Genomic DNA, 142,762 nt, shown 5'->3' with positions numbered 1-142,762 from the left:
AAATTTTAACAGTAACATGCCCCCTATTGACAGGACCGCCACTGTGTCTCTGAAAGGTTTCGACCTGCACTGGCCGATTACAAACGTTTGCAATGCTGCATTCTACCCCGGTCAGACTGTCAAACCATCAGATTGTCAGCTGTGTTTTCGGACTAACCTCAGCTACGTGTTGTGTGCAGGCTCCCTCCTCACCTGCTGGGGCTCCTCTGCTTTCACAGGTAACAGTGTGGAACTGTGGATCAATCAGCTGTTTGTAGCTATGGACGGTGCTGCCTGGACTATGGACGGCCGCGCCCCAAGTGGCGCTGCTGTATCTCTGCCTCCACATCACCCATCATGCCGGAACATGGAACCATGACAGTCCATCTTGTCTTCAACTCGCAACTCATAAAATTCAGGACATAAAGTGTGTTAGCTAGCCTAGCTAGCTCGGCTAACGTCACGACAATGACAACAACTCATCTTCGGACTCTTCACCTCCGCTCCCAGAGCAGGCTCCTCTCCTCCAGGACGTCCTGGCAGACTGTGAGTTGGATTTTCTGTGTTTGACAGAAACGTGGTAACAATATAATGACATTTCACAGGTGAATGAAGGGACTCCTCCTGGCTTTGTTTACATCTGTTTACTGATAATCCCGCGTTTCTGGCAGAGGGGGAGATCTCGCGATAATTTCTTCTTCAGTTTTTAACAGCAGCAGCTCTGGCATCCTGTGTGTTGCATTCGTTTGCATTCTGGTGTCATGCCATCTTCAGGCTCCTTTTCTCATTTTACCATCATCTTGTGGTGGAAATTTGCTATGATTAGTATTCTCCTTGTAATAAGTAACGTAGTAGTTGTAGTAAAAGTTTTACTGTAAGACCTTGTAGCAATCCTGTTAACTCCATTAGTGGAGTGAGACATTTGTGTAGGGGAGACCGGGGTTGGTTGGCTACAGGGGTTGGTTGGCACACCCCTGTTTTCTGGCCTCCTGTTGGTCACAGACTCACAAATGTGACATTAAAATGATCATCTTTTTGAGCTGCACTTATCTAGTTTGTTAAAACATCTGAAACTCACTCATTTTTTTGCTGAGGGCAAAATATCAGTTTTTTAGTAGGCTACCAAAAGCACAGATTATACGTCAGCCTGCACACGATTCACCAGCCACTGATATTGGATCCGTAATCCGTCATTCAAATGTCTGAGACACGCACACACACACAGAGCTCGGGCTCGCCCCAAACTTTGAATATCCCGCCCGCTCGATAACGACCAATCAAATTTGTTTTCCTTACTCGGGTAAACTCGTGTTGCAGCTCGTGACAACTCGGCGCGACAAACGGGACAAACGGCCATTTCTGTACACCTTTAAAGAGTTAGAAAATTGTTTTGGATAAAGATATTGGAAATGTGTTACTTCCAGTTTGTAGAGGTAGGAGTCAGCTATAATTTGATATGAAACTTGAAAGTCTTTGATGAGTGATGTTAACTGGGCAACATCATATATTCACAAAAGTGGGTTGGTTTTGGTCGGGGTTGGTTGGCACACAGCAAACCAGACCTTAACCTTTCATTTAATGCTGGTTTGAATATTCTCACATAAATGATGCCTGAGTGCTATGGCAAAGAGTGAAAAGTGTGCCAACCCACCCCGGTCTCCCCTACTAAGTCTGACTACAATAAACCTGGGGGCAGACTAGAGGAAGGACACTAGGATGGGCCACATACAACCTTGTTTACTAACTGATCTAGGTTGTTAATTCCTATTCATGGATTTCATGTGACGTCACACCGTCTCAACGGCGCCATCTTTAGGACCGTCAGATGCCAGAAGTACGCTGTCAATATGCCGTCGATTCACCATATGAGATAATAACGGAACGAGACAGAGTTGTTTTCGAGGTAAATTCATGCAAAACCGGTGCATTGTCTTCAGGGACAGTTTTTCAGCAAGCAGTACCTCGAAAACAACTCCGTCTCGTAACGTTCCGTTATTATCTCTTAGAACACGGCTCTCTTGAATACTCGATTCTGATTGGTCAATCACCAATATTCTGCGGTGTTTATTTCTCGATAGACCACCGCTGAGCGGACCGTTGCTAGGGACTCCATAGCAACGGCCGACTCTGCATGTCCAGTCACGGCCGCTGTTTTGCTGAGCCTCCTCCCGTTCGTGCATTTGAAGCCTTTGATAATCAAACAGTGGATCGATGGATTACCATACACGTTACGTGTATTTTGTGTAGTCCATCTGTCATAAACAAGAGATTATGGGGTGCGTTTGTGTCGCGGAGCTACAGAGAGGAGAGGAGCTGTGACACGGTCAGAGGTTGCAAGGATGCAAGTTTACTTTTCAGCCACGATGTGGAAATAACTTAGGAGCCTCCACTCTCCCTGTAACAGGTTACAAGTCGTTTATCTACATCACTATTAGTCCGAAGCTATTTAATGACGGTAAAAATGAAACATAAAGTAAATATCCTGCATAGTTTCTCTGTTCTGTGCTGCGCTGGTCAGAGCGGCGTCCCGAGCAACGGTCTTATTTTACATGAATAAAATCTCTTTTTATCATTATTTTGTGTTACATTATTGAATGATTTAGTTGTAGGCCGTGTTCTAAGCGGGATAATGTATAATTGGTCGGTTGTTATGGAGAAATAAACCCCTTCAGGTTGTATGAAACCCATACAACCTGTCGGGGTTTATTTCTCCATAACAACCTCCGAACTATACATTATCCCTTACATAGTGTGGTGAATGTGCAGGTCACAACTTGTCCACATTTTGGAGTTGTTGGATTGTGTATTTGATGAGTTTGATGAGGGAAACCAAGAAATCCCATTAGCCTCCGTAGCGTAGCTCTGAGCAGCTCGCGGCTCTGCTCCGCCGTTCTAAAAATAGCTTACACCGGAAAATAAGGGTAACAAACCTACTGCTATGGCAATGGGCCAATTTGCCAAAATGTTTATCCCTTTAATTTTTCCTGTTTGATGAATTTATGTTGTGTATTTCAGTATTCAGGCACATGAGTCAGTAGGAAATTGATACAGTTCATATTGAAAACCTTTAATATGTTGAACTTCAATGTAGGGCTAGGGCTGTCATTTTAATGGATGCCTGGAGGTTTGGAGCCCCAGGTCACCACCGGTCCCTACATAACTCTTTATAGGGACAGTCTGAGTTTTAGTTAATATGTTAACATGCATGCTGTTGTGTATTATTAGTTATATCCATATTTTATTGATTACTAAGAAATATAGCCTACAACAAGGTCATTAAAGATTTTATACTAAGCTGTCAAATATTAATGCAACCCTCCCTTCATGACAGTTGTAATGTTTTTTGCTGTTGTTTTGATTGCACTGCCATTTGAAAGGATGTTGTTTCTGGTGCTGTTGTATTGCACTGTACTGTCTGTCTTTTGTTACCACCACAGGGAGTCACTAAAGTCAAGGGGCTTTAAATCAAGAATAATTCCAGTGGTAGTGCTCCTTAAAGTGATTTAAACGCACATTGCTGCTCACGCACTGAGAACAACAGCTGACAGCTGAGGAGGTGGTTCCCCTGTTGCTAGGTTAAAAGCAAACAGAGGATAGAGGAAGTCAATATGATTAATCCTTTATTATGTTTCTATTGCCTACATTTATGATTCAACAGCTGCTCTCTGTTCATCATTTACAAATAAAAATGCGAGCATCAACAACCGAAACCAAATATGTAGAATCTCCAGTATGACAAAAATGTCAATACCAGACAGTAAATCTCTGAGCGTTAACAGATCAACAGTACGATCCCGACAAACCTGAATGAGCAGGGGAACAAGTTTTAAAACTGCAGAGTCCTGTAGTTGCTCACAGGTACCGTAAAGGTGGACAGATTCCCACAGCCGGACTGAACAGTTAAATAGTTTCTCACAGCCGCAGAATCATTCACTGATTCAAAGGTGCAGCTGGTGACCCAGAATGATCCGGTCTCTCCCTCCCTCTGTGTCAGCCTCGGGTCCGGTACAGACACCCTGAGGTCCAACATCCACTGTCCTTCATTACAAAGATGTGTTTCCTTCAGCGCAGATGACTTGAGCACACATGAAATATTATAAATACATAGGTTTAAACTTTTTATGTAGTTTATTGATGCCAAGTGCTGCAGTCATGAGGTATTATAATAATATTCCATAAAACTAGTGGTAATATCTTCTTTACTTTTATGGCTGTGACGGGTCGTTTAAGAATGTGTTATTTATTTATTATAGTGTAAGAGCCTAACTTGTTGTATTGTATAGCTGATGCTCTCCCTCCATGTCTTTGCTTTAAAGGGATAGTTCAACATTTTGGCAAATTGGCCCATTGCCATAATCCCTATAGTTTTAGGAGTACTTTATTTTGTTACCTTTAATTGTCGGTGCAAGCTGTTTTTAGAACAGTGGAGCGGTCTCTGCATTTGCCTCGAAAACAACTCTGTCTCGTAACGTTCTGTTATTATTTCATAGCGTGGTGAATGTGCAGGTCACAACTTGTCCACCAGAGCGTTTTGGAGTTGTTGGATTGTGTATTTGATGAGTTTGATGAGGGAAACCCGGAAATACCATATGCCTCCATAGCGTAGCTCTGAGCAGCTCGCAGCTCTGCTCTGCCATTCTAAAAATAGCTTGCACTGACAATTAAAGGTAACGAACCAACCTAAAACTATAGGGATTATGGCAATGGGCCAATTTGCCAAAATGTTGAACCCCTTGATCCCTTTAATGCTTTTTTTTGTGTTTATTTTTAAAGTATGGGGATGCTTGCCCACACTGTACAATATTTAGTTTAGTAGTATATAGTTTTCTTTCTTCTTCTTAAATAATCGATGTACATGCACGGCGGCACATATCTTTGTACTTTTGCTTGCTGTGTACTTCTCTGCAACCTTAGCAAGTGAGTTTCCCTTTAGCGACACTGACCAGTCAAGCACACTTCCCACTGACAGAAGGGCAAGATAAAATGCACTGATGATGTGATCGAGGAGTGCTGGTTTGTTTAACCATATAGTCAGAGACTGAAGTCAGCATTTTTGTACCGGTCCGTGCCCCCCCCCCCCCCCCCCCCCCCCCGAATATTTAAAAACAACAAAAACAGCTCTGAGTATGGTATGTCCACAGAATAACATTGCTAACATAGTTTCCCCCCGTCTGTCATCCAGTTGGAGGCACACAGACGGCCAAGTAGGATGAGACCAGTAATGTCAGGGGGGAAAATTCCTCCTGTGCACTCAACAGCCAGTGAACCTGTCATATCCCACCTAGGCTAGAGCAGTCTGCTTCTTGCAGAGACTTCCTGTGTCAGCCTGACCTCTGTGGTTAAGCATGCTGCTGCAACCTCCCAATGTTCCGCTCTTTACTAAACTATTTTTACTGTCAGGAATGTACATTATTGCTCAATTGTATGACCTGTTTTGGCACTGCTGTCTTCAACCATGGTGCCTGCAAATGTGTCTTAGACCTTTTTGTAAGTTAGTTTCCTTACGTAGCTCGTGCAAAATGATAAAAAAAAAAATGGAAACAGATCTTGTGCATACTTACTCTCTGTCATCCTTGAATGCTGCCTGTTGTCCATGGGGTAGTCCCTCTGACTCGGCTTTTTCCATTTCAAAACGCGTGTTTTCAGTTTCGCGGAAATGTCCGTCTGCGTATCTCTGATGAACTTGCAAAGAGAGCGTGAGCTGTATTACTGTAAGTTGTTTGACAAGATGTTGGACAAATCATTACTCTGGCTGTTAATGAATTATCTTTGGCAACCTCCTTTATTGTGGAGCTGTGCAGGGGTACTCAGGTTCAAAGCAACACAGCTGTCTCTTGAGCCATGCAGGGTCAAGTGGACTCTTTCTCATCCAACCGGTTACACATACAGGTTCATCTCAATAAATGAGAATCTGATGGAAAAGTCCGCTCATTCAATAGTTCAATTCAAATAGTGAAACTCATAGATTCATTACAGACTAAAATGTTTTATGTTTTTATTTCTTTTCATTGTAAGGGTTATGGTAATGTTGATGGCTTACATTTAATGAAAAATTCACTATCTCAAGAATTAGAATATAGTGAAAGGTTCACTATTGTAATCTAATGATGTCTCACTCTGATCAGATGATTAACTCCAAACACCATAATAATAATAATATAATATATTATATTATATACATATATATATATATATATAATGTCAATTTATGTGGTTTAGAAAAAAACAAATACAGCATGATAGTATATATATATATGTATATACTGTATATATATATATATACACAGTATATATATAATGTCACTTTATGAATAATGTTATTAATATATACATGTAGAATGTGAAATTACATATTTAGTAAATAGACTGAATATATTGATAATTAATCTAATGTAAATGTAAAAAGGACACCCACCAAACACACATAGACACACACACACACACACACACACACACACAGTGGGCCAGCCCTCACACCACCTTGCCCCACCAATCAGAAGCGCACGTTTTGACTTTTATCATGTAACGTATTAAAACAAACACTGAGTTAGACAATTGCAGGTTGTCGATAGTATCACATGTTGAAAGCAGGTAACAGAGAGTGAACACGCGGCAACATGAATGGTTTTCTGACTCTGTGATCATGTGAGATCTCTCAAATTGGTGCTTCATCTGGATAAAATGTAATCATAATGTTAGGTAACATTGGCTGCTAACTTTTTGAGAGTAAGCTAGCTAACGTTTATCTTTGGCCAGATAAATCATTTTGCATGGGACTGACAAATGACCTGTTTTGTCATAGATGCAAAGAAACATAAGCACCAGCCATGTCCTAAACAAAAAAGATAACATTAACCCGCCTTAGTAGGGAGGACCAGGGATGGTTGTAACACTTTTTTGTCTCAGCTCCTATAATTTATGGAGTGTTCATGGTAGGGCTCTCAAATTATGACACAAAATACCCTCATTGTCCACTATAAATAACAATGCCTTGAACTTTAACCTACCCCACTACCAGGGTAGGTTGTAACGCAACCTGGGGTCAATTGTAACAGTGAGATTAAAAACTAACTGAGACACACCATAAAATATCCATCTATGTACGTTTATTATGCATGTTGCAACACTAAAGCATCTTCCTATGGTTCAGTATGAACAAAAATAACTCATCACTGATGGTTAAATGAAGAACAGTGTCAGTAGTGTGGATCCTACCATTAAAAAGAACATATTGTGATAATACCAATGAAGGGTGTACATGTATGAATGGAAACCTTCAGTAGGAAGTCAGAAGCAGATCATAATCTGTGTAGAATTCCAGGAAAGATGGTTGACACTTAAAGCAGAAGTAAGCGATCCGGTCATTTTGGCTAATGCTGCGTTCCAGGCAGGCTTTTGAAACCGTAAATTACAGCTTCAAGTCACAACTTACGACTTTGTAGCGTTCCAGGCAACCCACTCGTGTTTTTCCGACCTGTTTTACCTGTGAAAGTCACTATAACGGCCACTCGTAACTTCCGATCTGTGAACTCGTACCAGATCGAACTGGTACGACTTCACAGGTCGGAAAAACACGAGTTACGGGCTGCCCTGAACGCACCATAACGTCTTGTCAGCCGATGGAGTTAGCAGTCCCCGCCCTCGTCATGGATCTATTGGTCCTCGTCCCTACGTCACCACACCACGCGCATTCCATGGCTGCACACACAGCCCTTCATGCCGTTCTCTCTCCTCATTGGATAAAACTTGTAGGATACGAGAAAAGTTTTCTCCTCGGCTCAGAGCAGAGCAGAGTGACTGACAGACCCGTGTTTCGGTCCAAACACTCTATAGTAAGTGATTGCTGTCGGAAGATATAACTATTTAAGACTTATATTAACACAAAAATATCGCTTACTTCTGCTTTAATAAAACAACAAAGATAAAAGGTGACAACCATCCCCACCCCTGTCAGCCATTGTTTGACCAGCTGTACCAGCATGGTGGTTTGAAATAAACAATGTTGAAATGACTCACATTTTACCTAGGAACCTGCTCTTTCATCTTATACAAGTTACCTATTCAAACGTCAACAGCATTTGATACTAGTCAAAAATTTAGACTTGGTCCAAAAGATTAGTTTCTGACCTAAAAAATGTTTTTTGGTTGTAAAACCTACACACTTCTTCATACAGCATGCACATGCAATGTCAGGGGTGAGTGGGTACACATGATATTGATCACATAACTGGTGTAAGGGATAATGTTACTTCCAACCCTTTGTTACAACATCCCTGGTCTCCAGGACTTCCTGGTAAACAATTTGATACCAATGTTGAACTTAACACTGTTACATGATTTAAGACCAAACTGTTCCACAAAGGGCCGTGTGGCTGCAGGTTTTTTGTTCCAACCAAGCAGCAGGACACCAGACTTGTCTCGTTTAATCAACTGACCCCAGTCTCCAGAGAGTTGGTCAAACTGTGTGCTCTTGATTTGTTGGAACGAAAACCTGCAGCCACACGGCCCTTTGTGGAATAGTTTGGACATGCCTGGTTTCACAGATGTCAGAGACAATAACATGACAGTGTGTGAGTATATTGTTTGTGCGCAGCAGAATTGAACCACTGGGTGTGAAAGCCATACAGAAATGTTCAGATACATTTTCAGATGAAACGTGCTGCCAACTCTGCTCCCTGAGTACCACAGGCACTTTTTTCCACATGGTATGGAATTGTCCCCCAGTCCTATCCTTTTGAAAAATTGTTGTAAGAAGATTGCCTGTTCTGCTGAATGTTACAATCCCTCGTTCTCCAGTTATTCTGTTGCTGAATGATTTCTCTGGTCCGAACTTACCCTTTAGACAACGCTGATGCCTTCTGCTCGGCCTCACGGCTGCAAAAAGGATTATTGCCCAGAGATGGAAGGCCCCACACACATTGTCCTATGGCCAATGGTAGTAGACTTGCATGCATGATGCACGCATGCATGATGCAAAGGAAGAAAATGTTACTCTCTGGTCCAAGTTTGCACAGGCCGTATACAAGGGAACCCATTTTCTGTAGTTTCATTTTATATAAGTGGATACAACTTTTTCTTTCTTTTTTTCTTTCTATTTATTTTATGGGGGATGACCAGTGTGTGTGCTATAATTGAAGTGTTTCTTGTGTGTTTTTTGTTGTTTTTGTTTGTTCTGCTTGTTTTTTTCTTTCTGTTTTATGCCCTCTCAGGTGTACTTTTGTTACATATATGTTTTATTTTTGTTTGTTCTTCTTGTTTTGCTAAAAAATGAAAGGGAAATTTCAATAAATAAAATTGATCACAAAAAAGTAATGTTCAGATAAAACTAAAGACAATACAAGTCAAGTCAGCTTTATTTTTAGAGCACATTTAAAAACAACAAATGTTGAGCAATTATGTGCAACTCAAGAACAACAATGACAAGAGAATATACAGTAAAAAGAGAAAAAAAGACAAAAACATTGGGTGCAATAAAATACTACTATGCCAAATCTAATTCTATAGACAAGAGATGGGTTTTTAGCTGTGTTTTGAAGATATTAATGGAGGGTGAAGAACGAACTAAATGTGGCAAATTATTCCACAGTTTTGGAACAGCAACTGAAAATTGATTTTTAACTTTGCATGTGGGATGGAAAGCAGAGATTTGTCTGAGGATCTAAGGGGACGAGAAGTGGAGTAGGGGGTGAGGAGGAGTTCAACCATACTCAGGTGCTACTAGTCCATGAAGTGCTTTAAAAACAAATACAAGTATTTTAAAATCAATCCTGTGTTTTACAGGTAGCCAGTGGAGTGAGGCCAATGCAGGGGGAATATGGTCACTTCTCCTGGTGTCAGTAATAATTCTTACAGCTGCATTCTGGACCAGCGGAAAACATGACAGGGATGCTTGACTGATTCCAGTGTGAAGAGAGTTACAATAGTCTAAACGGGAGGAAATGAATCCAGATGACAGATGAGTGGATGATGTCGCTTTAAATGATAAAAATTACCTAGGGCTGCAAATTTGTGTGCGGAGATGCTGGGTATGAGTTTTGGAATAGCAGATCTTTGGCTCCCTCTAGTGTCTACTGGCGGACAGTGTATTTGACTTGATTGTTGGGATAGCAAACTGGGATACACAGTACAGCCTATTGTTCTGCATAGTCAGAACCTGATGTAACAAAGCTTTTTCATCATTTACCTAGAAGTGCTAGTTGAAATATGTACTCTTTGTAGTGTTGTGATTAAATTGAATGTAATTCAATTATTCAATTATTTACTCCACAGTCATCTCTTCAATACGGATTTTTGCTTCTTCTTGTATTCTTTTTTTAATTAATATTATTTATTACCTATTTAATTATTTATTTATTATTGTTCCACTGCTTCCCTCCCCCCCCCCCCTTCTTTTTTTTTTTTTTTTTTTGCCATATCCACCTCAGAAGTCCAACATACATACTCATTCTTCTTCTTCTTCTTCTTCTTCTTCTTCTTCTTCTTCTTCTTCTTCTTCTTCTTCTTCTTTAGGGTCCGGGCAGCTAAGCTGCCGGGACACTATTGTATTCCTAGGAATTCTTCTTCTTCTTTAGGGTCCGGGCAGCTAAGCTGCCGGGACACTATTGTATTCCTAGGAATTCTTCTTTAGGGTCCGGGCAGCTAAGCTGCCGGGACACTATTGTATTCCTAGGAATTCTTCTTCTTCTTTAGGGTCCGGGCAGCTAAGCTGCCGGGACACTATTGTATTCCTAGGAATTCTTCTTTAGGGTCCGGGCAGCTAAGCTGCCGGGACACTATTGTATTCCTAGGAATTCTTCTTCTTCTTCTTCTTCTTCTTCTTCTTTAGGGTCCGGGCAGCTAAGCTGCCGGGACACTATTGTATTCCTAGGAATTCTTCTTCTTCTTCTTCTTTCTTCTTCTTCCAAGGAAGTCATACTTCCCATGGGTGAAAACTCACCAAACTTCACAGAAACATCCGACCCCATGCCAGATTCACTCAACTCCAAGGACATGTGCCCCCCCCTCCTAGGGGGGGCACAATAAGCGTTTAAATTTAAAAACTTTAAAAATTCCTACCAAACCAACGGTAGATGCTACAGTGTTGAAACTTCACCACAATGTAGCCTCAATACTGCTGAAACTTTTGTCCACTTAAACTTATTACAAATTATGAAGTCCATCACTCTGTTTTTTTCAATAACTGTAAAACTTTTAAAATGTATCTCCTCCCACAATTTTTGCTCAATTGACACCAAACTTGCTACAGAGCATCTCCAGACCGTCCTCCACAAAACTTGTTTCTCGGATTTTTGATTAAGCAAAAATTGAGCCTACAGTGCATGAAAACGTTTGACTGTAAACAGTACTGTAAACATATACCATCAAATTCTTGCTAAATACATTTTCAAACTTCCTGGAAAAAAAAGAGAATATTCTGGAGTCATGTTTGATGAAGTTTAGCAAATATCAGAATTTTAATTGACCCTTTGTTGGCCTTCTGATTGGTCTGCTGATCCACCAATCAGAGCGCTTCTCCCCATGTCACATGTTGCACAACATTCTAAGGTTGGACAACCCTGGAATGAAACCCTATGAAACGAGATAGGTAGACAGCAATTTTTTTGGCAAAAACTACTTAATAATTTTTCAATATGGTTAAAATGTGCCTGGGGTTCCTGCAATAGCAACTCACGATATCTGTAACGTATTCCTGGAGTCATTTTTATCCCATTCCCCAAACCTAAGACATCAATAAACATAGGCTACTTGGCCCATGTGTACTGTATAACATATTACTTTAACCTTCTGTTAGTTGAGCTTAATAATAGGGTTTGGGGGTGGTCCACTAGGGGGAGCTCTAGGCATAGGTCAGGGGTTAACTGCAAAGTTTTGTTTGTTGTTGTTGTTGTGTGCAGTCCTCATGAGAAGTGAGCCTGTTTTTCCCTGGCTGTACTGAAGTGCTATTGAAGCTCATTCATCCTCCAGTCCACTCTTTGGTCGTGTTCATAGACAGAGAAGATCTAATACCTTCAAAGTTATCTAGCAAATGTAACATTACCGCTGCTAATGTCTTTTGAACTTTGTGAAGTTTTACGAGGAAAAACGGGAGATCGGCGGAGATTAGGCGTTAGCTTGTAGCTAACGCTAGCTAGCGTCGTTAGCTACTAGCTAGTGAGTGACCAAAATAATGATTTTTCCCCATTTTTCGGAAAAGTCAGGTAATGCCCGTTCAATCGCTATTGAGCCACGTCTGTCCTCTATCATGGACACTATTTTTCTGATGCATAAGTTAATTAAAATTTTCTTTACAAGCAATTTAAATCTGCCTAATTTTCAATGGTTTCCAATGGGAGTTAACCCTTCCGTGACCATTGTTTGTCCAACCTAGCAACAGTAACCGTGGGGGGCGGGGCCTTGACAAAGGGTCAATTCAAAAACTGCATTTTTGAGAATATTTTGAATTCTGCTCTCATGGGAACAACTGCAGTCAATGTGAGTGTGGAATTTTTAAACATCATATTTTCTCTTATGAAGCAAAACACTTATCATTAAAAACAAATCACCAACATTTCCATGCTGTCAAGATGCAATTTATGTATTATCAGATTTTTGTTTAGATGACTGAATTATTGACATTTTGACCATTTCATCACAACAGCTGCCCGGGCACTGACTCACCTGAGTGGATAAATGAAACTACACAGCAGGTCTCAGTACCAGCCAATTAGCTCAGCGAGTTAGGAGCTGGTTCTTGGCGTCAGAGATTGTGAGTTCGAGACCCAGCAAGGGTGATGATGATGATGACAGATCAAAATGTCAGATGTCCTCAAGCTATTTTGCTGTCTAAATGCAATTTATGTATTAACAGATTTTTGTTTAGATAACAGAAATCTGCGTTCACAACTGCTGCCCGGACACTGACTCCCTGAGTCTATTTGAGAAGACACACACCATGTCTCACTTCCAGATAATTAGCTCACTGAGTTAAGCGCTGGTTCTTGGTGTCAGAGGTTGTGAGTTCGAGACCCAGCCAGGGTGATGATGATAATGATGACAGATCAAAATGTCAAATGTCCTCAACACAAAACACAAGACAATTGTCCTAATGGTGGCATCACAGCAAGCTTCTAAATTTAAAAATCCAAATAGCTTGGACTGGACCATGTGCGAAGGCTCCTAGCATCTTCGACTCATAGTAGATGTTTGACAAATACATATCATTATTTTATCTCAAAAACTGATTTTTCTTTTTCTGCCTACACGCCAGTGAATGGCTTACTCAATTTGTGAAGCCACTGTTGAACTGCCATTTGTCAATTAGCTCAGTGCGATAGACAACGGTCTTTGGTTCCCGAGGTTGTTGGTTCAATCCTCAACTGATGCAAATTGGACATTATAAGGACAACTGTCTTGTCTTCCTATTTTCCTGTTTGTTGCTCAGAATTGCCTAAATTTGCCCAAAAGTAGCCCGGACCCGACCCATCGCTGCGCAGCAGCTATAATTCTTTCTTTCTTTCTTTCTTCTTCCAAGGAAGTCATACTTCCCATAGGCGAAAACTCACCAAACTTTGCACAAAGGTTCAGTCCCATGCCAGATTCACTCAACTCCAAGGACATGTGCCCCCCCCTCCCAGGGGGGGCACAATAAGCGTTTAAATTTAAAAACTTTAAAAATTCCTACCAAACCAACGGTAGATGCTACAGTGTTGAAACTTCACCACAATGTCGCCTCAATACTGCTGAAACTTTTGTCAACTTAAACTTATTACAAATTATGAAGTCCATCACTCTGTTTTTTTCAATAACTGTAAAACTTTTAAAATGTATCTCCTCCCACAATTTTTGCTCAATTGTCACCAAACTTGCTACAGAGCATCTCCAGACTGTCCTCCACAAAACTTGTTTCTCGGATTTTTGATTAAGCAAAAATTGAGCCTACAGTGCATGAAAACGTTTGACTGTAAACAGTACTATAAACATATACCATCAAATTCTTGCTAAATACATTTTCAAACTTCCTGAAAAAAAATGAGAATATTCTGGAGTCATGGTTGATGAAGTTTAGCAAATATCAGAATTTTAATTCAAAAACTGAATTTTCTAGAACATTTTGAATTCTGCTCTCATGGGAACAACTGCAGTCAATGTGAGACTGGAATTTATAAACATCATATTTTCTCTTATGAAGCAAAACACGTATCATTAAAAACAAATCACCAACATTTCCATGCTGTCAAGATGCAATTTATGTATTATCAGATTTTTGTTTAGATGACTGAATTATTGACATTTTGACCATTTCATCACAACAGCTGCCCGGGCACTGGCTCACCTGAGTGGATAAATGAAGCTACACAGCAGGTCTCACCACCAACTAATTAGCTCAGTGAGTTAGGAGCTGGTTCTTGGTGTCAGAGATTGTGAGTTCGAGACCCAGCGAGGGTGATGATGATGATGATTACGGTTCAAAATGTCACATGTCCACAAGCTGTTTTGCTGTCTAGATGCAATTTATGTGTTAACTGATTTTTGTTTAATAGAATTTCTGACTTTCTTAAATCTGCCTTGACAACAGCTGCCCGGGCACTGACTCACCTGAGTGGATAAATGAAGCTACACAGCAGGTCTCACTACCAGCCAATTAGCTCAGTGAGTTAGGAGCTGGTTCTTGGTGTCAGAGGCTGTGGGTTCGAGACCCAGCAAGGGTGATGATGATGATGATGACAGATCAAAATGTCAGTTGTCCTCAACACGAAACACAAGACAGTTGTACTGATGGTGGCATCACAGCAAGCCTCTAAGTTTAAAAATCCAAATAGTTTGGACTGGACCATGTCCGAAGGCTCCTAACATCTTAGAGTCACAGTAGATGTTTAACAAATACATATCATTATTTTACCTCAAAACGGATTTTTCTTTTTACTGTGGTTTCAAATCTGCCTGCGCGACAGTGAATGGCTTACTCAATTTGTGAAGCCACTGTTAAATGCCACTTGGCAATTAGCTCAGTGTGATAAACAACGGTCTTTGGTTCTTGAGGTTGTGGGTTCAATCCTCAAATGATGCAAATTGGACATTATAAGGTCAACTGTCTTGTCTTCCTATTCTCCTGTTTGTTGCTCAGAATTGCCTAAATTTGCCCAAAAGTAGCCCGGACCCGACCCATTGCTGCGCAGCAGCTATAATCTTCTTCTTCTTCTTCCTCTTCTTCTTCTTTCTTCTTCCAAGGAAGTCATACTTCCCATGGGTGAAAACTCACCAAACTTTGCACAAAGGTTCAGTCCCATGCCAGATTCACTCAACTCCAAGGACATGTGCCCCCCCCTCCTAGGGGGGGCACAATAAGCGTTTAAATTTAAAAACTTTAAAAATTCCTACCAAACCAACGGTAGATGCTACAGTGTTGAAACTTCACCACAATGTAGCCTCCATACTGCTGAAACTTTTGTCCACTTAAACTTATTACAAATTATGAAGTCCATCACTCTGTTTTTTTCAATAACTGTAAAACTTTTAAAATGTATCTCCTCCCACAATTTTTGCTCAATTGTCACCAAACTTGCTACAGAGCATCTCCAGACCGTCCTCCACAAAACTTGTTTCTCGGATTTTTGATTAAGCAAAAATTGAGCCTACAGTGCATAAAAACGTTTGACTGTGAACAGTACTGTAAACATATACCATCAAATTCTTGCTAAATACATTTTCAAACTTCCTGAAAAAAAATGAGAATATTCTGGAGTCATGGTTGATGAAGTTTGGCAAATATCAGAATTTTAATTCAAAAACTGAATTTTTGAGAACATTTTGAATTCTGCTCTCATGGGAACAACTGCAGCCAATGTGAGTGTGGAATTTATAAACATCATATTTTCTCTTATGAAGCAAAACACGTATCATTAAAAACAAATCACCAACATTTCCATGCTGTCAAGATGCAATTTATGTATTATCAGATTTTTGTTTAGATGACTGAATTTATGACATTTTGAAAATTTCATCACAACAGCTGCCCGGGCACTGACTCACCTGAGTGGATAAATGAAGCTACACAGCAGGTCTCACTACCAGCGAATTAGCTCAGCGAGTAAGGAGCTGGTTCTTGGTGTCAGAGGTTGTGAGTTCGAGACCCAGCCAGGGTGATGATGATGATGACAGATCAAAATGTCAGTTGTCCTCAACACGAAAATACAAGACAATTGTCCTAATGGTGACATCACAGCAAGCCTCTAAGTTTAAAAATCCAAATAGCTTGGACTGGACCATGTGCGAAGGCTCCTAACATCTTAAGAGTCACAGTAGATGTTTTACAAATACATATAATTATTTTACCTCAAAAACTGATTTTTCTTTTTACTGTGGTTTCAAATCTGCCTGCGCGACAGTGAATGGTTTAGTCAATTTGTGAAGCCACTGTTGAACTGCCACTTGCCAATTAGCTCAGTGCGAGACAACGGTCTTTGGTTCTAGAGGTTGTGGGTTCAATCCTCAACTGATGCAAACTGGACATTATAAGGTCAACTGTCCTGTCTTCCTATTCTCCTGTTTGTTGCTCAGAATTGCCTAAATTTGCCCAAAAGTAGCCCGGACCCGACCCATCGCTGCGCAGCAGCTATAATCTTCTTCTTTCTTCTTCCAAGGAAGTCATACTTCCCATGGGCGAAAACTCACCAAACTTTGCACAAAGGTTCAGTCCCATGCCAGATTCACTCAACTCCAAGGACATGTGCCCCCCCCTCCTAGGGGGGGTACAATAAGCGTTTAAATTTAAAAACTTTAAAAATTCCTACCAAACCAACGGTAGATGCTACAGTGTTGAAACTTCACCACAATGTAGCCTCAATACTGCTGAAACTTTTGTCCACTTAAACTTATTACAAATTATGAAGTCCATCACTCTGTTTTTTTCAATAACTGTAAAACTTTTAAAATGTATCTCCTCCCACAATTTTTGCTCAATTGACACCAAACTTGCTACAGAGCATCTCCAGACTGTCCTCCACAAAACTTGTTTCTCAGATTTTTGATTAAGCAAAAATTGAGCCTACAGTGCATGAAAACGTTTGACTGTAAACAGTACTGTAAACATATACCATTAAATTCTTGTTAAATACATTTTCAAACTTCCTGAAAAAAAATGACAATATTCTGGAGTCATGGTTGATGAAGTTTAGCAAATATCAGAATTTTAATTCAAAAACTGAATTTTCTAGAACATTTTGAATTCTGCTCTCATGGGAACAACTGCAGTCAATGTGAGTGTGGAATTCTTAAACATCAGATTTTCTCTTATGAAGCAAAACACTTATCATTAAAAACAAATCACCAACATTTCCATGCTGTCAATATGCAATTTATATATTATCAGATTTTTGTTTAGATGACTGAATTTCTGACTTTTGACCATTTCATCACAACAGCTGCCCGGGCACTGGCTCACCTGAGTGGATAAATGAAGCTACACAGCAGGTCTCACTACCAGCCAATTAGCTCAGCGAGTTAGGAGCTGGTTCTTGGTGTCAGAGGTTGTGAGTTCGAGACCCAGCAAGGGTGATGATGATGATGATGACAGATCAATATGTCAGATGTCCTCAACATGAAATACAAGACAATTGTCCTAATTGTCGCGTCACAGAAAGCCTCTAAGTTTAAAAATCCAAATAGCTTGGACTGGACCATGTGCGAAGGCTCTTAACATCTTAGAGTCACAGTAGATGTTTGACAAATACATATCATTATTTTACCTCAAAAACTGATTTTTCTTTTTACTGTGGTTTCAAATCTGCCTACACGACAGTGAATGGCTTACTCAATTTGTGAAGCCACTGTTGTATGCCACTTGTCAATTAGCTCAGTGCGATAGACAACAGTCTTTGGTTCCCGAGGTTGTGGGTTCAATCCTCAACTGATGCAAATTGGACATTATAAGGTCAACTGTCCTGTCTTCCTATTCTCCTGTTTGTTGCTCAGAATTACCTAAATTTGCCCAAAAGTAGCCCGGACCCGACCCATCGCTGCGCAGCAGCTATAATTAGGGTCCGGGCAGCTAAGCTGCCGGGACACTATTGTATTCCTAGGAATTCTTCTTCTTCTTCCAAGGAAGTCATACTTCCCATGGGCGAAAACTCACCAAACTTTGCACAAAGGTTCAGTCCCATGCCAGATTCACTCAACTCCAAGGACATGTGCCCCCCCCTCCTAGGGGGGGCACAATAAGTGTTTAAATTTAAAAACTTTAAAAATTCCTACCATACCAACGGTAGATGCTACAGTGTTGAAACTTCACCACAATGTAGCCTCAATACTGCTGAAACTTTTGTCCACTTAAACTTATTACAAATTATGAAGTCCATCACTCTGTTTTTTTCAATAACTGTAAAACTTTTAAAATGCATCTCCTCCCACAATTTTTGCTCAATTGACACCAAACTTGCTACAGAGCATCTCCAGACCGTCCTCCACAAAACTTGTTTCTCGGATTTTTGATTAAGCAAAAATTGAGCCTACAGTGCATGAAAACGTTTGACTGTAAACAGTACTGTAAACATATACCATCAAATTCTTGATAAATACATTTTCAATCTTCCTGAAAAAAAATGACAATATTCTGGAGTCATGGTTGATGAAGTTTAGCAAATATCAGAATTTTATCTCAAAAACTGAATTTTTGAGAACATTTTGAATTCTGCTCTCATGGGAACAACTGCAGTCAATGTGAGTGTGGAATTTATAAACATCATATTTTCTCTTATGAAGCAAAACACTTATCATTAAAAACAAATCACCAACATTTCCATGCTGTCAAGATGCAATTTATGTATTATCAGATTTTTGTTTAGATGACTAAATTTCTGAAATTTTGACCATTTTATCACAACAGCTGCCCGGGCACTGGCTCACCTGAGTGGATAAATGAAGCTACACAGCAGGTCTCACTACCAGCTAATTAGCTCAGTGAGTTAAGAGCTGGTTCTTGGTGTCAGAGATTGTGAGTTGGAGACCCAGCAAGGGTGATGATGATGATGACAGATCAAAATGTCAGTTGTCCTCAAGCAAGCCTCTAAGTTTAAAATCCAAATAGCTTGGACTGGACCATGTGCGAAGGCTCCTAACATCTTAAGAGTCACAGTAGATGTTTTAGATAATATAATTATTTACCTCAAAACTGACTTTTCTTTAATCTGTGGTTTCAATCTGCCTGCGCGACAGTGAATGGTTTAGTCAATTTGTGAAGCACACTGTTGAACTGCCACTTGCCAATTAGCTCAGTGCGAGACAACGGTCTTTGGTGTCAGAGGTTGTGAGTTCGAGACCCAGCCAGGGTGATGATGATGATGATGACATATCAAAATGTCAGTTGTGCTCAGCATGAAACACAAGACAATTGTCCTAATGGTGGCATCACAGCAAGCCTCTAAATTTGCCCAAAAGTAGCTTGGACCCGACCATCGCTGCGCAGTACAGCTATAATTAGGGTCCGGGCAGCTAAGCTGCCGGGACACTATTGTATTCCTAGGAATTCTTCTTCTTCTTCTTTCTTTCTTCTTCTTCCAAGGAAGTCATACTTCCCATGGGCGAAAACTCACCAAACTTTGCACAGAAGGTTCCGACCCATGCCAGATTCACTCAACTCCAAGGACATGTGCCCCCCCCCCCTCCTAGGGGGGGCACAATAAGCGTTTAAATTTAAAAACTTTAAAAATTCCTACCATACCAACGGTAGATGCTACAGTGTTGAAACTTCACCACAATGTAGCCTCAATACTGCTGAAACTTTTGTCCACTTAAACTTATTACAAATTATGAAGTCCATCACTCTGTTTTTTTCAATAACTGTAAAACTTTTAAAATGTATCTCCTCCCACAATTTTTGCTCAATTGACACCAAACTTGCTACAGAGCATCTCCAGACCGTCCTCCACAAAACTTGTTTCTCTGATTTTTGATTAAGCAAAAATTGAGCCTACAGTGCATGAAAACGTTTGACTGTAAACAGTACTGTAAACATATACCATCAAATTCTTGATAAATACATTTTCAAACTTCCTGAAAAAAAATGACAATATTCTGGAGTCATGGTTGATGAAGTTTAGCAAATATCAGAATTTTAATTCAAAAACTGAATTTTTGAGAACATTTTGAATTCTGCTCTCATGGGAACAACTGCAGTCAATGTGAGTGTGGAATTTATAAACATCATATTTTCTCTTATGAAGCAAAACACTTATCATTAAAAACAAATCACCAACATTTCCATGCTGTCAAGATGCAATTTATGTATTATCAGATTTTTGTTTAGATAACCGAATTTCTGAAATTTTGACCATTTCATCACAACAGCTGCCCGGGAACTGGCTCACCTGAGTGGATAAATGAAGCTACACAGCAGGTCTCACTACCAGCTAATTAGCTCAGTGAGTTAAGAGCTGGTTCTTGGTGTCAGAGATTGTGAGTTCGAGACCCAGTGAGGGTGATGATGATGATGATGATGATGACAGATCAAAATGTCACATGTCCTCAAGCTTTTTTGCTGTCTAAATGCAATTTATGTATTAACAGATTTTTGTTTAGATAACAGAAATCTGCGTTCACAACAGCTGCCCAGACACTGACTCCCTGAGTCTATAATGAAGCTACACACCATGTCTCAACTACAAGCCAATTAGCTCAGCGAGTTAGAGCTGGTTCTTGGTGTCAGAGGTTGTGAGTTCGAGGCCCAGCCAGCGTGATGATGATGATGATAGATCAAAATGTCAAATGTCCTCAACACGAAACACAATACAATTGTCCTAATGGTGGCATCACAGCAAGCTTCTAAATTTAAAAATCCAAATAGCTTGGACTGGACCATCTGCGAAGGCTCCTAACATCTTAGACTCATAGTAGATGTTTGACAAATACATATCATTACCTCAAAAACTGATTTTTCTTTTTCTGCCTACACGACAGTGAATGGCTTACTCAATTTGTGAAGCCACTGTTGATCTGCCACTTGTCAATTAGCTCAGTGCGATAGACAACGGTCTTTGGTTCCCGAGGTTGTGGGTTCAATCCTCAACTGATGCAAATTGGACATTATAAGGACAACTGTCTTGTCTTCCTATTCTCCTGTTTGTTGCTCAGAATTGCCTAAATTTGCCCAAAAGTAGCCCGGACCCGACCCATCGCTGCGCAGCAGCTATAATCTTCTTCTTTCTTCTTCCAAGGAAGTCATACTTCCCATGGGCGAAAACTCACCAAACTTTGCACAAAGGTTCAGTCCCATGCCAGATTCACTCAACTCCAAGGACATGTGCCCCCCCCTCCTAGGGGGGGTACAATAAGCGTTTAAATTTAAAAACTTTAAAAATTCCTACCAAACCAACGGTAGATGCTACAGTGTTGAAACTTCACCACAATGTAGCCTCAATACTGCTGAAACTTTTGTCCACTTAAACTTATTACAAATTATGAAGTCCATCACTCTGTTTTTTTCAATAACTGTAAAACTTTTAAAATGTATCTCCTCCCACAATTTTTGCTCAATTGACACCAAACTTGCTACAGAGCATCTCCAGACTGTCCTCCACAAAACTTGTTTCTCAGATTTTTGATTAAGCAAAAATTGAGCCTACAGTGCATGAAAACGTTTGACTGTAAACAGTACTGTAAACATATACCATTAAATTCTTGTTAAATACATTTTCAAACTTCCTGAAAAAAAATGACAATATTCTGGAGTCATGGTTGATGAAGTTTAGCAAATATCAGAATTTTAATTCAAAAACTGAATTTTCTAGAACATTTTGAATTCTGCTCTCATGGGAACAACTGCAGTCAATGTGAGTGTGGAATTCTTAAACATCAGATTTTCTCTTATGAAGCAAAACACTTATCATTAAAAACAAATCACCAACATTTCCATGCTGTCAATATGCAATTTATATATTATCAGATTTTTGTTTAGATGACTGAATTTCTGACTTTTGACCATTTCATCACAACAGCTGCCCGGGCACTGGCTCACCTGAGTGGATAAATGAAGCTACACAGCAGGTCTCACTACCAGCCAATTAGCTCAGCGAGTTAGGAGCTGATTCTTGGTGTCAGAGGTTGTGTGTTCGAGACCCAGCAAGGGTGATGATAATGATGACAGATCAAAATGTCACATGTCCTCAAGCTGTTTTGCTGTCTAGATGCAATTTATGTATTAACAGATTTTTTTTAGATAACAGAATTTCTGACTTTTTGACCATTTTTGAAATCTGCATTCACAACAGCTGCCCGGGCACTGACTCACCTGAGTGGATAAATGAAGCTACACAGCAGGTCTCACTACCATCTAATTAGCTCAGCGAGTTAGGAGCTGGTTCTTGGTGTCAGAGGTTGTGAGTTCGAGACCCAGCAAGGGTGATGATGATGATGATGACAGATCAATATGTCAGATGTCCTCAACATGAAATACAAGACAATTGTCCTAATTGTCGCGTCACAGAAAGCCTCTAAGTTTAAAAATCCAAATAGCTTGGACTGGACCATGTGCAAAAGCTCCTAACATCTTAGACTCATAGTAGATGTTTGACAAATACATATCATTATTTTACCTCAAAAACTGATTTTTCTTTTTACTGTGGTTTCAAATCTGCCTACACGACAGTGAATGGCTTACTCAATTTGTGAAGCCACTGTTGTATGCCACTTGTCAATTAGCTCAGTGCGATAGACAACAGTCTTTGGTTCCCGAGGTTGTGGGTTCAATCCTCAACTGATGCAAATTGGACATTATAAGGTCAACTGTCCTGTCTTCCTATTCTCCTGTTTGTTGCTCAGAATTACCTAAATTTGCCCAAAAGTAGCCCGGACCCGACCCATCGCTGCGCAGCAGCTATAATTAGGGTCCGGGCAGCTAAGCTGCCGGGACACTATTGTATTCCTAGGAATTCTTCTTCTTCTTTCTTCTTCTTCCAAGGAAGTCATACTTCCCATGGGCGAAAACTCACCAAACTTTGCACAAAGGTTCAGTCCCATGCCAGATTCACTCAACTCCAAGGACATGTGCCCCCCCCTGTAGATGCTACAGTGTTGAAACTTCACCACAATGTAGCCTCAATACTGCTGAAACTTTTGTCCACTTAAACTTATTACAAATTATGAAGTCCATCACTCTGTTTTTTTCAATAACTGTAAAACTTTTAAAATTTATCTCCTCCCACAATTTTTGCTCAATTGACACCAAACTTGGTACAGAGCATCTCCAGACTGTCCTCCACAAAACTTGTTTCTCGGATTTTTGATTAAGCAAAAATTGAGCCTACAGTGCATGAAAACGTTTGACTGTAAACACTACTGTAAACATATACCATCAAATTCTTGCTAAATACATGTTCAAACTTCCTGAAAAAAAAATGACAATATTTTGGAGTCATGGTTGATGAAGTTTAGCAAATATCAGAATTTTAATTCAAAAACTGAATTTTTGAGAACATTTTGAATTCTGCTCTCATGGGAACAACTGCAGTCAATGTGAGAGTGGAATTTATAAACATCATATTTTCTCTTATGAAGCAAAACACTTATCATTAAAAACAAATCACCAACATTTCCATGCTGTCAAGATGCAATATGTATTATCAGATTTTTGTTTAGATAACAGAATTTCTGACTTTTTGACCATTTTTGAAATCTGCATTCACAACAGCTGCCCGGGCACTGACTCACCTGAGTGGATAAATGAAGCTACACAGCAGGTCTCACTACCAGCCAATTAGCTCAGCGAGTTAGGAGCTGGTTCTTGGTGTCAGAGGTTGTGAGTTTGAGACCCAGCAAGGGTGATGATGATGATGATGACAGATCAAAATGTCAGATGTCCTCAACACGAAATACAAGACAATTGTCCTAATGGTGGCATCACAGCAAGCCTCTAAGTTTAAAAATCCAAATAGCTTGGACTGGACCATGTGCGAAGGCTCCTAACATCTTAAGAGTCACAGTAGATGTTTTACAAATACATATAATTATTTTACCTCAAAAACTGATTTTTCTTTTTACTGTTTCAAATCTGCCTGCGCGACAGTGAATGGCTTACTCAATTTGTGAAGCCACTGTTGCACTGCCACTTGTCAATTAGCTCAGTGCGATAGACAACAGTCTTTGGTTCCCGAGGTTGTGGGTTCCCGAGGTTGTGGGTTCATGCAAATTGGACATTATAAGGTCAACTGTCCTGTCTTCCTATTCTCCTGTTTGTTGCTCAGAATTGCCTAAATATGCCCAAAAGTAGCCCGGACCCGACCCATTGCTGCGCAGCAGCTATAATTTCAATTGTGTTATTTTATTTTATTTTTTATTTATTTGTTTTTTGTTATTTCGTTTGATTGGTTATAATAGTTATCATTGCGTATTGTCTCGTCCTGTGTTGTTATATAGGTTTGTTTTTCACCCCTGTCTTACACACTTTTACACTTGTATTGTTTCCTGCTATACATGTTGTTTTATCACCTGTATTGCACTATGGATATGAATTAAAAAAAAAAAAATTAAATATTTTAATTTAAGTAATTCCATGATTCTTTTCTCTGCTTCAGTTGACATGGAACATACTGAACTTTTCATTTTGAGTGTTCTTTGTTTATTTCTCCCCACACAAAGAAGGTCAATATCACTTGTGCCTCCAGTCCTCCATCACTGATGATAATACCTAGAAATTGAACTGACTGTGCTCAACTGATAAGGACTGAACTTGGTTGACAGATGGGGGGGGGGGCATGTGAAGACCATTATGTTTTGGCGCAGATCCGGATCATTTTACATTTTACTGTGACACAGAGTGACTCTGACTCATTAGGTGGCACAGAAGACTCCTGGTTGAGAGCGAGTGGTAGAAGCAAGAGAGACGGAGAGAAAGGTTGATCCTGTCGTGTTGTGTTGATGACTGGAGCAGGTTGTGTGTCTTCAGCTCCTTCATATCTGCCTCTCCCCGACAAACAACACTTCCTGTGCAACACCAGACAGCAGCGGAGCGAGGTCACACCACAGCTTAGGGTAAGGCCGCTTTTACACAACACGTCTCTCTCTCTCTTTATAGCGTCTAACTCAGACAGGACAATAGGAAAACATCTATTATAGTTCACGTGTTGTTCTACAAATCAACATGATTAATTTATCCTTCATCCTTGACACAAATGTGACAGCTGATAATCTCAGAAGAGTCACATTGTGACATCAAGGTGTTGAAATGAAAAATAAGACCAGGAAAACACTGACCTCCTTTCTGATGTCATCAGAGAAGAATATTGCTGTGCACTTGTGAAACTCATGGTCAGATATTAGCTGTTGTTATGTTGAATAAAAAAGAACAATCTTTTGAAAAGATATCACTCTGTCCTGTAGGAGACTGGGGATACTCGTAACATTTTTGACATCTCTGTATCCTGGAGTTCTTTGATGTCATTTAAAATTGAATAGAAACAAAATGGTGTAGCTGTTATCTCTGCAACATAGACAAAATATGCTCCTCCTTTTTTCCCTTATGTAAAGCACTCTGTACTTTTCTTAAATATAAGTGCTATTTAAAGTAAGTTTATAATAATAATAATAATAATAATAATAATAATTATCTATATTTTAGTTTCAAACATAAGGAGTGACTTTTATAATTCACTCCTGACAAAGACTTGATATTGAAGCTTCCTATAGTAATTGCTGTCTGTTTTTTTATTTTTTATTTAACCTTAATTTAAGTAGGTAAGTCAATTGAGGCAACAATAATACAACAAAACATACATAGGCACATGTTAAGTATAAAATGAACAGTCTATAGTCTGTCTGTCTGTCTGTCTGTCTGTCTGTCTGTTTATCTGTCTGTCTGTCTGAGCCCAGTATGTTCTTACTAGAGCACTGGAAAAGAGAGTAACGACACCACCATTGACTCCCGTGGTAAGGGTTTTGCGCCCCAAGTGGCAGGATATGGGTATGGCAAAAGCGCCCAGAAAACTCATTCACTCCAATGTGTGTTGCCCACTTGCTTGTAAATTGATGAAAATGGCCGTGTTTTTGTTTTTAGGGGTCTTGGTCATATCAAATTACACTTATAATTTGTTTATTATAAAATGTAGATTGAAACGTTAATGTAGACAACTGTTTTTTTTGTTTTTTTTACTAGCCTATGTGTTAATATTCATCTGTAAAGAATCCACGATGAGTGGGTGATCTATAAATGTCCTTAAATTATTGAAAATACCACACTTGCTCATTCACCAACAATGCAGAGTTGTCAGTTCTTGGGCGCTTTTGCAATACCCATATTCCTCCACCAGGAGGCGCTTCCATTGAACCAATGCGTGTCGTTACTCTCTTATTCCAGTGCTCTAGTTGTTACTGGCAGTCATAGGAGATAAGATATTTTAACCTCATCATGAAACTGAACAAAACGTGCAGATGTTCACTAACTGCAACAATTTAACATTGTATGTGTGTGTGTGTGTGTGTGTGTGTTCACTAACTGCAACAATTTAACATTGTATATATGTGTGTGTGTGTGTGTGTGTGTGTGTGTGTGTGTGTGTGTGTGTGTGTCCATGTGCCATGTGTTACAACTAACCCAGACTTAATTCCCCATGAACTAGAGTAATTTACAGCTAAAACATTACAGCTAGTATGGATCTAAATAAACTCACAAACATGTCATAACACTGATAAGTTTAACTATAAAGTGCACTGGGCAGTGATATTACAATACAAACTAAGTTAAAAACAACAACAATAACAAAAAACTTGTTATCCTAAAATGTCTTTTTCTCTCTAAGCCTGAGTCTGACACTGAATGCATCATTTTTCACATGTAGAATAAGGACAACATTCTGCCTAAATACAGTGAATCAGCTGTTTTGTTGTTGTTGTTTTCTTTAATTTGGTACTGATTGGAGAAATTGGAAATGTTACAAGTGACCCTGGTCTCTCCTACCCTTCTTATTGTCTGGGCTATAAATGGAAGATGCACTGGATTAGAAAGACAATGAGAATGTGAAATGCTGTATCCTTTGATCAGATGTTTTTGCTCCCCTTGTTCTGCAGTGTGATGTGGATGGGAAGAGATGGGAAAACCAGGTAGCGTTCAAAAGCTCTTAAATTCTACCTGTAAAGAAAGTTTTTTGAAATTAGGGCTACTGAGCACAATGGAGAACACAAAAAACACCACTACACACACAACCTTGAGGCAATTCAGCTCAAAAAGAGAACTGACATGGAAAACTGTACTGTACAGCACATATGGAGAGTTTTGAAGGGAGCCAGTGTCTTCAAGAGTCAGATGGCCTGTAGCCCCCCTGATAAAGCAGACCCCCTTTCTACAGTCTTTATCTGCTTTATCTTAGCAGACACACAAAACAGACTCTGGCCTCTGTTACAACAGTCTATAGCCTGTTAGTGGTGCGTTGAGGGGCAGGGCGTGAAATAAACCCACCACTACTATAAAACCAGGCGCTCTGGCATCTTGGCGGACCATATCAGCTGTTATAACGCACACACAGTTAGATCCTGTTTGTGACAAATTCAGTAATCAATTGAAAAGTCAATTGACTGATCAATTCACCAGGATCAGATTATAATATGTGTACTGTTATCAGTGCACCTCGAGCCCCACCTGCAGGTAGGCTCTGTTCCTGCAGCAGCAGAGCCTGCAGTTCCAGGACCTGGCCTGGAGGGGTCCTGCTTCACTACTGTATAATGCAGTGCAGTTTAAAAGGGTTATTCCAGCCCGTCTTCTGCTATTCTAAATTATAACTTATTTTTATTTCAATATTTTGCTGCTCCGTTTTATATTAAATATAAATGCCTGATAAAATGTGTCTTTCGCACCTTATCCCATCTGCTACTATTTGGGGTTGTTTTGCTTTTGTTTTGTTTTGTTTTTGATTCATGAATCCCTTAATGTTATATATTTTTTCCACTTTCTTAACTTTATTATTGTTATTATTATTATCCTCTTTGAGAGTTTGTATTTTTAATTGCTCAATCATAATAAAAGAAAAGTTATTTAAAAAAAAAAGTTATTTCACCTATAATAGTCAGACTGGGTAATTATTGGATGTGTTAACTATAGCCAAAGTCGATGGGGACAGATTTAAGGTAATATACGTATTTACACATGAAATAACAGTGACTGGCAGAGTGTGTGCAACATGCAGAAAGCTAGAGGAGAAGACAGACTCAAAAGAATTAGAACTGAAAGAATCAGAGTGTCGGGCTGCATCGTTCAGTTGCCATCAGGTTTTGACCACGCCTCATTTTAAGACTGACACCCCCCTATCAGGCTCCTAGATGCACAATTGTATTACTTGGTATTTAAACAACCTGGTCACTGATTGGTTTACCTTGGTGTCGCCTTTCCCTTGAAAGACTTGTAAGATGGGGTCAATTGACACCAACCTGTTGGTGCCTGTGTGTGTGAGTGCCTTGTTTGATCGGTTTCTACTGGTTCTAAAGAAAAGCCTGGCTGTGTTAGTTTCAGTGGCCACTCCTCACAGAAACCAGCTCAGCTTATTCTTATATCAGGGCTGATGCCATTCAGAAAACAGTTTTAGAGGAGGAAACACTTCAACAGGTCAAGGTAAAGTCTGCATTTTACATTTGTCTAATGTCTAACTCGATGTAGTGTTTGTTTTTCTTGGTGGTTGGTTATTTGAACGGGGTCAATTTTTTTATTTCTTTGAAATTTGAGAAACGATTTATCAGGCATATGAACCAGTAAATGTACTTGATTTGTCTCTTTTATACACCACACTGTGCTTTATTCACTCAGACATGAAAGTATTTCACTTTTGATAATATTCACTTGTGTCCCCGGGCCAGGCAAGACTGAGATAGTGTAGTCAGAACCACACTGGGAATGAAAAACTTATGTCAGCACCTTGTACACAGTGCAGTGGTGCACAGAGAATCAGTTTTTAAAAATGTGGTCTTAACACATCAAGATCCATTTTTAACCATTATTATTAGTAGCAACATAATTCACAGTTTCCTGATGATGAATGCTGATGTCTTTGGTTACATTTTGTAATTATGCTTTCATCTTGCTCATGAACTGTAATTTCTCACGTGATGCACTGACTTTTCAACACTAGTCAAAATGTTGAGTTTGTCCAGTATTTTGATTGATGACTTAGCTAATACTGGAAAGCTGATGACATTACCAGCAGCTTCAGGCTGCTTTAGTAGCAGTTGATAATATACTAACAGTGAAACCTGAGGATCTTGAAGAGAAACCACCACGTATTTCTATGTGCAGTGGTTAATGCCTAACAAACTTTATATATCTTGTTGTAACTTACACTGTTTTCATTCTTACTAAAGGTTCAAATGGATCAAAAACAAAACTCACAGATGAAAATTAATCTGATGATCCTCCCAACCACACCAGGCCAAACCCAACCCAAACCTGAGGAGAGGGGCCAGTGGGCCAATAAGGTGGAGTTCATCCTGGCAGTGGCTGGACATATCGTTGGTCTGGGAAACGTTTGGAGGTTTCCATACCTTTGTTACAAAAATGGAGGAGGTATGTTTTTATGCTGTTGTGGCCAGGTGAACATCATGTAAACAAGATTGTGTTGCAGTCTCCCCTTTCCAGGTATAAAGATTTGTTCAAATAATAATTAACCTGTCAGGCAACATTTTCTAAATGACAGCAGTGTCAAAGTCAATATGCTTTTTGCTAAGGACAAATTTTACAACTGTAAATTAACTGAAACGTCTGCTGCCTTACTGCATTACAGTAATATTTTCAAAACCTTGTGTGCACAAATTTATATATATTTCATTTCTATTTTTAAGGAGCTTTCTTCATTCCTTATGTTTTATTCTTGTTTACCTGCGGCATCCCACTCTTCTTCCTGGAGACGTCTCTGGGCCAATACACAAGCCAGGGTGGAATAACATGTTGGAGAAAAATCTGCCCTCTCTTTGAAGGTAAAAATATAATATAACTTTTAAGTATGTGTTATTATTCAATATTATCCCCAGCTGCCCCTTGTTTAGAAATGTTCTAATCATTTAATTCACCAACTAAGTTTTAGTGCATAATGATTAACGGTTGACTTAGCATAATTGAAAGTCAGTGTTAATCAGGTGTCTTCTTATGATTACAATGTGACATCACCATCTGTTAACAGGTTTGGGTTATGGCAGCCAGGTGGTTGTTTTGTACACAGGGGTGTATTACATCATCATACTGGCTTGGACATTTCTCTACCTTTTCTCATCCTTCAAGCCCGAGCTTCCATGGGCAAGCTGTCACAACAGCTGGAACACAGGTAGGTACACACTTCCATGTATGACACTTACACCTGAGCAGTAGGTTTACTTTTCTGACCTCTCCCCTCTCTGGTTCTCCCATGTTAGATGGCTGTTTTGTGTATGGTCACAATCAAACATCCCCTCTTCTCCTGTATGGAAATAGTACATCTTCAGTTGTTGAATTTTGGGAGTAAGTAGCATGGATTAATTTTTCATTAATAATATTCCAAGGAATGGTCCCCCCCCCCCCATTTCTTTTAGTATGTTCCTAATTAAACTGTGTTACAGGCGGAGAATCTTGGGCTTGTCCAGTGGCATTGAGAACATTGGGAATGTTCGTTGGGACTTGGCCCTTTGTCTCCTTCTTGCCTGGACGTTGTGTTACTTCTGTGTCTGGAATGGTGTGAAGTCCACAGGAAAGGTACAACTTACTAACACTGCTATCTGATTTCTTTTAATTGTCATTCTTAAAATATTTTTTCTACCACGAAACACTGACGTTTGGTTGTGTCCTAGGTTGTGTACTTCACTGCCACGTTTCCATATGTGATGCTGGTGGTGCTGCTGGTTCGTGGTCTTACATTACCAGGGGCCAAGGAGGGGATCCTGTTCTATCTCTACCCAGATCCATCGCGCCTCACTGATCCAGAGGTACTGCTCTCATTGATCCAGCCGCTGCTCTACATTATTTCCACTCCGTATGTAAAATAGTGGTGGTTGGAAATTCCCCTATTGCCATAATCCCTATAGTCATAGCAGTAGGTTCATTACTTTTAATTGTCGGTGCAAGCTGTTTTTAGATCGGCGGGGCAGAGACGCGGGCAGCTCAGCTAACGCAACGGAGACGCATGGTATTTCCATGTTTGCCTCATCAAACTAAATACACAATCCAACAACTCCAAAACACTCTGGTGGACAAGTTGTGACCTGTACATTCACCACGCTATGAAATAATAATGTAACATTATGAGACAGAGTTTTTTTCGAGGCAAATGCGTAGCCAGAACTACATTCCAGACACGGCTGCACGGCAGAGTGACTTAAAAAGCTGAAGTAGTTCAGAGTATTTACTTCATATGTTGTAATGTTACATAATTATACGTTATTATCTCATAGCGTGGTGAATGTGCAGGTCACAATCTAAAAACAGCTTGCACAGACAATGGGCTTTATGCACAGCTCCACTACTTCCTGAAATAAGCCAGCTCCTTTATTTCCTGTCTTACATTATTGGACTGATTAATCCAGGTGTGTATGACCTCACAACAATGGTCAGACACACCTGGATTAATCAGTTGGTCCAATAATGTAAGACAGCAAATAAAGGAGCTGGCTTATTTCAGGAAGTAGTGGAGCTGTGCATAAAGCCAATTAAAAGTAATAAACCTACTCCTAAGACTATATGTATTGTGGTAATAGGTGAATGTGCCAAAATGTTGAAATATCCCTTTAAAGGTTGTGATAAATAATATTCTAATGTAAAGTGTAAAAGTGTTTGTGCTCTGAATGTCTGGATCTTTACAAGCCTAAACTCACCCCCCCTCCTCAGGTATGGATGGATGCTGGCAGCCAAATCTTCTACTCCTATGGAGTTTGTACTGGTGTTCTGACATCATTAGGAAGTTACAACAAGTACAACAACAACTGTTACAGGTTTGCAGTATTATGTATTCACGCACAATATTTCTTCCTTCCTACTGTCTACACTAGTTATGAAGTTAATCATTTCTTCAATCCCACCCATAGAGACTGTATCTACCTGTGCTTGCTGAACAGTTTCACCAGCTTCGTAGCTGGCTTTGCCATCTTTTCTGTGCTCGGTTTTATGGCAAAGGAACAAGGTGTGGATATATCGATGGTGGCTGAAACAGGTATGGGTTTTTAAAATGATTAACAAAAAACCCAGGGTACTGTTGCTGTCTGAAATGTTGATGAATATGATCATTTCCTCCATGCGCCCTCACAGGTCCAGGTTTGGCGTTTATTGCCTACCCTCGAGCTGTAGCGATGATGCCGCTTCCTCAGCTCTGGGCTGTTTCCTTCTTCATCATGATCGTCTTCCTTGGATTAGACAGCGAGGTATCATATTATATTCACCCCGTTTGAAATGTAACTGTGACATAATTCTTTTGTAATAACATAAAATCTATTTCGGTCCCACAGTTTGTTTATCAAGAGTCCTTGGTCACAACCATCTCCGACATGTACCCCTCATTCTTTCAAAGCAACTGTCGCCGTAAACTCCTGCTTCTTGCCATCAGCACTGCAAGTTTCCTCATCGGCCTTGTGATGGTCACAGAGGTGAGTGGTTGGTTTATGATAATGAAATCTAAAATCTTAGTCAGTGTAATCAATTAAGGCATTTGGGCTTTATACCTTTACACACACAATTAAAGACTAGTAAATCCATTGGAGAGAGGAACTAAAGCAAAAACATGTATCGAACATTTTCACCTGGGTTTTCACAAAAAAAAATCTGTTTTTGTCAGTCCATACCTTCAGAATAAACCAACACTGTAACACTTTATTTGACGCCTATCTCTATTACGCATTATAACCATACTTATAATGAGTTATAATGCAGTTATAGGACTATAATAACAGTCATAGTTACTGTTACTGTTATAACACTCATAAATGATCATAATGTTTTATAACAATAATCATAACACACTATAAAGCATTTTATCATGACTTATAAGGTCAGGTATTATAATACGTTATAATTGTTGTTAGTAAATTGGCTGACAATGCCCACATTGATAATGCATTATAAATATAGTTATAATGTGTTATAATTGGCTTATAAACGTGTATAACTATCATTATAAACACTCATAAATGATCACAATGCTTTATAACAATAAGCATAACACATTATAGAGCATTATAACTCTATTGGCTTATAAGCCATTATAAAATGCTCTATAATGTGTTATGCTTATTGTTATAAAGCCTTATGATAATTTATGAGTGTTTATAATGATAGTTATACACGTTTATAAGACAATTATAACACACAACTATATAATGCATTATCTATGTGGGCATTGTCAGCGAGTTACTAACAGTTATAATGTATTATGATACCTGATCTTATACTGTAAGTCACGATAAAATGCTTTACAGTGTGTTATGATTATTGTTATAAAGCATTATGACCATTTATGAGTGTTTATAACTATAGTTATACAGGGCTATTATGCATTATAACTCATTATAAGTATGGTTATAATGCGTTAAAGAGATAATAAATAAAGTGTTACCACAAACACAATATCAGACAAATGCAGTATGTAGATAATGCAAATGACAGTGAGTGAAGCTGTTGTTTCTGTTTGTTGTCGTTTGCAGGGAGGCCTTTATATCTTCCAGTTGTTTGACCACTATGCCTGCAGTGGGATGACACTCCTACTTTTTGCTGTTCTTCAGTCTCTCTGTATTGGATGGGTCTATGGTAAGGAAAAGCTATAATTAGACAGAAAACATTGTTTATACACTGATGCTGTGCAGCCCAGTGTCTTTAAATCAATGCCACCACTAGTTGAGACACCATGAGGCACTCAACGGTGGATTAGAATGAAAAATTATTCAAATGAAAATCACTGGTTTGGTCAACATCACCACATGGATTTGAGTGTCACAGTCAGTAACACATTGCTTTGTTTTACGTAAAGGCCATTGCAGCTGAAGTATTAACTGAAAGCACCTGTTTTGTGCAGGCGCAGATCGTCAGTATGATAACATAAAGGACATGATTGGATATCGACCGTGGCCCTTCATGAAGTATTGTTGGATGTACTTGACACCAGCTATCTGCACTGTAAGTATTAGAGATGTACACAGGCCGGCCGAGTAACTTTGGTCATGCTTTACTAAAAAACGAGTGTATCTGACAGCTGCCAGAGACTTCTGTCCTCAAGTTGTCTCCACCAGATGGAGACCAGTTTTACCTTTACCTTAAATGGACTACAATATACAGTAGCAACACAAGACTGTTCAGTGTCACTTTCAATGAAATGGTCAAAGAACCTGTGTAAGAATTTAGTTATTCATTTATATTAATATGATTCTCTATATGTGATATATGCTTTTATATGCTCTACAAATAAGTATTTTGACCATTTTAACCCTGTTTTTAATTCCTTTTTTTCCTTTTCTTAGTTCACATTATTCTTCTCGGTGGTAAAATATACCCCACTCAAATTCAACAGCACTTACGAGTACCCGTGGTGGGGCTACGCAATTGGAGGATTTTTTACTCTCTCGTCAACACTCATGGTGCCGCTGTGGATGGTGTACGCTGTGTGTGTTACACCAGGAACACTCAGAGAGGTATGCTTACATGTTGTTAACATAACACACAAAAGTATATATCAGACTATACAGTGTACACATCTGACCAGGCTGGGACTGGTCAGATGTGTACATGAGCTGATGAAGCCTCTTGGATGAGAGGTGAAACGTCTTCCTAGACAAATAACCAGTTGCTTTTGATTTAAATTTCTTTGGGGATAACGATGACCTGGACAAATGAGAATATTCACAGGCCTATCCAGTATTTATTATTCATTTCATGGCCCTATACCTCATTGTTTTTTTGCAGTACAGTGTGGCCATTGATCACTTTTATTGAACTATTTTTGTATTATTCTTATTTTTATTGTTATTTAACTTATTGTTCAGTTGTTGTTGTACGTCTTTTTATGTGCAATGCAAAAAATTCCTTGTATGTGTGTACATACTTGGCCGATAAATTCTGCCTGATTCTGCTTCTATAAACCATAACACAGTAACGAGTGTCTGAGTATCTGCACCAGGGCATTCAGGGAGCTTTTTGAGGTTTGAACGGTGGACCTTTCTGACAGATTCACGACTCAGCTGATTTGTTAATATACTGTGGTGACGCTGACTGTAGCTTGTCTTTCTTTTCCTTCACACAGAGACTGACAATTCTGTGCAGTCCAGCAAGGGACCTACCCACTGCGACAACCAAGAAAACATCCAACCCTGAAGCTTTCCAGTCTTTCACAGGCTTTCACACACTGCGTACGGCAGAGAGCCCTGATGACACAGACAGCAGAGCTCAGAGGACATCAACAATTTAACTAGCGATGAAAACAAAGACTTGTATCTTTTATTATATTTGTCACAACGATTTGTATCACACAAGCTTTGAAATCACACTGTAAGATTTTTTTTTCAAGTGTGCTTATTAAATAACTGTGGGATGCATTGTATTGTTACCAGGTAATAATACAAGAAATCTTTGAGAGGGGAGTTTTCTAGGAAATTCATCTACAAAATAGATTACTTTATATTTTAGCAAGGAAATAAATGTCTGTGATTATAAACTGTGTTATATACAGTATCACTTGTACAGTAAAACAATGTCGTTTTGGTGAAATTTATAATATTAATATTCTAAAAATAGTTTTTGGTACCATTTATTCTGAGATTATAAGATTACAATTTACTACACATTTTAAATGCAGCATATTTAGTGAATATACGGTGCAATACTATTGTAATTTTGGGAACAAATAATGAGCTTGAAAAAAGGGATATTTTATGTATTTATATAAATAATGGCTGCAAAATAGTGATATACTTGAAAAATAATTGGGAAGACAGGTATATGAAACAACAATGGTAGAGTGATAAAGAAGGTTGAGTTGTTGGGTAAGCAAATCATTCTACAAAGCACCTGCAGTGCAGTCAAGTATGTCAGACCACACCTGTATGTCTTCAACACCTGAAACTGTATGAAAGGTATGCCAGTGGTAATTCAATACGCACAGAGTGATTATAGAGTAATACAAAGCTGCTGTGCTGAGGCGTGTTGTACTTTAATTACAGTGTAAGTACAGATTGTGTGGGCAGTATTTCTGCTACTCCATATCTACAGTACCTGCACCTAGACCTACAAATCTGACGGCTATGATTAAGAGCTGGAGACACTCTGAACAACGACACCAACACCTCAACAACGAGCTGTCTGATGAACTCAGGCTTAGACAATCTGTGCCTTCCTTTTTGCTCGTGAAAAAACACTACCATCACTTAAAATCTTTCAACTTGCTGACTCATGTTAACTCATCTTGCTGTTTGGCAATTTTACAAGTCAGCTGATTTCCCTTATTGTTTTATGGTTGTTGTTTTTTGTTAAACACTGTGATAACTGTTGGTTCTGATAAGTGTTGTAAATAAACTTTAACGTTACTTTTGTGGCATGAAGGTGCCACATATAACTTGACTCTTTTATTGTTGATGAAATGTTATGACCAAAGTGATGGAGGTGGGTTTCTGTTCAGCTGTGTAGAGCTGTTGCTGTTGGTTTACTTTGTATCTAAGCTTCATTTCACCACTTTCCGATCCCAACAATATGGCATCCTATCAGAGATAGTGCTGTACCCTTTTGAGAACTTTCCTCTACCACCATCTTTTCCGTCATAATGATGCACTTAATATTTCAAAACATCTTTAAATGTAATTTTCCTCAATGCTTTCAGCACTCAAACGAACCAAATAAATTAATTGTATCACAGCTACTTTATGAGTTTATGAGCATTTACCTACATATCCTGTATTTTCATGAAATGTTATCCAAGGAAGAGAAGGGAAATATCTGACTCTGTGTTTTGTTCTGAGTTTTGTCCTCTGGGAGGCGCTGCAGGTCTCTGTTCAAAGCATCCTGATCCACCAGCATTGTGTTTCCTGCACTGTGGACTCTCAACTGCGTATTATAGATAGTCTGTATATACAGTATGTACACACACACACACACACATACTGTATATATATATACAGTATATAACAACCCCCAGCGTAAAGTCCTGGAAGTGATGGCGTGTCCCCTGCAGAACCATGAGCTCAACATCATGGAGTCTGTCTGTGATCAAAAGAAGAGACAGATGAATACCTATTCAGATTTCTAGGTTATCATTGCCCCCCCCCCCCACACACACACACTTTTTTTGAAACAGTTTTTATATAATAGTGATGACTTTTGATTTGATGAGTTACTGTGACATAGCCAGCCTTACTTCATTATTCATACAGTGATGTTTGATCAGTTTTCTGTGGGAAATAAGGGTTATATATATTTTAAAGCCTATGACTGTATAGCCCATTGACTGTAGATGTTCATGGACAGTTCACTCCTCTCTGTGCTCTGTGCAGGCTACAGGAGCTTGGCCGGGCTGGCCCCTCAGCAAGGCAGTGGGTGGCGCTGTCCTCCAGTCTACAGGGACTGCTGACTGCCCCCCCCCGGCTCTCACACACCCACACACAAGGCGTCACAGCGGAGGTGAATTAAACAGGTCACCTGAAGATGAAAATACGTGTAATGAAACCTTTGCGCAGCCTTCAGCCTTCAGCCTTCAGAACATGACTTTATAAATAGACACTGTGATATGCTGTGTCTGTACAGAGTCACAGTGACGTACAGTATAGCTCAGCAGCTACCAGCTGATTGCTACAGACAGGTTAACACTGCTGTTTATCTGTCACCTAATGTTCAGGCCAAGTGCCAACTGTGTAAACAGGTCAGGACAAGCCCTGTCCACTCTCTCCTTGTCCAGTAGGAGGAGTGGAACACAGGAGAGGAGGATCTGCTACTGAGCCATGTTCTTCCTTCTTATAAATGTTACTCAGTACTTTAATGTCAGGAATATAATGTCATGTATGCACTTTCATTTAAACTATTCTATGGAAATGTATGGATTGAACAAAACAAAAACAAACCATAACACATGGATCTTCATCCATCTCACGGCATCTATTACCAAATACATTCCATCACATTTGTTTTTTAGCCTTTTGAACAGCACCAACTAATCTGACCATACACACACATGCACACACTGAACATGCATAACATTATGAGCACTGACAGGTGAAGTGAATAACACTGAATAAACCCTTCATCATGGCACCTGTTAGTGGGTGGGATATTGGTATGTGCTGATTTACAAGGCCATTCTTGAGATGATTCCATCTTACTTATCATCCCTTTTAATCTTGACTAACAGGGCCTACAGTTTCCGCTCTCAGGACTTTTGTCATTTTACTGTTCCTAAGGTGAGAACAGAGATGGGGAAGAAAGCTTTTAGATTCTCTGCTCCTAGTACATGGAACAGTTTGCAGTCAGAGCTCAAACTCCAAAGTCTGGTATCTCTGAATGTATTCAAGTCCATGATAAATTCAATCACATCCAGGCTTCAGGAGTGCAAATGTTTTACTTGAGTGCAAATGTTTGACTTATCTTGTAAATTCTTTTAACTAATTTTGAAAATTGAATTGTTTTTTTGTTTTGTTTGTTTGCTCATTTGTTTTGTGTTTTTTAATTAATGTGACTATGTGTTGAAACTATGTGCTGTCATTCTTGGCCAGGTCTCTCTTGCAAAAGAGATCTTGGACCTCAATGGGACAAACCTGGTTAAATAAAGGTTATAATAATAATAATAATAATAATAATAATAATAATAATAATATAGGCATCCATATTAGGCTTTTGTATAAAATGTTGAACTTTAGAGAAGCTCCCACTTTGTTTACTATTTCCCATCCCCCAGGGATTACAGATACAATTTTTTAGAGCAAAATCTGGCAAAATATACACAGATCAGGCCTAACATTATGACAGTGAGAGGCAAAGTGATTAACACTTCATCATGGCTCCTGTTAGTGGGTGGGATATATATCAGGCAGCAGGTGAACATGTTGTCCTCAGTGGGCTGTTCCCGGTTGGCTGGCCCATGTGCTCCCACCCAACAGACCAACTACTGTTGCTCAAGGGGATCACTGTGTTTTATCTATTTGTATACTGGTTTGTATGTTATGACTTGCCTTAGGACAACGGATGTGAATTAGCAACTATGCTAACTCCGGCATATTTACATTGACGCTCTGGCTGACATGTTGATTAATATGCAATGTCCTATATATATATATATATATATATATATATATATATATATATAAATTTTAAAAAATCATTAGATCGGATAAACAGATACAGTTGGAAGGCTCTCACTCTCACTGGTTGACATTTAACGTTGCACAAAATATTCTAGATCAGGTCATAATGTGTGCTTCCTGACCCAGTAACAGATTAGCTGCAGTTCCTGTTTGTGACCGGTTTCTGGCGGGAACTGTAGAGTTCCAACTATCTTAACCTCCCCAGCAGTGTGGTAAGCACCTGCATAGATGTAAATTAGAACGCTAAATCCAATCACCTGTTGCGTACGTGTGACTGCAGGCACGAGGCAGGCACCCTATTGATCTAAGCTCTTTCACAGTTCTCACCTACGTCAGGCTTATGAGTGTCTGCAAGCTTCTGTATCTTCTGTATCTCATTTAGAGCTCAGCTCTCACATCGTCACCATACCAGATGGCCAACATGCGCAAATCACCACTGACCTTTGGTGTTGCTATCTATCTATCTATCTATCTATCTATCTATCTATCTATCTATCTATCTATCTATCTATCTATCTATCTATCTATCTATCTATCTATCTATCTATCTATCTATCTATCTATCTATCTATCTATTCCTTTACTTTACTACGATACTATACTACACTACACTACACTACACTATACTATACTATACTATACTATACTATACTATACTATACTATACTATACTATACTATACTATACGGTTCCATTTGGTGGTAGTATACTCGCATGGTTCTACTTGGCACTTTTACTCAAATGTTGTATACTGATGGATTACAGTAAAATGACTGTCAGTAAGTAATTGTGGTTATAGTGTCTGTCTGTCTGTCTGTCTCAGGAGTCTTGAGAATGAGACCCTTTCTCAATGACAGTACGTGTATAAATAAAGGTTGAATATTCATATTTACTATACTTTACTAGATAACATTTAAAGAAGGATAAATGCTGTCACCTAAATTGCAAAAATTAAAGCAGCTAACACTGAATTTGATCATATTCTAATTCATTAGCCATACAAGGGGGCCTAATTGTATATGATAAATCATTCTAATCATGAATGAATGAATGCATAAAATAGGAATAGGGGAAACATACTGAAACATTTATGACCTTCACTGTGCACCAAGAGACAACCTGGCATCTTTGACCTCTGGAGTCAGTGTGTGGCTGCTGTAATCACTTTGAAGACGACCTGAATTGAGAGAGACAGGTGTCACCACTAATGCGCGGCGTGACTTCCAGACAACCTACTTAACACCTCTGAACTGCGCACAAAGTGTGAATCCAATTTGTGAGGATTGAAGATTAGAAAGGGCCCACCCCCTCTGGTTTAACAGCTTGCTAGTGACAATTTTGGGATTCTAAGCAGATAAACACAAGCTCCTTGGCCCGGAAATCCTTCTTGTGGGAATTGACACACTTGTGAAAGCTGTGTGACAGATGGCTTCCTGTTTGTATATCCAGAGCACAGCCATATGTAATTGCATTATGATAAAGTGTGTAAAATTCACTTCCTCATGTTTGATCAGAAGAAAATAGAAAAATGCTTTGTTTAAACTATTTCCCCAAATTTACACCAGTAAAACACAATAAGTAGTAACAATGTCAAACTTAACACACAATCCTGGACTCAAATTTAGCTATTGTTGCATTATTTATAGAAATAAATAAATAAAATTCTTTTTTTCTTTTCTTTTCTTTTTTGAGTTTATTTTTGGGGGCTTTTTATTGGCTTTAATTGGTAGCACAGTCGAGAGACAGAGAGACAGGAAATGGGGAGGCAGAGAGGGGCAATGACATGCATTGCTGAGACAAAATCATCATATGACGTTCTTATCTCGTCTGTGTTTTATGTACTTTTTAGTCACTATGGACCTCTGGTTTGTGTCCTTAATAAAGTTTTATTATTATTTTTATTATTATTATTATCATTATCTGATATCTGATATCGTTGTACGGTACCACTGATTTGTCGAATGTCTTGTATCTCACAGCTTACACTGTGGGGGAGGGGAGTTCGTGCTGATTTTGTGTTTGTGTGATCAGTTAGATTGTGGCATTTTGTCATTGGACCAATAATAATATATGTAAACGTCAACTGTGGTGACTGTGGTGCCAATTACAGTTTATTTCATGCGTAAAGTTCTTGGAAATGATTCAGTGGGACCTTGTAGCATGTCAGCTACCAGGGGGAAACTAGCTTATGGAAATGTTGGATATTCCTCAAAGTCATGTTGTCTGTCTAAGCAGGCTGCAGCAGGGACTGTTCAACCACTGTAAATGGAAGCAGCCAAGGAAACATGCTGAACAAAGTGTGTTTCAGTAGTAGCAGTACAACCCTATTCATATGGATGTTATGAGGTTGTTAAACATGCACAATCTTCACCACTCATTGGCAGACTGGCACAATAATAAAGGGTCTAATGCAATATTGTGTTTTAAATTAGGGCAGTGGCTCCTAACGTTTTTTGGCTCGTGACCCCATTTTGACATCACAAATTTCTGGCAACCCTGCAATCACAGCCGTCAATCAAGATGCGTCAGCTCAGATATTTTTATATGCTGAACTCGATTTATATTCGAGAAAGTGAAAGTATAGAATACAGTTGTTTAAGATTGTGTGGTGTTTTACAGTAATCATGATCTTAAAAATAATAACAATTAGTTAAAGCAGAAGTAAGTGGTCCGGTCGTTTTCGCTAATGCTGCGTTCCAGGCAGGCTTTTGAAATCGTAAATTACAGCTTCAAGTCACAACTTACGACTTTGTAGCGTTTCAGGCAACCCACTCGTGTTTTTCCGACCTGTTTTACCGGTGAAAGTCACTATAATGGCCACTCGTAACTTCCGACCGGTGAACTCGTACCAGATCGAACTGGTACCACTTCACGGTCGGAAAAATACGAGTTTCCTTGAACGCACCATAACAGTCCTCGTCCCTACGTCGCCACATTCACGGCGTTCCTTGGCTGCACACACAGCCCTGCATGCCGTTCTCTCTCCTCATTGGATAAAAACTGTAGGATACGATAAATGTTTTCTCTTCGGCTCAGAGCAGAGCAGAGGGACTGACAGACCCGTGTTTCAGTCCAAACACTCTATGTAAGTGATTGCTGTCGGAAGATATAACTATTTAAGACTTATATTAACACAAATATATCACTTACTTCTGCTTTAAAAAAAGATATTTTCATCAGTCATTTTTTTTATTTATTACTAGACATTTCAGGCAACCCCATTTGAATTCCAGGCCCCATTTATGTAAAGTGGATGAATGTCTGTTTTATTCCTCCTGAAGTCCACGATCAGCTCCTTGGTCTTGGTGGTGTTGAGGACCAGATTGTTGTCCCTGCACCACACACACAGCCGCTCGACCTCATCCCTGTAGGCCAACTCATCTCCCCCAGAGATGAGTCTGACCACGGTTGTGTCATCCGCAAACTTTATGATGGTATTGCTGGGCTGGGCAAGGACACAGTCATAAGTGTAGAGGGTATAGAGTAGGGGGCTCTGTGGGGAGCCAGTGCTGAGACTGAGAGCTGTGGAAATGTGAGGGCCTACCCTAACCCTCTGGGAGCGACCTGACCGGAAGTCCAGAATCCAGGAGCAGATGGATGTTGAAAGACCCAGGTCTGTCAGCTTGGACACCAGTCTACGGGGGGAGGATGGTGTTAAAGGCTGAGGAGTAATCTACGAAAAGTAACCTTGCATAGTTCCCCCACTACTCCAGATGGGACAATGCACGATGAGAGTGTGTGCGTCATTGATGGGCAGGTGTGGTGTGGCTGTCACTGAGTCCACCTCAAAGCGGGCAAAGAAGAGGTTCAACTCCTCTGCCAGTGAGACGTCACCCTCGCAGCTGAGAGGTTGCTGGGCTTGTAACTTGAGACTGTTTGTCCTTGTTAAAACATAATCTCTGTACAGCTGCAACCTCTGCAGATTTGGCTTTCTGACCGCAAGCACTCCTCCTATCTAAATCCAGTTACATATAAACTACTTCAACAGTACATAAGTAAGTGATCTAACTCTGCTGGCGGAGTTGACAGGAGTGACAGGCTGGTAAATGGATCACCTAATCAAATTATAGATGGCTTCTGTAATTTGATTAGGCCAGTGTCTGAGTCTTTGTTGATGGTATTTAGGACATAAACACATTTTGCATAATCAAAAGACCAGTATTAATTTAAAGTTGTCTCCTCTCCGTTGGAACATACAGTAAGGCTTCGACGAGCTCTTGCCACTGCATTCGGTGGAGCTACAGTTGCAGTGACAAAGACTGCAGTGTAGGGAGCTGGGCTCTTCAAATAAGGACAAAATATTGGAAACAACTAACTCTCTCCATTTAATTTAATATGACACTCAGCAATAATAATTTTGTCCACTTATTTCCTCCACTGAATGGTCACAAATATTGACAAGTGTAACATGTATTGCTCAAAATCCTGCAGCTGATGTACAGTATGGCTTAAAGTTGAATTGAATGGCTCGCTGTCACAAAACAACCTACACTTCTGGGGCACTTCTTCAATTTAAAGTTTGAATTGCTTCAATTCAGGGCTCTGCAGGTGAGCTGGAACATATATCTTTAATGAGGAAAATAAGTACTTCAATGTTGCAAAAGCAAACAATGGACAACAAAACATACATTGCATCTGAAATGGCTGTGATGTAAAGGACAACACACAAATTTTGACAATCTTGGATGATTTATGTATAAAATCCATTGTGTTGCTGGGTGCTAATCTGTTCATGAAAAAAATCCACAGTGGAGTGTAAATTTAACCCAAGCTGTTCGGTCAGTGGACAACCTTAAGAATATAATAAGTGGATAATTGTTCTTATAATGGATCTCATAATGCTGGCGGAGTTGAAATGAGCGACAGGAGGGCGAGTGGTAAATGGATAGTGACCTAATCAAATTAGAGGAGGTCAATTAAATCACTCTTTGTTTACAGTAATGGTATTTAGGACTTAATTGCATTCTGCATAATCAAAAGTCCATTATTCATTTAAAGTTGTTTTCAGTGTAATTGGCTCACTGAGGCAGTGGCAATGGAGCTGCAGTGTAAGGAAAATTGGCTTTTCAAGTCAGGACTTATTATAGGGAGACAAACTAAATAACTAACTCTCTGTAATATTAGCTGTCAGTAATATATATATATATATATATATATATATATATATATATTCTCATTCATTAAAGCAGAAGTAAGCGATATTTTTGTGTTAATAGAAGTCTTAAATAGTTATATATATATATATATATATATATATATATATATATATATTATTTATATTTGTATTACAGCACTTTTTAAATTAATGTTGCACTGTATTTTAACTTTTAACTTACATCTAGGTTGCTCCTTTGTCGTGTTTATTGTCTAGACATTGCAGGATATATTTTATCATATATTTTCCTCTTTGTATCCTATTTATTTTCTTTAACTAAGTTATTTTCCTCTGGAGCGGCCTGGCCGAATAATTTCCTTCGGGATGAATAAAGTTCTATCTATCTGTCTATCTATCTATATCTTCCGACGGCAATCACTTACAATCAATCAATCAATCAAAATTTATTTGTATAGCACTTTACAATAACCAGACGGTATCCAAAGTGCTTTACATCAAGGCAATAAAATAATACATACAAACATACATAGAGTGTTTGGTCTGAAACACGGGTCTGTCAGTCCCTCTGCTCTGCTGTAAGCCGAGGAGAAAACTTTTCTTGTATCCTACAAGTTTTATCCAATGAGGAGAGAGAACGGCATGAAGGGCTGTGTGTGCAGCCAAGGGATACGTGTGAATGTGGTGACGTAGAGACGAGGACCAATAGATCCATGACGAGGGTGGGAACTGCTGACTCCATCGGCTGACAAGAAGTTATGGTGCGTTCAAGGTAACCCGTAACTCGTGTTTTTCCGACCTGTGAAGTCGTACCAGTTCGATCTGGTACGAGTTCACGGGTCGGAAGTTATGAGTGGCCGTTATAGTGACTTTCACAGGTAAAACAGGTGCAACAGGTCGGAAAAACACGTGTTACGGGTTGCCTGGAACGCTACAAAGTCGTAAGTCGTGACTTCAAGCCGTAACTTACAGTTTCAAAAGCCTGCCTGGAACGCAGCATTAGCCCAAACGACCGGATCGCTTACTTCTGCTTTAAGAAAATAATTAATTGGGACATACTATGTGCAAATGAGTAAATGCAGTTCTCTACAAGTTTACATAAAAATCACTTGTATATATGGCCCACTGATATCCAACTCTTCACAGCTTATAAACAATCAATCAATGACAATAACTTTTTTTGTAGAAATAGTAGTTTATTCAATGTGCAACAACAATCAACAATCAATCAACATTCATAAAGCATTCATTGATTCAAACTTAATTCATAAATGTTACATAGATTTAAAAGGTGCAGACTGAAGCTATTCAGCTTGCCTGCTCTTTAATTATTCATTTCAGGTAAACCTTCAGAGCTCTTTATGGGTTCAGTGTAACAGAACATAGCAGAAATCTTATAATCAACAGATGGAGCCAAAATAAATAAGCAGCATTAAACTTTTAAAAATTAATTCTCATATGTTTTATACAATACAATGCAAACGGTAACTAAACCAAACTCAACTCAACTCAACTCAACTCAACTCAACTCAACTCAACTCAACTCAACTCAACTCAACTCAACTCAACTCAACTCAACTCAACTCAACTCAACTCAACTCAACTCAACTCAACTCAACTCCACTCCACTCCACTCCACTCCACTCCACTTAACTCAACTCAACTACAGTAGTAGCCTGCTATGAAGATGTCCAAGGGTTTTGTCTTGTTTGGTCTTTTGTTTCTAATTTTGCTATTTCATGATGTAATTTGATGGCAATGACAAAAATGATGTAATTTGTGTCTATCATGGTGAAAAAAGGATCTATGCACTTTAACCAGCTCAAATGATAACGAAACATTTTTTTCATTTTGATGGTACCAGTCAATTACAGTTTTTTTTTCCAATTGCTAACACACTAAAATGACATGCATAGCACAAATATTTAAAGCAGAAGTAAGCGATCCGGTCGTTTTGGCTAACTTCTTGTCAGCGGATGGAGTTAGCAGTCCCCGTCCTCGTCCCTATACGTCACATTCACGTGCATCCCTTGGCTGCAGAGAGGACCGCCCCTTTATGCCGTTCTCTCTCCTCATTGGATAAAGGTTGTAGGATACAAGGAAAGTTTTCTCCTCGGCTTACAGCAGAGCAGAGTGACTGACAGACCCATGTTTCAGACCAAACACTCTATATAAGTGATTGCTGTCGGAAGATATAACTATTTAAGACTTGACATACATGTTTGCCATTTCAAAACACTGCCATTCAAAATGACACTACATTAACCAACTGGCCAATATATGTGCCACCTTGCCAAACACCTCAATGGTTAATTGTTACCACTTCAGTCAGGAAGTAAGCACCAAAAGACAGGTGAGCACTTTTTGGAAGACGTTGCAGAGAGAGGAAGAGGAAGAGGGAGGGTGAGAATGAGAGGGGGAGGAAGAGTGAGAGTTTTTCTATAGGCTATTTTTTCTGCAATTTTCTTTGTCAGTTTACTGTTTTGTGAGCATATTTTTGTTCATTCCAAGTTTCAACAGCATGTGTGTATCTGCAAATACAGTATGTCTGTGCATGTGAACAATCTGAAGAATTCTCTACAATTTGAACTATTTTAGTATTATGGAAAAGCATACTAAAGATGAGAAGGCTTTTCATACAATCTGGTAATATGAATGAAGTGTGTGCTGTGTTGGTGCAAAATTTTGATTTTGATAATGCTAAATGTAGTTTTGGTTGCAGTGCTTCATTTTGCAGGATACTGTATGAGTTATTTTGGGTGTGTTGTTTTGTGAATTGTGTTACTAAAGCAGAAGTAAGCGATCCGGTTGTTTTGGCTAACTTCCTGTCAGCCGATGGAGTTAGCAGTCCCTGCCCTCGTCATGGATCTATTGGTCCTCGTCCCTACGTCACCACATTCACGCGCATCCCTTGGCTGCACACACAGAGAGGACCGCCCCTTTATGCCGTTCTCTCTCCTCATTGGATAAAGGTTGTAGGATACAAGGAAAGTTTTCTCCTCGGCTTACAGCAGAGCAGAGTGACTGACAGACCCATGTTTCAGACCAAACACTCTATGTAAGCAGTTGCTGTCGGAAGATAGAACTATTTAAGACTTATATTAACACAAATATTCTGCTTACTTCTGCTTGAAGTATTTTGATAAACCCAGCCTAGTTTGTGTTTTAACAGTTGGGAAAAAACTGTAACTGCCACAAAAGGAATTGCTGGTTGTATCCTGTATCACTGTCGGTATTGGCCACTGCACTGTCTAAAGTTGTTACTCCTATTTTTCCTCCTCCTTGTGAGACTGCACTTTATCTGATGCACTTTACTTGACCACTGTGTTCTTAACAGTGTTATCTTGGAGTAAAAGAGAGTAGAGTAAAACCTTTAACTCAAACTTGTGTTCAGCAGATGAACAACAAGACAATGTGGCAGAGCAGGCCGGCTAGTGAATGGTAAATGGATAATGACTTAATCAAATTACAAGCGGCTCCTGTAATTTCATTAGGACACTGGCTGAGTCTTCCTTTAAGAGTATTTAGGACATAAACACATTTTCTATAATTCAAAGTCCATTATTCATTTAAAGTTGTGTTCACACCTTGTGTTTTAGGTGAAATTTCCTGAGCTCCTCCAAAGGACACGTTAGATTGGAGTAGTCCCATACAAGTCCCATACAAGACATGAGACAGGGATTAATGCTAGAGCTGTGCATGACAAAAAAGTGCCTGCTGCAGCTGCCAGACCACATGGAAGAGGAGACAGAAATATCCCCTGACATTCTGTGACATTCACTGTTTGAATGTTAAAACATCCTAAGGAAAAAAAAAGGTGACCCCTGGTCTGTTAAACAACAAGTGATTATACACTGACAGATTATGGGGTAAATTCTCATGCAGATCCTCTTTCCTGATCCATAGTGAGTCTGCACCTAGGGGTTATATAGCTGCAGGTTGATATTTAAGAAGTTGGAAAGCAGACGCTTGGCTGCACCATCAGCGCTCCAAGGTTATTCTACTCTTCCAGTCCACATCCTAACTTGAAAAGATGGAGAACGGCACAGAGGGCAAAAATTTCTACATCCCCATGAACAACAGGACGGGGCTTGTGAGAAGTCCTTTTGAATACCCACAGTATTATTTGGCGGACCCATGGCAGTTCAAACTTTTGGCTCTTTACATGTTCTTCCTCATCTGCACCGGCTTCCCCATCAACGCTCTGACTCTGATGGTCACAGCTCAGAACAAGAAGCTCCGGCAACCTCTCAACTTCATCCTGGTCAACCTGGCTGTGGCCGGACTCATCATGGTCTGCTTTGGATTCACAGTCACCTTTTACACTTCCATTAATGGATATTTCTCCTTGGGACCATTGGGCTGTGCTATTGAAGGGTTCATGGCTACACTTGGAGGTGAACTTCAGGAAAATGACAATTAGCAATTGTCATATATTATGATTATTGTTTTTTTCCACCCCATTTTTGTTTCTCCAGTAACAGGTTTCTGAGACTGAGCTCTGAGCTGGTGTAACAGATGGCAAGATTTGGAGATTCTCACGTCAACCTCTGTTCTCTCTCTTTTCTTAAACCAACAGGTCAAGTGTCTCTTTGGTCTCTTGTGGTTCTAGCTATTGAGAGATACATTGTGGTCTGCAAACCCATGGGTAGCTTCAAATTCACAGCCAGCCATGCTTCAGCAGGATGTGCATTCACCTGGATCATGGCTTCCTCCTGTGCTATTCCTCCTCTGGTTGGCTGGTCAAGGTAATGGACTAATACCCCCTGAGCTCATGCCACCCTGTCCATGGCAGTTGTTGTTGGGGTTGGCAGGATGGGGAATGGAGAAGACCTTAATTAAAATCCTTATGTCTTTCACAATTAGGTGCAGTCAGTGCAACCTGGCTCTTATTGTACTGTTTACATTTTGGAACTGCTGGGATGTGATGATGTTACCAGAATCCAGAAGGATGCCGGAATACTTTAATCTTTTAGCTTATTTACCTTCAATTTTTCAAAAAGTGGTCAAGTTAATTAATTAGTTAGTTAAATTAAGGGAGGCAGCTGCTCTTCAGTGTCACATCAGAGAGATCCCAAACCCAGTGTTTACATGCAGTGTAGGTGAATAATAATAATAATACATTTTATTTGTACAGCACTTTATATTGAACCAACAATCTCAAAGCACTACAGAAATATAAATATAAATGAATGAGAGTGCTATATAGCTGTGGAGGTGGGTGTGGCTATGTTCAATGGGACATCAAAGCATTACTATACGGGTACAGTGCTTGTTCATACAACAAGTCAACACTGGCTTGAAATTTCTAATTTTCCCAAACAAATCCACATGAAAAAATCATGTACACAAATATGCACAGTACTGTAATCCCTCCTCTGATACTCATCTGGTGAAAACCAATTTTGTGGTACTGTATGTTACAGTTACACTTCATCATGAAGTTGATGTTCTTTACTATCAAAGTATGCATGAAACACAAAAGATTCTGATTGTAACGTAAGCACTGATATCTTGGATCTAATGGTGTGTTTCTTTTGTTCACAGGTACATCCCTGAAGGTATTCAGGTCTCCTGTGGACCTGACTACTACACACTGGCTCCAGGCTACAATAATGAGTCATTCGTCATGTACATGTTTAGCTGCCACTTCTGTGTGCCGGTCTTCACCATCTTCTTCACGTATGGAAACTTAGTGTGCACAGTGAAAGCGGTAAGAAAAATACGTTTTGGTGTTTTTAAGTGTGGCTTTCGATCAAGATGTTCAGTGTGAAATTGATGACCTCATCCTCAGGCTGCAGCCCAGCAGCAGGACTCAGCATCCACTCAGAAAGCTGAGAAGGAAGTGACACGCATGTGCATCCTGATGGTGTTGGGCTTCCTCGTGGCCTGGACCCCATATGCTAGCTTTGCTGCATGGATCTTCTTCAACAAGGGAGCTGCCTTCTCAGCTACAGCCATGGCTGTCCCTGCCTTCTTCTCAAAGAGCTCAGCATTGTTCAACCCTGTGATCTATGTGTTGATGAACAAACAGGTATGGGACTTGTATAGCACTTGTAAGCAGTAAAAATACACCTAATAGACTGATGGTAAAATCCTAAAAGAGAAATGAAAGGACATTACATATCCGGACACTTCACAGGAGGATTTCATTTATTGTCCCTGTAATTGACACTGCAAGTAAATATAAATATATTATATGTTATAAACCATACATTTATTTATATACTTTAAATAAAAAATGGTAAATTAAATATGTTGCAAATAAGTTCTTGTTTTTTTTTTATATGCATTGCTCACCTGTTTAATAATGATACACAATACTGTGATTTCAGTTCCGTAACTGCATGCTGAGCACTGTTGGAATGGGCGGTATGGTGGAGGATGAGACCTCAGTATCAACAAGCAAGACAGAAGTGTCCTCTGTCTCTTAAACACCAACGAATCTCAACAGCTCTGATGGATTTTTTTCACATGGACCTATAACATTGCAGTTCAGGCTGTGGCATAATTTCATAATTTCAATGAACTGCGGGTTCCTGAAAGTCAGCCACCTGACACTGGGTTGAGTGGGTGAAGCCTTTTCTCCTACAGTGACGTTTCTTGTTGAATCCTAATCCATGTAATTCTGTAAAAGAAAATATCAACATAAAAATGAGCACTTATTTTGTTCTGCTGTATTGAACCTTTATGTTTTGAAGGCCGGAACTAATTTTCTTGGTCAACTGTGTATATATATTTTATAAATACTTATCGCATTGGAACTGTAGGTAAATAAATGCATGCATTCAAAATGTCTCTGTTTTTTTATTATACAATTTTATAAAGACTTCATCTCTTATTTTATTTGTGACGTAGGCCAATGTATTTTTTTAAACAGCTAATTTAGTCCTTTTCTGTTTAGGAGACACTACTGTTTAACTGGGTGAAGATTTGCATAGATACAGTATATTACTTTGTTGCAGTTCACACATCATAAACATTATTCTCACAACTCTAGATGCAGCTCCCAGGAATATTCAAAACATTGTTCACCAGTTTCATTTAAGTAAGTCAGTCACATCAACATTCAACCTTTCCACAAGTGCTTTAAGAATTGAGACGTCAAGATATTATGATAAAAACTTGACTGACTGCAGAAAATACACATTCCAAAAATATTCAGAATTAAAATAACTTCATAGATTTTTTTTCAAGCCAAAATCTTTACATTTAAATAGGGTTTATCAAAAAAAAAGAAAAGAAAACCCCATTCAAAATAGAGTTTGATATTTGATGCAAATACTTGATTGATTTAGATGTTTTTACAGTGAAATTTTCAATGCAGTGTTTCATTTTGAAACATATATGGTATGTGGTAATTTCAGTTTTTAAAATTATGCATAGAGATAATCAAAGCTGTTGTTAAAACTATGTGTGACAGTGGTGGTCCTGTCACTATGCCTCCAATTGATCATGTGCCCTGGCTACTTGGCCAAGGGGATGTCCCTTTGGGTGACTGGCATGACTCTTACCCGGGAGGTGTGGGTTCAATCCCCGCCCGGGCCCTCTTCACCTTGCCACATATGCATGCAAAAATAGACCAACAAAATGATGCCAGGAAACTGGGAAGATTACATCAGTTATCCACCGTCTTTACTGCTTATCCTGCAGGGTCTTGGAGGGGGCAGCTGGAGCCAGTCCCAGCTGACACAGGCAGTGTGCTGCACGGTTGACATATACCAAGAGAGAGAAATAGCCTTGGTCTGTTATATGTATATGAAGATATATAAAGTTTATAATAATTTGATAGAAAACACAAAAGTAATGCAGGGCCAATCAAAGTGAGTGGGTGTAACCTGTTTTTATCGGCTGTCAGATGAAAATTTCAACAACACAAATGTCTTGACTAGTGAAATGATGTAGTAAGTTTGTGCAGATACTGTATGAGAACTGAGATCTGCATTCAGAGTTGTGTGAATGATGTTTCTGATCTGAGAACTGCGTCAAAAAAGAAAATCTGTAAAGGTAAATGAAATGAGAAGTAAAGACAAATGATACTTTTTAAGACTAATATTATTTTATGTCACGAGTGCCAGCTTGTGTGTGATTGTGTGGAATATCTTTTTCATGCTTTTAGAAAAAATAAAAAATAAGGCAAAAGAGTTTAATCATTCATTTTTTCATTTTATTTATTTGTTTATTTGAAATGGGACTCTGCATACAGTATTCATGAACATACAAAAATGTGTATGTATGTAAATATGCCAGACTCCATCTGTAGTGCATGGTCCACAAATAAAGTTACAGTAAAATAAATATCAATAGCAATACAAATATCAAAATCTTATTACAGTTAAACAGTTAAGAACTGTTGAAATGTGGAAGTTGTATGGTGTGTATAGGGGAGACTGGGGACAGTTGCAACAAGGGACGGTTGCAACAAGCCTTATTTCTCCAATCAGAAACATGCTAGAGTGATGACACTCACACTGCACATTCACAGTTAGACCCTCTACCCACCAATAATAGAAAAGACATATTCAGCATCTGCTCCTGCTTGTACTGAGACAAAGTTGTTTTAAGGGTATGAAAGTAGCTTTTTTCATGAGCTGTATTTTTGTCATACTGTCCTGACCTTTTGTATGAATTAATCCAAACCTACCTAGTTTGAATCACTGTTTTGTTGACTATCAAATGACATGGTTAGCATGTGTCAGTGTCATTGTGTCTAGCTAGTACATGATGTTTTGTAATGGCTGACAGGGTGGGGACGGTTGCAACAACTGCCATTTGAATATGGAAGCACTATGCAAATGCAAATGTATAAAACAAAACATTTTTAGCTTAAAATAGGCACAATATATTTTTTTCCCTCATGATGAACAGAACAGCCAATTATATTAAACCACGAGAGACTAAGATTTCAAAATAATTCTCTAGATAACTTCCTATAATGAAATATGCAATTTGTAGTTGTATCTTATTCTATGGGACAGACGTAGCCACATATTATTTTCCTTTGAAAATTGGAGAAAAGTAAATCTATTTGATGTCATACAGTGAATAAATCATCCAAAAGTAGAGTACATGTTTATAAAAGTTTCTTGTATTGCAAATAGTTCCATTCTTCTTGTCTCACACTGAGCTATTGAGTTTATTACCACTGTTAACCTCTGCACATTGATTCAAGGCCTATGTTCTATGCAAAACAAAACTCCAACTGCTCTCTGATAAATATTACTAAATAACTAAATAATACTATAGTATTATTGTAAGACAATGCATATTTTAGGAATACTTTGCTTATTGAGACAAAAATCAAAAGTTAATTAGTGAAATTTAATGTATGTTTAATATGTTGCAACCGTCCCTGATCCGTGTTGCAACTGTCCCCACGTTTGGGGTCAGTTGCAACGTCTGGATTCTTCCATTCAAATGAATATTGTGATTGATGTGTCATATGTAACCATCTTTAAATGGTATGACTAATTAGCTGACAAATGTATGTTTAATCTATAAAAGTTTGGTGAGCCTAGTCCAAATAGTCTCTGAGTAACTGAGAAAAATGTAAAAAGTGTTGCAACTGTCCCCAGTCTCCCTACTGATTGAAAATGAATTTGGGACGGGTTTAAACTACTAATGGAACTGATGACACTCACTAAAACAAAAATTTAAAAAAGTAAAGGTGAGAGCTACATTGTCGGAAGCAAGTTGATGATCATCCTGTGTTAATATGATTTACTGAGGCTTAGCCAAACGACTTATTCTCAATCCCCCTGTAATCTACTTTTGGAAGGTATATAGCTGACACCTAGACAGAGGGGTCCATCACTGGGTTGTCACTGGCAAAACTCCAGACACTATCATCAAACAAGATGGAGAACGGCACAGAAGGCAAGAACTTCTACATCCCCATGAACAACAGGACGGGGCTTGTGAGAAGTCCTTTTGAATACCCACAGTACTACCTGGGGGATCCTATATTATTCAAGCTGCTGGCTGTCTACATGTTCTTCCTCATCTGTACCGGCTTCCCCATCAACGCTCTGACTCTGGTGGTCACAGCTCAGAACAAGAAGCTCCGGCAACCTCTCAACTTCATCCTGGTCAACCTGGCTGTTGCCGGACTCATCATGGTCTGCTTTGGATTCACAATCACATTTGTGACTGCTATTAATGGCTATTTTATTTTTGGGCCAATGGGTTGTGCCATTGAAGGGTTTATGGCCACTCTAGGAGGTAAATTTGAATCGACACTGCATACTGTTGCCTTGTGCAACTTCAGCTGTAAACATAATATATGTTGTATTTTTCCTTGCAGGGCAAGTTGCTCTGTGGTCTCTGGTCGTCCTGGCTGTCGAGAGGTACATTGTCGTCTGCAAACCCATGGGAAGCTTCAAGTTCAGTAATACTCATGCCGGAGCTGGTGTCCTTTTCACCTGGATCATGGCTATGTCTTGTGCTGCTCCTCCATTGGCTGGCTGGTCCAGGTAATTCAACTATCAAACATCTGCATCCAAGACTAAAGCATGGACTAAAACCACTTGGAAGTCTACACAGCACTCACATGTCATCGCAATACTACAGCTCTCTCCAACACTTGTAGACATGGAGACGACTTGAAGATTTCAAACTACTTTATTTTTTAATTCTACAGCTGGCCAAATGGCTATTTTATCCACATGTACAGGTGCATCTCAGTTAATTAGAATATCATGGAAAAAATAATTTATTTCAGTAGTTCCATTCAAAAAGTGAAATACTGACTGAAATATTTCATTTTTAAAGCAGATATCAGTGGAATGTTTTTGTTAATATAAGTCCTAAATAGTCCTATTTTCCGTCAGCAATCACTTACATGAAGTATTTCAGCCTAAACACGAGTCTCTCCGTCACTCTGCTCTGCTGTAACCCGAGGAGAAAATTTTCCTTGTGGGATACAAGTGTTATCCAATGAGGGGAGAGAACGGCATGAAGGGCTGTGTGTGCAGCCAAGGGATGCGCGTGAATGTGGTGACGTAGCACGAGGACCAATTGATGCCTGACAAGGGCAGGGGCTGCTAACTCATGGTGCGTTCAAGGAAACTCGTACTTTGTGTTTTTCCTTCCTGTGAAGTCATACCAGTTCGATCTGGTACGAGTTCACGGGTCGGAAGTTACGAGTGGCCGTTATAGGGAACTTTCACAGACAACAGGACGGTAAAAACACGAGCTACGGGTTACCTGGAACGCTACCAAGTCGTAGTTGTGACTTGAAGCTGTAACTTACGGTTTCAAAAGCCTGCCTTGAACACAGCATTAGCCGAAACGGCCGTGCCACTGATATCTGCTTTAAGTATATATATATATATATATATATATATATATATTTTTTTTTTTTTTTTTTTTTTTGCCTTTATTTGATAGATCAGTAGAGATAGACAGGAAAGGGGGAGGCAGAGAGAGGGGGAATGACATGCAGGAAAGGGCTGCCCGACGCAGGATTCAAACCGGGGCCGCCTGCGGTGAGGACTTTAGCTTCTACATGGGGCGGCCGCCTTAACCACTGTGCCACGCACCGCCCCAGCTTTGTTTCTTTTAATTGTAATGAAGTCAGAATTCAGTAAATCTAAACATTAGAATACAGTGAAAAAGTTCACTATTGTAACGTAATGTCACACTCAAATCAGCTGATTAACTCCAAACACATGCAAAAGTTTCCTGAGCCTTTAAATGGTCTCTTAGTCTGGTTCAGTAGCTCCACTATCATGGGGAAGATTGATGACCTGACAGTTGTATTCTAATTTATTGAGATGCACCTGTATCTAAGAGTCAGAATTTGTAGAAATGATGTAAATCATGTAAGAATGGATCTGAAATTAAAGCCAGAAAAGTGTACAGTATGTATGTACCTCTATTAACATTATGCTCTGCTATCTCCCTCTGTTCACACAGATACATTCCTGAGGGCCTGCAGTGCTCCTGTGGACCAGACTACTACACTCTGGCCCCAGGCATCAACAACGAATCATACGTCATGTACATGTTCATCTGCCACTTCTGTGTTCCCGTTGGAACCATTTTTTTCACTTATGGAAGCCTTGTGCTGACAGTCAAAGCTGTAAGTCTTACTTTCTTAACCCTACTCTATTATTGAGGTCATTATAATAGTCTGTGTGAGGTGGTGACCACTGCCATCCCACAAATAAGCTCCCCAGTTCTTTGACTTTAAAGCCTGCCGCACTTCATAATCACATTAATAGTATTTTCTGCTCTCTTATGTTTTCTGCTTTATGTGTACAATAGAAAGGCAATGTAAATCAAAATTATCAGTGTTTTTTCTCTATAATTTAATTATAATTATAATTGCTTAGCTGTAGCAATTCTGGACCTAATCATTTTATTTCACTTGACATTTATATTCTAAGTCTTCTCAAGATGTCATCAAGTACCTCTCACAAGTTTCATATTGGAGTCTTCAATTAAGGCATCTTTATTTATATAGCGTGTGATATTAAGCAATATCACACGAGAGCAAGTGCTGCTGTTGTACTGTATATCAGCACTGGTGTGATTCGGTCGCAGATAATCACACCAGGCTCTGACTTAACTCCTGAAAGCCTGTACAGTACAGCGGAGTGATAATGCCTGTAAAAAGTCATGGAATGTCTCTTGTCCAATCAAATTACTCGGTCAGAACTAACTGTTGTATAAACTGCCTTTTGGTCCGAACAACAGTCTGAAACCCATGGATTGGGACTAAAAAGCAGCTGTGGATTTTGACTTGGCCCTGCTGCGACTGCATGTCGCTGCTGTGTTGACACTACGCACTGCGCCGTTGTGATGATTCGCTTTATTTATTTATAGCGGCTGAGTGGCTGCATCATCAGGTGGCCGCTGTGGCATTTGCCCACAATGCCCTGTATGGCCAGTCCGTCACTGCTGAAACCCCATATCAATAAATGTGCAATATTATAAAATGTCAATGTCAATTTATTTATATAGCACATTTCATATAGCAAGCATAAACTCAATGTGCTTCACGATAAAAGCAAGATGCAATACATGTTGAGTACATATTAAAACAAACAAAAAGTTAGTGCATATTAAAACAGAAGCCAATGTGTTAAGACAAACAAACAAACAAAAAACGAGAACAGGTATGTTTTAAGATTGTGCTTAAAAGAAGATGTTGTTGGATAGAAGAGCAGACAATCTTGCCATGTTTGGCAATAAAGCTCCATGTTGTGCAAAGAGTTGTGTGTATGTCTAACTAACCTCATCACTGCTCTTCCGTTCAACACATATTCAGGCTGCAGCCCAGCAGCAGGACTCAGCATCCACTCAGAAAGCTGAGAAGGAAGTGACACGCATGTGCATCCTGATGGTGTTGGGCTTCCTCGTGGCCTGGACCCCATATGCTAGCTTTGCTGCATGGATCTTCTTCAACAAAGGAGCTGCCTTCTCAGCTACAGCCATGGCTATCCCTGCCTTCTTCTCAAAGAGCTCAGCATTGTTCAACCCTATCATCTACGTGCTGTTTAACAAACAGGTCAGTTGATAACTGCTGTGTAGAAAATGATTCCGAAGCAAAGGCACCTGATATCACTCTTTAAAGTGCATCTGAAAATGTTGGCCTCTATTTCATTAAATACAGTACATTAAGTTAACCATTAACCACAAGTCATTCAATTAGATTACAGTATTATAGGTTTAAGCGTTTCTCACTTTCAAATAAACAAAAGGCAAAAATGATTATGCTGTCATTCCGACATTCCACCATTTAGACAAACCACCATGCCGACATACCGCTATAACGACATGCCATCATCCCACCATTCCGACAAGGCTTTCAATATAAGGAAATGTGCATTACTCAACAGGTGACTCCCTCCTACTTATCTGGACTCTCTATCTATCTGGCCTGTCTAGTCTCTACCTGGTCTGTTTTTTCCTAAACTTAACCAACTCCTTTCATCATTGCCTAAACCCAACCAGTGCAAAATCTTTTTGGGGAAAAAATATGCTATTAACTCTTTCGCGACCACACTAATTCCTCAGCACATCCGCTCAGGACCACATGTTTTTGGCTATTTGTTTACCTTTTTCTCACGTCGAACCGAACTCTGTACATCACCTAGAAACAAACGGTTTTCACATGATTGAAGAGTGATTTTCCAACGTGCTCCTCGAAAAAACGGCAAGTTTTTCTGCCGTTTCGTTCGTGAGTACGAAGTAGAAGAAGAGAGCTGGGTTTCTCCAAAAACGGAGCTCCCGCTCTAGTTTCAGAGAAAAACGCACTTTTGTGTCAAGTGGCAATCTGCTCATTTTACCGGTAATCTGCAGTGTGGCATGTCTCCCAAATCATTTCTACGGCTAAATAAATATATTTGTAGGCATATCTAGGGGGTGTGGCAGCCTGGAGAGCAGCGGTGCAGGTCTCTGGCCGCAGCGCAGCAGCTCCGTGACACTGCTGTGTGACTGGCCGCCGCTGGGTGCTCTGGGGCGGGGGCGGCCGGTCACAGCACCCGCTGCAGAGCGCCCGCTCTGCTGCACAGCGCCGTGAAAACAGCCGTGATAACGGGCTTTCAGATCCGAGTCTCCAAACCAGAAACGTTTGTAACAGCACCGGTAAAAGTCGCCACATTTGTTGTCGGTCGCTTTTGTCAAAAGAGGGTTTGGAAAGTCGCCAGATTCAGCGAGAAAGTCGCAACACTGTAGCCGACAGCCGCACAGTGCTGCACGCTGTCCCCAGAGCAGCATTCAAGGAGAACGATTACTCAAACAAAACCAAGATCACACAGTTTATAAAAAACATTATGTTTTGATTTTAGTTTAAAACAGTTTTACATATCAGAGGACTACCATATTCACACACAGGGTTCCTCAGAGTGTCTATTATCGTAATCTGTAAAAAAAAAGGGTTTTGACGAGTTTACTCGTCAATGGTCGTGAACGTTCGGCAGGCTGTGACGAGTTTACTCGTCAATGGTCGCGAAAGAGTTAAAGGAATTGTCGGAAAGGCAGGATGTTTGAAAAAAATATAAAAAACACCGTCATTCCGACCATAGGAGACAAGAATTGTCGGAATGATGGGACATTTGATAGAAAATTAAGTGTTGCCATTTAGACAATTAGAGACCTATGTCGGACTGGTGGGATGTCGGAATGGCGGTTGCCCCCCATGCTGATAGTAATTAAATAAGTAAGTTAGTTCAGTAAGTTGTGTATGTAATTGATAAGTGGATTTTTCTCCAGACACACTATTCTACGGAATTAGAAAAAAATTGATTAATTGCATGATATTCCTGAGCTAAAAAGAAGGTGTCAGGTGTCAAGTTAAGCATTATCTCCAGAAACAACCTGGCATAAAATTTGATGAGTTACTGTGACATAGACAGTCTTATTTCATTATTCATACGGTGATGTTTGATCTTGAGTTTTCTGTGGGGAATAAGGTTTCTTTTTGTGAGGTATATAGCCTAGTATATATGTGTATAACTCTGTCTGATATCTCACCTCATGTTTTCTCATTTTCAGTTCCGTAACTGCATGCTCAGCACTATTGGAATGGGCGGCATGGTTGAAGATGAGACCTCAGTATCAACCAGCAAGACAGAGGTGTCTTCTGTCTCTTAAGAATGATGACTACACTTCTGTGGTCATCCACCTTCCTGATGTCTTCCGGATAAATGGCTTTCTTGAAATGGAAATAAGCTCATGGATACAGACCAAGATCTTTTCTGCAACAAATGGGACATTTATACAGTACATGTCGAATGAAATGCTTGCAATATGTCTGGATGGGTGAGTGGGTAAGAAACACCTTTGTATATTTACAACAGGGAGAGGTTAGCATGTTTGTTGGCCTCTGTCATAATATTCTGTATATATTTTGTAACAAAAAAATGTGTAGTTATTAAATGCATGCATGAGAAGATCTGGTGTTGTTTTCATTTCTTAGTCCCACTTATCCTATAGCCAACCTATAGCCTTGCACTGAGTTATATTTACTTAGCATTTGCATTTACTTTTATTTCTTATAAGTGTCATTTTGTCTTAAAGGAGTCATCACCCGGAAATCACATATTTCCTTGTTAAAACATGTATATTGGTGTTGGACCTCAGTGGAAACCTGCCTGAAAGTGGCTGAGTTATTTCATTTGGGCTCTTTGTTTAAGCCAGAGTAGCTCATGAGGCTGCACACTGCAAATTACAAAATTTTGACTCTGCTCCTGTTGACGTCACCACAGGAGCCTGCTTTCATAAACCCACTTCTCTTGTAAAAAAAAAAAAAAACACCTCTCTTCCACCACGCCGCCATTACTTGTTGTTTTATTTCCCACTGTAGTGCTGTTATTTCGTCACTTTGTTAAGTTTTAATATTTTTTTCATGCGAGAAAGTAAGGGTTTAGATCCCCAATGTGCGGTTAGTTTATCCAAATGATGGCTGTTTAGAAGTTTGCTTCCGACGTACCCATCTGCAGTGCTCGTTTGCCGGCCAAACTGCGTCGTCATGCCGGGGGAGGAAACAATCGCTAATTAACTTACCCGCAGGTTTGTAGAGGTTTACCGCCGGCTGGTTAAAGAGCAACTAAACCCCTAAACCACTTTTTTTCTGCTGAAAACAAATATATTTGGGTATGAAGTAGAGTTGTCGATTCTGGTCCAACTATACCAACCAACCAAAATATTTCAATTTGGTGTATTTTGTAGTAAAAATATAAGAGTGACTGTCCTCCATGGGTTGAAACATCATATCATATCAAATTTTTCTATTGGCTGAGATGGAGGCAGATGAAGTTTTGGAGGCAGCTTTCGTCATGGGCCACCAGCTCCCAGGCCGATGGGAATCGTTTGCGGCTCTGCCCCGGCCGGCATGGCCGCGGAGCTGGTAACCGGCGGATCGGCACTGTGTCGCGGCTCCGGCGTCCTCTCCTAGTAGTGTCCGCGCTACTAGTGCTGTCAGAGTCGCTCATTAGTAGCTTGTTAGCGCTATAGCCCAAGTGTCGATGTATGTTTATTACTTTTTTTTTTTCCTTTGTGTGACTTCACGGGTGTGAATGCGGCGGAGGGGGATCGGAGAATACTCCTGGAGCCCTGCCCATAATCAAGGCGTTTTTTGAATTTCCAGCTTAGAGCACGTCAGCCAAAACTGAGGGGTTTAGTTGCTCTTTAAATTCTTTTTAGGAGATAAATGTTGGTCTCATTGATGAATTAGTTTGTTTGAATGAAAAGTGAAGCTTCGCACAGGGGACAGTTCTCCATTCCGACACACCTCCACTTCGACACCCCGCTGTTCCGAAATACCCCCACTTCGAAACACCGCTACTCCGACACCCCCCCCCACAGCTGTCCAAGGTGCTGAACCGCGTGACGTTGTTTACATTCTGCTTTGTGGCTTGTCTGTGAAACGTGCGCTGCTCAGGGACTGGGCAGATCTGTCCCACTTGCTTTCTCCCCGACTCCGTTGTTGGAGATCTCCCACACAGTAAAAGAAATACACTTTTTTCTCCCCCCCTGCTCCGCTCGAGCGCGGCTGAACCCGGCTTGAGCTCACAGGGGCGCGAGGCTGCTGCAGCCGCCGCTCGTGCTGACAGCTGACTGAGGGAGATGCTTTGGTTGGGCTTAGGCAATGAAGAAAGGAGTTGGTTAAGTTTAGTAAAAACACCAGGTAGAGGCTAGACAGGCTAGAAGCATAATGAACATTATATGTCATATGAAGTAGGCTATTTGCTTGTTTTGCAGTTAATTATGCACATGATCCATTTCGACCCCAAAAAGGAAAAAAGGATCAATGCGCACTGCGCACTGGGGGTTTCCCCCAATAGCCTTTTCGGAATAGCGGGGTCTTTAGAAAAAATAGAAAACCCCGCTATTACGATGAATGGAAGTCTATTGTCGGAAAGGCGGGGCTTCGGAAAGGCGGGGTGTAACCCTTCGCACAGAGCAGCAGCTCTGCCCCGAGGCTGTGTAGCGTACGTACAGAAATCACCACATTTGCATCAATAAATACATGTTTTACAATGAACCAATTAAATTTTGTTTTATTTTATGAAGTTATATAACATGGTTACGTACACGACAGAGAGCAGCATAGTATGTGGTTTTCAATACAGCCCGCATGTAGCCCACTGGGCCAGCCACCATTTCGGCTCTGTCCTTCTTGCGTCCAATCAATGTGCGCCTCATTACATATTAATACAATGAACATCCGGCCCAGTCAAAACCTTGCGCTTACTCTCATGAGAGAAAGTTGCCATATGAAAAATTTAGTTTGATTTAAAAAAAAAAAAAAAAAATTCTAATAAGTTTTAAGAATTGAGTCAAAGCAACTTAAGGGGGACTGGATGCGTAAAAAAACAGGTGATGACTCCTTTAATGAATTTATGTGTGCCTGCATCATGTTGTGCTCAGAGACATGCACAGCTGACCACAGCTTTCTAATTGGATTACCCTACTAGAGCATTACTTAACAGTCTGCTTAAGTACTTGTACTTAAGTAATGGTAAAACTAAGTGCATGCTTTAAAATAATAGATATGCAACACAGGTGTTATTACCCATCTTGTTTATTATTTTCAAGGTACCTGGATGAACAGTTCAAATTATTATTTTTAAGAAACCCCTCCCACCCACAACTAATGTGTCTATACATTTATTTATCTATTGTCTCTGGTTATGCAGGGTCATGGGAGGCAGCCAGATAGGGCAACAGTGCTAACCAGTGCACCATGCAATGCTATATACAAAAATATTCAGTACAGTTTTTTCAAATCACTTTTATTTACAAAATATGGTAAAAATCTAAAAAAAAGTACAAAAGTACATCCTCTTCCTCTGCTGGGACCCAGTTCTATACAGAAGTCGTGTAGTCATTGTGCTAATCTGGTTTTGCTCTGGGGCTTAGACACTAGTAAGAAAACAAGAAGGAAAAATTACAAGGTTTAGCCCTGGACATTTAAGCTTTTCCCCTCTGGTGGGTGCTAAAGATCACTGTATACCACACTGAACAGTCAAAGCTACCATGTGCCTGTACTGCTAACATTTTACAGTATAGACTATCGCTGCAATAAGGGGATCACCGTGGCCTGTAATGCGAAGGAAGCCTATTCTTGGTGGGCGGACCTAAGTTGCCCTTTGATCAAGTATTGCCCATTTGGTGAGTGTAAGAACATCATTGCCAATGTAATGAATGAACACCAGGTAGTGACTAACCAGCTGTGTCACCCTATGTTCGGCTTACCTCTGATGAAGACGCACACCGCATCGAAACTTTAGGTGTTGTGCACCTTTATTAAACCTCTGCATTAGCTATATGGAGTGCTCCAGTGGTTTCTTTTGAGTTTAGTCCTCTGTGAAGTGACCCAATTGTACCTTTCTGTCATTTTAAATCGTGTTTTATATTGTTCACTGATCGCAATAACGCGAGTGTGTGTTTTATTGGAAGCGAGGCTGAATAGTCTACAGTGGGTTTTTTTTAGGTGCTGCACTACAAGCAAATCTCATATTGTCTCTGTACAAAGATAACAAAGACCTTTTTAAATGTGAAAACAGCGGAGACCTATTCAAGATTTGCGTTTGGGTAACACTGACATATAAGGCGAAACATTAGAATTAATTTATTAATGGCCACATTAAGTGAAACTATTAACTTTACCAATTATCCATCTGATTGTCTGTCCTGCTGCGAGCGCACAACTTCTTTCAGCGGTGACTGACTGTATATAAAATGAAATATATAGGCTATAGCCTAATATATAATGAGCTCCTGACGCTCAGCTCCACTGGACTTTCAAAGTAAAGGTGACGCAGCTGTAAATAGGTTAAAATAATGAAACAGCGGCGCTTATATATATTTTATGATTAAACTCTGAACATAACCTGGTCGGGACCAGGCGCATATGTGTCCATGAGTACATTAGTATTTCGTGCTCACGTTATATCTATTTCGTGGGAACGAAATAGTAATTCGTTCCCACGAATTAGGTATTTCGTGGGAACGACTTAATATTTCGTGGCCACAAATTACTATTTCGTGGGAACGAATTACTATTTTGTGGGAACGACTTGCTATTTCGTGGGAACGACTTGCTATTTCGTGGCCACAAATTATATTTTTTTTATTCCATGATACATCACGGGCGCCGTAGCCCAGCGCCCAGTAGGGCCCACAAAAAAACCCAGTACTGTAGTCTAATCTTTGTATGACTGAATTAAGGTCTTTGCACACTCCGTTTTTTTCGCATGCGTTTTTCGTATCCGTCATCCGACAAAAAACGTTACGGTCTGGCTCCTTGCACACTGAGTCCATTGCGTTTTATTTGCATGCGTTTTTATTTTGTGTTCCAAATTTCGGAGAGGGAGACAGAATCGTCACGCATTGATGCACTTCGCGGTTCTCTCACTTGTTGAGAAATGAAAGGGAAAAATTTAACTCTAACACACCACACACTACAGGATAATCGCATAAGATAATCTTTAAGTATATATTTTTATGGCTTTTTTTTTGCACACAGTAGAGATAGACAGGAAAGGGGGAGGCAGAGAGAGGGGGAATGACATGCAGGAAAGGGCTGCCCGACGTGGGATTTGAACCGGGGCTGCCTGCGGTGAGGACTGTAGCCTCTACATGGGGCAGCCACTTTACCCACTGCGCCACGCACCGCCCCCGTATAAGATAATCTTAAGAGCCTAAGATAATTGGGCGATTTTTGTCCTTGTTCGGAAGGGGGAAAATCGGGGCAAAATCAATATATTTATGTGTGTGGTAGGCTTTAAATAGAAGCTTCACATCCATCGATATGTCCTCTAAGCTGATCTACTCTCCAGGGCCTAAGTATGGAGCTAGTCAAAGTCAAAGTCAGCTTTATTGTCAATTCCACAATATGTTCGGGACATAAGAGAATCGAAATTGTGTTACTCTCAGACCCTTGGTGCAAACAGTAGACAGACAGACAATAAACATTTTTAAAAAAACAATAAAACAATATGTGAATCTAAAATACCAATCTAAAATAAATATGAATAAAAAACTAAGCCAAACAAGTAATAAAAAAATAAATAGAAGGCACAATAGCAGTAGCAGCAGCAGTAAAGTGCAAAAAGACAGTAGTGCAAGTATTGTCTTTTTTTTTTTGTACTGTACTGGAATAAGATGAATGTAGTGAATGTGTGCATGTAGTTCAGTGTTCAGGTTGTGTGGGCAGGGGCCACAGTGGGGAGGGGGCGGGGGAAGTGTAGGGAGAGAGTTCAGCATCTTGACTGCCTGGTGGAAGAAGCTTTTCTCCAGCCTACTGGTCTTGGCTCGGAGACTCCGCAGTCTCCTCCCTGATGGCAGCAGGCTGAAGAGGCTGTGTGATGGGTGGGTGGGGTCACCAGCGATGCAAAGGGCTTTGCGGAGGAGACGGGTGTGATATATATCATGGAGGGAGGGGAGGGGGGCAATGATGATTTTTTCGGCTGCTCTCACGATGCGCTGGAGGGACTTTCAACAGGACACGGATCAGGCGCCGTACCACAACGTGATGGAGTTAGTCAGGATGCTCTCAACAGTGCCTCTATAGAAAGCCTGCATGATGGGTACCGGGGCTCTGGATCTTTTCAGTTTGCGGAGGAAGTAGAGGCGTTGGTGTGCTTTCTTGGCCAGTGATGAGGAGTTGTTGGTCCAGGAGAGGTCCTCTGTGATGTATGTGCCCAGGAACTTGGTGCTGCTCACCCTCTCAACAGCAGCACCATTGATGGTCAGAGGGGCATGTTGTGTGTGCACTCTTCGGAAGTCAACAACAATCTCCTTTGTCTTCTCAATGTTCAGAGAGAGGTTGTTGTTTCTGCACCACAAGGCCAAGCGGTTCACCTCGCTCCTGTAGTTAGCCTCATCGTTGTTACTGATGCGGCCCACCACAGCCGTGTCATCCGCAAACTTGATGAAGAGGTTTGAGCTGTGCAGCGGTGTGCAGTCGTGGGTCAGCAGAGTGAAAAGGAGGGGACTCAGCACACATCCTTGGGGGGGGCCCTGTATTCAGTATGGTGGTACTGGATGTGTTGCTGCCAACCCGTACCGCCTGGGGTCTCCCAGTCAGGAAGTCCAGCAGCCAGTTGCACAGCGAGGTGTTTAGGCCGAGCCGGCCCAGTTTGGTGATGAGCTGTTGGGGGATGATTGTATTGAACGCTGAAATCAATGAACAGCATTCTGATGTATGAGCCTTTTGAGTCCAGGTGTGTGAGGGCTGGGTGAAGAGCAGCGGAGATGGCATCATCAGTCGAGCGTTTGGACCGATATGCAAATTGAAAGGGGTCCAGGGAGAGGGGGAGGACAGACTTGATGTGTTCCATGACTAACCGTTCAAAGCACTTCATGAGGATGGGAGTGAGTGCAACTGGACGGTAGTCATTGAAACAGGATGGCGCTGGTTTCTTCAGAACGGGGATGATGGTGGTGGCTTTGAGGCACGTAGGAACAACCACTAGAACAGTCTCATAATGAATAAATGCACACAGAAATGAATAAATGCACAAAGATTCACAAATGTATTTGGGGATTTCTATATATGTGACTCAAAACACAAATACATTTTCAATGCACACACAAATGTTTCATTCCATATATAAGTCTAAAAAAATACTCACATAAAAAATAAGATTCATAAACATACATGCATGTAAAAGTATTTGCAATCTTCATCAAATACATATTTGGAGATCGTTGCATTGATAGACAGTATGAACTGTTGGACCTGCATTTACAAAGTGCTGTTCATTTGTAAACCTCGCTGCATTTGTGTGAGACTTTTGAGACTCTCCTGACGTGACTCAGATCCACAAATGCATATTTTCTTAGAGGGGATCATCTGTAGCCATCAGATGTCTCCCTCCTTTACAGCCAATCATGTGAGTATTTCACCACGAGGGGTGTTTGATGACGTTATTAAAACACACGCACGCGGCCAGGGGCTGCAGATATTTTAGCATGGATGTACAGTATTATGGTTTTTAGTCTACAAGGAACGATCGGGGCCGGTCAGGAAAGGGATCGATCGGTCTTCAATCACATGATTGGCTGTAAAGGAGGGAGACGACATCTGATTGGCTACAGACAATCCCCTCTAAGAAGAAACGCATTTGTGGATAGGAGTCACGTCAAGAGAGTCTTAAAAGTCTCACTCACAAATGCAGCGAGGTTTACAAATTAAAAGCACTTTGTAAATGCAGGTCCAACAGTTCATCAATATAACAAGCTCCAAATATGTATTTGATGAAGATTGCAAATACTTCTACATGCAAATATTTGTGAAGATTTTTTCTATTTGTGTGTGCATCGGAAATATGTTTATTAATCTTATTTTTTATCTGAATATCTTTTTTTAACTTATAAATGGAATGAAACATATTTGTGTTTGCTTTGAAAATGTATTTGTGTTTTGAGTCACATATATAGAAATCCCTAAATTTGTGAATCTTCTTTTGTGCATTTATTCATTTCTGTGTGCATTTATTCATTATGAGACTGTTCTAGCTCTATACTAAGCGCCATAGTTATTTGTACACAATAAATCTGTCTCACAACCTGTCTAATTCCATTCTTAACTCATTGAGTGCCATTGACGTCTATGGACGTCAATCAAAATCCAACGCTTGAGTGCCAATGACGTCCATAGACGTCAAACGAGAGGCTAAGGGGGCAGCAACTGCTCGTACTTGTTGTATTTTTTTTTCTTTTTTTTTGGGGGGGGGGGAGACTCTCTTTCACAAAAATGCATTCTTCTCAGCTTTCTAGAAAAAAAGTGGTCTTTTTGGTGCAACCAGGCTCTATTCAGCTTAAGATATATCAAGAATGGAACAAGGTACAAACAAATGTTTTTTTCCCTAGTTAAATAGAGAGTCTCCTCTTTCCTTTGAGCTGTTCGGTGTTTTCAGAGTCATAGTACAAAATATTCTCTGGGTCTTGAAATATTACTCAAAATGCCCCAAAACGCTGGCACACGGCACTGACCATTTTATAAAAGGGCCGGCACTCAATGAGTTAATAGTCTGTCCTGATACAAGCTTCTCTGAGTTTCAGTAAATCTCTTTAAAGCTCTGGGTATATACAGGCATGTGATTTTTCCGGAAATACGGATTTTTAGACATGAAAATGCGACCTTTAGTCCATGAGCCAAGACCCCAAAATTGGCCTCCCGCAATCGAACGGGTGGGCAATTTCTAGTTTGTTTTTTTGACTTGGTAGACATCTCTAGTGAACAGTTTGGCATGATAACCATTGCAAACAGGTAGCTTAGTGGTGGTTATCATGTGTTGAATAGGTGGACCGGTAGAGTGGAAACTTGAAAACTGTGTATAGTGCTTGTTCGGTATTATGCTGTTTGTTGACCACTCAGTGCCTAAATCACTTCAAGGATGTTTTTCCCTTTTATCAAGACCCTACTGTAATAATAATAGACTCACCTCAGAAATATGTGAATGAAAATGTGATAAAAATTAGAACATAGGCCTACACATGAAATAGCCAACATTTTTAGAGTGTTTTACTTTTCATGCAATAACAAGAACAAACAAATATTTTTTTACACAATTAAAATCAACTAAAGAGCTTGCTCCTTCTGTCACAAATAATGTGGAGCATACTGCCAGTACAGTATTTCAAGTGTCCCTCTGTCAACGACCTACGCCTGGCCAACAGCCTGAACGAGTTCTACTGCCGCTTTGAAAGACAATGGGACAGACCTGATATCCCCCACACCTCCAACCACCAGCCATTCATCAGCAACAGCTCCTCCAAACCTGGATCACCTACACAGCCCCACACCCAAGTGCCACCCTCCCCCACACCTCTCACACCTCTCTCCATCATAGAAATCAAATCAAATCAAAGAAGGAGAGGTGAAGAGACTGTTTAAACGGCTGAACCCGTGCAAAGCTGCAGGCCCAAACTCTAGCCGTTTTCCTACTAACATCAGCGGGTCGACGCAGGTTTTTTAAATGCGGGTCGACCCGCTAACAATCGGCATTTGGCTTCTTTCCCATTGACCAAAATGAGCCGGGTCTGTCTGTCTAACCCCCGCATAAACCAGTCGCCCCGCTTTCATTCGCAGTGCGAGAAACACCGTGTCATGCCCCAGCCGCCCGCCACGGAGGACAGCGAGTCTGCCGCGGCCGCCTTATGATGGACGTCCGCGGCACAACATGTCAGTTAAACAGACTGTTGCTTCTTTTTTTTCAATCTTTTTTGGTCAGTGTTCTTTGATCTTTAAATCCCAGTCTTGAATGCAAGCAGAGCTTTGTTTTGGTAGCCTACGTGAGACGCGACTGGTACGATGATGTGGCATCACGTAACGCCCAATGTCATCACATAAATTAGCGGGTTGAGCCGGGTCTGGTGTTCCCACTGCAAGCCGATCAGAGCCGAGCCGATTGAAGGCGATTTTAACCCACGTCGCTTGCCGAGTCATTTGACGTGGGTCGACGGGGGGGCATACATCAGTCCGATTGAAAAGTCCGACAGCTCATTTCTCCGACTACCCATTCTACAGTGTTAAGGTTAGGTTTAGGGTAAGGTTGAGGGTTAGGGCTACTTAAGTCGGAGAAATGGGAGGTCGGACTAATGGACTCAAAAATAAAGAAATGTATGGTCGAAGAAATGGGTAGTCAGACAGACGTCCCGGGTTGACGCGGGTCGGTGCGTTTGTGGGTTTAAACGGGTTTTTTGGCCAGTGGGAAAGGGGTATAAGTCTCCCCCTCCACCCTGAAGCACTGAGCCAATCAGCTGTCTCCGGTGTTCACACACATTTTTAACACCTCACTGGAGAACTGTCATGTGCCAGCTTGCTTCAAGGCCTCAGCCATTGTTCCAGTTCCCAAAAAGACAAGGATCACTGGCCTTAATGACTACAGACCTGTTGCTCTGACTTCTGTGGTCATGAATACTTTTGAGTGCCTCGTCTTGTCCCACCTTAAGGACATTACAGTTCACCTACAGAGCCAACAGATCTGTAGATGATGCTGTAAACATGGCCCTCCACTAGCACCTGGACTGGATCCTACGCCAGGATACTGTTTGTGGACTTCAGCTCTGCCTTCAATACGATCATCCCAGCTCTGCTCCGTGACAAGCTCTCCCAGCTTAATGTGCCTGACTCCATGTGCAGGTGGATTACGGACTTCCTGACTGACAGACGGTAGTTCGTGAGGCTGGGGAAGCATGTCTCTGACACCCAGACCATCAGCACTGGATCCCCCCAAGGTTGCGTCCTTTCTCCTCTGCTGTTCTCCCTGTACACCATCAGCTGCACATCTGGACACCAGTCTGTCAAGCTCCTGAAATTTGCTGACACCACCCTCATCTGCCTCATCTCTGATGGGGACGTGTCGGCCTACAGCAGCGAGACGGACCCTCTGGTGTCATGGTGCAACATGAACAACCTGGAGCTGAACGCTCTGAAGACAGTGGAGATGATAGTGGACTTCAGAAAGGACCAAGCTGCCCTCCCCCCTGTCATCCTCTGTGACTCTACAGTGACCCTGGTTGAGTCCTTCTTCTTCCTGGGCACCACCATCTCCCAGGAGCTCCAATGGGAGCAGAACATCAGCTCCCTCACCAAGAAGCCTCAGCAGAGGATAGGCTATACTTCCTGCTGCAGCTGAAGAAGTTTCACCTCCCTGTGAAGATGCTGGTGAACTTCTACACTGCCACCACTGAATCCATCCTCACATCCTCCATGTCAGTCTGGTATGCTGCAGCTACGGCCAGAGACAAGGCCAAACTGCAGCGTGTCATTCACTCTGCCCAGAGGGTGATCGGCTGCAGCCTCCCATCTCTTCAAGAGCTGTACATCTCCAGGACCAGAGCCAGAATAGCTGCTGACCCCTCTTACCCTGGACACAAACTCTTCAAGCCCCTCCCCTCTGGCAAAAGGCTCCGGTCCATCCGGACCAGGACCTCACGCCACAAGAACAGTTTCTTCCTCTCTGCAGTCAGCCTAATGAACAATGCCCCAGTTCCCCCTAAATAACCCTAAACCTATGGATGTAATATGCTATAATGTTAATGTCATCTTTACTCACTACATCTTAGCCTTCTTAACCTTGGATGTATATATAAACCATTAAAAATGTTCCCTGTATAATGTGATTTCACAAAAGTCCTCTGCTACTTCCTGCTAACAGCAGTATTAAAGCCGATTTTCCCCCTCGCTCCCTCATGCACCCAGTGGAATTAGCGCCAACTAGTGGTGCAAACAAATATTATCTGCAGGGCCTTTCTGCAACTGCAAAGGCGCTCTAAATCATCAGTAGTGGCACACAAATTATGAAATGTGCAACATCGGAGAATGGCCATAATTGGTGTATATGGCATTTTTATGGTCAAAATAGTGAATGCATGATAAATATTGTTAAGCTACTCTTGTGCGAAGGTTATCATACCAATTAATAATCTGGACATATATAGGAATAATAAAATAGCAACAAGAATTTGCCCACCCTTTCGATTGCGATTGGTGGTCTGGCTCATGGACTATTCGTAAATTGTGCAAATCCGCTTTTTTTTTTTTTTTTTTTGAGAGGGGGGGGTGGGGGTGTAGGACCGCCAGACCGCCATTATCCACCATTTAACCCACACAGCCATAGGTGTTGATATTGACCCGACCATTGAGCAGTAACGTAACAAGAAGACGTAGCTGCGGTAGTTTTGTTTTGTTTTGTTTTTTTGTTTGTTTGTTTTTTGCCGCGGTAGTGTTTGTTGGAGCGGAGTGGTGCTGCACGTGATGCGCTGACGTTAGTGTGTTTACATTTACGACGAGCATTAATTCTCTGTCCGAACCCGTTAAAAAAAAAAAAAAAAAAGAAGCCCGGCCTCACCCGAGTCATATTCTCAGCACGAACCCGGCTCAAACCAGCGCGTCCGGACGGGTTGGGCCATCCATGCTACTTATTAGAGCCCAAAAGACCAGTCCAGAGAGCTGAGGGACAGAGAGAGACAGCACAGCAACAGGTGTGTGTGTGTGTGTGTGTGTGTGTGTATGCGTGCGTGCGTGTGCTACCTGCTGTAAAGGGGGCTCTTCAGGCACAGCTCCCCACTAGACCAGTTCTGAGTTCAGTTTAAGTTTCATACACTCCAGCCATTCTTGCCATTACAATGATAGGGACCTCAGTCAGTAGCCTACTAAATCTGCTTTTTATTTTATTTTATTTAATTTTTTAATAATTTTATTTACTTAACTCATTGAGTGCCATTGACGTACATGTACGTCAATCAAAATCCAACGCTTGAGTGCCACTGACGTACATATACGTCAAATGCAGTTTTCTGCGGCTGGTAAATGGGGAAGCTGTTGCGCACACTGGGTCTCATTCATGAAACGTGAGCAGCACGGATTTGTGTGTAAACCCTAGGGATGTATATCGTTAGGATTTTATCGATACCGATACCCATACCGATACTCCTTATCGGTACTGATACTTATCGATACTCTTATCGATACTACAACATGTAATTTAGTGTAAAAAATAATGATGTTAAAAGATTCAACCTTTTTTTTTTTTTTTTTTTTTTATTAGGGGGGCAGCAACCAGCATAAAAAATTGACAGCAGAGAGGAACACCTCCTTTAAACCCTGAGCAAGTCAACAGTTAACCTGCAGAAGCTGCAGTTAATCTTTCATCATGATAAAATAGGATCTCCTTCTATGGATCTTGATGAATATTTAGCTTTTTTACTCTTGAAGTTGTATTGCTCTGCACAGCTCACGTCAGCTCAGGTGATCTGCATTTCCGATTTCCGCATTCATCAATCTTTTAGTAGTGCTGATTTTTTCGTAGCTACTCACGAAATCTACACCTGCTCCGGACTGTGTGTAGCGCTTGTGTAAATGTAGGAATGCAAATAAATACTGCTTGTCACTGTTGGAAATCACAATTTTAATCCGTATTACTCTCTCTCATGTTCAAAATACGCCGACGCCTTTGAAACACGTAATTTAAACATGACAAACAATTAGACATATTTGGAGAGAGAGACGTTTTAGGGATCGGACACGCACAAACACGTCAAGGCTCCATCTTATGATGATAATAATCTGATATAAAACCGGAAAAAACTTTTTTGTGTTGCTACAGTATAAGCTCGGTGGGCGCACACTTCACCCTGCGTAGCAGCGCAGTCGGCACCGGTTTGGATGGAGCTGTGACAGACGGCTGGTGCTTCTGTAACAATATAACCTGCCTATATAACTTCATGTGTTGATACAACCATGCTCCTCTACAGCTGAGGCTGTGAAGAGCCTCCTCCTCCCGTCGCTGCTGTAGCTCTGGAGTTGTGTGTATTTATTTATTTATTTATTTATTTTTACATGTTTCATATCGAACTATTCTGGCTTTACTTCTTAAACGGTTCTTTAATCAACCAAGCATAGGCCACTTAATTCACTAAATCTGTTTCTTCCCTCGAGCCTTTGACCTGTCCCAGTCACACCACTACTAACAGAAGAGAATTTAATATTTTTTCTGGACTCCACTTCACCCAAAATGACTTTGATCCGTGATCTCTCTTTTTTTCTCTCTCTCCCTCTTTCCTTGTTTGCGTCATGGCCGCCGCAGGTGAGCAGGATGCACCTACCTCCTAATATGGTGGTCAGGATCTCCTTATATGGCTATTCATGTATGGAGATCTATGCTAATTGCTGATCACCGGGGGCGTGTTGTTAGGTTACGATGGGTTGGCATTCATCATCTTACACACGTGTTTACGATCAAATCTGAGTTTCCCGCACCGTTCATGAATCTGGAGTAGAGTTTTAGTAGAGTGAGCTTTTATGTGCAAATCTACACACAGATTTACTCACGTTTCATGAATGAGACCCACTGTGAGTAATTTTGGGGCTTCTGGGATGTGTAAAACGAAGAAGACTGTAGATCAGAGCAAGAAGTGAAGAAGAAGGAGAAGACGAGCGCGATCAGTACGGAGATAAAAAAGTTGGGGGAATGTTTCTATTTCTAGAGAAAAACGATGGGCAGAGCCTGGAACAAGTGTAACGTGGAGCTGGAGGAAAGCTTAGCCACGGATGCTATTAGCATAGCTCCAGCATGAAGTGATCAGAGGAGGCAGGAAAGGTAAACGGATCTAGATGATCAGCACCAAAATGCCAAAGCGAAAGCGGATCGCGGAGTCAGTTTCACCAGCTGCTGTCTGACAGACGTGACGACGAACCGAGAGATCAGCGCGGCCGCGTCCAGCACAGAGGCTGAAGACGCCATGACGTCTCCCTCCCTCCTTCAGAGACGAGGGAATGAAGCAGGAGGAGAAGTAGGAGAGGGGAGGGGCAGAGAGGGGGTGAGGGGAGGGGGGGAGGAGGGGGTAGGACAGGGTGAGGGGGCAGCAACTACAGGAGAAGTAGGAGAGCAGGCATCACTCTGCAGAGTAAGACTCCTACTTGTTGTATTTTAGTTTTTTTTTTTTTGTACAATGAAAAAACATGTGAAATTACATTTTCAGATGTCTTACATGTTTTTGAAGCCAAAATTAAAACGGATAAATCACTGTTTTTCTTGAGAGACTCTCTTTCACAAAAATGCATTTTTCTCAGCTTTCTAGAAAAAAAGTGGTCTTTTTGGTGCAACCAGGCTCTATTCAGCTTAAGATAAATCAAGAATGGAACAAGGTACAAACAAATGTTTTTTTCCCTAGTTAAATAGAGTCTCCTCTTTCCTTTGAGCTGTTTTGTGTTTTCAGAGTCATAGTACAAAATATTCTCTGGGTCTTAAAATATTACTCAAAATGCCCTGAAATGCTGGCACATGGCACTGACCATTTTATAAAAGGGCTGGCACTCAAAGAGTTAAGCAGCTACAAAAATATTAGACATTGGACAAAAATATTAGAACTTTTTCCCCCATCATTAAATATTAAAATGGAGCTAAGTACTGCATGCTTGTTTTCCTTTTAAATACCAATAAGTTCAGTATCAAGTGCTAATTCCACCTGCCACTACTGGTTCTCAGACACATTTTGAATGATCAAAATGATGAAGATTATGTCACAGTGTGTGTAATGTTCACGACACACACTGTAATAATATCTGCACCTATTGTTTGACATGCTGTTTTTGAGGTTTTTTTTCCCCTTAAATTAATTGTTTTCTGTTTGCGTATATACTTTTCATATAAAGTGTCAAAATTATGTCTTTGTGTGTGTGTAATGGCTGCACTGTTGCCGTGTCGTGCTATGGGTCCGTATAATTTCCTGCTTTTTTGTCCTTGGCCAATCACATCCCTGATATAGAATTAAAGCTCCTATTTCATTTAATATTTGGATGGCAGTTTTCATGACCTGATGTTAGAAATTAACTCACTACTGTATGTCAACCCATTTTCATGCATGCATTTATTTAGCTATGCTATGTTTTACAATATATACAATGTTTACAATTCATGATGACCATCCCGGCAAGTGACAAAAACAGTTTTTCAATATGTATATAGTTGCTCATTTAAAAAATAAAGAACAAAAGGTGCTCCAACTCGTGTTAAAACAGACAAACAAACAAACGAACAAACAAAAGAACAAAATAAATATTGTGGCATTTAAAACACATGTTGCTTAAGGGTGTTTATGTAGATTCATTGGTGCCAAATGACCCAGACATCTCAGGGATATCTGTGCCGCAGGGAGACAAAATGAGCATCTATATACACGTGTTCACAGATCTTACAATTATTTGCATTAATTTGAATTCAAATATATTTCCAGCATCCTTCAAAACAAAAGGTGAATACGTGCAGTTCATGAGTTCCATGTAGTTCAGACGTCCATGAACGTAACTCAGTCCACATTGAGGATTATTCAAGGTTAAAGAGAGAGTAAAAAGGAAAATGTCCAGATAAATGAAAATGTCTCTGTATTTAAGAGACAGAGGACACTTCTGTCTTGCTGGTAGAAACTGAGGACTCATCGTCCACCATGCCGCCCATTCCAATAGTGCTGAGCATGCATTGACGGAACTGAAAAAGAGCAAAAAGCATGTTAGAGTAACCAGCAAGTAATGGTCAAGGTGAGTTTAACACTGAAAAGTTGAGGCAAGACTATTTCATAGCAACTAACCTGTTTGTTCATCAGCACATAGATCACCACGTTGTACAAGGCTGAGCTCTTAGCAAAGAAGGCAGGGATGGATGCAGTCAGGGCAGTGAAGGCAGCTCCCTTGTTCATGAAAATCCAGGCAGCAAAAGTAGCATATGGCCCCCAAGCTAGCAGGAAGCCGAAGACCATCAGGATGCACATGCGTGTCACTTCCCTCTCAGCCTTCTGGGTGGACTCTGACTCCTGCTGCTGGGCTGCAGCCTGAAGAGTTTGGTCAAATAAAATTGGAAATGGTCATTAAAAATTACAATGATAAATACATAAAGTTAAGAAGATATCCAAAAGGTCTGTCAGAAGAAGTGGCATTTTACTCACAGCTTTGACTGTCAGCACCAGGCTTCCATAAGTGAAGAAGATGAGGAAGACAGGAGTGAAGAAGTGGACAACAAACATGTACATGACGTATGATTCATTGTTGAAGCCTTCTGCCAGAGTGTAGTAGTCAGGTCCACAGGAGCACTGCAAGCCTTCAGGGAGGTACCTGTGTGAGATGGAAGAAGAGCCATTATTGTAAACAATTAATTATTTTTCACTTTTACCTTTTTAGACATGGATGGTATGTTTGAGTGGTTCTTTGTGTTTTTACCTCGACCAGCCGAACAGTGGGGGTCCGGCGCATGCAAAAGCCATGACCCAGGTGAAAAGGACACCAGCTCCGGCATGAGTATTACTGAACTTGAAGCTTCCCATGGGTTTGCAGACGACGATGTATCTCTCAACAGCCAGGACGACCAGAGACCAGAGAGCAACTTGACCTGCAGAGAGAAAAGAGGGAGAAACTTTAAGGTTAACTTGCAACAGTTCAATGCAACTACAGTGCCAAGAAACATTGAGGAGAAATCTAGAAATCAGTTGGGGTCTTAGCTGACATTTTACCTCCAAGCGTGGCCATGAATCCCTCAACAGCGCAGGCAGTGGCTCCAAGAACGAAGTAGCCATTAAAAGCAGAGATGATGGTGATGGTGAATCCGAAGGCGCACATGATGAGACCGGCCACAGCCAGGTTGACCAGGATGTAGTTGAGAGGTTGCTGGAGTTTCTTGTTCTGCATAGTTACCAGCAGCGTCAGACCATTGATGGGAGTTCCGGTGCAGATCAGGAAGAACATGTAGAAGGCTAGAAGCTTGAACATGATGGGATCCACCATGTAGTACTGTGGATATTCAAAGGGACTTCTAACAACCCCAGTCTTGTTGGAAAAGGGGATGTAGAAGTTCTTTCCCTCTGTGCCATTGGGCTCGATTCCTCCTTCCCAAGCCATTTTGGTTGTGTGTTGTTGTACTGGGCTTCTTCACCAAAAGAGCTCAGTAGTGCTGGTGGGATCAGGAGTCAGAGTGCAAGGGTGTGATTTTATACCTCACCACTAACCCTATTGGCAAACTGCTAAACTGAGATTACAGGATTGGAAGGAAGTGCGTCAAGAGACCCATCTTAACACACTGGATAAAGAGGCTAATTTTCATTTTCCGTTTCTCTTAAGTTTTCCTTGCACCATAAGATTGTATTTGAAGTTGTATTGGATATGAGAGAAAAGAGGGGGGAGACCCCACACACACACACCACCACCACCACCACCCTCATTTGCATGAGAACATAGAAAATATTTAAAAGAGAGATATGGAGACCAGTGGCTCAGTCTGGCCAAGAACCACCTTGGGTTTATGTCCATTTTTGTGGGGATAAACTCTACTGCCATTTCCCTTTTGAATTCTGAATAGGGTAGGAGTTGTACCTGATTGATTGATTGATTGATTGATTGATTGATTGATTGATTGATTGATTGATTGATTGATTGATTGATTGATTGATTGATTGATTGATTGATTGATGCTCCAGTGTTTGATCTGATTCTGTTCCTTGTTGTCCATCTTTTCATCAAGCATTTTTGTACCTCTGCCTGATCTAATTGCTTGACTGGTGTTTGACCCTGATTGATAATAAAAAGTGATTGTGATTGAGATTTACCGCTTGTGTTGCTCTGCACTCTGTCCTCTGTCTCTGGTGATTGTGACACAGTATAGGCTACTGTATCCTACAATTCTGAGCTGGAATCTTAATCTGCTACTTTATAACTGTTGTACTCTACTCTACCTTATAATATTGAATTAGCATGTTTTTAGTACAATTTGTTTGATAACTGTTGCAGTTATCGAACAAATTGTACAAAGCGGCGGTCCACGCAGCAGTATTTGTCCATAATGGTTGTGAATGGTGCTCACTTTTCCTCGTCCAAAAAGACACACCAAAAGTTAGTTAATTAGTTAATTTAATTTATTGAAAGAGGACAGTGTACATTACCATTAGTCAATTGAAAAAAACAAAGAAAAGATGGTTTTACCAGATTTAGCCCTCGGGCTAATTTCCATCTGTAGTCCTGACACTCACAATACAAAACACAATAAAATACAGATGCCAAAGAATACACAACATAGTGCAATACAGAAAGGCCCAAGACATAGAAAGGCACAGATAAACACAAAGGCCCACACACACGGGCCACACCTGTTAACCCTTGGGCAACCGGGGGACTACATTGAAAACACATACATCTCCTCATTCTAAAAGTAGGATCACAGAACACCACCTGGTGGGCCAGCAGCAGCTCCTGGGGCCGATAAAGTGCATGGAGTTAGCATTAGTGCTGATAAGTTAAAGTGCTGGTTAGTTAAAGTGCTAGTTTTCTAGAGTAAAGTGCTGTTTTTCCCATTTAGGATAGTTAAAGTGCAAGATGCTCGTAGCACCAGGGAGAGTAAAATAATAATGGAAATAAAAATGCTAACAATTTATAAAAAAAACATTCAGATACCTCCATACTGCTTGTCTGTAATGTCCCTCTTGTATTGAAGCCCCAACATGAGAAATTGTTCCGAAAAAAAATTAATAAGTCTATATTTTAAGCTTGTTTGTAGCAGAAGCTCCCAGTGTCTCAGTTCACTGCTCTTCCTGTGTGATTTGCACTGACCGGCGGAACTATTTCTCATGTCGGGGCTTCAATACAACACAATAGGGTAGGGCACTGTTGGATACAAAATAAGATAACCAGGGCCAGTTGCAATCTGAGATTTTTATTTCCGACATTCAGTGGTACAATATGAGATAAATGTGATCAATGTGTCAGAAAAATGCTCATCAAAGTAAATTAATGACTTCTGACTAGAAAAGACGGGGCTTCAGGTTCAGCTTTATTTGTGTCCCCATAGGACAATTATTTGTGCTTTATTTGTGTCATAGTGTGCTGAAACAACAACAGTAGCAGCAACTAAATAAGTCCATAAATGACAGGTAAAGTGCAATCACTGCGTATTATCCGTTTCTGCTATCAACATCACATAGGAACAAGAAACATGAAACAAAGAGCAGAACCACAAAATATCAATCAATCAATCAATCAGGTACGACTCCTACCCTGTTCAGAATTCAAAAGGGAAATGGCAGTAGAGTTTATCCCCACAAAAATGGACACAAACCCAAGGTGGTTCTAGACCAGACTGAGCCACTGGTCTCCATATCTCTCTTTTAAATATTTTCTATCTTCTCATGCAAATGAGGGTGGTGGTGGTGGTGTGTGTGGGGTCTCCCTCTCTTTTCTCTCATATCCAATACAACTTCAAATACAATCTTATGGTGCAAGGAAAACTTAAGAGAAACGGAAAATGAAAATTAGCCTCTTTATCCAGTGTGTTAAGATGGGTCTCTTGACGCACTTCCTTCCAATCCTGTAATCTCAGTTTGGCAGTTTGCCTATAGGGTTAGTGGTGAGGTATAAAAATCACACCCTTGCACTCTAACTCCTGATCCCACCAGCACTACTGAGCTCTTTAGGTGAAGAAGCCCAGTACAACAACACACAACCAAAACGGCTTGGGAGAGAGGAATCGAGCCCAATGGCACAGAGGGAAAGAACTTCTACATCCCCTTTTCCAACAAGACTGGGGTTGTTAGAAGTCCTTTTGAACACCCACAGTACTACTTGGTGGATCCCATCATGTTCAAGCTTCTAGCCTTCTACATGTTCTTCCTGATCTGCACCGGAACTCCCATCAATGGTCTGACGCTGCTGGTAACTATTCAGAACAAGAAACTCCAGCAACCTCTCAACTTCATCATGGTCAACCTGGCTGTGGCCGGTCTCATCATGTGCGCCTTCGGATTCACCATCACCATCATCTCTGCTGTTAATGGCTACTTCGTTCTTGGAGCCACTGCCTGCGCTGTTGAGGGATTCATGGCCACGCTTGGAGGTAAAATGTCAGCTAAGACCCCAACCGATTTCTAGATTTCTCCTCAATGTTTCTTGGTACTGTAGTTGCATTGAACTGTGGCAAGTTAACCTTAAAGTTTCTCCCTCTTTTCTCTCTGCAGGTCAAGTTGCTCTCTGGTCTCTGGTCGTCCTGGCTGTTGAGAGATACATCATTGTCTGCAAACCCATGGGAAGCTTCAAGTTCAGTAATACTCATGCCGGAGCTGGTGTCCTTTTCACCTGGATCATGGCTTTTGCATGCGCCGGACCCCCACTGTTTGGCTGGTCGAGGTAAAAACACAAAGAACCACTCAAACATACCATCCATGTCTAAAAAGGTAAAAGTGAAAAAGAATTAATTGTTTACAATAATGGCTCTTCTTCCATCTCACACAGGTACCTCCCTGAAGGCTTGCAGTGCTCCTGTGGACCTGACTACTACACTCTGGCCCCAGGCTTCAACAATGAATCATGTTACAGATTTGTTTTACATTAGATCTGTTTGAGGGTGTCACAGAGCAGTTAAAGCCACCAGCCACCAGTTAAAGCCACCATGGTAACCTCAACATTAGTCCAGGCAAAATAGCTTTTCACGACAGACTAATTGTAACAGAATGTTTTTCACCATACATCATTTCTATGAGGTGTCCAGAACAACATACTAAAAGTCCTAAGAAATCCTAGTTGGGGAAATATGTTTAATTCGCATCATTATTTACTGTATAAAGTCTATGGTGCTGACAACAATACACCCCAATGGGGCTATTTTTTCCTTTACTCCTATCACAATGAAACTTTACACAATGAAAGTAGACATGAAAAGTAACAATTCTGTATTTCAAGTTTCTTGGAAAATTAATTTGAAATATATAAATGAGCTCAACACTAATTGACTTATGGTCAAGAAGCCATAAAGCCACAAGCAGCAACAGGGGCCAAATAATTAACACATTCATGTCCATTCAATAAGTTAACCTATGCACTGAGTGATGTCACTTGCCACACTTGACTTATGCATACACACATGTCACTTGCCACACTTAAAAGACCTATATTGACCTTAAGAATTGATTGCACAGTCTTGTCTCCAGTTGCTTTCTAAATTCTTTTTTTTTTTATTAGCGAACAAGCCTTACCTAACGACTTTCCTCCCAGTTTGCAGAGAACTTCATAAGAAAGTCAGAATACATTAAAGTCGTTTCAACGACTGTGTGTGATGTTATGTTAAATATGCTGTTATGTTCAACAACATATGAGCGGGCATAGGCGGCCTTACCTATGTTTCAACCATTACAATTGAAACGGGCCCCAGCCACCAGGGGGGCCCCCAGCTGCCAGCCACCAAGTAAAAGACAGCACAATAATTCATAGGTTTCACCTTATCATACACACACACACAGGCCTACATCCACCACACACACAAACAGCTCTATCCACCGTGCGGTCACACACTCGACCCCTGATCCGCTCTACAGCCACTGATGCGCGTATCATGCCACACCGCGCAGCCTACTAATCGCTCCTAATTAATAATACGGCAGGAAATATCAATAACAGCGTAGGCTTACCTTTGAAAACGGCACGCAAACTATCAATAGACCCTGGTTTTCCTTCTCCCAGTATTATTCATTTTCTCTTAGCGTTTCTAATGTATTTTGTTTTTCCTGCTTTTCTCCTGACGTGCGCCCAGTTGCGTAACCTGATGATTGACGTCTGTCAATCACTTTCCTCCTCTTTTCTTTTTTTCCCTCGGGTTAAAATGCCTCCAAACAGGCGATCTATGTGTACATCCTAACTTAACAGAGAAATAAAACAGAGCACAACTAAAATGTGATATTATTGGCAGCTGTCTGTCTGCCTCCAGTGGCTGCTCCGCATGTCTCGTCCCTTCCTTGTCCGTGGTCGTGGTGCTGAAATAACACGGAGCACTTTGCTCTCATTACTTTTGTTGCCAATTTAAATTCAGAATTTTGTTAAAGCCTGTAGTTTTTGATTGCAGGGTTTCCCCCAGAAAACTTGTTAAGCTCGGTGGTAGGGTGGCACCGGCGGCCCATCGGCGGGCCACCGGTGCCCAAGCGTGTTTTTTTGTGACAGGGGCCTGACCCTGACCATTGACTGATGGCAGGGCCCTGTAGGTAACAGATTCATTAATGGAGCAGTAGCATTTAGCAGGTGTGATTCCATAAGGCCTTAAGATCCATGTTAAAAGTTGACTAGAAATTTGAAAATATTATCATAAACATCTGTTATTATAAGACTTTATGTAACATATTTAAACACCAGCTATAGCAGAGTCTTACAGAAAGGCACTCTTGAAATGCTGTTCAATCAACCACTAAAAAAAGTAGGCCTAATAATTATAAAAAAATATTTAAATAAATAACATCAACTGTTTGCATTAAAAACTAAAAAACAACTGCCTGGTGTCTCCATTGTTAAAGTCTAGCCTTATTTCCATGGATGTATTATAGATCCATCATCCATGTTTTTTTTTTAGGGTCCGGGCAGCGCAGCTGCCAGGACACTATTGTATTCCTAGGAATTCTTCTTCTTCTTCTTTCTTTCTTTCTTCTTCTTCCAAGGAAGTCATACTTCCCATGGGCGAAAACTCACCAAACTTTGCACAAAGGTTTAGTCCCATGCCAGATTCACTCAACTCCAAGGACATGTGCCCCCCCCTCCCAGGGGGGGCACAATAAGCGTTTAAATTTAAAAATTTTAAAAATTCCTACCAAACCAACGGTAGATGCTACAGTGTTGAAACTTCACCACAATGTCGCCTCAATACTGCTGAAACTTTTGTCAACTTAAACTTATTACAAATTATGAAGTCCATCACTCTGTTTTTTTCAATAACTGTAAAACTTTTAAAATGTATCTCCTCCCACAATTTTTGCTCAATTGACACCAAACTTGCTACAGAGCATCTCCAGACCGTCCTCCACAAAACTTGTTTCTCGGATTTTTGATTAAGCAAAAATTGAGCCTACAGTGCATGAAAACGTTTGACTGTAAACAGTACTATAAACATATACCATCAAATTCTTGCTAAATACATTTTCAAACTTCCTGAAAAAAAATGAGAATATTCTGGAGTCATGGTTGATGAAGTTTGGCAAATATCAGAATTTTAATTCAAAAACTGAATTTTCTAGAACATTTTGAATTCTGCTCTCATGGGAACAACTGCAGTCAATGTGAGACTGGAATTTATAAACATCATATTTTCTCTTATGAAGCAAAACACTTATCATTAAAAACAAATCACCAACATTTCCATGCTGTCAAGATGCAATTTATGTATTATCAGATTTTTGTTTAGATGACTGAATTATTGACATTTTGACCATTTCATCACAACAGCTGCCCGGGCACTGGCTCACCTGAGTGGATAAATGAAGCTACACAGCAGGTCTCAGTACCAGCCAATTAGCTCAGTGAGTTAGGAGCTGGTTCTCGGTGTCAGAGATTGTGAGTTCGAGACCCAGCGAGGGAGAAGATGATGATGATGACAGTTTGAAATGGCAGATGTCCTCAAGCTATTTTGCTGTCTAAATGCAATTTATGTATTAACAGATTTTTGTTTAGATAACAGAAATCTGCGTTCACAACTGCTGCCCGGACACTGACTCCCTGAGTCTATTTGAGAAGACACACACCATGTCTCACTTCCAGATAATTAGCTCACTGAGTTAAGCGCTGGTTCTTGGTGTCAGAGGTTGTGAGTTCAAGACCCAGCCAGGATGATGATGATGACAAATCAAAATGTCAAATGTCCTCAACACGAAACACAAGACAATTGTCCTAATGGTGGCATCACAGCAAGCTTCTAAATTTAAAAATCCAAATAGCTTGGACTGGACCATCTGCGAAGGCTCCTAACATCTTAGGCTCATAGTAGATGTTTGACAAATACATATCATTATTTTACCTCAAAAACTGATTTTTCTTTTTCTGCCTACAAGACAGTGAATGGCTTACTCAATTTGTGAAGCCACTGTTGAATTGCCACTTGTCAATTAGCTCAGTGCGATAGACAACAGTCTTTGGTTCCCGAGGTTGTGGGTTCAATCCTCAACTGATGCAAATTGGACATTATAAGGACAACTGTCTTGTCTTCCTATTCTCCTGTTTGTTGCTCAGAATTGCCTAAATATGCCCAAAAGTAGCCCGGACCCGACCCATCGCTGCGCAGCAGCTATAATTATTATTATTTTTGCTCCGAGATTTTTTACATCTGGAGTCACGTGCACATGACGTACCACGCTCTTTTTCCGGTCAGTTGTCATGGAAACGTGACACTCACGGATCTACTAGAACAAACGTATATAAAAAATATTTAATTCTCTTCTGTTAGTAGTGGTGTTACTGGGACAGGTCAAAGGCTGGAGGGAAGACACAACTACAGAGCTACAGCAGCGACGGGAGGAGGAGGTTCTTCACAGCCTCAGCTGTATAGGAGCATGGTTGTATCAACACATGAAGTTATATAGGCAGGTTATATTGTTACAGAAGCACCAGCCGTCTGTCACAGCTCCATCCAAACCGGTGCTGACTGCGCTGCTGCGCAGGGTGAAGTGTGCGTCCACGGAGCGTGTACTGTAGCAACACAAAAAAGTTTTTTCCGGTTTTATATCAGATTATTATCATCATTAGATGGAGCCTTGACGTGTTTGTGCGTGTCCGATCCCTAAAACGTCTCTCTCTCCAAATATTTCTAATTGTTTGTCATGTTTAAATTACGTGTTTCAAAGGCGTCGGCGTATTTTGAACATGAGAGAGAGTAATACGGATTAAAATTGTAATTTTCAACAGTAACAAGCAGTATTTATTTGCATTCCTACATTTACACAAGCGCTACACACAGTCCGGAGCAGGTGTAGATTTTGTGAGTAGCTACGAAAAAATCAGCACTACTAAAAGATTGATGAATGCGGAAATCCCCGTAATTTGCGCTGCTCAGGGTTTACACAAAAATCCGTGCTGTGTGTAGATTTGCACATAAAAGCTCACTCTACTAAAACTCTACTCCGGATTCATGAACGGTGCGGGAAACTCAGATTTGATCGTAAACACGTGTGTAACTTCATGAATGCCAACCCATCGTAAACTAACAACACGCCCCCGGTGATCAGCAATTAGCATAGATCTCCATACATGAATAGCCATATAAGGAGATCCTGACCATCATATTAGGAGGTAGGTGCATCCTGCTCACCTGCGGCCATGACGCAAACGAGGAAAGAGGGAGAGAGAAAAAAATAGAGATCACGGATCGAAGTCATTTTGGGTGAAGTGGAGTCCAGAAAAATATTTAATTCTCTTCTGTTAGTAGTGGTGTGACTGGGACAGGTCAAAGGCTGGAGGGAAGTAACAGATTTAGTGAATTAAGTATCCTTGGTTTATTAAGAAGTAAAGCCAGAATAGTTCGATATGAAACATGGGAAAAAAAAAAATACACATAACTACAGAGCTACAGCAGCGACGGGAGGAGGAGGCTCTTCACAGCCTCAGCTGTAGAGGAGCATGGTTCTATCAACACATGAAGTTATATAGGCAGGTTATATTCTTACAGAAGCACCAGCCGTCTGTCACAGCTCCATCCAAACCGGTGCCGACTGCGCTGCTGCGCAGGGTCAAGTGTGCGTCCACCGAGCGTTTAGCAACACAAAAAAGTTTTTTCCGGTTTTATATCAGATTATTATCATCATAAGATGGAGCCTTGACGTGTTTGTGCGTGTCCGATCCCTAAAACGTCTCTCTCTCCAAATATTTCTAATTGTTTGTCATGTTTAAATTACATGTTTCAAAGGTGTCGGCATATTTTGAACATGAGAGAGAGTAATACGGATTAAAATTGTAATTTTCAACAGTGACAAGCAGTATTTATTTGCATTCCTACATTTACACAAGCGCTACACACAGTCCGGAGCAGGTGTAGATTTTGTGAGTAGCTACGAAAAAATCAGCACTACTAAAAGATTGATGAATGCGGAAATCCACGTAAATTTGCGCTGCTCAGGGTTTACACAAAAATCCGTGCTGCTCACGTTTCATGAATGAGACCCATTGAGTTTTAGTCAAGTGTACCGGCAATTTAGACCATTTTTGACGATTTTTGTAGAGCCACAGCGTATTCTATATTATTGCCACCAACACATAATATGGCTCATTTGAAAGGTGAAACTTTCTGCTTCAAATGGCCACAAACCGCTTGTTTCTACATGCCTCTGGTTCTGAGAGAACTCAAGCTAAACATGGCCGGTTTTCACCAAAATCCCTGCTTTTTTTTCTAGAAAAGGAGATACAGCGTCTTTTATGAAATGTGCTCTGTTTGTGTCTGTCGCTCTTCTGACACTCGCATTTCTGGATCAAAGGGCTCGTGCAAGATAAATATATACAACATTTGTTGTTCTATTCACAAAACCACCATTGGGGGCGGGGGCGCGGAATGTGATGGTCTCTCGGCCAAAACAGGTCGGGAACACTGGCCCCACCGGTGGTCACGGTCGGTGGTGCCAGCCTGCTTTGGCCGAGAGACCATCACATTATACCGCGGGAGGCCACGGTGTTGCTCGAGATGAAGACCGGGCGGGACTGTCGGCTGAGAGCTTCCTCTTTCGGCTCTGAGCTGCTGGAGCCTCGCGGGTGACAGCGGAGCGGCTGCGCTCCATCTGCATGCATAACTCGGTTTGCAAAAGCCGAGTTATGATAAAAACTTCCAGATCGTGATCTGTCATGAGTCTTTGATCTATTTCAGTTCTGCTCGTCGTAGAGTCCCCAAATTTACACATAAGGTGTGTTAAAGTGTCTATTTTCATAATTTAAAAAAAAGCAAAAAACGTAAAATTACGTTATTGGCACTCAACGCATGGGAACGAAAAACGTAAAATTACGTGGTTGGCACTCAATGAGGTAAAATGGCCTCAGTCTGACTGGTATTTCCCACACACGCACGCACACACACTTACACACACACACACACACACACACACAAACACACACACACACACACACACCAAAGTCAACAATGAAGTATTATGAACAGAACTCCAAAATAACCAAAAAATATATAATTAAATCTCCAACTGCAATTAAACAAAAACAATGAAAAGTAATACAAAAGAACTCAAATTAACACTTATCAATATACAAATTAATAAATCAAGCTGTTCCTCAAATCAATAAACTCACACAGCAGCCCCCAGAGAGCCTAAGAACTTAAGAGCTCTGGTAACAGCTCTGTGAAGAGGGGGGATGCTGGACCCAAACCTAACCCAGAGGAAACCCCCCAAAAAAGAAAACAACAAAAATAAGTATTTTTTAAATGACAAACAATTGAACCAAACAAAACAGCCAAATAAAACAGCTGCGTCGTCCAGGAGCCGTGGCGATGAATTAACACTTATGGACCTCACCGGCGCAGTGTCACAGCAGACCAGGTAGCAGAGTTACTGCACAGCTTCTGCCTGATTCAAACTGTGGCACAGAATATTAACAATTAGCCGGGGGGTTCAAAGCAGCGGGTAGGAGAAAAAGAGGAGGGCGGACAACGCCAATTTAACACGAGGAGGTACAACCACACACGGAAGGCTTCCAGCGGGGCAACTCGGCCCCAAGGCTACAGCAGTCTGCTACACTACAGTAACAAAAGGAGAACCGTGTCACCAATGCACTCTGTGGCACGCTAAGTGGTAGGAAGGACAGCAGTGCACATACCTGTTGTCTTACGAGAGGAAACGTGCACCAAGATGATCCGCCACGCCAAACAGGGCTCCACCACACTCAGACATGCCACAAAGGCTCCAACGCCTGCACCGGCTCTGCCACGCCAGGCCACAGCCACTACGGGGGACGAGCAAAACTGGAAAAGAAGAGAGAGGTCGCAGGTGTGACCAGACCAGTTTTTAAAAAGTGTGCAGCGCCACCCATGAATCAGTGCGCCAATCCACACCTAATGTGGATGGAGCAAGGAGGAGCGGGAAGGTTTGGGAACGAACAGACCATCCTGCCACACATGTAAGACCCATTCTGGGTCACAATAGAAGTCCAAGGAAAAATGTTTGGTGTTTTTACTGTTCTCAAATGTAAAAATGGGTCACATTGGACCCTCAGCATTATTTAATTCTTAAATTACCTGCTACAAATGTTTGTTTAAAGCCCTGTATGGGCAATGTTCAGCTTTTTATACCGAGGGAAATTTAGGTTCTCAGGAAAATCGCTGCTTATTGTTAGAGAATAATTTCACTTCCCTATAGATTTGTGTAGATAATTGTCAATCCCTCTGTGTTATAGTGACTTTCTGTTAGATTACTGCTGGGATCAGTTATTTACCCTATTTTAGATGATAACGCTCTCCGTCACTGGCAGGGGCGGATTGGCCATAGGGAGTACCGAGAGTTTTCCCGGTGGGCCGGTCACTAATGGGCCGATAGGCGGCCGTTTTTAATTTATTTATTTAACTTATTTTTTTCGCCATGCCTCGCCTTGCCTATTGTAACTCTCCCGGCCCAGGGAGAGAGACATGCATCGGCTCGGCCCACAGTGCTCAGCTGCAGACACAGCAGAGAGGTGACGATTGGCCTAGTGGCTTGTCTACCTGGCCCAATGGCCCTATGAGAGGCTACAGAGGCCCAGGAGTCCCACCCACGCATGTTCTAGACCCCCCCTCGTCCAATCACGGAGTCATGATGAGAGAGAGCGAGAGAGAAAAAAAACACCAGCGCACAAAAATGGAAAAGAAAAGTAAACAAACGCAAAGGCGGCGCGGAAAAATGGAGGAAAGTAACAGAAAAAGAAAAGCTCTAGCAGCACAGACTGCTAAAAGTACAACAATTACGCAGATCAGGGGCCGCCTGGCCTGGCCGGGGCTAGAAGCACCGATGCTGCAGCTTCAGCAGCAGGTCCTTGTCCACGTGAGTCTGAAGAGAGTGAGGCATTACCAGTGCCCTTATGGTGCAGGAGGCTGAAAAACATAAGTGTTGAGGAAGACTCTCCACCATGTGAAGGAGGTAGAGATAACCGTGTTAAGCAGGTATGTGCTTTCCAGAATGGTGTGGATAAACATTAAAATACTGTAAATGGTCCAGAACGGTTGCTATGAACGTTACTTGACATAATAAATAGCTATAGCTAATAACTCTGATGGTGTGGTGTGTTACAGCTAAATCTAGTTATCTAAAGTATTGGAAAACAATAAATTCATATACTATCCTCATTAATTGATTAGTTGCTTTTATTAAAGTGCCCTCACTCAAATTTTGTCATGAAGGACATTGAGCTAACAACTTAAAGCAGAAATAAGTGGTCCGGTCGTTTTCGCTAATGCTGCGTTCCAGGCAGGCTTTTGAAATCGTAAATTACAGTTTCAAGTCACAACTTATGACTTTGTAGCGTTCCTGGCAACCCACTCGTGTTTTTCCGACCTGTTTTACCGGTGAAAGTCACTATAACGGCCACTCGTAACTTCCGACCGGTGAACTCGTACCAGATCGAACTGGTACGACTTCACGGTCGGAAAAATACGAGTTTTCTTGAACGCACCATAACAGTCCTCGTCCCTACGTCGCCACATTCACGGCGTTCCTTGGCTGCACACACAGCCCTGCATGCTGTTCTCTCTCCTCATTGGATAAAAACTGTAGGATACGATAAATGTTTTCTCCTCGGCTCAGAGCAGAGCAGAGTGACTGACAGACCCGTGTTTCAGACCAAACACTCTATGTAAGTGATTGCTGTCGCAAGATATAACTATTTAAGACTTATATTAACACAAATATATCACTTCTGCTTTAACAAATATATACTTTCCATATTTTTTTCAGTCAGTGTTTATGGTTTATTGTCCTTTCAACAGTTTAACATTATACAGTTAAAATTAATAAAACACTGATTAACTACTGTTACAGTAAAACATCATTCTGCATACAGTATTTCTTGTCATGCTTCATTGTCTACACATTATGTTGAGCTGTACTGTCTTTCTAAGATAAAATTAGTGTTTGTCCATTTTTCAGATCATTGTACTATTGTTTTCCATACTTTAGCCAACTAGCCAAAGTTCTGATTGCATGCAGACTCATTATGTGCATGTAATCTTGTCCAAATTTAACCTATTCCACACTATTCCTCTACTTTGTTGTATATTGTATATCGTTTAGTAGTGGTGTTATTAAGAGCTTGTGTGTTTGTATGTACATCAACGGTGCTAGTTGGCAAAATATCCGCGCGCAGATAGTGGGCCGGTCTGGACCAAAAAGTCCAGGGCCAAATTTTTGTCCCAGTCCACACCTGGTCACTGGCAGGCTGCAGCTGCGGCTGGAAGCGGCTGTGTGTCGGGGAGAAGATCAGGGAGACTCGGCACCGGTACCGGTATTAATGTAATATTGGAGGGTAGGAGCCAAAGGGAGCCTTCCGTGACGAATGGATAGTATTGGTCAATTTCTATGCAGGCCTACGGCTGATGGACTGAATGGATTTTTTTGGTTCTTTTTGCTATTCATATTGTGTAGATCGGACCACAGGACCATAATCTCCGCATGTTAATAATAATTATCAATCTTCCAAATGGTAGTCCACATTGAGGATTTTTCCAGATTTAAAGAGAGAGTTAAAAGGAAAATGTCCAGATAAATGAAAATGTCTCTATGTTTAAGAGACAGAGGACACTTCTGTCTTGCTGGTAGAAACTGAGGTCTCATCCTCCACCATGCCGCCCATTCCAATAGTGCTGAGCATGCAGTTACGGAACTGAAAAAGAGCAAAAAGCATGTTAGAGTATCCAACAAGTAATGGTCAACAAGGTGGGTTTAAACACTGAAAAGTTAAGGCAAGACCATTTCATAGAAACTAACCTGTTTGCTCATCAGCACATAGATCACCACGTTGTACAAGGCTGAGCTCTTAGCAAAGAAGGCAGGGATTGATGCAGTCAGGGCAGTGAAGGCAGCTCCCTTGTTCATGAAAATCCAGCCAGCAAAAGTGGCATATGGCCCCCAAGCTAGCAGGAAGCCGAAGACCATCAGGATGCACATGCGTGTCACTTCCCTCTCAGCCTTCTGGGTGGACTCTGACTCCTGCTGCTGGGCTGCAGCCTGAAGAGTTTAAGAGAGAGATAAAAAAAAATAATAATAATTACAACGATAAATAGATTAAGATTAAGATTCGAAAAAGTCTGTCAGAAGAAGTGGCATTTTACTCACAGCTTTGACTGTCAGCACCAGGCTTCCATAAGTGAAGAAGATGAGGAAGACAGGAACGAAGAAGTGGACAACAAACATGTACATGATGACGTATGATTCGTTGTTAAAGCATTCTGCCAGAGTAGTCAGGTCCGCAGGAGCACTGCATGCCTTCAGAGAGGTACCTGTGTGAGATCGAAGAAGAGCCATTATTAATAAACTATTGCTTCTCTCTCATTTCCTAGCTGGTGTGAATCCTTATCTTCATGTTTATGCACCATAGCCAATTGGATGTTAACACATCTCCCCTTTGCTATCTCGGCCCATTTCTAATATAAGAATCTGAGCTTTACTGTTTGACCCTTAGAATTGAGGTGGCCTCACTTCCTTATGTTGTGATGACTCTTCTGTTCTCCTGGGCCAAGCCTAAATAAACTCCTTCAGGACTCTGGTACTTCTTCTTCATCGACATCACCACAAATTCCTCCCTTACACTTATCAATTGTGCAGGTTTAGCATGGGCAAAAGTTGTGCAAACCTTAGTAAATCTGGACCCTGGTCTCATGCTATAATTGATTGTAAATTCAGCAGAGAGCATGTTTGGTGCGAGCGCTCTTAATGAGCTGTAAACTTGTGTGTGTGTGTGTGTGTGTGTGTGTGTGTGTGTGTGTGTGTGTGTGTGTGTGTGTGTTGTGCATGTGTGAACACATGCGCTCGCAACCAACGACCAAGACCAGCTGTCCGCGTGCAGCCCGACCCAACCAGAGCCCGAATTAATTAATTAAAAACCAGGCCCGGCCCGTTACCCGTCGGGCCTTGGGCTACCCGCAGGCTCGGGTCAGGTAGCCATGCTCTACAGGACATCATGAGGGTTAAAAAATAATAATGATTAAAAAAACCTGATAGTAATTGGTCAAAGATATGGTTATCAGTTAGCGGTTAGTTTGCGAACGTGTTTGTCCTCTGCGGCCACTGTCACTTTGCCGACTGGAAGGGTGAGTGAGTGAGCGCTGTAATCTAGAATCTGAACACTGGATGTCACGGTTTAACCCCAATACTACATACTGAGGCTTTAAGACTTGCTGAGAGATACAAGCTTCTCTGAGTTTCAGCAAATCTCTTTAAATTCCTGGTTCAGTAAAATTAAAACTTCTATTTCATTTCAATAAAAATAAAATAGGACCAATGGCAGTTTTCATGGCCTGATGTTTGAAATCAACTCAAAATGTCAACCCATTTTTATGCATGCATTTATTTATCTGTGCTATGTTTTACATATATATACAGTATTTACAATTCATGATGACCATCTCAACAACTGACAAAAACAGGGGTTTTTGGTATATAGTTGCTCATTTTGAAAATAAAGTACAAAAGTTATTCCCACTGATGTAAAAAACAACAACAAAAAAAACATTACTATTATGGCATTTGAAACACATATTGTTTAAAGGTGTTACATAGATTCATTGGTGCCAAATGACCCAGACATCTCAGGGATATCTGTGCTGCAGGGAGACAAAATGAGCATCCATATACACATATTCTCTTACCATTATTTGCATTGATTTTGAGTTCAAATATATTTCCAGCATCCTTCAAAACAAATGGTGAATAAATGCAGTTTATTCACGCAGAGCCATTTATCACTGGTCATGTAGTTAAGATGTCCATGAACTTAAAGCTATGGTCTACGATCTGAAAGACGATGAGAAAAATTTGAAAAAAACACCCCCCCCCACACACACACCCCTCCCCTCCAAGCTCGTATGGCCCTCCCCTCGGAGCCTCCTCACGACACGCCCCCCCTTCAGCAGTATGCAGAGCGACCCCCAGCTGGAAGCGGCTGTGTGTCGGGGAGAGGATCAGGGAGACTCGGCACTGGTAATAATGTAATATTGGAGGGTACGAGCCAAAGGGAGCCTTCCGTGATGAATGGATAGTATTGGTCAATTTCTATGCAGGCCTACGGCTGATGGACTGAATGGATTTTTTTGGTTGTTTTTGCTATTCATATTGTGTAGATCGGACCACAGGACCATAATCGCCGTATAAACGATGTTAATAATAATTACCAATCTTCCAAATGGTAGTCCACATTGAGGATTTTTCCAGATTTAAAGAGAGAGTAAAAAGGAAAATGTCCAGATAAATGAAAATGTCTCTATGTTTAAGAGACAGAGGACACTTCTGTCTTGCTGGTAGAAACTGAGGTCTCATCCTCCACCATGCCGCCCATTCCAATAGTGCTGAGCATGCAGTTACGGAACTGAAAAAGAGCAAAAAGCATGTTAGAGTACCCAACAAGTAATGGTCAACAAGGTGGGTTTAAACACTGAAAAGTTAAGGCAAGACCATTCCATAGAAACTAACCTGTTTGTTCATCAGCACATAGATCACCACGTTGTACAAGGCTGAGCTCTTAGCAAAGAAGGCAGGGATGGATGCAGTCAGGGCAGTGAAACCAGCTCCCTTGTTCATGAAAATCCAGCCAGCAAAAGAGGCATATGGCACCCAAGCTACCAGGAAGCCGAAGACCATCAGGATGCACATGCGTGTCACTTCCCTCTCAGCCTTCTGGGTGGACTCTGACTCCTGCTGCTGGGCTGCAGCCTGAAGAGTTTGGTAAAATAAAATTGGATATGGTCATTAAAAATTACAACGACAAATACATAAAGACGATATGAAGATATCCAAAAAGTCAGCAAAAGTGGCATTTTACTCACAGCTTTGACTGTCAGCACCAGGCTTCCATAAGTGAAGAAGATGAGGAAGACAGGAACGAAGAAGTGGACAACAAACATGTAGATGACGTATGATTCGTTGTTAAAGCCTTCTGCCAGAGTGTAGTAGTCAGGTCCGCAGGAGCACTGCATGCCTTCAGGGAGGTACCTGTGTGAGATTGAAGAAGAGCCATTATTGTAAATAATAGTAATAGGATTCTGTCTGCTTTTACATTTTTAAACATGAATGGTCTGTTTTTTGTTTTTACCTGGACCAGCCAGCCAGTGGGGGTGCAGCACATGCCATAGCCATGACCCAGGTGAAAAGGACACCAGCTCCGGCATGAGTATTACTGAACTTGAAGCTTCCCATGGGTTTGCAGACGACGATGTATCTCTCAACAGCCAGGACGACCAGAGACCACAGAGCAACTTCACCTGCAGAGAGAAAAGATGGAGAATCGTTCAGGTCAACTTTCAACAATTGAATGTAACTACAGTAGCGAGAAACATTGAGGAGAAATCTAGGAATCAGCTGGGGTCCTGTGAAAGACAGTAGTTGACATTGTACCTCCTAACGTGGCCATGAATCCCTCAACAGCGCAGGCAGTGGCTCCAAGAATGAAGTAGCCATTAAAAGCAGAGGTGATGGTGATGGTGAATCCGAAGGCGCACATGATGAGACCAGCCACAGCCAGGTTGACCAGGATGTAGTTGAGAGGTTGCTGGAGTTTCTTGTTCTGAATAGTTACCAGCAGCGTCAGAGCGTTGATGGGAGTTCCGGTGCAGATCAGGAAGAACATGTAGAAGGCTAGAAGCTTGTACATGATGGGATCCACCATGTAATACTGTGGATATTCAAAGGGACTTCTAACAACCCCAGTCTTGTTGGAAAAGGGGATGTAGAAGTTCTTTCCCTCTGTGCCATTGGGCTCGATTCCTCCTTCCCAAGCCATTTTGGTTGTGTGTTGTTGTGCTGAGCTTCTTCACCTAAAGAACTCAGTAGTGCTGGTGGAAGCAGGAATCAGTAGCAGGGTGTGACTTTTATACCTCACCACTGATCCTATTGTGAAATTGCTAAAATGAGATTACAGGATTGGGAGGCAGGGCATCACGTAAAATAGGCCAATCCTAACACACCGGATAAAGAGGCCAGGGCCCAATGTAATTGTACTTTTCCTTTTCATTTAGTTTTCCCTTATACCATAAGGCATGGGTATCGGACACATTTTACAAGACCAATGATATTGGACGCACTAATTTCCACCGTCTTTAATTCAGCTCATCTGTCTGTTAATACGCTGGTACTTTCAGAGTGCCGTCAGTTTAATCCATTCCACTGAGGAATGCCCTAATTAATCAAACTCTACCAATCACGTTTTCCACTGTTCTCTCTGTATCCACGCTCCCGCTTCCTCACACCTCTCAGATGCATTCTACTTGACACGCTTACTCAGAGTCTTTGGAAATGAAACTCCATGCCTTCTTTCACTACTCCCACCTGCTGCACTGTAGCATAGTACATGCATACACTCTGACTGTTCCTCTATGTTCTACAGTGTGAGACTGGACAGTTGCTTGGAAATACAGATTGAAACACAGTCCACTTGTTCCTTAGCCTGGCTAACGCTAGTTACTCAATCTTATTTGAGATTGAATGTCAGTCTGGTGCAGGTGGATTCATCTCTGCCTTCCAAGAGGTGTGACCAATAGTATATCAAAGTGTCTCTGTTTGCCAATGGATAGACCTCAAACCACTCAGAGCAATGATCCAGATGAGAACGACTGAAAGCATAATGGTGCTATTTCTTTGTGTGCTTTTAGTGAAAAAACAATATGACAGTCTCTCAGAAATCAAAGTGACAGCTGAATTGAACGATCGCTGCTCTTCGGCAGTTGCCATGTGGCATGTAAACAAAAGCTGCTAGATGTCTCATTTCGGTCATCATCGCATTAAGCCCGCCTGTGTAAAAAAAAATGTTTTTGATTGGTTCTACAGTTTTCTGGGAATTGGAAGTCGGTGCAATGGCTTCTTCTCCAGATAGATCTGCAAAGTGAGATAAAATCACTGGCAGGTTCGTCTGGGTTCACCCAGGATACCTCTTCTTACCACTCTTTATGTTTTCTTTCAAACTGCTGGAAGTCTTTTGGCTTTGTGTGTTTCTGTAATTCCAGGGTTTCCCCCAGTGTATTATAAGCCTGGCGGGCCGCCAGGCCTTACTTGCCCCACCGCCAGGCTAAGCATCGTTTATTTATTTATTTAAATCAGTTTTTGTATCATCACCATCAACACGTGATCAGGCGTCTTTTTCATCACCTGACAATGTCACAACTTTGTCGCGCATAGCGGGACACGTCACGGACATCATGCTCATCAGACCGCATGATCAGCCCGCTGCTTCACCAGCTGACCAGAGGAACGCACCGAGTCGACGTTAACGTGAGCCGAGCCACGGCTCCAGAGGCTCAGTCAGCTGCTGTAGCAGCTGTTAGCTGTTAGCACGTCGTCCCCTGCAGCGTCAGAGCTCCGGACTCCTGTGAGCCGCGGGGCTTTCACCAGATGTGAAAATTATCCATTGTTTCATTTTTCAGCTCGTAAAGTTTGCGATCACACACGTTGCCTTCTCTGGTCCAAACAGTAGATCAGTGAGTGTCACGTTTCCATGACGACTGACCGGAAAAAGCGTATGTAACGTGACTCCAGATGTAAAAAAAAAAAGAAAAAGATCTGAGAAATAACGCTACACTTCAACAATGGAGACACCAGGTCGTTGTTTTTTTTTTGTTTTTAATGCAAACAGTTGATGTTATTTTTGTTATAATTATAATTATTATTATTATTTTTGTGGTTGATTGAACAGTATTTCAAGAGTGCCTTTCTGTAAGACTCTGCTATAGCTGGTGTCAAAATATGTTACATAAATGTCTTATAAAAACAGATTTTTATGATAATATTTTCAAATTTCCAGTCAACTTTTCAACATTGATTTTAAGGCCTTATGGAATCACGCCTTCTAAATGTTACTGCTCCATGAATCTGTTACCTATTGGGCCCTGCCATCAGTCAATGGTCAGGGTCAGGCCCCTGTCACAAAAAAACACGCTTGGGCATCAGTGGCCTGCCGATGGGCCACCGATGCCACCCTACCACCGGGCTTAACAAGTTTTCTGGGGGAAACCCTGAATTCCATGTCTTAAGATCCAACCTGAACACCATGGTAGACTTTAAATAGCATATTATGTTGCTTATTTGATGGCTAGGTCAGAAATATGGGTAATGGAAAGTAAGTGTGCATCACTCCAGTATGTCAGGACCAGTCAGTAAATGTTATGTGTTGTCAGGCTTTAGTTCAGTTTTCTTTGTCTTGTCATTTCCTGTTTTGTTTTGAAGTCCATGTCTTACACCTTCCTTTCTGTCAAGTTTCCAGCCTAATGTGTTTCACCAGTGTTTTGTTATTCCCTCTCCCTTGTATAAGTCGTGCTCTCCTGCCCTGTGTCAGCCTATCCAGTAACCTGTAGTGTGATTTCTCCAGTGTTTGACCTGATTCTGTTCCTTGTTGTCCTCCTCTTCATTTAGCACTCTTTCACATCTGCCTGATCTGACTGCTTGCCTGGTTTTTGACCATGATTGATAATGAATGTACTGTGATTAAGCTAGGGCTGGACGATTATGGCAAAAATCATAATCACGATTATTTTGGTCAATATTGAAATCACGATTATCTACACGATTATGGGGGGGTACAGGATTTATAGCTTGACCATACTACATTATTACCTTAAATAAACAGTGCCAATGTGTGTTTAAGGTTTTTAAGTTTATAATTTTAAATATTTATTCAAAATGTATTTAAAACTTTTTTTTTTTAAGTTTTATGATCCAGCAGCAGAAACTATACAGGATGTTTAGCTTAACTTTTCTACATTTTTACCTTGAATAAACAGATTTGGAGTAATTGTCATGGTTTAACTTATTAAGAGGGAGAATGGAGGCTCTCTGCTTCCGTGTGTGTCGCTTATTGCGTCTCTGGGATGAAATCCAACCTGGGAAGATCAGAGCCTCCACCCCGCTGCGCTGTCCCAGCTCTCGTCACAAACGCACCCCATAACTTTTTTTTTTTTTGACGCGCCCCATAAGTGATCTCTTGTTTATGACATATTAAACTACTCAAATACACGTTGTAACATTGTATAACGTTATCCGCCGCTCTACAGATTGCTTCCTTGCCGGCTTTGTAAACATATGCACATGTAGCCTACGGGCCGGAGGAGGAGGAGGAGGAGGAGGAGGAGGGTTGTTGTTGTGCGGCTGCTTTGAGGAGACGAGCGAGTGTTTTAAATTATTATTTCCCGTTCATTCGTCCTGAGCGGTGGCCGCTGCTCTCTCTTCACTGGCGCTGATTTTTAAACGCCGCCATCAACACATGAGTGGACTCGTCCACAGCATTAACTGAGAGAGGAGTGCAGTGCAGGCGCGGGGGCGGAAGCGCGCATGTGTGTTTTTCAGAATAAAACACCAATAGACAAAAAAATAATCGTTTATCTTCGATTACAGTGTTTTTATGATCGTGAGAAGCCAAAATCGTAATCACAATCAAAATTCGATTAATCGTCCAGCCCTAGATTAAGCTCTACCCCTTGTTTTCCTCTGCACTCTGTGTCCTCTGTCTCTGGTTATTTGGACAAAGTATAGGTGACTGTATCCTACAATTCTGAGTTGGAATCTTAATATGCTAATTTATATATGTTCTACTCCACCTTGTAATATTGAATTAGCATATTTTTAGTGCAATTCATTTGATAACTACAGTTCCTTTCCAGTGTTTTCACAAAAAGGCACAAGAGCATGTATTAAGACTGACTGAGAAATACAAGCTTCTCTGAGTTTCAGCAAATATCTTTAAATCTCTGGTTCAATAAAAGTAAAGCTCCTATTTCATTTCAACAAAAATGAAATAGGATCAACTTTGTAGTAGTGGATGGCAGTTTGTGGCCTGATGTTTGAAATCAACTCAAAATGTCAACCCATTTTCATGCATGCATTTATTTGTCTATGCTATGTTTTACATATATACAATGTTTACAATTCATGATGACCATGTCAAGAAGTGACAAAAATAGATTTTCATTGTATATAGTTGCTCATTTTGAAAATAAAGTACAAAAGGTGTCCCCACTGATGTCCAAAAAAACAAAAAACCATGAATATTGTGGCATTTAAAATATATGTTGTTTCAGGGTATTATGTAGATATGACCCAGACATCTCAGATATCCATGCCGCAGAGAGACAAAATGAGCATCCATATACACATGTTCACAGATTTTACCATTATTGGCATTGATTTTGAGTTCAAATATATTTCCAGTATCCTTCAAAACAAATGGTGAATAAATGCAGTTCATGAGTTTGTTCCTGTAGCCATTCATCACTGGTCATGTAGTTCAGATGTCCATGAACTTAACTCAGTCCACATTGAGGATTATTCCAGATTAAAGAGACTGTAAAAAGGAAAAAGTCCAGATAAATGAAAATGTCTCTATGTTTAAGAGACAGAGGACACTTCTGTCTTGCTGGTAGAAACTGAGGTCTCATCCTCCACCATGCCGCCCATTCCAATAGTGCTGAGCATGCAGTTACGGAACTGAAAAAGAGCAAAAAGCATGTTAGAGTACCCAGCAAGTAATGGTCAACAAAGTGGGTTTAAACACTGAAAAGTTAAGGAAAGACCATTTCATAGAAACTAACCTGTTTGTTCATCAGCACATAGATCACCACGTTGTACAAGGCTGAGCTCTTAGCAAAGAAGGCAGGGATGGATGCAGTCAGGGCAGTGAAGCCAGCTCCCTTGTTCATGAAAATCCAGCCAGCAAAACTGGCATATGGCACCCAAGCTACCAGGAAGCCGAAGACCATCAGGATGCACATGCGTGTCACTTCCCTCTCAGCCTTCTGGGTGGACTCTGACTCCTGCTGCTGGGCTGCAGCCTGAAGAATTTGGTCAAATAAAACGGGATACGGTCATTAAAAATTACAACGACAAATACATAAAGAAGATATGAGGATATCTAAAAAGTCAGCAAAAGTGGCATTTTACTCACAGCTTTGACTGTCAGCACCAGGCTTCCATAAGTGAAGAAGATGAGGAAGACAGGAACGAAGAAGTGGACAACAAACATGTAGATGACGTATGATTCGTTGTTAAAGCCTTCTGCCAGAGTGTAGTAGTCAGGTCCACAGGAGCACTGCATGCCTTCAGGGAGGTACCTGTGTGAGATCGAAGAAGACCATTTCTGTATATAATATAGTAATAGGATTCTGCCTGCTTTTACATTTTTGAACATGAATGGCGTGTTTTTTGTTTTTACCTGGACCAGCCAGCCAGTGGGGGTGCAGCACATGCCATAGCCATGATCCAGGTGAAAAGGACACCAGCTCCGGCATGAGTATTACTGAACTTGAAGCTTCCCATGGGTTTGCAGACGACGATGTATCTCTCAACAGCCAGGACGACCAGAGACCACAGAGCAACTTCACCTGCAGAGAGAAAAGATGGAGAATCGTTCAGGTCAACTTTCAACAATTGAATGTAACTACAGTAGCGAGAAAAATTGAGGAGAAATCTAGGAATCAGCTGGGGTCCTGTGAAAGACAGTAGTTGACATTGTACCTCCTAGTGTGGCCATGAATCCCTCAACAGCGCAGGCAGTGGCTCCAAGAATGAAGTAGCCATTAAAAGCAGAGGTGATGGTGATGGTGAATCCGAAGGCGCACATGATGAGACCAGCCACAGCCAGGTTGACCAGGATGTAGTTGAGAGGTTGCTGGAGTTTCTTGTTCTGAATAGTTACCAGCAGCGTCAGAGCGTTGATGGGAGTTCCGGTGCAGATCAGGAAGAACATGTAGAAGGCTAGAAGCTTGTACATGATGGGATCCACCATGTAGTACTGTGGATATTCAAAGGGACTTCTAACAACCCCAGTCTTGTTGGAAAAGGGGATGTAGAAGTTCTTTCCCTCTGTGCCATTGGGCTCGATTCCTCCTTCCCAAGCCATTTTGGTTGTGTGTTGTTGTGCTGAGCTTCTTCACCTAAAGAACTCAGTAGTGCTGGTGGAAGCAGGAATCAGTGGCAGGGTGTGACTTTTATACCTCACCACTGATCCTATTGTGAAATTGCTAAAATGAGATTACAGGATTGGGAGGCAGGGCATCAGGTAAAAGAGACCAATCCTAACACACCGGATAAAGAGGCCAGGGCCCAATGTAATTGTACTTTTCCTTTTCATTTAGTTTTCCCTTATACCATAAGGCATGGGTATTGGACACATTTTACAAGACCAATGATATTGGACGCACTAATTTCCACCGTTTTTAATTCAGCTCATCTGTCTGTTAATACGCTGGCACTTTCAGAGTGCCGTCAGTTTAATCCATTCCACTGAAGAATGCCCTGATTAATCAAACTCTACATCACGTTTTCCACTCTTCTCTCTGTATCCACGCGCCCGCTCCCTCACACCTCTCAGATGCATTCCACTTGACAAGCTTACTCAGAGTCTTTGGAAATGAAACTCCATGCTTTCTTTCACTACTCCCACCTGCTGCACTGTAGCATAGTACATGCATACACTCTTTACCCCTGCCAAAAGGCAACACACTGACTGTTCCTCTACAGTATGTTCTACAGTGTGAGACTGGACAGTTGCTTGGAAATACAGATTGAAACACAGTCCACTTGTTCCTTAGCCTGGCTAACGCTAGTTACTCAATCTTATTTGAGATTGAATGTCAGTCTGGTGCAGGTGGATTCATCTTTGCCTTCCAAGAGGTGTGACCAATAGTATATCAAAGTGTCTCTGTTTGCCAATGGATAGACCTCAAACCACCAAGAGCAATGATCCAGATGAGAGCGACTGAAAGTGTAATGGTGATGCTATTTCTTTGTGTGCTTTTAGTGAAAAAACAATATGACAGTCTCAGAAATCGCTGCTCTTCGGCAGTTGCCATGTGGCATGTAAACAAAAGCTGCAAGATGTCTCATTTCGGTCATCATCGCGTTAAGCCCGCCTGTGTAAAAAAACAGTTTTTGATTGGTTCTACAGTTTTCTGGGAATTGGAAGTCGGTGCAATGGCTTCTTCTCCAGACAGATCTGCAAAGCGAGATAAAATCACTGGCAGGTTCGTCTGGGTTCACCCAGGATACCTCTTCTTACCACTCTTTATGTTTTCTTTCAAACTGCTGGAAGTCTTTTGGCTTTGTGTGTTTCTGTAATTCCATGTCTTAAGATCCAACCTGAACACCATGGTAGACTTTAAATAGCATATTATGTTGCTTATTTGATGGCTAGGTCAGAAATATGGGTAGTGGAAAGTAAGTGTGCATCACTCCAGTATGTCAGGACCAGTCAGTAAATGTTATGTGTTGTCAGGCTTTAGTTCAGATTGATTGATTGATTGATTGATTGATTGATTGATTGATTGATTGATTGATTGATTGATTGATTGCCTTTATTGTCATTGAAAAAAAAAGAATCCAAAGAAATTCACGTTGATTCTCCGCTGTGGTACCACATAACTCACACAAGACAGAATAAATACAGACCCATAAAAACAAGACAGTTTTCTTTGTCTTGTCATTTCCCGTTTTGTTTTGAAGTCCATGTCTTACCCCTTTCTTTCTGTCAAGTTTCCAGCCTAATCAGTGTTTTGTTATTCCCTCTCCCTTGTATAAGTCATGCTCTCCTGCCCTGTGTCAGCCTATCCAGTGATACGTAGTGTGATTTCTCCAGTGTTTGACCTGATTCTGTTCCTTGTTGTCCGCCTCTTCATTTAGCACTCTTTCACATCTGCCTGATCTGACTGCTTGCCTGGTTTTTGACCATGATTGATAATAAATGTACTGTGATTAAGCTCTACCCCTTGTTTGCCTCTGCACTCTGTGTCCTCTGTCTCTGGTGATTTGGACAAAGTATAGGCGACTGTATCCTACAATTCTGAGTTGGAATCTTAATATGCTAATTTATATCTGTTCTACTCCATCTTGTGATATTGAATTAGCATATTTTTAGTGCAATTAATTTGATAACTACAGTTCCTTTCCAGTGTTTTCACAAAAAGGCACAAGAGCATGTATTAAGACTGACTGAGAAATACAAGCTTCTCTGAGTTTCAGAAAATCTCTTTAAATCTCTGGTTCAATAAAAGTAAAGCTCCTATTTCAACTTTGTAGTAGTGGATGGCAGTTCATGGCCTGATGTTTGAAATCAACTCAAAATGTCAACCCATTTTCATGCATGCATTTATTTGTCTAAGCTATGTTTTACACACATCTATATATACAATGTTTACAATTCATGATGACCATGTCAACAAGTGACAAAAATAGATTTTCATTGCATATAGTTGCTCATTTTGAAAATAAAGTACAAAAGGTGTCCCCACTGATGTAGAAAAAAACAGAAAAAAACATGAATATTGTGGCATCTAAAATACATGTTGTTTCAGGGTATTATGTAGATATGACCCAGACATCTCAGATATCCATGCAACAGAGAGACAAAATGAGCATCCATATACACATGTTCACAGATCTTACCATTATTTGCATTGATTTTGAGTTCAAATATATTTCCAGTATCCTTCAAAACAAATGGTGAATAAATGCAGTTCATGAGTTTGTTCCTGTAGCCATTCATCACTGGTCATGTAGTTCAGATGTCCATGAACTTAACTCAGTCCACATTGAGGATTATTCCAGATTAAAGAGAGAGTAAAAAGGGAAATGTCCAGGTAAATGAAAATGTCTCTATGTTTAAGAGACAGAGGACACTTCTGTTTTGCTGGTAGAAACTGAGGTCTCATCCTCCACCATGCCGCCCATTCCAATAGTGCTGAGCATGCAGTTACGGAACTGAAAAAGAGCAAAAAGCATGTTAGAGTACCCAACAAGTAATGGTCAACAAGGTGGGTTTAAACACTGAAAAGTTAAGGCAAGACCATTCCATAGAAACTAACCTGTTTGTTCATCAGCACATAGATCACCACGTTGTACAAGGCTGAGCTCTTAGCAAAGAAGGCAGGGATGGATGCAGTCAGGGCAGTGAAGCCAGCTCCCTTGTTCATGAAAATCCAACCAGCAAAAGTGGCATATGGCACCCAAGCTACCAGGAAGCCGAAGACCATCAGGATGCACATGCGTGTCACTTCCCTCTCAGCCTTCTGGGTGGACTCTGACTCCTGCTGCTGGGCTGCAGCCTGAAGAGTTTGGTCAAATAAAATTGGAAATGGTCATTAAAAATTACAACGACAAATACATAAAGTTAAGAAGGTATCCAAAAAGTCTGTCAGAAGAAGTGGCATTTTACTCACAGCTTTGACTGTTAGCACCAGGCTTCCATAAGTGAAGAAGATGAGGAAGACAGGAACGAAGAAGTGGACAACAAACATGTAGATGACGTATGATTCGTTGTTGTAGCCTGGGGCCAGAGTGTAGTAGTCAGGTCCGCAGGAGCACTGCATGCCTTCAGGGAGGTACCTGTGTGAGATTGAAGAAGAGCCATAATTGTATATATAATATAGTAATAGGATTCTGCCTGCTTTTACATTTTTGAACATGAATGGCGTGTTTTTTGTTTTTACCTGGACCAGCCAGCCAGTGGGGGTGCAGCACATGCCATAGCCATGATCCAGGTGAAAAGGACACCAGCTCCGGCATGAGTATTACTGAACTTGAAGCTTCCCATGGGTTTGCAGACGACGATGTATCTCTCAACAGCCAGGACGACCAGAGACCACAGAGCAACTTCACCTGCAGAGAGAAAAGATGGAGAATCGTTCAGGTCAACTTTCAACAATTGAATGTAACTACAGTAGCGAGAAAAATTGAGGAGAAATCTAGGAATCAGCTGGGGTCCTGTGAAAGACAGTAGTTGACATTGTACCTCCTAGTGTGGCCATGAATCCCTCAACAGCGCAGGCAGTGGCTCCAAGAATGAAGTAGCCATTAAAAGCAGAGGTGATGGTGATGGTGAATCCGAAGGCGCACATGATGAGACCAGCCACAGCCAGGTTGACCAGGATGTAGTTGAGAGGTTGCTGGAGTTTCTTGTTCTGAATAGTTACCAGCAGCGTCAGAGCGTTGATGGGAGTTCCGGTGCAGATCAGGAAGAACATGTAGAAGGCTAGAAGCTTGTACATGATGGGATCCACCATGTAGTACTGTGGATATTCAAAGGGACTTCTAACAACCCCAGTCCTGTTGGAAAAGGGGATGTAGAAGTTCTTTCCCTCTGTGCCATTGGGCTCGATTCCTCTCTCCCAAGCCATTTTGGTTGTGTGTTGTTCTGCTGAGCTTCTTCACCTAAAGAGCTCAGTAGTGCTGGTGGAAGCAGGAATCAGTGACAGGGTGTGGTTTTTATACCTCACCACTGATCCTATTGTGAAATTGCTAAAATGAGATTACAGGATTGTGAGGTGGTGCATCACGTAAAAGAGGCCAATCCTAACACACCGGATAAAGAGTTGCATAGCCCAATGTAATTTTCCTCACTTTCCTGTTTCAAGGGAATCTTCTTAATCCTTATTGATGAATAGGAATTAAGTTCAGTCAACATCCTTTGGCACACTGTACTTTGTAAATTCTATTCTGGCAAATTTAAACAGAAATTTAAAATTTTCAGCATGTAATAACTCCCTTTAATGCCAACATGCATGTACTGATCAGGTTGTTTGGAACAACAAATGATAGATACAGTAGATGATGCTATTCAGAGTGCACATGCACATCGGTATTTTCATGTGACCGCTGCATGTGATGAGTCAAGGAGAAAATCCCCCCTTACTATTCTGGTAAAGAGTTTTCTCTTTTCCTTAATTTCAATAGTACAGTAAGTTAGCTGAGAGAGCTACTTTATCACTTCCTTTCTTTCATTGATTGTGTCAACACATGGTGTAGAATGTTTTAGAGTACGCTAGACCAGGCCCACAGGCAAGTATTTTATCTGCCTCCATACTAGTGAACTGTAGGTGGCATTATCCTGATTGGATTAACCTCAGCGCTTCACCCGCAGTGCCCTGGCTGTGATGTAGCAAAAGCTTACTCTAACAAGATGGACAGACTAATATGATAAAGACTTTGCTAATTTGTTAAGAAATTAAAGGAGGTCAAAGGACAGGTTGAAGACTGATAATGAGTGAGCCAACTGTCAGATAGAGCAGGATTAATGATAGTGTACTGCCAATACAGTGGCATTTACTTCATTCATACTACATTCACTTTTAACTTTTAGCCTAAAAGCTGCTGTGGTGCACGGCCACTTCAGTGTAGGTTTGTTCAATAATGTTTTTCTTTTTCTTTTTAGTTTAATGTAAGTTTTTGTTCATTAAATGCAGAGGTTTTTGTGTCTGTCTGTTTAATGTGATGTTTTGCATTAGGCTATTTTTATTGAATGCAGTTAGCTTGTTGGAAATGCATGCACTCTTTTACTTTACTCAGTATTTACAGTTTACAGGTGACATTTTTAAGTATGTTAGGTGTTCTACAGTTTTAATGTGCAAATTGCATGCTTTGTGGCAATTTACAAATTAGTATGTAGACTAAGAAACCTCTTAATTTATCATTTTTTATTAATAATAGTTTTTTGTTTGTATCTCTATCTTGGATCTTGAATGATGCATGCCTGTTCAAAATGAGCTAAATTAAAATTAAAATGTAACATGTTCAATATGTAAACCAATGACTTGTTATCTGATCTCAACATAACCTGAAAAATAAAACTGCAGGTAAACCTTTATCACATTGGCTGTATCTCGGGTGGCATCCTCATTATCTGCATTAACCACCTAACAAATTAGGTGAGGAGGGTGTGGAACCCATGATAGTAATGGACCCCCTTTGGTTTGGAGGGTTTTACTTTTCTTTGTTTTGGGTTTTTCCCATTGTTGATACTCATTGCGCAATAGCAACATATATATGTTAGTAGGTCAATTTAAGATTATACAATAGAGGTCAAAATGTGTGTAAAGATATATAACGTAATGTATAATGTATATACAATAGAAGTGAATTGAGTTATGAAAATATGTGATGACTATTGTATTTTGAAAGTTTAATTAAAGAGCAGGAGGAAACCTGTAGCCTGTCTAAATATGAGTTGTGTGAATGTGCAGGATGTTAGTCTGAGTGTATTTTGTATTTTTCCTAGTGTGAGGAATAAGTAGTAGAGTGTATGTTTTACACGAGTGACATGCAAACGTGAATGTTAGGGATACAGGAATATAACGTGCAGCAGACCCAGACAACCTATCAGCGCAGACAGGTTACGCTGAGGTGCTTGTCTTTCTGTATTCCTGTAACTGTGGTAAAGGAATTACTTGTGCCTCCAAGACAATAAAGTCTAATTGCCTAACTCTACCTTAACAAGTGCACAACAAATTAGCGCACCATCCGGGTTAAGATCATTAACAGATTATTTCTACTTACCTCACCGGACCCCGAAATCTAATTTTGTTAATTTGAGGCTGTCACCATTTCTAAAACAGTTTAACTTAATTATTCACGGAATCTGTATATCCACAAATTAGTTAATTGGTCATCCACTTACCGAATCTGGTGCCAACATCAGGGAGCTCATTATCATTGCCAACGAGCCAGTGTTTGCGGAGACTTTTGAATACTCACTGTTATTTTATAGACCTGGGGAGATGTTCATCTTGATCAGACCTGGAACCCTGTCCGGACCCTGGTTCTTGGCCCATTCCAGGATTCCATTGGAATGAAGAAGAGACCACCATCATCCACCACCACCACCACCTATTTATCTGTCAGTGTTATCAAGGGATTCACGGTCATGTTTGGAGGTAACGTGCAAGTGAAGATTTCAAAATCTAATCTATATAGTTAACGTGTATGCTGTGAAATTTTCTCATTGCTTCGAAATAATGTGTTTCTCCCTAATCGTCCTTGATTCATAATACATAGATATTCATGAGAGATATTCCTCTTATCATGACATTACTCTCCAGGACACTCTGTGTTCCTGTAATTGTTGTGCACATGCTACACAGATGCCCAAAGTCACATCAAGCTGGTATTCAACTATTTTGCAAAAAAGATTTTTCTAGTTTTTGAATGAATTAATACATTTGAAGTATTATTAAATAGTATAGCACTTTTCTGAATCTTCTGTATTACAGTATATGGATGTGGTTTGATTTACAAAGAAAATGCAGCAACTAATACTACTGTCAGTAGTAATGATACTTTGCTTTATTTATACATGGTTACAATTAACCAAAGTGTTTTAAAAAACACTTGATCCAAATGAAATGATATACCCATGTCATAAAGGTGAACCAACAACATAGATACCTACAGTAGCAGGTGTGGAAACAAGGAAAACACCTGGAGATGTTGGGGAAATATCTGACCTCAAGTAGCCTATGTTTTAAAATCTCTTTTGCCCTCTATTCAAGATGAAGATTTGCCATTGTTATCTGCAAATCATAACAAGCCCAAGGTTCACAGCAGGTAGGTGCAAGAACTGACACTGTCTTCCTCTGCTTCATAACTTGTTTTTATAATATTGAACATATTATTCATTTTAAATTCATTTAAATAATTATTTGTTTATGTGCCCATATGTGGAGAGCCTATCCAAGAAGAGCTGGACTTCATACTTGAATCAGTTTTATCTATCATCCAAGAGGCTTCCTCAGTTCTGTGATGACTGGGGTAAAAAGCTCTGAAGTACCAACAACCAAGTCCATCTACTGTATGTAAAAATTCAAGATTCAAAGTGTTTATTATTATGTACAGTAGGAAACGTGTTTCCCTGTACAATGAAATTCTTACTTCTGTCCACAAAGAATGTCAGCATGTCAAATCTAAGTATAATCCAGCAATGATATGTTCCATATGCATGTGCAAACAGAAAGGGATGTTCAGTAATCAATCTCGGAATATATAATGTAAGAAGTGACAAATGGTTGCTTTTTGACACATTTGTCAATTTAGGGCCTTTAAAGAACATTGTTGGCCATGAAATGCTAACTGTTTCCATCAGCTGCATGAAGTCAGTAAATCTTGCCTCTGGCTGCAACCTTCTCATGTGTGGGCAGAGAGAGAGGGATTACCTACACTATTTTCTTCAGTTATGAGGACGTTCTGGCTATCAACTATAAAGACAACGCTTGACAGTTAATTAAACATCTTCTTCTATGTGTGAGCCTCTTATCAATGGCTGCAAGGGGCCTCTAACAGTTAGATCCTTAACTGTCTCAACAACAGAAACTCCTATTATACTAATCCTATTATCTATGTGCTGATGAACAGACCTCAGTTCTCAAGGAAATTTTGTGCTAGACCCAGAACTAGCACCAATCAACAGCTATCTACTGGCAGTTTATATTTAATGATGCTGCCAAAGTTTTAATAAGATATATTTGATGTTTATGACCATTAGGAGTAAAATAGCCAGTAACTGTTTTTCTCATTTTAAAATGATACTTCTTTAAGCATTCCTCTCTCTCTGCCTTTGTCACCCTGTGTGCATCACAGTGATATTTCTGAAAAAGTGTAAGTACTGCATTAAGAACTGTCAACTATTTACATACAATAAAGGCCTTCATTCAGCTCTGTGCATTCTTCTTTCTCATTTCATTCATGTGTTATTGAGTGTACAGGCTGATTTGACCTGTTTGACATGTGACTGTCTTTGCAGGGATTGTCAGACCCAAGCCATCGTCTTAACCCTTTCCCATAAGGACAGGGGATTAACCAACCACTGGTGTCTGTGGAGGGATTCCATCCAGGATACCACGTTCTGTTCTGCAATACTTTAAATCCGATATAATAGCATGATTATCTGCACTTTACGCTTGAGCCTTGAAAACATTTCTCTGACAGTGTTTGCAGCTGAGACGTTGTGATGCAAAGACATTAAAAAAAAGTGAGAATTATTTTTACACAGTAGTGAAAGGCAAGTAAGTGAGGTTAATCCAGTAGTTAAGTACCTGTCCTCTACTTGAGTATTTCATTCTTTAACTAATTCATACTTTTGATTCCACTATATCAATCTTAACATCTTTAGTTACTGTGCAGATTAATTTCATACAGGTCTAAAATATGCTCATTATTATGCACCAGAAATGCATTAATACTGCAGTTAACAACTGGTGACAAGGCACTTTGGTCTGAAAGATCTGAAATATGCCTTCAATATTTTTCTTGATGTGGCCTTGTTTTTTTCTATGATTGACACCAACCTGCCAATGGGACTGGAGATGGAAATTAACCTTTGGCTATAATCTCAAACATATTCACATGAGAATGTTTATTAATACAGAATGTATGTCCCATTTAAAATACATAAATAAACTAACCAAAAGTATCAATACCACAACAGTACTCTGTTATATTACAATTTTGCTAGTTTAAAGTACTAGCTTTTGATACAAAGTAAAATTACTACTCACTGTGACACTTTACTGAATTATACTATATTGCTGTATAATTATTGATGCATTAATGCAGATTAAACTAATGTGACTGCTTTACAGCTTGTGAATTTAGTGGGGCTCAATGAAGTCTTATCTTATTGTAGCCCATCATATCAAATCATAATTCATATGGTGGTCATATTTTGCATGTCTATCTGAGTGTGTCGATGGATCTTGGAACACCTCACCTGAGTTCTGCAGAATAGTCCATGTCCATTCCGTGAAGTGCAGCATTGACAGGGGAGACTGTCGAGGAACACAAGGCGAGCACGTAGAGACAGTAGGCTGTAAGCTGTAAGCACTTACAGTAAGTACAGCTTTCGAGGTTTAACTATGACCTGGATCACCCACCTGCCAATCTGCAGAATAAAGGTTTTACGAAATAAGGCTGATTACTGTTTTCAAAGAAAAAAGGGAATATCCGCACACTGATTTAAGCTCCCATTTATTGGATAGCCTACTTGCTTACAACGTTTTGACCGATGTGGTCTTCCTCAGGCATAACATTTTTTTTCTTTTAAAATTTTTTCAAAATCTTTTTTTTTTTTTTTTTTTTGCCTGAGGAAGACCACATCGGTCGAAACGTTGTAAGCAAGTAGGCTATCCAATAAATGGGAGCTTAAATCAGTGTGCGGATATTCCCTTTTTTCTTTGCAATTATCCTGACTGTCCGGCACCTGGCCTAAAATAGGCATTGGATGTGCGCACAACCACCCTGCTTTTTCTGATTACTGTTTTCACACATCACAACTCCCAACACCCTTTATTAAAGACCCCCTCCCATGAAAATCGTGTTTTTCGTGCTTTTCACGTGTTCCTGTGGCATTTTTCTTATGTTAGAGGACGTATCAGCAGAAAAGGAAGTGCAAAGTTGCATTTCTGAGTTTTTCTGCCTTCAAATTGCTGTGAACCAATGGCAGACGCAAACTGGCAGTTTCAGGGAGACTGGAGCTGACGTGTCACAGCTCCAGGGGAGGACACTAGTGCTACAAGCTTCCGCCCCGCTCTGCATCTGGCTCAGAGGTGAAAGGCTAAGGTATAACAGGTCAACATGTTCTCACTCCCAGTGCGTCAACAGCCTGACGAACGGTCACTGTCCCTCCTCGTCACATGCCTGACTCATTAGGTGCCCGTTTTTCGTCAGGTTTTGACGCGCTCGGCTTTCAGTTGATTCCAATGCAGTTCCCTTCGCGGCGATATGTGACGCTCAAAGCAAGTGATCCAGCCGACCCGGCTGCGGCACTGACGGACGCTGTGAGCAGAGGATAACTTTTTTTTTTTTTTTTTTTTAACTTTTCCTTAAATCTTTATTGAACCTGATGCTGCTGTGTCTGACGTAGCTTTCGGCAAGGACGTCCTTTCGGTTATTTATTTATTTATTTAGTGATCATGGTGTTTGGTGCAGAATAATCAATCAATAAATAAATAAATTACGTCCTTGTCGGAAGCTGCGTCAGACCAGGAGGGGGGGGGTTGTGGATTCTACAGGTGAAGACCACTTCCGCATTCAAAAAGCTGCTCTGTTTAATCAATATTCTGAAGAAAGATCTGATTATTAGCCATAATGCTGTAACCATCCAAGGAAGACTGTGTAACAATATTATGTGCTTCTGCTGAGTCCAAAAGCCCTGTGTAATATCAACTTTATTTTAAGAAAACACGCTTTGTTTCCAATGTCATATCACAGAGAAGCACTACATTACCCATAATCCTCATATTTATCAGCGACGTGTCTGATTGGTTGAGCTTGCTGTTACCAGCAAATGAAAAAATAAAACAAATTGAGCTTATATTATTTTCTTAGTAGCTAACTAAAAGGTCTTAACATCTTTTTTGTTTTCAACATTGAATAAAAAAAGGGTGCTATATTGTTAAAATTCAACAATAAAGTGCATAAAAGTTGGCTTGACTTCTTTCTTTTTTTCTTTTTTTTCATAATTTTCACCAGCATCTTTCTGGTCCACATCACATCACATTTATTGTAATTTTTAATTCAATGAGTGAAATTTTATTTTTTATCTGAAAAACATTATTATGAATTCAAGGGTCAGAGGTCACTGGTGTTAAATTTAACCTTTTTGACCCTGTTTCCTTGAATAAATCACTAAGACTTTGATGCGGGAAGCTGAGATTTTGATTTGATTTTGTTCAGAGCACTAGGGACAAAGTTTCTGTAGAATTTCAGACCTGTCGGACGTCCAGAAGGGTCACAGCTGACTGTCCAGGCTCGTTTCTCGGCCTTCAAAGCCTAGATTTAGAAGCCTTTTGTCTAATAACGTCTACATCCTTGGGGTTATAAGGCTGAAAGTTTCATGCATTTGTCCGGGGCCTAAGGCCATCCACCATGTGCAATTTCAAACCCGTGCGACCTTCACAAGTGTCAAAGGTCGCTGATCTGTGACCTTTTTGACCCCGTTTCCTTGAATAAAACACCAAGACTTTGATGCAGGAAGATGAGCTTTTAATATGTGGTCCAGAATGTCTAGTGGAAATGTGTTTTGTCTATTTCGGCTTTTCAGACTCAGAGTCTGTCAGACTTAAAGCGTGAGAGACCCTCTTAGTCAGAAAAGCCGAAATAGACTAAAAACATTTCCAAAAGTCGTGCAGTTCTGATTTCGTAATATATGGTTCGGGGGCCCAAGACGAACGCGTAGATGTGTGTTTGGTCCTGATCGAGCCATTACTTTTCGAGAGGCTGGGCTTCAAACAGTCGCATTCCTCTGTATCCTTGAGGCCGCCGTTTCCATAGAAACCGACCAAATCACTTGAAACTTGGCCTGTGGACTCATGGTGAGGCCCTTATCCATCACCCCGAGACCCAACTCTGTGGGAGCATGGGAAAGCCAAGTGGCCCCCCGGGGCCCCAGGGGGCCCCTAGAGCAACGGGACCAAAATATTCTGATAGAGGACTCTCTGATATACAACCTATTAATATTTCATGATGATAACTTAAAGCGTGTATGTTTTGTTGAGAAAAAGCAGGAATGGCTGGATTCACTTTGATGTTTGACCCCTGTGACCTTTGACACTTACCAATTGGCTTTATGCACAGCTCCCCTACTTCCTGATCGTACACCAGCTCCTTTAGCTAAAAATTCAGCCTGATAGGCCAAAGCACCTGGAAGCTATTAAAGAATTGCATTTCTCCTTTAATATGAGGTCAGAGAAAGGAGCATTGCTTTTTGGCTATGTGTGACCCTTCTGAATGTCACAGAGCTCTGAATCTTTTGCACACACAATCTACTAGACATTCTGGACCACATATTAAAAGCTCATCTTCCTGCATCAAAGTCTTGGTGTTTTATTCAAGGAAACGGGGTCAAAAAGGTCACAGATCAGCGACCTTTGACACTTGTGAAGGTCGCACGGGTTTGAAATTGCACACGGTGGATGGCCTTAGGCCCCGGACAAATGCATGAAACTTTCAGCCTTATAACCCCAAGGATGTAGACGTTATTAGACAAAAGGCTTCTAAATCTAGGCTTTGAAGGCCGAGAAACGAGCCTGGACAGTCAGCTGTGACCCTTCTGGACGTCCGACAGGTCTGAAATTCTACAGAAACTTTGTCCCTAGTGCTCTGAACGAAATCAAATCAAAATCTCAGCTTCCCGCATCAAAGTCTTAGTGATTTATTCAAGGAAACAGGGTCAAAAAGGTTAAATTTAACACCAGTGACCTCTGACCCTTGAATTCATAATAATGTTTTTCAGATAAAAAATAAAATGTCACTCATTGAATTAAAAATTACAATAAATGTGATGTGATGTAGACCAGAAAGATGCTGGTGAAAATTATGAAAAAAAAGAAAAAAAGAAAGAAGTCAAGCCAACTTTTATGCACTTTATTGTTGAATTTTAACAATATAGCACCCTTTTTTTATTCAATGTTGAAAACAAAAAAGATGTTAAGACCTTTTAGTTACTAAGAAAATAATATAAGCTCAATTTGTTTTATTTTTTCATTTGCTGGTAACAGCAAGCTCAACCAATCAGACACGTCGCTGATAAATATGAGGATTATGGGTAATGTAGTGCTTCTCTGTGATATGACATTGGAAACAAAGCGTGTTTTCTTAAAATAAAGTTGATATTACACAGGGCTTTTGGACTCAGCAGAAGCACATAATATTGTTACACAGTCTTCCTTGGATGGTTACAGCATTATGGCTAATAATCAGATCTTTCTTCAGAATATTGATTAAACAGAGCAGCTTTTTGAATGCGGAAGTGGTCTTCACCTGTAGAATCCACAACCCCCCCCCTCCTGGTCTGACGCAGTTTCCGATAAGGACGTAATTTATTTATTTATTGATTATTCTGCACCAAACACCATGATCACTAAATAAATAAATAAATAAATAAATAACCGAAGTCGACGTCCTTGCCGAAAGCTACGTCAGACACAGCAGCATCAGGTTCAATAAAGATTTAAGGAAAAGTTAAAAAAAAAAAAAAAAAAAAGTTTTCCTCTGCTCACAGCGTCCGTCAGATATCGCCGCGAAGGGAACTGCATTGGAATCAACTGAAAGCCGAGCGCGTCAAAACCTGACGAAAAACGGGCACCTAATGAGTCAAGCATGTGACGATGAGGGACAGTGACCGTTCGTCAGGCTGTTGACGCACTGGGAGTGAGAACGTGTTGAACAGGTATAGCTCACCTGGTAGAGCAGCTTGCACTGTGAGCATGGACTATATTCCAGTCTGGGATCAAATCCTAGTGTGCAGTTTTACGCTAAACGCGCTGAATCAGTAATTGTACAATGTCCAGCTGTCAGCGAGGGGGTGGCTGGGCGGGGCAGCACAGTCTCCGCCCACCCTCCAGAGGTGCATTGCTAATGAGCTGCTGGTGCTGTGCAGAAGAAGAGAAATGGCACAGGTTTTGTGATTTTGGCTAAAAACTTCATAATTACAATTTAAAGACCACAGAGAATGTTTTACAATAACGAAAAAGGGTCACGGGAGGGGGACTTTAAAGAATATTGAGTCACCTGAGCTGCTGCCTGGGACTACAGTATCACTCACTGATGTGCACATCATCATAGCAATTTCTCCTTCCTTTGAACAAACTGCAAATGCGTTTGGACATGTATCAGTTTTTTTCATACAACTCTCTGCTGTTTTATAACATTATCATTTCATCAGCTTATGACCCATGAGAAGTGAGATGAGTGACTTCTCTTTGGTCCATGACCAAATAAGGTGCTTGCCATACCAGTGCTAATTGATGTGTCACAGGTGCTCCCCACTCTCCTCATTGGTTGGGATATGTGGAGGATTGGTCAAGATCTCTTTCAGCTGTGTCTATTTGAATGATGTGTTGAGTTTGTTTTTTAATGACCCTGATGAAGGCTAGAGCCGAAACGCGTCGGTCTAATAAAGTTGTTTTTCCATTACATTATTAAGTGTTGCTGGAGCTCCTTTGAACGCTCTCCACGCACCTTGTGGATTGGTGAAGTTGCGCCAGAAACCACTCTGTACTTCCAATCAGCTTATGTCATGTCAGTCAAAATGAACTATATGAATGCTGAATCGTTCACTGTAAAACTAAAGGTCTTCATTTCATTGTCTTGAGCATTTTCAGGTAGTGTCACCAAGATCTGACTTTTTTGCATTGGAAAACACTTACAGAGTAAACTATCATAATGTAAACATGACAAAGCCATTTGACTATCTTGTTCATAAACAATGGTGTCAAGACTTATTTTGATCACACTGACAGCTTGATTGAATAGTCTACTTGCTTTTGGGGAATGAACTATCCATTTTGAGCAATAGAGATTGCCAAGACACGTGACCAACTGGGCGGCAACGTCATCAGAAACGCAAAGGATTGTGGATATCTTTGGCCAATTTCCCCCGATCTACATAGCGCGCTAGACATGGACAATGTAAATAATAACAAAAGTACAATAAAAAACAGAATTAACTGGCACAATGCAGCGGGCAAAGGAAAACAACAAAGAACCATACCGCCTAAAACTAAATCCAGCCGCAAAGAAACGATACAAGGACAAAATAAAGACAATCAAAGGGCTGGATCCCTATGAACATAAGGTGTGGTCCGCTGACATTAACCTGCTGCCCAACTTCCAGCACCCATATATATATAATTATATGGTACTAAATGTAACTTTTTGCCCTGTCTATCGTGCGAACGACTGTTGCAATTCACAACACAGCAGGTTGACGGCATCTTCAAACCAGAGCAGTAGATATTTGAAACTAGCGTTCTTGCCTCCACAAATTCAAAGTCTGGCGCGTTTGTTTGTGCCAAAGATTCCCACAATGCTTTGCGTTCCCCGCCGGGAATACGTCATGATGACGACACGCTGGCAATCTCTATAAGTGACAGCTTTTGCAGGCTATCCACTCAGTTTTGCAGTTTGTACTAATTGTTTTGAGAAATGCACTGTTGTGCAAATGTTAATTGTGATGTGAGAAAAGCACCAACGTGACTGAGAAAAACGGTAATAAGATTGATAAATGTAATAAGATGTTCACCAAGACTAAGCTGACTTGACTCTTCTCTGGCTCGTCTGCCGTCTTTGCGCCAACTACAGCACCGTGCATATAATGTAAGTGAGACTCCCGGAAAACACTCACAGGTGAGTTACCCCAGCTATTTCCCTCGTTCAGGACTTACCCGATTCCCAAGCGTCTGTCACGGTTTCCCAGATAATTGTCCGTGCGCGCATCTTGGCTGAGAAAAAAAAAAAGTTTGATTTCTGCAGAAGACGAGAAGCGCAACACTGTGGTCAGCGCTGGGTGGCACTGCATGCGAAGGTGTGACAGTCAGCCAACCAAAGTCTGCTGCCCACCGTGGGCATAGATCCATAGATCCATACACCCTTTGACATTATTAGTATTAGTCACTATGACCTATGTCAACCACTATTCAGTCAAATACGGTAAATAATTATTTCTAAAAAAAAAAAAAAGAAAGAAAAAATCATAATAAAAGCTAAAAAACAATTAGTACCCTATATTGAATGGAAGCAGGAATAAGTCTGTTAATGTTAATTTGCTAGACGCAAATAAGCCCTTCTTACATTTGTAGCCTGGCTAAATTGAACCAGCACAGGACACAAAAATATCTTCTGGGGTCTTTAATTCTGAACAGAAGAATATGGTGTACAAATAAAACAAATGATGCAAGTTTAAAACTCAACTGGCTGATAGTCTTCAGCTGTATCTACAGTACTAGTAGAAACAAAAATCAGCGACACCACACTGTGCCTGGCACACGGGACGCTTACTGTAACTCTGTCTAGTCTGCTATAATCACTGGACAATGTCCTTAACCCTTAAGTAATTATCCTATTACAAAAGGGTACAAAAGTAAGCAATGTAGACTAGCACCAAAGAGTACAAAACGTGTCTTCTTAAGGTTCAGTACAAAAGAATAAAAATAATAAATCTACAGACTGCTATTAGAGTGTACAAAAATGTCCCTATAAGCAACAATAGAGTGCAAAGAATTAACTACAGTGGCTCCACCCTATAACACAAAGAGCCCACAAATTCACATTAAACACTCATACATTCACAGGTCAAAACATCACAACGAATGTGCAGTATTGTAATACATAACGTTACTGACTTGTGCATTTTTTCCGTACAAACAGCACTGACGATGGCCTGCTACACGACAACCATTGGGTTTCTCTCGTCGTCCGTTTACCTGCCAACCACTAACACATATGCCCACATTAACAATAAACATTTAAGCCTGTAAACATGCATTACTCTTAAACATATCCCTTAGATACTTCATGCAAACAGACACATTTATATGATATTTACCCTCATTAACCTCCGAAAACCGTAGTGTGGTCGCACCGCTGCAGGCAAGATGGCGACTTCCGGTATCTTTCTACCTGCTCTACAACCAGTTCACCAAACCGAGAAAGCGCCCTCTGGTGGCGTTAGTAAGCAGTTGCACTACATTTTCCCACCTGGCTACACATTAGAACAAGCAGAATTCTGCGCAGTATTTCCTGCCAACTGATCTGTTATTACTACTCCAAATTTAGATAATAAATTAGGCTAGATTTGAAACATGTGACCTTTAAGTCACAGTCCCTCATTGCTTAAGTCAATTATCAATCAGTCTTGAGCTGTTCACTTCCTCACAATCCCCCCTCCAGGGAGGTATAAAACAAGACCCAGGGATGCATGCTGCCTGTGTGGGGTGGGCTTACACCACGGGTGACTACTGAGTGACCTCGAGCACACTTTGGGAACTCTCCATCAACTGAAGCTCCAGCAGCAGCTACTGAAAAATGGCTTGGGATGGAGGATTTGAGCCCAATGGCACAGAGGGAAAGAACTTCTACATCCCCATGTCCAACAGGTCTGGGGTTGTTAGAAGTCCTTTCGAATACCAGCAGTATTATTTGGCGGATCCCATCATGTTCAAGCTTCTAGCTCTCTACATGTTCTTCCTGATCTGCACCGGAACTCCCATCAATGCTCTGACGCTGCTGGTAACGTTTCAGAACAAGAAACTCAGGCAACCTCTCAACTACATCCTGGTCAACCTGGCTGTGGCCGGTCTCATCATGTGCGCCTTCGGATTCACCATCACCATCACCTCTGCTGTTAATGGCTACTTCATTCTTGGAGCCACTGCCTGCGCTGTTGAGGGATTCATGGCCACGTTAGGAGGTGAGAAAGAAGAAACACAAGACCTTTCAGGAATTCTAGAAATTCTATATTATATTTTATCACCAAATGTCCTTTCCTTCCTACAGGTGAAGTTGCTCTGTGGTCTCTGGTTGTCCTGGCTATTGAGAGATACATCGTCGTCTGCAAACCCATGGGAAGCTTCAAGTTCTCTGGAACTCATGCAGGCGCTGGTGTCCTTTTCACCTGGATCATGGCTATGGCATGTGCCGCTCCTCCACTCTTCGGCTGGTCCAGGTGATGCTCGCAATTCCATTTCCAAGTTGTAGATGTAGAGAGCAAAATACCCTTGTCATTGATTTTCCTTTTCTTCGATCTCACACAGGTACCTCCCTGAAGGCATGCAGTGCTCCTGCGGACCTGACTACTACACTCTGGCAGAAGGCTTCAACAACGAATCATACGTCATGTACATGTTCATTGTCCACTTCTTCGTTCCTGTCTTCATCATCTTCTTCACTTATGGAAGCCTTGTGATGACAGTCAAAGCTGTGAGTTTTTAGAACATTATCTCATAACCTTTTCTCAGCCTTGTGTGTAAGATATTTGTAGTAGAATCTATTTAATAACCGAATTGTATTTTATTTGACCAAACTCTTCAGGCTGCAGCCCAGCAGCAGGAGTCAGAGTCCACCCAGAAGGCTGAGAGGGAAGTGACACGCATGTGCATCCTGATGGTCTTTGGCTTCCTGGTAGCTTGGGTGCCATATGCCACTTTCGCTGGCTGGATTTTCCTGAACAAGGGAGCTGCCTTCACTGCCCTGACTGCAGCCATCCCTGCCTTCTTTGCTAAGAGCTCAGCCTTGTATAACCCTGTCATCTATGTGCTGTTGAACAAACAGGTTGGTTAAGTATTTTGTAAAGTTCACTGGTATTTACACTTCTTCGTCATTCAATCCTTGCTTAGTTTCTGAATTTGCTATCTCTACTTTACTTTTCAGTTCCGTAACTGCATGCTCAGCACTATTGGAATGGGCGGCATGGTGGAGGATGAGACCTCAGTTTCTACCAGCAAGACAGAAGTGTCCTCTGTCTCTTAATCATCATGACATCCTCAGATCTGTGGACATTTTCCTTGCTGATTACATGAAGATTTTAAAAGAAAAATAAAATCTTGGAACTTTAGCCAAATGGATTCATGGATACGATGAACAGTCTGGACCACACACACCAAGGAGTTCCATCTCATCTGTTAATATGTACAAAGGAGGAGTGTATGAAAAAACATCTGCTGTGGAGGTTATCTAACCTGGTGAAATGTGACAACACTATCTGCCATAATGAATGTGTAATTACAAATTGGATATTTCTATGTAATTATTTTGGGGGGGGTGGGGTTTCTTTCACTGGTCTGCCAGTGGCATTGTTTTTATGTATTTTATGAAACTGTAGAGTTATAGATAATAAATGCATGCATGAAAAGAAAAATTCTGTTGTGTCTATTTATGTATGAAGTTTACATGTTTGCTGTCATTCTACATTTATTGATTTCAAGCACTTGATTGACAGTACAGTTTTCCCTGTAGATTAGTCCATGGAAGAGCGCTTAAATATATAGGGGTCAGCAGAATATTCTCATTAAGTTTCTCTCAAACATCAAACAAACTTTGTGCAAATATTCAAATTTGCATGCATGTCTGTCAACGAGCCACCGAGCAGACGTGGATGTGTCATAACATTATAATCCCTCATTGTAATCCTCTAAAGCCGCAATGGGAGCACATGGTCATCCAATTGGCTTACAGCACTTGTTTCACAGATGCTAATTTGTGTTATTTCGTATGACACCAAAAAATTTTTTTTAAAACATCTAATTTTTGAGAAATGGGAGAGAGTTTGATTTTATTACAGCTTGAGCTTGTATTGCAACACTGATAGATGCAGATTTGAATGTCTGCATTTATTTTTGAGACAACAGAATCCAAAGACATGCAGGTTAGGTTAATTGGCGACTCTAAATTGCCCATAGGTGTGAATGAGAGTGTGAATGGTTGTCTGTCTATATACAGTATGTTAGCCCTGCGATAGACTGGCGACCTGTCCATGGTGTACCCCGCCTCTCGCCCGAAGTCAGCTGAGATAGGCTCCAGCTCACCCGTGACCCTAGTGCAGGATAAGTGGTATAGAAAATGAATGAATGAATGAACAACAGAATTAAAAATAAAAAAAAGTCACATTCTTGTAGATAGATGCATGTTCAAAGTCAATATGATGCAGCAGTGATTTAGTTACATTTACCAGTAGGTGACATGAGTAAGAGTATTTTCCTCGACCTGCAAATGCAAAACTTGTAGCCAAACTGTGGGTAGTATTTCATATAGACCTAGCAATCCTCCACAGACTGTGCACTTCTGACAATTATTAAAATGTAAAATAAAGAAATCCATTGAAACAGTAGCTCAAGACATTCCTGTTGTTTGCAGTGGATATGGTCTTACTCATCTAGAGTTAAAGAGAACAGGTGATAAAAAAGATGGTCGTGTGGCAATGTAGACAGACACTGTTACTGTAATGCTGCTCAGCATGTCACATCAGCTGTAGGGGTTCTGCAGACAGTTCTTGTACAATACATTTGGTGTGATGGACAGTAATGCCGCCCTCCTGAGGCCAGTATCATTATTGACATCCCCAACCTTCTGACTGCAGGGCAGCATGGCAAAATATGCAGTTTCACACAATGTGCAAATGTAACTTAAACTTTGAAAATGGAAACTTACACATAAGTTCTGCTCAAATGCTGAAAAACCGTGGAACATGTGAAAAGAAAAGAAAAACAACAACCCTTTTAGATTTATGAAGCAGGGTCTGCAGGAGGGCTTTGAGTCCATACGACAGGTGGATGACGCCCCCTGCAGGTGTTTACCAAGAAGTGAAAAACATCTCCATGTGTTGAAATAAAAGACACTGTATTTTCATGTTAGTGCAGGATAAAGACATAACCAATGATATATGTCACACACCAGTCTGCAGCATGTTACAGCTCAGAGGCGGTTAATTACATCTAAATATACCCTCCTTCTACTGCCCGGTAGGCCATCTATCTCATGATGTAGCCCTTTATTTCCGGGCTGATAACCTGACCCTAATTGTAATGCTGTGGGCACACACTCTGTAATTTTCTTCAAAGAGCCTGCTCTGGACACCTGCATGTGCTTAGTCTCTCTGTCAGGGGGCCGACAGAGACAAGAGTGGCCTCTCTTTGTTCTAATTGCTTGGATCAGATAGGAGGAGCCGCATACAGAGGTCTTAATAACAAACTTGGCATTCACTGAATATATTTCCAGGCTGTGAAGAAGCTTGGGCCAGGGCAACAGTTCTGCTTCTCTACACTCTGCAGTGGATAAGCTCCCCTTCATTGATGAGATACTGTATTCATTTTCATTTTTAGTATTATTATCTGTTGTTTCTGGAGTGTCAGGATGCATTAACCACCACCAACTGTTTTATAAGAGAACAATTTATGGCTTTGTGCAAATTTGACACGGGTTTAAATCTAGACTTCCAGAAGTGAAAGAGACCATGGAAATCCCTGTGCCAGACAGACCAACATGCATTAGGTATGATTATGTAGATTAGATGATGATAATGAAGTTGGTGTGTCCCTTTAAATGAACACCTAAGAGAAGGTTTGTTGAGAGCCATTGCTCCAAGGGTCATGGATGCTGTTTTAATATATAAATATATTTACGTTGCCTTTGTTTGATTTTTGAGATGTCACTGAAATGAGGCAAAAAGTTTTTTAAAAAGCAAAATGTTTTCCTTTAACATCTTTAATTAACATGATTGTATATTACTGGATTTTATGTCAATGTAACTGAAACAACTAGATTAACCTGTGTGTACAAACAGACTCATCAGTAGATTTCAAGCCCTCCGTGGTAAAGAGGTTTTAGGTATTAGTCTTATGTTAACTCTCTTAGGCAGAATGAAACTAACACCCTGGGAGATTATCCCTTTGGCTTTTGCAGTCAGATAATCCTGATACCCAGCATGCTTTAATGTCTGTGCAGGCTTTGCCATAACAGCGAGTGATCCATTAGTGATTCTCTATAAAGACACATTCTTTTTTTAGTATTCCCTCACTTTCTTTCCTCCTCTGCTCTGTTTATCACAGCTCTCATCCTTTAAAAAAACATGGTAACAACTGCAACACAGTGATATGCTCACTTCTATACCCATCAGCTACTAACACCTAAAGCCTCTGCCACTGCAATTTAACAATCTTATAGAAATGATATTCAATAGTGAAATTATAGCTTTAATGATTAGTGCACTTCAACATATTCCACATCCAAGTGATGCGTCTGTGCTTGGTATATATGGAACATTGAATTCTTCCGCTTTGATACAAGTATAATAAAATGTAATTATGTATTTACAAGAAAACACACAAAATAATTACAAAAACTAGTAAGATATAGAGGCTTCCACTGGCACATTATCAATTTGTCTAAATCAATATTAATCTCAAAAAGTACAGACACACTGATTAAAATATCAAGAAATCCATCAATAATCACAAAGGGAATACAAGATACAATAAAAACATGAAATATTTATAAAGAGAACTCCAATATATCCAACATATTCCAGCACTTATACGGCACATATTTTCCCATCAAACATATATTATGGACCACAATATGTAATGTAGAAAAGAAAGTAAAGTAGGCCAATATCAACCAAGCCCTAAATTCATACCACAGCATCTAATCCTTTGTCCTGTGAAATTTTAATTCAATGTGGTCATACTGTGCTACTGTTGCTTCCAGCATAATTCATGTTAACAAAAATTACTTGTTTTTTGAAGACTATTTGTAGTAAGTTACACAAATACACTATTTATCCTGTTGACAAAAAGTGTCAACTTAAAGCAGAAGTAAGCGGAATATTTGTGTTAATATAAGTCTTAAATAGTTATATCTTCCGACAGCAATCACTTATATAGTGTTTGGTCTGAAACACGGGTCTGTCAGTCACTCTGCTCTGCTGTAAGCCGAGGAGAAAACTTTCCTTGTATCCTACAACCTTTATCCAATGAGGAGAGAGAACAGCATAAAGGGGCGGCACGGTGGCACAGTGGTTAGCACTGTTGCCTCACAGCAAGAAGGTCCTGGGTTCGAATCCCGGGCTGCCCAGGGCCTTTCTGTGTGGAGTTTGCATGTTCTCCCCGTGTCTGCGTGGGTTTCCTCCGGGTGCTCCGGTTTCCCCCACCACTAAAAACATGTCGGCTAGGTTAATCCTCCAGTCAGTGCCCCTGACCAAAGGCACTGGCTCATAATCTGGAGTTGGTCCCCGGGCGCTGCACCGCGGCTGCCCACTGCTCCTCAGGGATGGGTTAAATGCAGAGAAAGAATTTCACTGTACTAGCTGTATATGTGACTAATAAAGTACCTTTACCTTTAAAGGGGCAGTCCTCTCTATGTGTGCAGCAAAGGGATGCGTGAGCATGTGGTGACGCAGGGACGAAGGCGGGGACTGCTAACTCCATCGGCTGACAGGAAGTTAGCCAAAACGACCGGATCGCTTACTTCTGCTTTAATTTTAAGATAAAATAAACAACCTAACACCTACTGTGAGTATGTTGTTTCATTGTATTAAAGCATCATATCCTGTTGCATTTATCCTGTGTTACCAATGGAAACAAACTTAATTGTACATTATCAAATATTACACTGTTCCAGTGCAGTGGTTCCCAACCTTTTTTGGCTTGTGACCCCATTCTGACATCACAAATTTCTGGCGACGCTGCAATCACGGCCGTCAATCATAATCATAATTCATAATTTAAAAAATAGTATCATTAGTTATATATTAGTTAAAAAAAAGATTTTAATCAGTAATCTTTTTTTCAATTATTAGACATTTCAGGCGACCCCATTTGAATTCCAGGCGACCCCATGTTGGGTCCCAACCCCAAGGCCGAAAAACACCGTTCTAGTGTATTATATCTATTGTACAAATGCTGCTTGGTAATTAATGGTCTATATTACTGATTACTGACTAAAGATGGGAACTAAATATACAAGGTGCTTAAACATTACATCAAATTAAACCTTTTTTGTGCTCTTGCTTTGTCTGCACTGGCCCATCTATTCATAGGGATGAATTATAGACATTATAAACACTCTATATATCAAATAGCTTTAACTTGATATTCAGTTAATAACAAGATTAAAAATAACAGTACATTTTATTCCACTCATTGCGCAGTTACAATAGACAGCACTGTCAAACACCAAGTCAAACTCACATTTCATTGATACAAATCACTGGCCCACGAGAAGCAGCTTCATTTGCCCTGTCGTAAACTACTGGTTTACCAAGATACGTCTGTGGTAAGCTGAAGCCCACATGTGTCTGGTTGACGCTGGCCTGCCTGTGGACCTGCTGACCAGAGCCCCACTTTGACTGATTGATACTGTCCTGTCTGGACATTTGTGCATCATAACTCTCCTCTGGTTGGTCGAAGCTGCTTTCGCTGTACAGCCGCTGGCGCATTTCACTGGACCGTTTCCCAGAAGCACTCCTCGTTGGGTATCTCTGACCTGTCTTGTACCAGCCTGTTTCTTTGAAGACAAACCAAATATTTCCGACCCAGAGGACTACGTTCACAAAACCAAAAACCTGGAGACAGAAGACCGTCAGGATCATAAATAATAACTTGTTTATTTGACATGTCAGTGCTTCATCTTTTTGACTGAATACCTACCACAGATGTGTTGAGACGTGACCAGAGAGGCTCCTGGGTAGCTGTACATTTGTTCTCCTGGGCTCTGCAGGCTGAGATGAGCAGAAGCACCTCTGTCGGGTTAGTGGCTGACTTGATATCAGAGAGGCTTTTGGCCCAACAACAACCACTGGCCAGCCACATGAAGGAGAAGACGACTGTCACGAGAAAATCCTGCTCAGGACAGAAGAATAGAAAAGAGAATATCAAGAGAAACATCACACACATAATAGAAAAGTCAGACACAGTCAGCTCTAATTACAATTGAGGACAAAAAGTGCAAGGAGGTACAAACTCATTCACCACAAGTGGGCCTCTGTTGTTCTTCAGGTACTTGTTCTGGTAGAAGACATAGACAATTGTCGCCAGCAGAGAGTAGAGGAAAGCTAAAACACCCACGGTCACGAAAAACTGAGCAGCCGAGGAAAAGTCGCCATCCAAGAAAAGAATCTCTTCTCCTTTGGCCTTGCACAAGGGAGCTCTGAAATGTACTTGTTGTAATCTACAAGACAGACGAAAGAAATAAAAGGCACATTTACTCAATCTTATTTATTTATTTCTCTCTGCACCAACTGCTGCCTGCATCACCTTCTTTCCTCTGCTCCTAAACCAGCCTGCCCACCAGTACTCCCATTAAGTTGACCTGCTCTTCCTGCTTTCCATGTACATGGCCCAGCCTGCCCACTTGAAACTGCCTTAATCAGCTCAGGACAAAGGGAAAAACAGGTAGGTTGGATTATGCTACTGAAGGTTTATAGATGCATCCATGCCTGAGAAGAGTTTGGTTAATGTGTATCTGAATTATATTGAAGGGATAGTTCAACATTTTGGCACATTGGCCCATTGCCATAATCCCTATAGTTTCAGGGGTAGGTTCGTTACATTTAATTGTCGGTGCAAGCTATTTTTAGAACGGCAGAGCAGAGCCGCGAGCTGCTCAGAGCTACACTACAGAGGCTAATGGAACCAAACTCATCAAACACAATCCAACAACTCCTCTGGTGGACAAGTTGTGACCTGCACATTCACCACACGATGAGATAAATAACGGAACGTTACGAGACAGAGTTGTTTTAGAGGAAATTCATGCAAAATGTGCGTTTCCATCGCGGGCAGTTTTTCGGCAAGCAGTTTCTGCATTTGCCTCAAAAACAACTCCATCTCGTAACGTTCCGTTATTATCTCATAGCGTGGTGAATGTGCAGGTCACAACTTGTCCACAAGAGTGTTTTGGAGTTGTTGGATTGTGTATTTATGAGTTTGATGAGAGAAACCAGGAAATCCCATTAGCCTCCATAGCGTAACTCTGAGCAGCTCGCGGCTCTGCTCCGCCGTTCTAAAAACAGCTTGCACCAACAATTACAGGTAACGAACCTACTGCTATGACTATAGGGATTATGGCAATGGGCCAATTTGTCAAAATGTTGAACTATCCCTTTAATCTTTCATAGAAGAGAAAACTTAAGCAATTTGATTAACTGGATCCCATCTCATGCACTGTACTGTATGTCACATGTCCAAAGTGGACAATGCCCTTGGATACATGCTTGCCCCTACATACAGGATGCACAACAGAATGCTGACTGCAGCTCACACAACCACCAGTGTCATTATATCATAAGAATTCTCATGTTACTACACCGTATTTCTTCCATTATAGGCCTGGAGTATCTGTGAACCTCAAATGCATACATTACAGTGCAAGTAATATACCTCTGTTTGACAGCTCTATGGTCATATTTCAGTAGGAAGTCTCTTTTTTTTTTTTTTTTTTTAAGTATATTTTTTGGGCTTTTATGCCTTTATAGATAGTACAGTTGAGACAGACAGGAAATGGGGAGGCAGAGAGAGGGGGGATGACACGCAGCAAATGGCGCCCGACGCGGGACTCGAACCGGGGCCGACCGCAGCAAGGACTGTGCCTCTATACATGGGGCACCCGCTCTAACCACTACGCCACGCGACGCCCCAGGAAGTCTCTTTTTGACAACAGGATTTATTTGTTTGAGTAAGCAGTGAGGCCCAGCTTTCACTGCACTGGCCTCAGTTTGTTATCAGCACAGATACAGTAGGATTAATATAAGAAATACATTCTAACTGGCAGTTGCAACTGGTTGAAGCCGGTGGTGACACTGGCATTGTTTTTGCTTCTGATATCATTGTAATAAATGTAGCACAACTGCCAGACCTGTATTTAAAACACAGCTCAGATGCTCCATTATCCACAGTCATTATCCCATTGTGTCAGAAACTTGGTGGATGAACTGAATCTCTGAATCGAAGCCCACGCACACATACACATGTAGAAATGTAATTACATATTAGACACTTGGCCATCACTCACATCCCCTGAAGCCCTGCTGCATTACTATGCCAACCAGTTCACAATCACAGCCATATCCAAACCACACCATTAGTCATCCTAATGAAGTGGTAATTGTGACCCATTGCATTTGGATGATGCAAAGTAACAATTCAGCCTTTTATAATTCAGCCCTTACATCAAGTGGAATCACATGTTTGAAAATCTACAAGAATCTTTAAAGATTGTGGAACAATACGAGTAACAACACCTTAGTATTGTTCATTTGTACTGTGTACTGTATAACACTCTATTGAGTCAGGCTTTTGCTCAGTGTTTGTATGTTTTTTATGAGTACGGTAAGATGAGGAAAGGATAAAAATAACAACAAATAAAACGTAATGTAAAATGGGTGAATGGATTCCATATGACCACAGTGGACATTGAAACTAAATAACTTTCTATAGAAAGAAGTGTATGGTTCAACTGAAAAAGCAACAGATCTGACAAAAGAGTTTCCCCATTCTCCAGAAATAAGTGCTTGTAAGTCTGAGGTACTTGTGCAGCACACGCAGGTCTGAAATGAAACGAAACAAGACACCATTTCTGTAGCTCATCAACTTATGAATAGATGTCTTGATAGATACGCCATGTCACAGGTACATGCTGCAAAGAAAGATGTAGTGGTAAATTGCTGTAATATCACGGGAGACCACCTGAGGTTAAGTCTTGACTAAAAGGACTTCAGGTACAGTTTCTTCAAAAGATGCAGTGAAACTTTTTATATTCTTGGATGTGAAATTGGCCTAATTTTCTTCTCAGCTGTCCAGCTGCCTGATCTTAAATTGGACTGGCTTCAAGAGTTAGAATAGCTCCCCTCCACCGAGCCTGACAACATGATGAAGTAGAGCTGTGCAATTTTTAAATCTTCTTCTTCTTTCTGCCTCACGACTTTCCTGCAAAGTCGAACGGATGATTACCAGGGACATGTCCGGTTAGGTTGAAAGCATAGTTTTGGGCGTCTAATTTGATGTCAATTGTAAATACTACTACTACAAATGATTTACTATCAATCTCCCTCCCAAAAAAGATTATTATCCAACAAGATAAAATGTCAAAAGTAGAAACCAAAGGTGAGTTTTTACCAGATCTTCTCTTACACATGGGAAAGGGTGAGCATAATGTCAGAGACATACAGTTTCTTTACCTGAAGGGATAACCAAAATCAATGTTGATGCTGAGGTTACTCTGCCTCTGGTCTGCACAGTCCACTTTAACCTGGAGACGACCATTGTACCCTCCACATGTTGCAAAAGCACAGATGGCAAAAATCTGCGGAAAACAAACAAAGCAACAAAAATGAATCATTTATCACCATTAGCTGATAATTTATGCGTTTGTCAGTATCAGTTCTGTAGGTGGCTCTCTGCATAATACACAGACAGCCATAAATTACAGGACAAATGATTTATAATTGGTTTGAAAGCAAAACCTGAATAATTTAAAAGTCGGAAGACAACTGACGGAGCTGCAAACTGTGCACTGGAGGGTGGCCACAGCAGTGCAGTCAGAGGCAACACGTAGCTCTGAAGTCTCTACATAAAATCAAATTAGTGCTCACTTGCAGAACATTCAATTTAATAATGGGAGATTTACTATGTTAACCACTTAGAATATGTTTTAAACTTTAAACATGTGCCACATGTTGCATCAGCTGTGGCAGTTGATAAACCAGAGCTTTCATGCAGTCAGTAAATCATAAAATGTATGAAAAACACAGTCAAGATCATACTTATATATGCATATATTATTCATACAATATGCATCACAAATGCAACAAGGCAGATCCATTCATACCACAGTGACTACCGGTAAATACATCTGGGGGGAAAAAAATAATGAGGCTAGAGAAATGAAACTCACCGGAGCAAATATGACCATACACATTTAAAAATCACAGAGCTCAAGTCCAGGTCCACACAGGATCAACAGCTTTTGTCTCCTGGTTGAAATGCTGCTGATGGAGACAGGAGAGGGAACTCTTTCTGCAGAGGGAGGGAGGGAGGGCAGACAGGAGGTATCTCCCCTTAGGAGGAGTCTGACTCTTCATTTCCTGGAAACATTAATGAATACCTAAAGCAGGTAAAACGCTGGATTTACATGGATGTAAATAGCAGCTATAATTCTCTGTATGTCAACACAGTTGTCATTCTAAGACCATAACAACACTGATCTCAATATGTGATCCTGTATGTAAGGCTACATTATAGAAACATGGAACAAGTGTAAGTATTTTGGGCTGAATTTTCAACATATTAATTATTTCCCCAACTCAACACTTCAGTGGTGGCTGATCTTTGAACTTGTGTTGCATGCACTGTATTGTGACGTTTTAGGTCTGATCTGAGTGGGTGCATTTAGATATTTTACTTTGGGGTCATACTGTAATCACAGAATAATGAGAAACTGGCTGCCTAAGATTTGATTTGTAGTGGACTGGAAACACAAGAAGGTCAATAGAGAAACTGTTTAGCACAAATAAATCACCTCTCTGTTTCCCCGAACTCATAAATGGTCTTATTGGTGTGTGTTATATAAGGTTATCAATTTTATTTATTTGAATAGACATTTCCTCCCGGAAAAATATGTTGCCATGGTAACTAAAGAGTAACCCAAGATGCCCCTCTACTCTAATACAATAAAACCTACAACATTAAGTTAACTTAAAGCAGAAGTAAGTGGTCGTTTTCGCTAATGCTGCGTTCCAGGCAGGCTTTTGAAATCGTAAATTACAGCTTCAAGTCACAACTTACGACTTTGTAGCGTTCCAGGCAACCCACTCGTGTTTTTCCGACCTGTTTTACCGGTGAAAGTCACTATAACGGCCACTCGTAACTTCTGACCCGTGAACTCGTACCAGATCGAACTGGTGCGACTTCACGGTCGGAAAAATACGAGTTTCCTTGAACGCACCATAACAGTCCTCGTCCCTACGTCGCCACATTCACGGCGTCCCTTGGCTGCACACACAGCCCTGCATGCCGTTCTCTCTCCTCATTGGATAAAAACTGTAGGATACGATAAATGTTTTCTCCTCGGCTCAGAGCAGAGCAGAGTGACTGACAGACCCGTGTTTCGGTCCAAACACTCTATGTAAGTGATTGCTGTCGGAAGATATAACTATTTAAGACTTATATTAACACAAATATATCACTTACGTCTGCTTTAATTACAATTGAACATGATAAGTATTGTGAATAAGTCCGGTGGCTGGTAGGGATGTTACACAAATGGGAAAGTCATAACTTTCTGGTTCCAAAGACCTGCTGTAATTTGACTGCGGCTCTTATGAATAGCATTCAGAGATCTATTGAATATGTGGATTTTTACAGTCCTGTCATTGACAACAGGTATTTGTAATATTTTATGTATTTTAAGTGCACATATGTTAAAGACAGGAAGTAGTTCTGGCACTGTAGGTGCAAAGATTCTGTCAGTGGTCAAGTCAAAAATGTAATCACAGGACTCCAAATAATGCAGAATACAGTATGTAAGGTCATAATCACTGACAGATATTTCAATTACATTTTTTATTGTTTAATGATCTGTTGATGATGAAGCCATTTGCACTGACAAGGATTCTGCTGACCTCTTTTGGCCACAAATATCTATTACACATTTAGTCCTAAAAATGAAATAACTTGGTCACACAATAAGAGTTACTGTAATTGTTTTGTTTTTTTCCCCACAAAATAGAAGTATTAAAAAATCTAAACAAGTTATTTTTTGTTTGTTTGTTTTGTAAAGGTAAGGTGGGAGAATTCAGATTGAATCCATTCACAAGTTAAAGTGATTAAGATCAACATTTCCTACAAATGTTTTTTTTTTATTTTTTTTTTATGTATTTAAAAAAAAAATTTTTTAGAAAATTGAACGGGAGCTATAGTTGTAGTTTTAACTCCAGCATGCTATAAGCATCTTACCTGAAAACAACATCACAGTACTGAATGATAAATGACACTTTTATAAAGCGCTTCTTTAATCTACGACCACTTCACACCTTCACCTATTCACACACACATTCATGCAGCGCTTCTGTACCCACCTCCAGTGCGTTTTCAACCAACCATTTGCACACACATTCATATACAGATTACACATTAACCCTCTGGTTAGTGGACAACCTGCTCTACCCCCTGAGCCACAGCCACCCAAATAAATGTAGATAATTAATGAAGCACTCTTTAGTACAAATATACCCAAATATACTGTAAGAGGCAGCCTTGTGGACTGGATCACTAAACAGGAGATTTCAGTGTGATAACTTGCTGCTGATTGGATTCTAAAGAGGCCATAGATGGGAATCTAGTTTAAAGAGCTACTTTATACACATCTCTCATAGTACAAAATACACAAAGGGTGCTGGTTGCACTGGATAAAAGGAGATGCACTCAGTACTCCAGTTTCAGTTCTACTGTACTGTATAACCTCAGCAAACACAGAAACTGGTTCTATCACCACCCTGCTGCACCTCACTGGAATGTATTTTATTTCAATGGATATACAGTAAGGCCAGAGTTTGTTGACCACTCAGTTGTGGTCAACCATGACTGAACAAATGTTGTGTTAATCTAATGATTTGCACAGGATTTAATAGTTTTTACCCAAGAGCCGTTGCTCCTAAGTGAAATGTGCAATATGTATGGTGTGTGTATGTGTGTGGGATATTTTTTTTTTTTTTAGAGTTTTTTAATGTATTGTCTGTTGCTGCTGTATTTATACTTTTGCACCGGGGATTGCGACTAATTTCGTTGTGCTTGCACAATGACAACAATAAAGTCTGTCTATCTATCTATCTATCTATCTATCTATCTATCTATCTATCTATCTATCTATCTATCTATCTATCTATCTATCTATCTATCTATCTATCTATCTATCTATCTGTAGCCCTGTGGCTATTAATTTCATTCATTCATATACAGATATTAAAATGTTTGTGTTGGTAATACTTAATAGTTCATGAAGTGTATGTTAAAATTGTTGGATTATAAAATGTTAAACAGCCATGTTATATACAGTCACAAGTCAGAGATAAAAGAGTGGTGTTATCTTAAAAATCATTCATGGGTAATGTCAGCGCAAGGAGACCTCGATTGTTGTGGGGTAGTGAAGCATCTTTTATTTTATTCTCCCATCTTTGTATGTCTGTAGAGCCAATCCTGTCCTCACCTTGCTCAGGTAGGAGGGACTTAGCGTCACCTACGTGCCGCAGCAAAGTTAGCGGTAGCAGAGCCTGCTTTTATCGGCGTCCAGTTGGATAGCTGTAAACTTGTAAAAGTAAAAACACTCCTAACTTCCAAGACTGACGGAGAGTCGTCCTGTGGTCGATGTGTGTGAACTCTGTGAATCTGCCAGAGGTAAATTCATGTGTTTTAATGTGCTCGGTGCTGTTGTTTATTTGTAACGTGTATAAAATGAGCTGAATCGCTAATCGCCGATAGCTTTTAGCTTAGCCTCCTCATAGGCCTTCACACTGTTTATTCTGCATTGTAGTTAGCAATTGCTAATTTGTGTGATACGTTCTGTGGGTTTTTCGCCATGAATAGGCCTATAGCTTATTTGGGCGATTCCACCAAAAGAGTGCCATTTCTGTCCCCAGCATATTAAATGTATAAAAACATGTAATAATATAATATAAATTGCATTTAATTAATAAACAAAGCACCATACACATGAATCACTGTAGAAATTAAAGATATATAATTTTTAATTACTATAAAAAGGCTTTCAAAGCACTGAAACTAGCCTTTGTTGCATGTCCCCAGAGCCAAACGCTATAGTTTACCACAATGCATTATGAATAAAATCCTTCTAAAATCAATTTTTTTTTGCATATTAGTGTGACTTTATATTATATCTACACTTATATAACATTTTTTAAATTAAAACCTAATTATATTTTGGTTAAAATTCACATTTTAGTCCCGTCCCCAGGTTTTCACTCAGTGCTGTTACCCAACACATTCTACACTCTAAAAGTTTTGGAACATTCCACCAGTGACATGTTCTGCTGGAAGTGACATCATTTAGGTCTTTTGAAAGTCATGGGAAGACCAAAATTAAATTCTGTAATTTATTTTTCCTGAAATTGAATGATATTGTAGCTATGTCAGGGTCCGTCACTCTTAAAACTCATTCCTGTTACCTAAATTATCTCTAGACAGTGTTTGTTGATATCAAAAGTAAAATATTCAGTTAAATCCTAAGAATGTGCTCTGTGTGCTCAGGCTATTAGTATAGATGCTATTTGGCTAGATTTCACACAATTGCTGATTTTATGCTAAAAACTCATTGCTGTTACCCTCATTGCTGTTACTTTTTCTTCAAAAATGCAATGATAAAAGAAGCAATAAATTAAATAAAGTAGCCTGAGATTGACCAGTACTCATTTTGAATGAGTAAATGTGTATATTAAAAAATTCTATACTGAAATGGAATGAAAAATGAAGTTTAATTTTTAAGAGTTACAATGAGCAAATGGCACTCTTTTGGCGGAATGACCCATTTACTAAGAGGAATTGTGTGATTCAGGACCGGACATTTGCCATAAGAGGGAGAGAGTGAGGACCGGGAGAGCCCTGGACCGTGGAGAGAGACTGTAGCTGCTGTACTTGAGCGTGGTTTCTCCGCACCGTGTTGCTGCACGCTCCGTCCCCTTGCCTCTGAAACTGCACCTTGCCTTTGCCCCTTTTCCCCCCATCTCCATCTCTGACTGTGAGGATTCGTGAGTACACTAACACATTGCACGTGCTTTTTTGTTTGTGCTGGTTAAAACCCAGTGAAGTGGCCATTCGTTTCCGGCCTCCACGCTCACAAGCATCGAACGGGCCTGCAACGTTTTTTATTTTCATTTACATTTAATAGCCCTGTGTGAATGTGTGTGTGAGTGTGGGCTGTGGACATTTGAATTGACCTGGTCACTTTGTTTTTACATTCTCTCAGTGGGTTTAACCGTGGTCATTTGCGTCTCAAACTTTCCAGTGCATTATATGAGAGTTTTGAATACTGTTATAACTGCATACTTAAAGGTCAACAGTGAACTGGTTACATATTTTCTAAATCCAATTCGTAACATTGTAATAAATATTTTTGTTGTTTCAACTAAATCCTGTGTTGTAATTATAAGGGTAATACTGTTTGGATAAATATAAATGAGGTTAAAGTGAACTTTTATTATTTAAAGGGGAAGTACCAAATTTTGTGTTTACTTCTTAAAGCAGATATCAGTGGAATGTTTTTGTTAATATAAGTCCTAAATAGTCCTATTTTCCGTCAGCAATCACTTACATGAAGTATTTCAGCCTAAACACGAGTCTCTCCGTCACTCTGCTCTGCTGTAACCCGAGGAGAAAATTTTCCTTGTGGGATACAAGTGTTATCCAATGAGGGGAGAGAACGGCATGAAGGGCTGTGTGTGCAGCCAAGGGATGCGCGTGAATGTGGTGACGTAGCACGAGGACCAATTGATGCCTGACAAGGGCGGGGGCTGCTAACTCATGGTGCGTTCAAGGAAACTCGTACTTTGTGTTTTTCCTTCCTGTGAAGTCATACCAGTTCGATCTGGTACGAGTTCACGGGTCGGAAGTTACGAGTGGCCGTTATAGTGACTTTCACAGACAACAGGACGGTAAAAACACGAGCTACGGGTTACCTGGAACGCTACCAAGTCGTAGTTGTGACTTGAAGCTGTAACTTACGGTTTCAAAAGCCTGCCTTGAACACAGCATTAGCCGAAACGGCCGTGCCGCTGTTATCTGCTTTAAAAGTTATTGGAGGCACCGCCAAGTTATTTTATTTCACTATCACAGTTATCACAGGTAGCGCCATCTTTAGACGAACTCAGGCCCCGTCCCACTGTACTACAACACCCCAATTAGTCAGTATTTCCTAGCTACATGGGACTGGGGTTACATAAATGGAGGCACCGCTGGGATTAGTTCACTGTATGGCCAACAAAATTTAAGTAGTGAAGATCAAACTCACATACAATAATGACTCACTCACCCAACCCCGAGCTACTAGCTGAGCTACTGAAATGGTGTGATGATGTAAAAGTAGATCCAGCCAATGCTTTGATACTGAGTAATGTACCTACAGAGGCAGTTGTAGCTGATATAACAGAGTCACTGGAAGCTGTAAAAGCCCTCGGCCGAGTTCGCTATAAAGCTAAAATATCAGTCTCACAGCTACAGCAAGACATGATACTCTGTGAGTGCCAAAACCCAGTTGACCCTAAAACAGTTCCCCCTGAGATCTACCCCCTTAATGGTGGGACCCCATGGAAAGTGACCCTTCTCACACGTGCCACCGCCCAGCCGGATGACTTCACCCTGAAGTTGCTGAAGTTGCTGCAAAGTGAAGGTAAATCACTGAATGATCTCCAACCCTTATTTGAGCAAAGCACACCCACTCAGTCAGACCCAACTTCCATCATTCGTGCTGTGGGAGAGTTGCTGGAAAAAACAATGCGACCCCCACCAGAAAACAACGCTTTCCGCAGGTTACGTGTGTTTTCAGGAGTGATGCCCACACCTGCAGGAGAGGAGACCCTGGAAAACTGGCTTGAGCAGGCACAGGTAATGCTGGATGAGTGTGACGGTTCTGTAAAAGAGAAAAAGAAGAGGATTGTTGAGAGTGTAAAAGGTCCAGCATTTGAGATAATCCAGGCTGTGCGATACAATGATGCAGATGCGCGTCCAGAAGATTATTTAGCAGCCTTGGAAAATGCATTTGGGATCACCAAGTCTGGTGAAGATTTTTATTTTGCGTTCAGATCCATGCAACAAAAGTCAGGTGAGAGGCTATCAGATTATCTAAGGAGATTAGAAAAGGCGTTGTCAAAAGCTGTTCAGAAAGGAGGCCTTCCTCCTACGTCCAGAGACCGTGCACGGGCAGAGCAGCTATTGAGAGGTGCAGCATCAGAATCAGACATCCTGCTACTCCAGTTGCGTCTTCAAGAGAGGTTGAGGAACCCTCCCTCTTTCATGGAGTTACTGAGCGAGATCAGAGTAGAGGAAGATCAGAAGGTTACTAGACAAAATCTCACCACAAGCGCGCACACAGTACGTGCAGCAGAGGACAGTACAGCCCATTCTGCTGAAGTAGATGTTCTTAAGAGCCAAGTAAAAGCTTTAGAAGCTAAAGTACAGCAGCTATCAGTCAAAGAGAAACCCTCAGTGTTACATGTTGATCCTGAAGTGCAGTCACTGAAGGAACAAGTGGCTAGTTTGCAGCTGTTAAATCAGCTCAGAGAGCAATCAGCCATGCAAGAGACCCCCAGAGAAAGGGACCCCCATAGGTTTAGAGCAAAGCAGCCCTTTAAACCTAGGAAAAGCAGTAACACTACCGATGGCCAGAGTGTATTTTGTTACCGCTGTGGAGAGGATGGCCACATCACCAAAAACTGCAGTGGCCCTGACAACCCCTCCAAAGTGATAAGCAAGCTAATCAGAAACAACCAAAAGCTCAGACAAAACCAAAAGTGTCCCCCAACCAATTCCCCAGGGCAAACAGGACATGTAGGCCAACTCAACAGCAGTTCCCTAGGGCTCAGCACGCCAGCAGACATCCCTAAAGGTTTAGTAGGTGAGTCTAGCATTGGGAAAGTCATAATTGAAGGACACATATGTGACGCTTTAATGGATGGTGGCTCTAATGTGTCAATTGTTTTTGAAGACTACTACAACAAGCATTTGTCCCATCTACCGCTTCACTCCATCTCAAGCCTGGAGCTATGGGGCCTAAGTCAGGCTAGTTACCCATATAAAGGCTACATTGCAGCTGAGATACAGTTTCTCGAAGATGTTGATCAGTGTGAGCCTAAGGTGGTGCTTGTTTTAGTCTGCCCAGAAGGTAATGGCCCTGAAAAGCTGCCACTCATCGTTGGCACCAATGCCCGAGCATTCAGTCATGCCCCGCAGTCCAGTGAGGTTCATGGTGACCCCAAGCTAGCTCGAACCATGCGTGTAGCTACACAGCTACCTACCCAGTCTAAGTCACACCTCCCTCGTAGTGATCGTCTGGCTGTAGTTAAGTGGAGTGGACCTGGACCTCTTACTGTACCTCCTGGTAGTGAGCGTTCAGCTATTTGTAAAGTGTTATGTAATGAGAAAATCGAAGATAGCATCCTCGTGGTAGAGACTCCTTCCAACGGAGCACTTCCAGCTGGAGTGTTAATGCCCCCCTGCGTCCTACTCTCCGCAGAGATGGATTGCAACAGATTTTCAGTGTTGTTGAAAAACGAGTCTGCCAAACCAAAAGCCATCCCCAAAGGCACAGTGATCGCTTATGTGCACAAAGCAGAAGTTGTCACCCAGCTGCAGCAGGTAGAGACCCCATCTAGCACACTTGACCCTGCTATCTTTAATTTTGGTGACTCTCCCATTCCAGAGAACTGGAGAAACCGACTGGCTCAAAAATTGGCTGATCGGCCTGAGGTTTTCTCCTTGTCCGAGTGGGATGTGGGTTTGGCGAAAGGAGTGGAGCATTGTATTAGGCTGAAAGACCCTAGCCCCTTTCGAGAGAGAGTCAGGCGTCTTGCTCCAGCAGAAATCGATGATGTCCGCAAACATCTACAGGAGCTCCTTGCTGCAGGGATTATCAAAGAATCACGCAGCCCGTACGCTTCTCCCATAGTGATAGCTAGGAAGAAGAATGGTAAGATAAGGATGTGCATTGATTATCGCACCCTTAATCTGAAGACCATACCTGACCAATACACCCTTCCTCGGATCGATGATGCTTTGGCCAGCCTCACGGGAAGCCGTTGGTTTTCTGTGCTTGATCTTCGCTCTGGCTATTATCAAATCGCAATGTCCGAGGAGGACAAGGAAAAAACAGCGTTCATATGCCCGCTTGGGTTTTACCAGTTTGAGCGGATGCCCCAGGGCATCACCGGGGCCCCTGCCACGTTCCAGCGATTGATGGAAAAGGCAGTGGGAGATATGAACCTGCTTCAGTGTCTCGTTTACCTCGACGACCTCATCGTGTTTGGTCGCACCCTGGAAGAACACGAAGAACGTCTTCTGCGCGTACTTGACCGACTGGCAGAGGTCGGCTTGAAACTTTCACTGGACAAGTGCCAGTTTTGCCAGCCGGAAGTAAAGTACGTGGGACATATAGTGTCCGCAGCCGGTATTGCAACCGACCCCGACAAAATCAAGGCTGTAGCCCAGTGGCAGCCACCTACCCACTTGAAGTCGCTGCAGTCATTTCTGGGGTTCTGCGGTTATTATCGCAAGTTCATCAAGAACTATTCAGCCATAGTTCGCCCTCTTACTGACTTAACGAAGGGATACCCTCCTGTAAGGAAGGGGAAGAACCCTGCCAAATCCGATTTTAATGACTATTTTCGACCATCTGAGCCCTTTGGCGAGCGATGGACCCCAGCCTGTGCTGATGCTTTTCGCCAAATCATCCAATGTCTTACCAGTGCTCCAGTGTTGGCTTTTGCCGATGCAACAAAGCCTTACATCCTACATGTGGATGCCAGCATGGACGGGCTTGGGGCGGTCCTCAATCAAGAATACCCTGAAGGGTTGCGACCTGTGGCATTTGCTAGCCGTAAGCTATGCCAAGCAGAGAAAAACTACCCTATCCACCAACTTGAATTTCTGGCTTTGAAGTGGGCCGTGGTGGATAAGTTCCACGATTACCTCTATGGTGCCAGATTCACGGTGAGAACCGACAACAACCCGCTCACCTATGTTCTCACCACGGCGAAGTTGAACGCTACTGGCCATAGGTGGTTGGCTAACTTAACTACCTACGACTTTGACATTAAGTATAAGCCTGGCAGAGAAAATGTGGATGCCGACTGGTTGTCCCGGAACGCCATGGAAGAGGACGACGGATGGAGACACATCCCTCAATCAGGTGTTAAGGCTCTCTGTCGCCCCTTTAGTGTCACTCAATCATCTAAACTGCCCAACCGTCTCATAGACCAATTGGGAGTTCCCCCAACTGTCATTCCCCCTGCTTATGCTTTATCCACTCAGCTCGGGGTGAGTTCTTTGGAACAGCTAAGCAAAGAGGAGCTGCGCAAGGCGCAAGACGGAGACCCAGACATCGGTGTCGCCAAACAAGCTGTACAAAGTGGAGTCTGGCCCCCGACCTCCCAAAGCCACCCTCCAGATGTTGCTTTGCTGCAACGAGAAAGCAGCAGGCTTCTGATAAAGTCGGGCCTGTTGTACAGGAAAACCACCAGACCGGTGAGCGGCCAAATTTTCCAACTAGTCCTCCCCAGTACACACCGTCTTAGAGTGCTTAAGTCTGTTCATGATGATTCTGGCCATCTGGGAGTTGACCGCATCACTGACCTGGTGAAAGATCGATTTTATTGGCCCAAAATGGCCTCTGACATTTCCCAGTACATCAAAAACTGTGGCCGGTGTGTTGCTCGTAAAACGTTACCTCACAGGGCCGCACCTTTGAAACAGATAACCAGCAGTGGTCCCCTCGACTTGGTGTGTATAGACTTTATGTCTATAGAGCCTGATTCAAAGGGTATGACCAACGTTCTTGTGGTAACAGACCACTTTACCCGATATGCACAGGCTTATGTGACAAAAGATCAAAGAGCAACCACCGTCGCCAAGGTGCTGGTCGAGAGATTTTTCGTGCATTATGGCCTGCCGTCCAGAATTCATTCTGACCAAGGACGTGACTTTGAGAGCCGTCTCATCAAAGAGCTCTTGGGAATGTTAGGCATCAAAAAATCCAGAACGAGTCCATATCACCCCCAAGGTGACCCGCAGCCAGAGCGTTTCAACCGAACGCTCTTGTCTATGCTCGGTACTCTCCAACCCAGTCAAAAACAAAAATGGAGCCAGTATGTCAGTTCGCTCGTCCACGCCTACAACTGTACCCGTAACGATGCAACGGGTTACTCTCCATACTGCTTGATGTTTGGGCGTGAGGCTCGTCTGCCCATTGATCTGTGTTTTGGAACTTCTCCTGATGGAGACGACTGTAGTGACTACTTACAGTATGTTGACAAGCTGAAAAGTGACCTGAAAAGGGCATACGAGTTAGCAGTGACAGTTGCTAATAAGTCACATGACAAAAACAAGAGGCATTATGACAACAGAGTGAGAGACCAAGTGTTGGAGAAAGGGGATCGCGTGCTCGTCCGAGCTTTGGGCTTGCCTGGAAAGCACAAGCTTGGCGACAAATGGCGTTCTGACCCTTACGTTGTTGTCGAAAAATTACCAGACTTACCTGTGTACAGAGTAAAACCTGAAAAGGGAAGAGGCATGGTCAAGACCCTGCATAGGGACCACCTTTTACCCATAGGGTATCTGGTCAGGTTTCCCTCAGATTTGGAGGTGGAGCGGCCACCACAGAGGCCGGTGACACGATTACATCAAAATCAACAGTCAATTGAAAATCCAAATCAGGAAGAACCCTCGGAAGACGAGGAAGAACATTGGAACCTACCTGCTGACCGGAGGGAGGACATCTTACTGGCCCTTGATCTGCTGGCGGATCACCTGAGCGGAGATGTTCCCCTGGAAAATGCACTAACTCAGCATAACATTGTTGAAGAGGACATTGATGTGGATACTGAGGAGGATGTGGATGAAATCTCGGAAGGACAAGATACAGAGCAAATTCAGCAACTGCCAAAGGACACTGTGGTGCACACAGGTCTAGAAGGGGGAGAGCTCCCCTCTACTAGTCAGTCCCAAAGTAGTGCCGAGTCTGGTTGTAACCGTCCCGCCCGAAGACAAGTGAAACCCGTCGTGCGGTTAAGCTATGATAGACCTGGCCATTCCACCAATGAACCTATTGTAGTTGTACATAGGGGATTGAGAATCACTATTAAAAGAGACTCCCCAGTGCTTTATCAAAGTTGGGATAATGTATAATGACAAAAACACCTATTTTATGACCCTAGTCTGTAGCATACATGCCAGACATTGATATTGACATACC

The 142,762-nt window shown here is 41.0% G+C and overlaps 10 protein-coding genes and 1 pseudogene across 14 annotated transcripts; 5 read left to right on the top strand and 6 right to left on the bottom strand.

Annotated features, from left to right (window-relative positions):
- The first annotated feature begins 24,951 nt into the window (after window positions 1-24,951).
- On the top strand, window positions 24,952-35,471 carry slc6a22.2 (solute carrier family 6 member 22, tandem duplicate 2). Of its 2 annotated transcripts, XM_085777251.1 has the most exons (16): window positions 24,952-24,975; window positions 27,007-27,039; window positions 29,284-29,485; window positions 29,761-29,895; window positions 30,099-30,239; window positions 30,328-30,412; window positions 30,511-30,643; window positions 30,739-30,873; window positions 31,772-31,875; window positions 31,969-32,093; window positions 32,189-32,301; window positions 32,386-32,523; window positions 33,577-33,679; window positions 33,945-34,045; window positions 34,387-34,557; window positions 35,166-35,466. In XM_085777251.1, exons 3-16 carry the CDS (start codon window positions 29,290-29,292, stop codon window positions 35,328-35,330), a joined length of 1,845 nt encoding a protein of 614 aa, XP_085633377.1. In that variant the 5' UTR covers window positions 24,952-24,975; window positions 27,007-27,039; window positions 29,284-29,289; the 3' UTR covers window positions 35,331-35,466. The 2 variants fall into 2 exon arrangements, with proteins under 2 accessions (XP_085633377.1, XP_085633376.1); XM_085777250.1 differs by having other exon boundaries at window positions 31,772-32,093; window positions 35,166-35,471.
- Window positions 35,472-48,266: 12,795 nt separating this feature from the next.
- Window positions 48,267-50,781, top strand: LOC146987840 (green-sensitive opsin). The gene is made up of 5 exons (XM_085777246.1): window positions 48,267-48,714; window positions 48,897-49,065; window positions 49,865-50,030; window positions 50,112-50,351; window positions 50,653-50,781. Exons 1-5 carry the CDS (start codon window positions 48,351-48,353, stop codon window positions 50,749-50,751), a joined length of 1,038 nt encoding a protein of 345 aa, XP_085633372.1. The 5' UTR covers window positions 48,267-48,350; the 3' UTR covers window positions 50,752-50,781.
- Window positions 50,782-54,124: 3,343 nt separating this feature from the next.
- Window positions 54,125-60,021, top strand: LOC146987839 (green-sensitive opsin-like). The gene is made up of 5 exons (XM_085777248.1): window positions 54,125-54,538; window positions 54,621-54,789; window positions 56,234-56,399; window positions 57,591-57,830; window positions 59,819-60,021. The coding sequence occupies exons 1-5, from the start codon at window positions 54,175-54,177 to the stop codon at window positions 59,915-59,917; spliced, it is 1,038 nt and encodes a 345-aa protein (XP_085633374.1). The 5' UTR covers window positions 54,125-54,174; the 3' UTR covers window positions 59,918-60,021.
- Window positions 60,022-75,827: 15,806 nt separating this feature from the next.
- Window positions 75,828-101,684, bottom strand: LOC146987834 (green-sensitive opsin-like). Of its 2 annotated transcripts, XR_015035862.1 has the most exons (6): window positions 101,222-101,684; window positions 100,920-101,088; window positions 100,653-100,818; window positions 100,300-100,539; window positions 100,043-100,195; window positions 75,828-76,116 (listed from the first exon to the last, which is right to left on the bottom strand). XR_015035862.1 is itself a non-coding variant. In XM_085777241.1 (5 exons), exons 1-5 carry the CDS (start codon window positions 101,604-101,606, stop codon window positions 100,097-100,099), a joined length of 1,059 nt encoding a protein of 352 aa, XP_085633367.1. In that variant the 5' UTR covers window positions 101,607-101,684; the 3' UTR covers window positions 99,580-100,096. The 2 variants fall into 2 exon arrangements, 1 of the variants encoding a protein (XP_085633367.1); XM_085777241.1 differs by lacking the exon at window positions 75,828-76,116 and having other exon boundaries at window positions 99,580-100,195.
- Window positions 76,033-77,720, bottom strand: LOC146987838 (green-sensitive opsin-like). The gene is made up of 5 exons (XM_085777244.1): window positions 77,285-77,720; window positions 76,995-77,163; window positions 76,724-76,889; window positions 76,370-76,609; window positions 76,033-76,269 (listed from the first exon to the last, which is right to left on the bottom strand). Exons 1-5 carry the CDS (start codon window positions 77,667-77,669, stop codon window positions 76,171-76,173), a joined length of 1,059 nt encoding a protein of 352 aa, XP_085633370.1. The 5' UTR covers window positions 77,670-77,720; the 3' UTR covers window positions 76,033-76,170.
- LOC146987837 (green-sensitive opsin-2-like) lies at window positions 80,259-81,144 on the top strand. Its single transcript, XM_085777249.1, has 3 exons — window positions 80,259-80,649; window positions 80,771-80,939; window positions 81,045-81,144. The coding sequence occupies exons 1-3, from the start codon at window positions 80,394-80,396 to the stop codon at window positions 81,142-81,144; spliced, it is 525 nt and encodes a 174-aa protein (XP_085633375.1). The 5' UTR covers window positions 80,259-80,393.
- Window positions 91,225-92,300, bottom strand: LOC146987836 (green-sensitive opsin-like; annotated as a pseudogene). Its single transcript, XR_015035887.1, has 4 exons — window positions 92,284-92,300; window positions 91,850-92,013; window positions 91,502-91,741; window positions 91,225-91,397 (listed from the first exon to the last, which is right to left on the bottom strand). The product of XR_015035887.1 is annotated as a green-sensitive opsin-like (transcript).
- LOC146987835 (green-sensitive opsin-like) lies at window positions 93,228-95,584 on the bottom strand. Of its 2 annotated transcripts, XR_015035863.1 has the most exons (6): window positions 95,123-95,584; window positions 94,821-94,989; window positions 94,555-94,720; window positions 94,202-94,441; window positions 93,927-94,097; window positions 93,228-93,519 (listed from the first exon to the last, which is right to left on the bottom strand). XR_015035863.1 is itself a non-coding variant. In XM_085777243.1 (5 exons), exons 1-5 carry the CDS (start codon window positions 95,505-95,507, stop codon window positions 93,999-94,001), a joined length of 1,059 nt encoding a protein of 352 aa, XP_085633369.1. In that variant the 5' UTR covers window positions 95,508-95,584; the 3' UTR covers window positions 93,925-93,998. The 2 variants fall into 2 exon arrangements, 1 of the variants encoding a protein (XP_085633369.1); XM_085777243.1 differs by lacking the exon at window positions 93,228-93,519 and having other exon boundaries at window positions 93,925-94,097.
- LOC146987833 (green-sensitive opsin-like) lies at window positions 93,280-105,945 on the bottom strand. Its single transcript, XM_085777242.1, has 6 exons — window positions 105,492-105,945; window positions 105,190-105,358; window positions 104,920-105,085; window positions 104,566-104,805; window positions 104,081-104,461; window positions 93,280-93,320 (listed from the first exon to the last, which is right to left on the bottom strand). Exons 1-5 carry the CDS (start codon window positions 105,874-105,876, stop codon window positions 104,363-104,365), a joined length of 1,059 nt encoding a protein of 352 aa, XP_085633368.1. The 5' UTR covers window positions 105,877-105,945; the 3' UTR covers window positions 93,280-93,320; window positions 104,081-104,362.
- A 13,276-nt stretch (window positions 105,946-119,221) lies between these two features.
- Window positions 119,222-121,160, top strand: LOC146987832 (green-sensitive opsin-like). The gene is made up of 5 exons (XM_085777245.1): window positions 119,222-119,714; window positions 119,801-119,969; window positions 120,058-120,223; window positions 120,335-120,574; window positions 120,674-121,160. The coding sequence occupies exons 1-5, from the start codon at window positions 119,330-119,332 to the stop codon at window positions 120,770-120,772; spliced, it is 1,059 nt and encodes a 352-aa protein (XP_085633371.1). The 5' UTR covers window positions 119,222-119,329; the 3' UTR covers window positions 120,773-121,160.
- Window positions 121,161-125,981: 4,821 nt separating this feature from the next.
- synprb (synaptoporin b) lies at window positions 125,982-130,132 on the bottom strand. The gene is made up of 4 exons (XM_085777943.1): window positions 129,972-130,132; window positions 126,766-126,964; window positions 126,445-126,636; window positions 125,982-126,359 (listed from the first exon to the last, which is right to left on the bottom strand). The coding sequence occupies exons 1-4, from the start codon at window positions 130,130-130,132 to the stop codon at window positions 125,982-125,984; spliced, it is 930 nt and encodes a 309-aa protein (XP_085634069.1).
- Window positions 130,133-142,762: the final 12,630 nt, after the last annotated feature.

This window comes from Trachurus japonicus, chromosome 5 (genome assembly GCF_045865225.1).
Source record: "Trachurus japonicus isolate A0001 chromosome 5, Traja_1.0".
In the NCBI taxonomy this organism is placed as follows: domain Eukaryota; kingdom Metazoa; phylum Chordata; class Actinopteri; order Carangiformes; family Carangidae; genus Trachurus; species Trachurus japonicus.
Note: the sequence above shows the minus strand (reverse complement) of the source record. Positions and strands in the feature narration are given on the sequence as shown.

Excerpts from the sequence above, each read along its gene's own strand:
- LOC146987833 (XM_085777242.1), bottom strand. The coding sequence starts at position 105,876 with ATGGCTTGGGAGAGAGGAATCGAGCCCAATGGCACAGAGGGAAAGAAC. Across the intron at positions 105,359-105,491 it reads ATTCATGGCCACACTAGGAG|GTGAAGTTGCTCTGTGGTCT; the intron begins GTACAATGTCAA and ends TTCTCTCTGCAG. Across the intron at positions 104,806-104,919 it reads TGGTGCTAACAGTCAAAGCT|GCTGCAGCCCAGCAGCAGGA; the intron begins GTGAGTAAAATG and ends CAAACTCTTCAG.
- LOC146987839 (XM_085777248.1), top strand. The coding sequence starts at position 54,175 with ATGGAGAACGGCACAGAAGGCAAGAACTTCTACATCCCCATGAACAAC. Across the intron at positions 54,790-56,233 it reads CCATTGGCTGGCTGGTCCAG|ATACATTCCTGAGGGCCTGC; the intron begins GTAATTCAACTA and ends CTGTTCACACAG. Across the intron at positions 57,831-59,818 it reads ACGTGCTGTTTAACAAACAG|TTCCGTAACTGCATGCTCAG; the intron begins GTCAGTTGATAA and ends TCTCATTTTCAG.
- slc6a22.2 (XM_085777250.1), top strand. The coding sequence starts at position 29,290 with ATGGATCAAAAACAAAACTCACAGATGAAAATTAATCTGATGATCCTC. Across the intron at positions 29,896-30,098 it reads AATCTGCCCTCTCTTTGAAG|GTTTGGGTTATGGCAGCCAG; the intron begins GTAAAAATATAA and ends ATCTGTTAACAG. Across the intron at positions 32,302-32,385 it reads TCCTTGGATTAGACAGCGAG|TTTGTTTATCAAGAGTCCTT; the intron begins GTATCATATTAT and ends TCGGTCCCACAG.
- LOC146987837 (XM_085777249.1), top strand. The coding sequence starts at position 80,394 with ATGTTCAAGCTTCTAGCCTTCTACATGTTCTTCCTGATCTGCACCGGA. Across the intron at positions 80,650-80,770 it reads ATTCATGGCCACGCTTGGAG|GTCAAGTTGCTCTCTGGTCT; the intron begins GTAAAATGTCAG and ends TTCTCTCTGCAG. Across the intron at positions 80,940-81,044 it reads CCACTGTTTGGCTGGTCGAG|GTACCTCCCTGAAGGCTTGC; the intron begins GTAAAAACACAA and ends CATCTCACACAG.
- LOC146987838 (XM_085777244.1), bottom strand. The coding sequence starts at position 77,669 with ATGGCTTGGGAAGGAGGAATCGAGCCCAATGGCACAGAGGGAAAGAAC. Across the intron at positions 76,890-76,994 it reads CCACTGTTCGGCTGGTCGAG|GTACCTCCCTGAAGGCTTGC; the intron begins GTAAAAACACAA and ends CATCTCACACAG. Across the intron at positions 76,610-76,723 it reads TGGTGCTGACAGTCAAAGCT|GCTGCAGCCCAGCAGCAGGA; the intron begins GTGAGTAAAATG and ends CAAACTCTTCAG.
- LOC146987835 (XM_085777243.1), bottom strand. The coding sequence starts at position 95,507 with ATGGCTTGGGAAGGAGGAATCGAGCCCAATGGCACAGAGGGAAAGAAC. Across the intron at positions 94,990-95,122 it reads ATTCATGGCCACGTTAGGAG|GTGAAGTTGCTCTGTGGTCT; the intron begins GTACAATGTCAA and ends TTCTCTCTGCAG. Across the intron at positions 94,098-94,201 it reads ATGTGCTGATGAACAAACAG|TTCCGTAACTGCATGCTCAG; the intron begins GTTAGTTTCTAT and ends GCTCTTTTTCAG.
- LOC146987840 (XM_085777246.1), top strand. The coding sequence starts at position 48,351 with ATGGAGAACGGCACAGAGGGCAAAAATTTCTACATCCCCATGAACAAC. Across the intron at positions 48,715-48,896 it reads GTTCATGGCTACACTTGGAG|GTCAAGTGTCTCTTTGGTCT; the intron begins GTGAACTTCAGG and ends TTAAACCAACAG. Across the intron at positions 50,352-50,652 it reads ATGTGTTGATGAACAAACAG|TTCCGTAACTGCATGCTGAG; the intron begins GTATGGGACTTG and ends CTGTGATTTCAG.
- synprb (XM_085777943.1), bottom strand. The coding sequence starts at position 130,132 with ATGATTCATTTTTGTTGCTTTGTTTGTTTTCCGCAGATTTTTGCCATC. Across the intron at positions 126,637-126,765 it reads ACAACAGAGGCCCACTTGTG|GATTTTCTCGTGACAGTCGT; the intron begins GTGAATGAGTTT and ends TGTCCTGAGCAG. Across the intron at positions 126,360-126,444 it reads CACGTCTCAACACATCTGTG|GTTTTTGGTTTTGTGAACGT; the intron begins GTAGGTATTCAG and ends TTCTGTCTCCAG.
- LOC146987834 (XM_085777241.1), bottom strand. The coding sequence starts at position 101,606 with ATGGCTTGGGAAGGAGGAATCGAGCCCAATGGCACAGAGGGAAAGAAC. Across the intron at positions 100,540-100,652 it reads TGGTGCTGACAGTCAAAGCT|GCTGCAGCCCAGCAGCAGGA; the intron begins GTGAGTAAAATG and ends CAAATTCTTCAG. Across the intron at positions 100,196-100,299 it reads ATGTGCTGATGAACAAACAG|TTCCGTAACTGCATGCTCAG; the intron begins GTTAGTTTCTAT and ends GCTCTTTTTCAG.
- LOC146987832 (XM_085777245.1), top strand. The coding sequence starts at position 119,330 with ATGGCTTGGGATGGAGGATTTGAGCCCAATGGCACAGAGGGAAAGAAC. Across the intron at positions 119,970-120,057 it reads CCACTCTTCGGCTGGTCCAG|GTACCTCCCTGAAGGCATGC; the intron begins GTGATGCTCGCA and ends GATCTCACACAG. Across the intron at positions 120,224-120,334 it reads TTGTGATGACAGTCAAAGCT|GCTGCAGCCCAGCAGCAGGA; the intron begins GTGAGTTTTTAG and ends CAAACTCTTCAG.